Below are 144,179 nucleotides of genomic sequence, written 5' to 3' on the forward strand. Positions count from 1 at the left end.
TCAAGCAATTTTTGTACAATGGAGATAACTCAGAATCGTTGGAAAGTGTTAGTTCTGATGCAACATGGTAATCTCAAAAATAATTGTGCAAATGTATTGGTACTGCAAAATCTTCTTCTAAAATTCCACTAAAACATCATCTTTCTAAGACATAAATGTTTCTTCGATTGTTTTTATTCTTTGTCTGATCGTTTGCAGATTTGACAGGTACTTTCTGGGGTCCACTACATATTACATGACAATGACCTTGAATAACCGTATTGCAGGTTAGATCCGATATTTGTCATGATCATCTCTGGCATATGTATGTCCTCTAACTCTAGATTCAGTCTTCGGAAACATATCTAATTTTTTTAGAAAGTCTTACTCTACCTCTTCTCCTTTAGCAGTATGAGCTAGTTCACACGTACTACAACAATGTAGCAGGAAAGGTTTATAGTTATTCAAAAGTACATTGCTAAATGCTTAAAATATGTCATCAACCATTAAAGTTTCTTTATAGCCCTTAATTGTTAATATAATGATATTTCGGGATAAAATTAATGTTTCGAAAAGTATTTTTATATTGCCTTTTGATTATTTGAGATGATATTGATTATTACAGGTCCTTTCTACTATAACATTAATTATATTGATTATAACAAGTCCTTTCTACTACAGTGGTGTTGATATTTATTATGACATGTCCTTTCTGCTACAACAGTAATGATATTGATTATGACACCTCCTTTCTACTACAATAGTGATAATATTATGACAGGTCCTTTCTACTACAATAGTGATGATATTGATTATAACATGTCCTTTCTACTACAACAGTAACGATATTGATTATGACACGTCCTTTCTACTACAATAGTGATGATATTGATTATGACGTCTTTTCTACTACAATAGTAATGATTGTCGCATCAAATGCACTTAGCATGTCTCTTTGGCTATTTCTTTCCCTCTCGGTCATTTGACTAGAACTATACGTTTGTTTCCTGTTTCGTAGACATTAGCAGATGTGTTAATTAAACGATCAAGTTAATTAGTTGTAACAAGAGAAGATATACTTCTTGACTTTATTTAGAATATTGATAAAAGCAATAGTATTGTCATCCATTCTCGGAAATACATATATGAATCTCTTCTTATCGGTCGATATCTGTTTATATGTATCATCAGATAATACTTTCAGGCAAACAGCAACTGACTTTCTTTCCTGACTAAACTTTGTATCTAAGTATAACAAATATTTAGCAAGAGAAATATATATAAAACAGGATTTAATTATTTTAATCATTTCATATTTATACACATTTTCACTTGACCTACATCGTAATATAATGTGAAGATTGGCAACAGAGAAAACAGAGAAAACTAGTCTTACTGTAAAATTGGCCTTTTACACTTGCTATTTGTACATTCTGTTCGTAAATTAACAATCATGAACATTAGCTCTCTTACCATTACCACAACACTGTGACATGAATATTATTTCTTTCATGATGTATTTATGAGCTAAAACAATTTCATTCCGGTATATTTCACTAATAAATTGTTATATCAGAAATAATTACATCGTACGGTAGACAAATAGTACGCACTTATAATCAAAGATTGCACCTTTCGTCATTCAAAATCGTTTCACTAATGAAATTATCATTTTAAATGTCTGAGGTATAAAACAATGATATGGCAGGTAATATGGTCTTTAATATCAGGAAACCACTCAAATCGAATTTGAAATGTTATTCCTCACAAAATAACCTGAACTGCTTCGGTACATGTGTTTTTTTTTATTAGGCACTCCTAACCTTAAGTAATATGTTTTCATTGCTTGTTCTTTGCTCTATTTTGTTTGTTCGCACATATTCTAGAAGTCATAAATTTTGAAACGCTATGAAAATGTAGTAATCCTTTAAGTTAAAAATATCAAAACTATTGTTATAAACGTTTATGTTTATATTCAATAACTGCATCTTCTCTAACCATTATATCGAACGAAATAAAACACCGCCATTTACAATAAAACCATTTGTTCCTAACCAATTTATTATCACATGCAGATGTTGTTCAGATTTAAACCTATGTATTGTAAACAATATAATGAAATGTGAAACACCGTGTGGTACATTTTTCTTGTTGTGACTAGTTATATATTTTCTATTTGTTGTCTCGAGTCATGTCATGATGCCATGTATGGTTCGAAATGACCCCGCTTTTGGATAAAACCTTATCCCTGGTAATTAGACAGAAGACACTTAAATTAGTACATACCCGGTTACTTTAATAGAATTGGATGGTTTTTACCATGAACCAGAGTCTTCTAATAGTTACAAGAGAGATATAGTGATATGCGTTTGAGACAGTGACAACGGCCATATGATTCGAACTTCAAATGAGCTTGCTAATTCCCACAAAGTGATGAATTTTGTGTGCAATGCTCTTAAAAAAGGTTTAAGGAACCAGAGAACAATAACTCCTGAACCGTGCAACCGTTCATCTTATTCGCAACTGCAACGATAATAACACAGAGAAGAGGTATTCCAAAATCTAAATAGTCTCGAATACAAAAATCATCCCAAACCATTTGTTTCAGAGTAAAAGGTTTACAGATTTTGTATTTATATATTTGTTCTTAAGGAGCAAGTTTAAGCAGATGAACCTTCCATTTGTTTATCAATATGACTGAGGGATCAAATTTGTTTAGTAAATCTGTGGATAAAACTATAAAAAAATTGCAAAATAAAGGTAGACTGTCAGATATAGCATCTGCTGTTTTAGCGATCACGCAGATTAGAAGAATTAGATATTGTTACAATGTTGTTGAGACTTTTCAGCAAGGGGCAAAAAACAGAGAAGTGTAGGTTTTGTTTACATTTTGGCTTGTTGCGACTGTTGAAGTAGAAGGAAAAGAAAACAAATATTAATATTTCTTGTCATAAAACGTTCCAAATGTTAGACCTCTAGTATGCATGTTTGAAATCTTCGTTTTCTCAGAAACTAGCAAACGTTAAACTTATCAACTTTATGTTCAATGCATCACTAATTACTTTATTAAATGAAAACATAAAACTATGGATTTTTAAGTAAGGTGTATTAATGAGCATTTTGTATAAAGTTGAATATATTTAATTAATGTTTTTCTGTGAAATTTGGTCTGAAATTTGCCGGCTAGTAGAGTTTGTGTATTCAGTAAGATTGTGTAAGAAAAAAGGTGACATACCGATCTAAAACCTATATTACACTTGAGAAGTAAGACAAAAATTCACTTGCATGTGATTGCAGTTTAACCATATTGATATGTTCCAATCAACATTTTTTAAAACTTCAAAACTAAAGAGTAAATCATCACATCAGTAATTCAGACAGACTGCACAGTATATATTTATTCCCAGCACAGTTTACGTACGTCAGATTTTTCAGGGGGTTATGCAATATCTTTTTTCAAAAGCCATATGCCAAATTCATTTCTGTTAAATTACAATATTCAAAAGAATGTGTGAAGACAATGGCGACATGTATTAGATACAAAATCACAGAGCACGTTTGTTCTGAATGGAGAGATAAACTCGATTGTTACGGTGTATAAGCATGCCTCCCGACCTGGCGCCCTCGAGGTATTCCTACACCATTCTAACCTCGTTCTTACAGCTCACTATGAGCAGTCTATATGTAGTTTTGTCTACGTGAAAGCTGAATTTAATGCTGCATGGTACATATTGGTAATTAAAGTGATATTTCAGTATCTTCTATTTCCTGTAACTACACTATTGATCAAGTAATACATTATGGTTGAGTTACCTGTTTCTTACTTTGCTCAATAAGCTATTAGTTTTATCTTGTTAGTTTTGAACTTATATGCTTTGGACTTTTAAAGTATCGTGAACATTGTCCAATTGCAACTCTGCGTTTTTGTGAACATGCATGAAAAGACAGAATATGGAAAATAAATCATATCATGTTAATCTGTTTATCATCTAAGCAATGAATGTCTTTCGTGGACGCGGGGGGGGGGAGGGGCGACACTCCGTTTTCAAACAAATACTTCTCTTCTTGTCAACTCTGAAGGTTATTGGAATGTGATTTCTCGTTTTGTCAGTTCTCCGCCCTGTATCAAGGAGCTTAAAATGTTCATTTCATCTCTGGTCAGAGACGTCCATAACCCCTCACTTTACCAGTCAATCATTCAAAAGGGAATTTTCTGCAGCCTGAATCTGGCTGCTTGCAAGAAGAACAAAAATATTGTTATAATTTTATTGTTAAGTATTGTTAAATATGTCTAAGCCCAAAATAGTATACATATTAAGAAGTAAGTGAATAAATGTGAATATTCTGATATTTTTGTGCTATAAAGGAAACAATTGGTTTATAGATCTATAAGTGTATATCTATATAGCTGCTGTGGTCACTCTTATTGGTGTATCATTATGATTGTCAACTGTGAGGTTTCTCGCTATTTTGTTTCTAAAGGAATATTGACATTTCTGTTAATTTCATAGTTAACAAGAAAGTTTTCTTTTTGCCACCAAATGTAGTCCCACCTGTACTTTTGTGCTTTTAAAATGTCCATATGTACAGTGGACACAATTACATATCTTACAGAAGAGCATATCTTGATATTTAGTAACCGTAATATCTTCTGTCCCTTTAAGTACTGTTGTGTCATAAGATCCGTGGTTGACATACACATCAATGAACGTGGTGACAATTACAGCTAGCAACAATTACAGATGTACTGTTACGATACTCTAACAAGACTCTGTTGTGGGAGGGCTCAGCTGGCCAAATGAGGGTCACAGATGAGCCCGTAGTAAATTCGTAGAATTTTCTCAAACACGTTTTTGCTTTGACGAACTCGTAAACTTTACAAAGTAAATAGTGAAATTTCTCAGACTTGTAACTGAGCGCACAATTAAAAATAACATCATGTCACGGGGTTAAGGTTGGGTTTAGCAAAAACCAGCGCAGTTTAATCAGCTGAAGGCAGCCAAACAAACGAACGCCATGTCAAGATGAAGGTTGTCTATGTAGGAGGCAACTCCAATACAAAAGAGCAGCATAGTGCTTATATTACATTCCTCGCTGCGATTCGAGCGTTGTTGGCGACCGCTGTTCCTTCGGATGCAATTCGGCTGTATTAAAGGCCGTCAGAACCGCATCCGGGATGGTCTTAAAAAATTTGGCCGGGGAATCCCGAACCTTTATTTCTCGCAAAACAGAGACAAGTCTTTGATTACTCGAGCGAACTTCGAACGGAAAATGTCTTCGAATGTTGTATCACCGTTGACGAAAGCAGTGCGTTCATTGACTAGTTATGATTTACTCGCGATGACGAAATCAGTTAAACATTTCTGAAAGGTCTTTATGTGGTATGAACTTGCTTGGAAAACGCACGTGGGAAACCGGATTCGTCAACTTGGATTCAACAGTAGGAGATGGAAATTAATGTACCGCATACACTTTAATACGCTGGACACCTGTTGTATTTGACTCGTGCGGGCTTTCACTGGTATGTGATATTGCTCATCAACATAGACGTGGAATCTCAACAACTGGACTTTCGCTACTATCATTTTATTGAGCGCTGCCGCTGCCAACTCACACAAAGCGTGTATCTCGTCCTTGACACTCTTTATGCACTCGCAGAAAGCAAAGCGCCCTCAGCAACGCCTTGCAGGAGACAAAAATATTCCGCGCAAACATTTTCTGTGGTTGCATGGCAACTGTATCAGTGAAGAGAATCAATAATGGGTTAGAAGCGCATATGCTTGTTGCACCTGACCTAGATGAGTCTAGACAAGGACAACATGGCGAGTAATCACACTTCGAGGGTGACATTATTAATTTAAACAATTTATGATGGACCCTGAAAGCTACTGGAAAAAGCGGAAACAGCTGCTAGAAAAAGACGCCAAGAGAACCAATATACTCGCAAAACAAACTCACGTGTAACGTTGTAGATGCTATGTATGGACTCGCTTCAGCAACAACCGTTGGCTTTGATGGCGAGGATTACGACTACGGCGAGTGTCATGTGCATTCCTAAAGGACTCGCAGTCGAAGCTATATCGATAGTAACCGGTGCTGTGAGTGATGCTTGAATAATAATCTCATTACGGCTGAATAAATGAACACGTGTCCAGCCAGAAATGATAACGGAGACGCAAAGTATTTCACTACGATTACCAAGCTGTAACCATCAAAAATAAAACGATTACCACGACAGAGTTATAAAAGGAAGTTGGTGGAAAAGGAAAATTTTCGACAATTTCGTGCTCGTATACGAAACCGGTGCGCCCTCAAGTTAGAACCGAAACAGAAATTTTATTTTCAGGCAGAAAAATAATGTTAACGCTGATCAATGGAACCCAGGCGCGTCGCGGTGTCGGACACGTGTTTGTCACCCATGCGGATATCTGCATTTCCAGCGGGGTTTTAGCTCAACCGCCTGAGGTGCTGAGCCGTCGGACATGTGTTTGTATGCACGCAGATGCATTTGCGTGTGCAAAGTCATCGGGTATAGAATGCATTTAACCTAACCAGTAACAGGAATCTAAAACTTCCATTCTCACTCTATTTATGATGTCAACCAAGAAAATGAGTTTGAAGAAACTTGTAGACTGATGCTTTTAAAATCAATGAAAATTGCACCAGTAAGTTCGCCGGATTTAATCTATAGCAGCCACTTGTCTGTACGTTTCTTAATGGCAGTTAGACATGAATGTTTTTATCGGAAACTTGATTATAAAAGTTGATACTTTTCAAGATTTCGGAAGTGATGATTGTTGATAAGTTATGCAATAATTTTTTTAATAGACAGATCGATCAAATACGGTTCGATAATAATATGGTTCATTCTTTTCATTTCCTGTATGAATTGCTGTTGTTATTGTCGTTATAGGGTTTAACGCCATTTTTCAGCACAAGATAGGCTATACATTGCGGCCAGTATTAATGGTGGAGGAAGAACCCTGGAAAACCCCGGAAAGAACCACCGACCCACGAGAAGCTACCGGCAAGCTTTCCCACATATCCACATCGGCCGATCCGAGACTCGAACCCAAGCAGACAGAGGTGAGATGGCAGTGATCCGTGACGGAGAGCACTTTAGACCACTCGGCCACTCGGGACCCCCGTATGAATTGCAAATACTTTAGTTAATATCAGTGGATAAATTTAACGAACTGATGCCACAGTTAATTATTTCATACAATAATTGACTAAGCCGAAATCGTCAGAATTTCATGGTGCATTTCATCTAGACTTGTTAGTTTATATTTGAGTATAATATTAACATATTAGTCAATATAATTAGGGAATAGTAATATATTAGTCAATATAATCAGGGGAATATTAATATATTAGTAAATATAATTAGGGGAATAGTAATATATTAGTCAATATAATTAGGGGAATAGTAATATATTAGTCAATATAATCAGGGGGATATTAATATATTAGTCAATATAATCAGGGGGATATTAATATATTAGTCAAGATAATTAGGGGAATATTAATATATTAGTCAATATAATTAGGAGAATATTAATATATTAGTCATTATAATTAGGGGAATAATAAGATATTAGTCAATATAATTAGGGGAATAGTAATATATTAGTCAATATAATCAGGGGAATAGTAATATATTAGTCAATATAATTAGGGGAATAGTAATATATTAGTCAATATAATCAGGGGAATAGTAATATATTAGTCAATATAATTAGGGGGATATTAATATATTAGTCAATATAATCAGGGGGATATTAATATAGTAGTCAAGATAATTAGGGGAATATTAATATATTAGTGAATATAATTAGGGGAATATTAATATGTTAGTCAATGTAATTATTAGGAATAGTAACATATTAGTCAATATAATTAGGGGAATATTAATATATTAGTCAAGATAATTAGGGGAATAGTAATATATTAGTCAATATAATCAGGGGAATATTAATATATTAGTCAAGATAATTAGGGGAATAGTAATATATTAGTCAATATAATTAGGGGAATAGTAATATATTAGTCAATATAATCAGGGGAATAGTAATATATTAGTCAATATAATTAGGGGAATAGTAATATATTAGTCAATATAATTAGGGGAATAGTAATATATTAGTCAATATAATCAGGGGAATAGTAATATATTAGTCAATATAATTAGGGGGATATTAATATATTAGTCAATATAATCAGGGGGATATTAATATATTAGTCAAGATAATTAGGGGAATATTAATATATTAGTCAATATAATTAGGGGAATATTAATATGTTAGTCAATGTAATTATTAGGAATAGTAACATATTAGTCAATATAATTAGGGAATAGTAATATATTAGTCAATATAATCAGGGGGATATTAATATATTAGTCAATATAATTAGGGGAATATTAATATGTTAGTCAATGTAATTATTAGGAATAGTAACATATTAGTCAATATAATTAGGGAATAGTAATATATTAGTCAATATAATTAGGGGGATATTAATATATTAGTCAATATAATTAGGGGAATATTAATATGTTAGTCAATGTAATTATTAGGAATAGTAACATATTAGTCAATATAATTAGGGAATAGTAATATATTAGTCAATATAATTAGGGGGATATTAATATATTAGTCAATATAATTAGGGGAATATTAATATGTTAGTCAATGTAATTATTAGGAATAGTAACATATTAGTCAATATAATTAGGGAATAGTAATATATTAGTCAAGATAATTAGGGGAATATTAATATATTAGTCAATATAATTAGGGGAATAGTAATATGTTAGTTAATATAATTAGGAGAATATTAATATATTAGTCAATATAATTAGGGGAATAGTAATATGTTAGTCAATATAATTATTGGAATAGTAATATATTAGTCAATATAATTAGGGGAATAGTAATATATTAGTCAATATAATTAGGGGAATAGTAATACTACTTTAATAGGATATATTTCATTTAAAAAAGCAATAAGTTTATATATTCTGCATTCTGTAAACTTAGATCTATCTTGTGCAATTCTTAATTGTTATTAGTTAAAGCAGCATCTAGCTCGCGTTTCAAGTAATTATTCCCTCTGTGTGTGTGTGTGTGTGTGTGTGTTAGAGAGAGAGAGAGAGGTTGAGGGAAGTTTGGTAAGTTGAGCAGATATAAATAGATTTGCTGCAGATGAAACTTAATTCCATCCATATGGATTTTACAGTGGATAATTCGAAATCAATTCTTCTCCATTAAATTATCCCTTCGCCCATTTCTCTGTGTCAATAGTGTCTTTACAATGAAAAGGATTTAACAGAAATAGGCATCGGGCACTTTACAGTCAATAAATATTTGATACAATCTAAGTACTGCATGTTTGGATTCATTATGCATCGCAACTCCTAGTTCGTCAATGTTTGGTAAGATTTGCCTTAAACTTAGGTTTATCAAGTTCCATACCTTTCGTTTTATTGCAAAAGGATACACTTTTTAAAACAGGAGTATAATCAAGGACAGAATTATTTTTAATTTTCTGTCTAGAGGAAGAGTAATTAAATCCCTGGCATAGGATCTACTACTTGAGACACTTAGAACAAAATATCATTGTCAACATTTTACCTAGTTTTGACTGATGTACATGTATTATCATAGTACCCAGACTTAAGTATCATACGTTTATAATTCCAGGTAGGTATATAACGTGCTATTGTTTTATCGATGTTTCCCTTTTCCCAGAGATTTAAACTGCGTTTGAATCTGCCTCAATAACCTTGCCAGATATTTTGTGAATTTAGTTTTCTTCCCCACAGACTACAAGCTTACACCGCTCAGGTGGCCTAGTGGTCAGAGCGTCCGCCACGTATGCGGGAGGTCGTGGGATTGATTCCCGGCCGAGTCATACCATAGACTTACAAAAATGGTACTAACAGCTTCCTCGCTTGGTGCTTAAGCATTAAGAGGTTAGTGTTAGGACTGGTCGGCCTGGTGTAAGGATAATGTGACTGGGTGGGACATAATGCTACATGTCTGCGACATGATGCCCCATTGCTAGGCATCACTATAAACTGCCACACTGCAGACATCGTAGCGATATGACTGAAAAATTGTAAAAGCTACGTAAAAAAATTCCAAATTACACCCACACAAGTTTGTATTGGGCGTCTATGGTTTTTCTGATGACTAGGCTGGTATTGATAACTGGATAGTGACTGATCATGTTTTTAATTATGGTGTTAGCACAGGAGTAACATTGGACATGTTTTGCAGCAGGTTTGCTGTACCCGGATCTCTCGTGTGAATCGGATAAGAGTGAAAATTGCAAATGTTAACTGAGCCAGCGCCAGAAGGATGTCGTGGGTTGTTATATATAGTTGACTGAACGATCTGCAATCAAATTTTGTTGTGTTCTTGTCATGCCTTGTAAGAAGCCAAGATACAACGACTTCATCGAATGCGAAATATACTAGGAATAAATATATTTATCTATTGTTGAGACTTCACATGTACCTTGGAAAAATGGAAAGCTTGTATTATAGCGTATATAAAGAGCCCTGGTTACAACTATCATTGATAACGACGCTTTTTATGTTTGAAAGCTTTTTGTATGCCGGTAGGAAAACAATGACGGTCAATACCAAAAGGGAATAATGGATTATTTCTGTGTTCACATATTTACACTGCTGCTAACCATAAAGATGAATTAAACTATCTGAAACTCTCCAGCTACTTAATTTTGGGATGGAACTAATTTCGACACCAACACAACTTTAATTTTAATGAAGCTGATGTAGATACAAACACGACTTCCATTTGAATGGAACTATTTTTGGCACCAGTCAGTGTAAGATGATATCCATGACTTTATAAGAAGGATCCATTTTTGCGTTTTGCTGTCTTCGAATAAATGCTAGACTTTCTTTATCACAGACAGGAATAACCATAGATCAACATGAGATTGTATTGGCAGCTGATCTTCGCTACACCCCTGATAATACTTGTTATGGTGTACGGATTTCTCTCTTGTAAGTATATCCACTATTTCGATATCTGGTCATCTTACTGCTCATGTGGCCTAAGTGGTTAGAGTATCCGCCTCGGATGCGACGGTTCGAGGGTTCGAACCCAGGCCGAGCCATACCAAAGACTTATAAAATTGGTACTAACAGCTTCCTCGCTTGGGGCTCAGCATTAAGAGGCTAGTGTTAGGACTGATCGGCCTGGTGTCAGGATAATGTGACTGGGTGGAACATCATGCTACTTTGTGCGGCATGATGCCCCAGTGCTAGACATCACTATAAACGGCCACACTGCAGAAATCGTAGCAATATGACTGAAAAATTGTTAAAGCTACGTTAAAAGTCAAAATCATGCATACACACGCACACACAATTAAACGTACACACACTGGTCATCTTAGTAATTCAGTAATGACCATAAAGATAGTTATATGTTGAATACAAATCTGCAGAACGTTGGACATATCCCTTTAAGCCATGTACTACGTCATGAATTAAGTCATGTATGTTTTAAAATAAACTCTGTGGCGAAAGTTATGCGGGCACCTTGTGGAATACCAAATTAATCAAGAGAAATAAAACACTCAAAATTAAATCCGTTTTCCCCTGCATAAAATAAAACATCGGAACTTCTATTTTATTTTCAACTGCCGTCAAATTGACTGGCAGAATAATTGTAACAAATAAAATTGATATTATAAATCACTTACGTGATTGACAATGATGGCTTTCTGGGATGATGCTAATGGTCTGCCAATTTCTTTTTCTCCTCACAAACAAACATTTGAACGTCACCATGATTAGATGATAAAATGTCTTTCAAAATGAGATCATCAAGCCAATGTTATTTTTGGCCTTAGACTAAAGTGAGGCTTTGCGAGCCAGGTCGGGTGATCTAATCTGTTCACATGTCATGGACAGAAAGTTTAAAACTTTATATTGGGCATAGACAACTAATTTAATTAACATAGTTTGTAATGTTAATGTTTTTCAAAATTACTATACTTTCGTGGTAAAGCAAGTTTACATCTGTCCATGTATAAAGTTTTCAAAACGATAAAAATTATATACCAGCCAGCTCATTTTTGAAGGAAAAGCTCCTTTATTTGTGCAAACAATCGGAACCTGGACAGACGTGATTTTCTCTTTTACACCCGGATATGTAGTGACAGTAATAAAATGAAAATGGTTTTAGGTTTAAACGCACTGTTGCGTACAAATTACACAGACACAGCCCTTGTTCAGAAGAATATTTGAAATCCCGTTAAAAAAAAAAAAAGATCGGCCAACTAGCAACTCGACTATTCAACAACATATTAGCTGGTTCCGTAGCTCGTTAAATTAGTAGTTTGTGAATAATATTAATTATAAAAGTATTTGAATGCCTGGTTAATGTGAAAAATGATGCAACCTCTGATCCAGTTAAACAAAACCATATATATAGCAATCATTAATAATTGCAAATTTCTGGCTGACGTATATACGGCTCGATAGCGAAGAACATATATTTATTATGAAAAACTGGTATTTTAAATAGAGTTTATCGACGTTTCAACCGTCAATAAAACACCTACATTTTAAGGCCTAAAGTTTAACATAAATCCTGGAAGATTGAAAAAATCAGTCAGTTTCAACAGCCGCAAACGTTTGCGTAAATTACTTTTGGAAGTGATACGTCATAGTCATTTTGACATGAATAAAGGTTACTGTAACACACGCTTGCCGTGCTTACGCAAGAGCTGTGTCACTGCAGTCATGAATTTTAGTTCAATATACCTTGTACCGTTTGTAGATACGCCACAAGGTGGACACGGCCGCGCCTCAGCCACATTATAACGCCTTGTGACGTCAACCACTGTCAACGCATTCTTTTATGGCACTTGACCTGAGGTGAAAACAGCAGGTCCGCATACTACACACCTCGATGGGGTGGACACATCAGATTGCGGCCAGTGGATTTTGCTCGGTGGTGCAGATAAATCTGCCACATGGCCTGCTTTACGAGCCTCGCCAGTGCAGCATCTTGTGAGACTTTAGCGGATTTCGTCAGAATTTTGGCTACTGCCACACCTTTCCAACAACATCGTGGGCTGTAGTAGATTGCCCTATGTGTCGCGACTAGCGCTGAGAGTATTGATTGTGATATCTCTTGAACTATAGTGGTTCCACTTGGCAGCGCAAAAAGTATTGCCGCTATGATCGTCAGCATCGTGTGCAAGGAAAAGCTTTGCTTTAAAATACTTGTAACGTACATGAAGCTGAATATGACGAGTATGACATCAGTTTACAGTTCTGTACGCATGGCCGGCCCCACCCATTCTGTCGAAGGATCCCTCAAGAGCCTCCATGTTCCCTGCATACTCGTTCTCCGCGAAGCTTTGTCCCTTCACTGGGAGTAAATCAACACTGGCATTTGAGCCAATATAACCATCAACCAGCGCATTCGGAATATACGAAGTCCTACTGAAATGTTGGACTCCCAGTGCATAAATCTAAAATATATAGTGCTTGGGCCCTGAAGTGTATCAGGCACAATTGAGTATGAATCCAATGCTATGCAATGCGCATGTGTGCACATGGGTTAGAGTCGTTACATGTCAAATCATTTTATCAGAAATGCTGTACGAAATTATTATAACAACCACGTTAATACAAGAATCTGTATCAGACATAAACAATCTCGCCGAATTATGAGAACTCGACATTGTTCATCATTCAATGCATGCAACATACAGTCGATTTCAATTTGTCATTCCAGTAATAAAATGGCTAACTTGAAACAGACTGTTCTCTTTATGATAGCATGGCTTTATGCGACATAGGTCTGACTATCGTCAAAATTTATAATAAATTCCAAAACATCCAGTATATAAAACAATTCTATCACATATAACGGATAGCAAGAAATAATGCAAGTTTATGTTTCACTAGCAGTTTAAGATTGCTTCCATAAAGCGGACAGCTTCTTGACAAATATCTTTGCATTATGACAATACAGCGAGAATTAGCTCTCTAAGTAACCTAGCTGCGGTGAAAGCACGTGGCCAACGAACTCGAAGTAATAGTGTTTCTTCATCGCATGCACTTTGCGCTTTCAGCAGCGGCTAAATCAAACTCATTATTTTGAACATGTATATTACGTAATCTTTATTGACATATTTTAGATTCAGTTCTTTCCTTGCTGTCGTTGTTGATATCTTTAAAGAAAAACTTCTAGTCTTTCAGATAGTCGATCTTTTTGACTATTTCAGATAAACTATGGACAATGGAAATCTCCGTCTCTTCCGAGACAGAAACGGTATGTGAATATATACAAGTAATGCGACAGAGTTATTTCAATGTGTGTTGTTTTTCTTGGGTGAACTATCAGCGTCGTTAACGTTAGAAATAATCAAATCTCGTTTTTTACAACAAGCTTAAAGAACTGTTAAAGCAATTGGCCTGACCTTGAATTCATAAAACTCTCAAGAATAAGGCAGAGAATTTACTCAAAACTTTGAGGTCGGACGAATCCTAATTATCATTCATGAATGCATAAATGTTCAGATCGCCTCGATGTGAAATGTTGCAAAATTTGAAAGTTTTTTTCCTTGGGATGAACTATAAAATACCAAGTCATAAGTTAAAGTCTGTATCATTTGCTAAAAAGGTTGTATGAATTGCATTCCAAGTCTTTTTTTGACCTGGAATAGGGTCACTCTCACTTTGCCATGGAGCCAAATTTACCAAGAAATGCTTGAAGAAAAAAAAACATGAAAATGTCAAATATAGGAAAATCTTGACAATAATTTTTATATGAATATTTTATCGAGTATTGACTTAATAATTTCCTTCGCTCTGGGCTAATGATGACTAAATTCCCTAAGAAATAGACATATAATAATATATCCCACTCATACTTGACAATGCATTCAGTTAAATGTGAGAACAACATGTTAATTGTAATTGCAGGTGAAAAGAAAAGCACTTCGCCGAAACGTGGCGGACGATTTGGGAGAAGACTCTCTCGGCGAGCAAATAGCAGCAAAACTTAGGGATAAATGTGATAGAATCCGAAGACTCCCATCTCAAGGATTCATGATGCCCATAACCACAAACAAAAAACACAGGCTTCTTTACTGCCCGATGTGCAAGCTTGCTTCCACATTTTGGACTCGCTTTTTTATGATGCTAAAGTTTCAGAACGTATCGGCGGGAATATATCTTTCTCCATATGATGTTCCTTTATCTCTGGCTCCTCCGACAAGGGAACGTCTTATTAATAAGAACGGATACCAGTTTCCAAATGCCAATGAAATGTACAGCTTTTTGTTTGTCAGAAATCCATATAGTAGGATTTTATCCGCATATGTTGATAAATTCTTTGCCCCAAACCCATTGTTCTGGAAAACTGGTAAAAAAATAGTTGGCCTCTTTAGAAATAAAACCGTGTATGGTCGAAGGAACGACAAATGCGGTAGTGATATGACATTTTCCGAATACGTGCAGGCAGTGACTAAAAGACACTTATTAAATGGCAGCGTCGACTGCCATGACGCAGACTATATGTCATACTGCCACGTATGTGACGTTGCATATAAGTTTGTTGGAAGACTGGAGAGCTTTTACGCAGACGCATTTTTTCTTTTCAAGAAATTAAATTTGAATGAAACATTAAAAATTATGAGGAAAGAAATTAAACGTCTATTTGACCAGGACGCCGTGTTAGATAGTGCATCATCAGTTTACAAATGGCGGAAAGACATCGAGAAGTGTATTTCTTGGGATGATGCCTTGAGACGTGTGTGGAAGAAGCTGCAGATCCGAGGGGTAATAGGAAAAGACAAATTTCCACTCAGTGAAGCCGAGTCGAAACAGATAACTCGAGATGATTTTATTAAGCTTGTCATAGAAACACAGGAACGTACCTCATATGCTCTTAGAACGAAGCAGCGGAATGAGGCATTTGTAGAGATATTCCGTACAGTTCCATTGCAGGAACTGAAGGACTTTAAAACAGCTTTTGAACGTGATTTTTATCTTTTCGAATACGAGCCATCGCCAAGGAAAATTTTCAGTCGAGTCGATGATATTCAATACTTTGGATACCTCGATTACAAATAATTGTCTTTTCTATTGTGTTACTCATTTTGTTCTAAATTGACAACTCTCCTTGCAAAGACGTTCATTACATGGAATGTTTGAGTTCCGACTGAAAATTGATGTGAACAAGTGTTTAATGGTAAATTTGATCCCGATAACAATATATTTTATTCAGCTTCCGTCTTCTACTGGATGTATTGTATGTAATATTTATCTATAAAGCAACATCGTCAGATATAAATGTAGGAAATGGCAGATTTAAAAAGAGATTTTGCCATAGGTATTTTTAAAATCTTCACACTATTGCGAATAAAGGGAATATTGTATTGATGTTGTCGGCAATATATTTTATATTCTCGCAGACATCATATAACGTAATTGAAGAACGTCTTCTACACGAGAGGAAACACTTTTCTGTCATATGTTAGATTACGTGGAAAACTTTAGAGTATGTTCAGTGTTTGCGATTCGCCATTCATCAAGAATCTCCTTACCTGAACTGGACTTGATCAAAAGATAAATTAGGGTTAATTTTTTAAACACATTTAACTAAAGGATTTCTAGGAATAAGTTCATATCTGCTTAAAGCTTACTAAAGGGACTATATAAAGATGTGTCACATGTGTGTTACAGGTGTCACAGGTGCATATGATACGCATCCTTTCATATGCGTTCAGGTCATGTCTCGGCAGCAATTCTGGTCGGCACTAAAATTAAGTCAGTTCGTCATTATTCTTACAAGTCATTCACTCACTTTTCCGCGAAAGACAAACGAGAAAAGAAGACATAAAATCAGTCTTGACCTTTTATCGTCTGATATAATTACAGTTACTTTGTCACAGCTGAGAGAAATGATGTACTCCTCATTTTCTCCACACTAGTTCAACACACATTCAATATTTACAATAATAACATAGTTATAACGTTCACGCTTTTCTCCTTTACAGCTTTTGGTTTGTAACCTCTAAAGAAGTCTCGCTCTTTATAAGACAATGAAACATTTTCGAATGTCTGAGAAGGACAAGGGGAAGTTATTCAGATACATATTATCGCCTTTGATTGATATTCTTGGATCCAAACCTTTCCACAAGTCATCATCTGTAGTACCGGCTATTCAGTAAGAACAATATAGATGCAGTGACTAGACGAGATTCCAAGCAGTGGCACTCTTTCTATTATTTGGACCTCATAGTCTAGATACTACTTTTCTTTATTGTTTTGTCTTTATAAAATAATTCATGATTTTCTGCACACGAAATGCTCATCTTCGTTGAGTTTCACGAATTTTTCCTTGTTTTATACTTAACCCACATGCTGTGATTTCAAGAATATCATGATATAAAAAGCATGTTTTCATCACAACGGTATGTCTTTCTACTGCTACATAGTAACATCTAATATCTAAAACAATTTGGAAAGTATGAAAAAGTAATACTTTACTAATAAATAAACAGGTACAGGTCACGTAAATAAACAAAACGTAAACTTTTACTCCAAGTTTCCAAATTCAATTTTGCCGCAAGCTGCATTGTAGACTAAAACTGTAGACCTTCAATTCCTAAGTTTAGAACGCGGAAGAATACATATTTATTGCAACCTTGAAACGATGATGTAGTGTCAGCGGATAGGTAATCAGCTTTGTGATTTTCCCCTGACTCTTCAATCACTGATATAAAAAAAAGTTTGAGATTTAAACGGGCCAACAAAACATGGCCAACAGAAATAAAGTTTCAGTATGAAAAGACTTCCTTCAAAATAATACGCTGTTGCCTATCTCCCTCTTAAATCAACTAACATTTTAAAAAGGTATTGGGTAATGCAAAACCGAAAGTGTTTTATGTTAGAATCTTTACCAGAATTTACCAACATCGGTTTTACGGACTCTTTGTTTTACATGTTTTCCCCTTTTCAAAGAAGTTAGCATTACCCAGTACGTCAAAACCAGACATTTTCCCTTTCGTCAAAATCTAGTTGAATGTAAATTACAGCAAACCAAACAATTTTGTTTGTAATGCTCCGAGTTTTACAAAATTCAGATCAAACAAGTATTAGTTTTCATCACGCTTACAACCAATACATCGTCACAATCTAATCGAATTTAAATTATACTTTGGCCAAATAATTTTGTTTTTTATACTGTAGATGTACTAAATTTAGATCAAACAAGTACTAACTTTTCATCACGCTGAATGCCAATATAAATGGATACCGAATCAGAAGCATTTGGATAAACAAAAATCGTTTTCAAACCGTTTACATGATTTCGGCACAATCTGCCATGCAGTCCATAGAAAAGTACAGCAGTACTGAGATAAGTACAGCAAGAAGTCGATGCTAATGTTATGTATAACATGCAAATCGTTGCACATCTGAAGACTTTGACTTGCTCTGGGAGAATTTATAACTACTCTTTCAGAAGCCTACTGTATTGAGGAGAATGAGCTATCGCTGTATATTACAAGAACGAAATTGGTGTTTTGGTATCATATTAACCTATATGACGTCATATCAACCTTTATTATATGCTCATTTTTTCTCCTTTAACTTTGCATTGTCAGAATTGTTCAATATTTTACGATACTGAACTCGCGCACAACTTCATATTGCACTTATAAAAGAACTACTTTCTGTTGTAAACAAACAATGGGCGCAGACGCTAGCACTTTTGATTTGTAAACAAATGATGTACACTCGCGTAGTAGGCGCTTTGCGTTTTAGTTGATTAAGTTGGTTTCTGAATGAAGTAAAGCAGATGTTTAGTGGACTGCCACATACCAGCTGCTTTGGCACATTCCGCGTTAACTTTTTTGATACAATAATTTGGATTTAGGCTAGCTATACAGTAGACGCCAGAAAGGGTCCTTATAAATAACATGCAAGTGACAAGGCATAAACTGTCTTCTTTAGCTGGTAATAAGAATGGCAAATAATATACTTACAGTTGTACATCCTGAATTTCCTCAAAGTGTACTTTCTTTGCTCTGCAAATCCGAATTACACGAGCCATATCATAGGTTATCAATCTTGATTACACATTTCGAAATTGTACTGTAATTTCGATAAGTGCAATTACATCCTCCTTACTGCACTCAAAATGAAATAAGCATTAAATTCCATAGCGTCTTTTTGATAATTGCAATCGAAAGACTTCATAGTTTTTCTACATTATGATTTCAAACATTCACTGACAGAAACAGAAACACATTTGCAGATGTCAACACGCTTCTCCCTCGCTTCTTCAATCCGATGTATTTCATGTGGAATTGTCACATATAAATCCAGTCCATAATCACGTAATTTCCTAGAATCGACAACAATATCAAAATCTATTTATTCCAGATCAATGAGAAAAGTTGTTGCAATGCGCATTCATTCACAAGATGACTCCAAATTTCAATTTTAACTAGACACGCCATTTTCTTTCGAAAGTTATGTCTAGCGCGCGACTAAGTTCAAATTTATCTGGGTGAAGTTATGTGCGCAGTAATAATGGTGTTGTGTAATCATGAATCTGCGCTTGTGTATTTAGTTTAGAATACGGCATACATTCAGTTACGTTGTTTCTTGTAGCGTATTTTGTTAATATAATTACAGATTAGGTAGAATAGGAAAATGAGCATATAATAAAAAGGTTGCTTCATTTGTATGGGAAAATATGAATTTATTTTGTCATATGGATATACTGCACTCCCAAGGTCGTGCAGTATTCCATCCGAAAAACTTTTAATTTTTCCCATACAAATGCAGTAACCTATAAATATGACGTAATCTTTGATCCAAATACCAGCCTTTGTACGATCAGTAACCAAATAGTATTCCACCCTTCGGCATATGAGCTCGTCTTCATCTAGTAGCACCAACCAATCTTGCCAATACTGAAACTATCACCATCCCCGAATTACCATTAAATGAACCCAAACTAAGATTTGATATTTGCCGTTACAAAAGGTTCTGCACCAGTCGTATCGTTTTTTAGGGTATATTCATTGTATTCAAACCCTCTTAGTATCGTCGATGTATACAGATGTATCGAATGTTAGCGACATGGTTGAAGATTCCTTATAATGGGTACAGTTGGCCAGACTTGCAACACTGGTATCAACAGCAGATAAGACATCCAAGACTACTCTGGAGTCATATGTTTCCAAATAGAAAATTCTAATTGCCGACTCTAAATATGATATGTATCAGTATGTTTTATCTACATGGTGCGTAAGTGTGGAATTCAATTCCACAAACAATCCTCAGAACGTCAATCGCATCATTAGAAAGTGGCACCCTCATTCGAAAGAACTGCACGGATAAGAAGGTATTGGACCTCTCGCGTACATAACTCACATACCTGACCAGTGCATTACTCATGGGGGGGGGGGGGGGGGCGGGGTGAATCGTAACCTTACAAGTGTCCACGAACAATAGAATGTAGTCTGACTGATAATAATAAGTCGACAACTTTTTGAATGTATTCCTTCATCTTTCTGTGGGTCAGCTTTTATATGCTTCAGTTCAAGGGATGATAGTATGGCGAAGCCATAATTGCGTCGTTTAAGTATATATCAAAACTACTGATCATGCCTCCTATGGTTGATTGCTTATATGCATGGTTTTTCTTTCCGTCGAATAAAAAGCAGAAACTGAGAAAGAGTGCATCTCTTTGCTGAAATTTCATGCATTTCACGTCTCTTTCTTCGCCAAAGAAAATAATTTTCAAACGTTCAGTTCGTGTCGGGGTTCTGCGTAGAGTGTTTTGATTTTCAATTGCAAAATAATTATTTGCATAGGTCTCGGTGACGTTTCTAAACCTTAAACCGCGAACTTGACCTACCATTTGTAAAATCTTCTTATCTCAATCAAAATTAAAGGAATACATATAATGATTGTTTTGACAAAGTGGCGACAGATACCAACGCGAACAGTTATTTCCTTTTCAATTTGAAGACAAAGGACATAAGAATAACGGTTAAATATAACCTAGGATAATGATTTCCGCATTGGCGTAAGGCCTGGGGAATCTTTATCCTTACTAATGAGGAATGTGAGAATCACGTGTCAGTTTGATGACGTCATTACCCCTCCCCCAGCATACCCAACATGCACTGTGCATGTCCATCGTGGGATCTGCACTAAAACTATTTTAAATCAATATTGTTGAACATTATCATAAACAAATATTCTGACCTAATGGATGATTGCAACAAAGAAGCAAAGTATAATTTCTGCATTTTCAATGTGTCAGGTTGTTGTTGTTGTTCTTGGGTTTGACGCCATTTTTCAGCACAAGATAGGCTATACATGCAGGCCAGTATAACTGGTGGAGGAAGAACCCTGGAAAACCCAGGGAAGAACCACCGACCCACGAGAAGCTACTGGCAGGCTTTCCCACGTACTCACGCTAGCCGAGCCTTGGACTCGAACCTACGCAGGCAGAGGTGAGATGGCAGTGATCCGGAACGGTGAGCGCTTTAGACCACTCGGCCACTCGGGGCCCCAATGTGTCAGGCAATGACAAATTTTGTCTTGCAATGACAGAAAGAACGCATGAACCAAACTATAATCATTACCGCGGCCTAAAAACAACTTTAGAACAACGAAGATGTGTACTTGCATATTTCAGTGTCGTAATGATACATGGGGAAAAGACGCTTGGAAAATAAAAGGTTTAGAATCAATGAAAAACTAAGGTCAGCAAGAACATAATTTCATCACTATTTCTCGACTTCTAGGGCCGACAAGGGGGTGGGGGCAACCGGGGATATATCCCCAGGGCCCTGGCCCATAAGGAAGCCCGGGGCGAACAACACGTTTTAATTTTATAAAAGAAAATTTTGTTTGAACAAGAACTATGAGAGACCCGGGTGTTTCTTACCCCAGGACACGCTCTCTACGCCCCTGTTGACTTCCACAATCGATACACTAAAATGTTTGTGGCTGTAACAATTCCTGCAACAGCTAACCCTTTGGCTGTTTTAACCATCGTACAGTAACTATTATAATTCTAGCTTATATATTATCGATCTCTCTAATCAAATCTTTTTATCTCAGTTTATGTTACCTTTCAGTTCTACTCTACATTCAAGTATGTTTGATTTTGTGTTCGATACTATTATCTTGTGCAGCCCTGCGTGTGAAACGCAACAATCATACATAAGCCAGCTTGTTGGTTTCCAAGGTGAGTATGGAACACGGATGACGAAGTAATTGTCTTCTATTAAGGGAAAACACACAAATGCAACAAGCATTAGTGAGAGATAGGATCTCAGAATCACCAGGAGTAATTAAACCAGGGGCTTGAAGGGGGAAACTGTTCTTGGTTTAGGAATTTGGTCACGATTTTTCGTCATGAACTAAATTGATGGGAAAACAAAGCTAATAAATCTATTACAAAAGGGCACATAAGGGCCTGAGCGGGGAGCCAAAGAGTGTCATAAAGTTTAACTTGGACCAATAATTACTTGCATAGTGCAACTGCAAAGCTCACGCTTATAAACTGCTCTGATGGAATTTAATTGTGTCGATACCATTAAGGTATTCCCGAACAAATCTTTCAGCTCTCTCGAGGTGCTCGAGACGACCTTGATGTTGAGAAAGAAAAAGAAAAAAAAATAATCTGAAGGAAAAAAAAATCATACAGAGTGACAAAAATACCTTAGATTACCCTCATGGCCCGTTCAGACATAGGATTCTCTCCATTATACTTTATAAGAAAGAAGGTACGTAACTTCCAAATACTTGGTTCTACCCATGACCCTCGATTTCCTTCTGCTATTTCCGTATTTTAGGGCACACGACCATATTCTATGGCCGTATTTACTCCTAAGATGTATTGTTCTATTCATAAAGCCATCATCGACTTTTCTGCTTTATACCAAACTGAAATTACAGGCTCCGAAACGTGCTAATTTCACGACTTTTGCTTGCTGGGAAAACGTCGAGCTCGGTTTTCAACAGGTTTAAAAGCTATTTATACCATGTTTACGATTCTACCATAATCCCTTCTTTAATTACAGAACAGTGGTAGAGGCAAAAGTACGTTTTTACTTACCATTAACTCGATTCAACTTTAGGAATCCTGTTCCGTGGAAGAATTATACATTGTCTTCTTCACTACACATACATTGCATACAAGCGACTCTCATTTGCAAAACATGTACACTATGGGGCACACACGTTAACGGCGAAATATGATTGGCTCAAAAGATTATCCTTAAATAACATCCATGCGTCAGAGAACAGTTTCACGATGTAGACTATTTGTACCCAGGCACAAATAGGTAATAACATGATTGCATCATGTTAGAAATCAAGTCGGGTTCATTAAGTTCCCAGTCGACCCTTTCATCCTTATTCCTTGGTCGTGCTTGAAATGGCGGCTGTAAGGTCAGTACAAAGATGGCTGCAAGAAGAAGACAGTATGCCTCGGATATTGGTAGGAGTGCTGCAATGGATCGTCCATCACGCAACAAATCTCAAAAACCCGAAGGAAAAGGTTTCTTTAACTTTAGTTCTGCTAACAGCTACTGACTGAAATAAACATTTCACTCTGAGAGAACTCGAAGGCTCTTCTTATCAAGCTCACGACACTTAATTAAGACTAGATTGTGCCTACTATCAACTTCTAAAATACTTACCCGACATACATCTAAACAAACTACTGTACACCTTCTAAATGGGGAAAAAAAATAACGGGGAGAGACAAAACAGTAATACCATGCCGACCCATCAAACTATCGTCCAATTTCATTGTCAAGCCATATTTCCAAAGCCATATAATGAATTACTCACAACAGAATTAGCTTGTGTATTCAGCACAGCAAACTACTCTCAGACCATCAATATAGGTTTCATTTGTCAGAGAAGTGCAATTTACCATATACCCGTAATGAATGTAAGTCTTCGGACACTATAAGTCTTGGGACACCCTAAATTATTTTCAAAAGTACATTTTGTATGACCTATAAATATTGGGGCACTAAATTAAAGCAATTTTTCATGTACTATAAGTCCTGGGACACCTTCAGTACTTTTTTTCTCGATCAGTGTATTTTCACGATCGTAACGACATAAAAAAGTACTGGTCTGTACAATATATTATAGTACAAGTCATCCGGTAAACTTTAAGCGCCCTCTGAATTACTGAAGTTTGTATTTACTTTTCTTTATTTCATGTTGGAAACAAATTGGAAAATATGCACAAACAAAATAATAATGTAAATACAATCATAGTAGTTTATCACTGTTTCTTGACGTAGTAAATGAACAAAAGCTTGTCACTGATGTGTGCAGTATGGCATTCTTGCCAGTTTTGTCTATACCTTTTTTACGTCTATAAATGCTGGGACACCAAAAATGCTATAATGTTCAAACATACATAAATCTTTGGACACAAATGAATGATCACTTTTTCGTGTCCCAAGACTTACAGTCATTACTGTAATCGGACTTCAGATATTTATTATCGAAACTTTCGTAACGAAATAACCTACTATAGCTATCTTGTTTTAGATATGGACAATGAATTATGGGACCAAATGTACATACGGTATAATGAATGACTGGTCGTCCTAAATGTAAATAGCAGCTTACTTGTCCTTATACCCAATTTCTTTAAATAAAATAGCAATTTTAGGTTAAAGTTGCTTCCCCTTCTTTTAGAAGTTTATCAGAATAATCCATCGATGGAGAATGGTATAGTACATATCGAACAAATCACAAGAGATGATGTTGCATTGAACTAAAAAAAATTCCAAAGATTCTTTCTAAATGGGTAAATGAGCTGATCTGGCAAAATTGTCTATCTAATGACGTGCATAAACCCAGACGGTAGTCTGCAAGAAACGATGGAGCCTCACTTTGAGATTCTGGCGAAACACAAAAATTGGACATATGACCATATTTGGCTACGTTCGAAGAAACTGGTATAAAATGCGTCGGACTTGCGGACGCATCAGTCCATTCTTCGGAATCTCAAAGAGGCTTGTGTCGTTACGGGTAAGATTATCGTCTATGTACAATTTTTTTATATATTAAAAGGATTTTTAGTGTTAAGATGTTAACCTAACTTCTGTACGTTGCAACATTTGATTATTTTAATTTTTCTTTGCTATTCTTTAATATAATATATTGAAAAGTTTAATTGCTTGAAGAAATTGTATATACTTGTAACTATATTATTGATTAAAAGTTAATTTATAAATAAAATACTCTTTAAATAATAGAGTTTAATATGCTGACATTTTATATTAAATTCAGTAAAATATATTTCTATTAAATGATTGCGGTATTAGTCTGAAAGATTGAATTTTAGATTCTTTATTCGATATTTAATTATCTGTATTATATTCTAGCAGGCAGAAATTATACAAATTTATGATGTTGGTTAGTGAAAGAATATCGTAGTTTTATATGTATATCTTATATCTGTAATTTAAGTTTATTAAGATTGATATTGGAATGTAATTTTATATGTCGAGTATTTCAATAAAATCAGTCCATTCGTCGGAATTTCAGAGGCTTGTGTCGTTACAGATCCCGTATCTCCCGCTTGCCATGTTCCCCAGATGTAGCAGTATCTACACCGTTATGAGTGACACCTTCTTTCAAGAGAGCCCGGAACTCTCTCTCTCTCTCCATGGGCAAAGACATTTCTTAACTTATGAGTAAGTCCTTCTTATAGCAAGAAATGAGAAGAAGGTTATGAGAAAAATCCTTTTCATAAGAACAATTACCAAGTTTGTTTAAAATATGCAATTAGCCGTTCTGTTTATAACAATAAGACAAAGTTGATCTTGAAATCGAGCAAACGATCGAACTCAATAGCCCAGCAAACGATCGAACTCAATAGCCCAGTATGCCTGCATAGCCTGGTTGCTTGCCGGTCCTTCCAAAATTCAACGACATAGTCTTTTCCTTCTTCTGTCTCCTCCCTATGTCCACTGTGTGGATTTATATGGAGCTCTTGTCCTTGTGCTTGTCGAGACTGGCTCTCTTCTACGTAGAAGAATATCTCTTTACCTTCTCTTTACCATCAAGGTTCTGTGTCCCTCAAATTTCCACACACCTTTCACATGCACACTTTTAAAGAGAAAAGATATTTGCTCTTTTTCCTTGGAGCTACGAACTTATTGCTTCCCACAAAAACCTAAACTGATTTAGTTTGGGAGGGATACTACTTAAAACATAGAATTTCGTCTGGGAGACATATACCCCTTATTTAGCTTAGTCAGTCAGGATTGAAATTATCTAAGAATTAATTGACAAGTGCCCATAGAAGTTAGAATAATTCTCTCCATTTCGCCCTTTTTATTAACGATTTCTGGACATTTTATGACACTTATTTCAAATAGCACAAAATTGTCTCTGCATCATCTCACATCTGTCATTTCCCGGAACTATTCACCCGAATTCACCTTGCAATTCAGACCGTTATCACAGACACTAATTAAATATCAACCACGACTAAAACCAGGGATGTTAAAACCAATATGGTCAACTGATTTAATACAGTACCAAAATCCATTTATCAATTTTGATTGTTACGTGTCTCGCTGACCGCGACTAATGTTCTACATAAAATCTCCACAGAAAATCACACTGTTACAAATAGCTATCTTCAACTAATATTTGTTCTCTCAAGTTTCTGTAAAAATGAAGATAATGCTACTTGTCTTCGACAAATGCTAATTCTTTTATTCGTTCTACGTTTACTCTGCCCAGGCTTCATAGTTGATCGTTTTGGATTTATTCTCTGTTTGTTGAAATAACTGAATAATGGTTGATGGTAGTGGTAGTCATTTTGATTTTTCAATTGAAATTTCTTGATATCATAATGATGCAGGAAATAAAAAATACAAGTTAATGATACTGTAGATTTCTTAGTTTTACAGGTCAGGATCTAGGAGGTTTAAAACATGTTATATCAACTGGCGATTCTAGATATGCATTCCAAAAGTATCGACTTGTACAATGACTGTACAAAAACGACCTTGACCTGAATAAATTACAATACAGTTTGGACCAAATCGGCTACGAATAAGAAAACCCCACAGTATTATGACAATTCAAATTGTACGACATTGAAATTTAACATCAGATTCAAAAGGACTGACTGGTTACAAAGGCTGGACAAAACAAAGTAACGACTGTATGCATCCTACTGACTAAACTGGAAAAAAAATTATTCATCAAAACAAGCTTTTAATGAAAACAGTTCAAGCTTCGACGTAAAGAGGTAACCAACAAACGTTCCCGCGAAAATGTACACAAATGAGCCGTTTGATGAGCGGCAAAAGCATGGTAAGGCTGAAATTCATGACAAAGGAATATATTAAAGTGGAAAGCTGAAACATGAAGTCAAACGATTATTCACCAGAAAAGACGAAAAAATTAAGAGTTATTTAGATGCAGTCGAATACTTATAAATGCAACGTGATGTTGACACGAATGAAAACCAGAATGAAAAGACAAATAAAGAACATCAGACAAGAAGCATCCAAAAACTAAAGCTGTATTGCTTTTCCCCATCCCTTCTATGCCACAACATCCTTCTCTGCCTATATGTACATCGTACATTCAACGAGCTGTATTGTCTTTCTCCATCAATGATATGCCGCAACCTCCTTCTCCGCCTACTCGGACTTTCGACGAGAATCATCTTCTGATGAAATTAAAAATTACTTGAAGCATTTAGCCATTTAACTCTACGAGAGAACGAAAATGTGGCAATGGCAATGGCAATACCAGGTATACTGAAAGTCTGGCAAGCTGGTTCTTTATTAGTGCTGATCAAATTGTTTCGATTGTACGTGATGGCTGTGACTTCAATGGGTTTGTTATTGGCATTGTTGATAAAAGACGTGCAGATTCCTCGCAATTCATCATCGTAGATGAATTTTAAGTGTTTGGTGTTGTTGTTATTGCTGTATTTGTCGTTTTCGATATATTTTTTGATTTTGAAGACTCTTTCTTAAAGTAATACAGAGCAAGAAAACATTTGAAAGTATAAAAAAATTACACCATACGATACTAAACTCAACAGGACGAACGTGGTGGACACGTTATTTATAATAAGAGTTATGACATTTGTACGTTGATGGGTACATACATGCATTCATACATACATACATACATACATACATACATACATACATACATACATACATACATAGAATCGGGGCCCCGAGCGGTCTAAAGCGCTCTCCGTTACGGTTCACTGCCATCTCACCTGCGCGGGTTCGAGTCTCGGATTCGGCCAATGTGGGTATGTGAGAAAGCTTGCCAGTAGCTTCTCGAGGGTCGGTGGTTCTTTCCAGGGATTTCCCGGGTTCTTCCTCAATCATTAATACTGGCCGCCATGTACAGTCTATCGTGTGCTGAAAAATGGCGTTAAACCCTACAACAACAACAACAACAACATAAATAGAATCCAAAATATCTGGGTACGAAATGGACCGAATGATTGTGGACCTAATGTTATTCTCATGGAAATCTATTTCCCGTGTATTCTGCAAGGCAGATGCCGGCAAGACCATTTTTTATTTTCACACTTGTAGAAACGTCATATCTGGCTAACTACAGAAGCATCACAAGATAATATACCTATGTAATACATGCAAGCTAATACTTATTAACGTCTATAAACAGGTGATATAAATGTTGTCATGTTGCACAATATCAAATGATATTTATGGGGATTATTTCGAAGGTCTTTTTTTTACACGGCTGTAACATTTAACAGATATTCAACACTATAATTGCAAGTACAAAATCTCCGAACACCAAAACCTATTTTATTTTCCCAAAAATCTGGCGAGAAAAGCAGACCCGCTATGCATGCACGTTTTCAGAAAATACTCCGAAACGGAAAGCGTGCGACGTCATAGGGATAGATTTCCACCCTTGTCATATTTTCTGACATTTTTTTGCCGTTAATGAATTTGATGGGAAGGAATAATTTATTTTGAATAAAACTCCTGTCTCCAGAGTATTGATGTAATTCATTAAAAGTAATCAACATTCCTACACACACACACACACACACATACACACATGTACGTACGTACATACGTACGTACGTACACACACACATACATACATACCTACATACATACATACATACATACATACATACATACATACATGCATGCATGCATACATGCATACATACATATATATAAGGTAAGAAGAAAACATTCAGATGGGTATTCAATGTCATTGTCAACACATTCATAAATGACTTAATTTTAGAGTTAGGTCAATGTCAAACTGTCTACGGGAAAAAGAAGAAAGAAAAAAGAAAAATCATCAACTTGTACGTTTAGTTAAAAGCAAGCATCACGGACAAAAATCTGCTAATATAAGCAGCATAGGAAAACCAAAATGTGCATGGTGTAAACAATAAACAAAAATGTACATTAAGATCCTCATATTAAAAATCGTGATGTGATTGTAAAGATCAAGCTCGTTACAAATAAATCTGAAATAGTCTAAGTAAACCTGGATATGACTGTGTTAATGATGTCATATACCTTAAACTGGATCTGATTAACATGTATTAATGATTTAGATTAAGGATTACCACACCTGAAATCGTATTTTATACATACAGGTAGGTACTATTTAAGTTTCACATAATACATACTTTCTGTATCAACGATCTCAACTAAAACGTTTTTAGTATCTAGGTAGCCAGACGATCAAATTACTGTGATAAATTCCATTGTTCAAAGGAAATATTAAGGTGTCATTATCGTGACAAGATATTTCGTGGTCAAGACGACGTCAATTACGACAGAATATAAGGATACCAACTATAATGTGTTGTCATCATTATGTTGTCGTGGTGTAAATTTACAAACATCGGTTGTTCTAAATATCAATTTATCACCATGTCTATATAAGCATGTCAACGCGTTGCAGTCTGCAACTCATTTTGTTCAAGTATTATACGACATATTGATTACGTATGCTATAGAAATATTTCGTTATACCGAATGCAACTTAATGCATCCATATCGATCACATTTTATTTTCAAAAATGTTTCACGAGTGTATGCACAGGATACTAGATGCCATTCTCTGACGTCATTGCTCGTGTGACAGGATGTCTCATTAATGTTTGGCGATTTGATAGATCGCGTGAAATAAAGCTTTTCACATTTACAGCGGATTAAGATGCACGTAGGTACAAAGATACGTTTCTTAGTTGTGAACTAATGCATGAGAACCTTAAAATCTGAACAGAAACCTTTAATATTGTAAAGTTTTAACGATGATATTCATGGTGAAAGAATGAATCGATGTACAACAGATTAAAATACCTTTCAGACCAAACTGGGTATATTTATATGTGTAGATAATGTAAACTGAACTCTTGGTGAACATTACTCCTTAATAAAACCAGTCAGAAAAAAAATATTTGATAAACTCGACCTAGCCTACAAAACTAAAATTTCGGCGTATCTCTCGAGTCTACGTTATACTGGCATCATTTTCAGACCGTCAAGAGCGCCCATAAGAACTAGACATCAAAACTGATTCCAAAGTTTACAATACAGTACAATAAGACTGTTTATTTATGATTCAAAATGTCGTTCGGAAAGCCGTCATAACAAACATACGGCGAGAGGTCATTTGGAACGTCGGGTATTTACATGTTATACATATACATAGAGTCCGAACATTAGTGAGCAGTCAGCTGAAGAACACGAGAAAAGTGGTCCGTTAACGCGGGATATTGCTAAAATACAGTTTATTTTGTGCAACAATTCATGGCAAGGGAGTTTCAAAGGTAGGTGTGTAGCAGAGGTGACTGTTTAACAGAGGTGGCCTTCAACTGTACATAAACCACTTTCTTGTATATATAATTTCTGTTTTTCCTTGGCATGAGATTCTGTATGCCAAATTATTTTTTAAGTGAAGCTTCATATATTAAAATATACTTTACTTGTTCCACAGCAATATATGTGTGTGTGTGTGTGTGTGTGCGTGTGCGTGTGTACGTTTACAATCACACACTCACATTCTTCCTCAAGATGAACGTGTACTATCAGCCTATTTATTGGGTTTTTTCTAAACAATGATACACATGGATAAAGCCTTGTAAAACATGGAACCACTCGAAATCCCAATGTACACTAACGCCAAATAGCGACTGAATGGTGAACTAAAGTAATATCACTCTACGTGCAATATCTGTGAAAACTGTGTTATTAACGTAATATATCAACTCTTGAGGACAAACTGTGAACCAGTCCAAGTCCTTGGCTTACTTTATAATTGCTACTTATAATACTGTGTACACTTCGACACAGTGGATAAATTTAATATAGCTGTTCATTCTGGCACAAACGAGCTTCGTGTATCTATTAATAGATACATTTGGAAAGAATTGTTTTTTAATTGAAGTACATGTAAAGGCAAGCTATAACTGTGCATCAGAAAGCGGAAAATGGACCCAGAACATGCGATTTTTCCCGTCTCAAGCTTCGGATGGTGAAAGAAGGATTATGTGGTTTGCTGAAGTTCAAAGTCGGATTATATGTACCTGGTCCAGGAGTTTTATCTGTAAATTAAAAAAAAAGTTAATGAATTTATGGTTTATTTTTCTTTTGCGGAAATCAAATTCTGGGTTATAATTTTGTTGGACATGAATGTTTAACAAGTTCTAAAAATTAATGCAATGTAACAATGACGGCTCAAACATTCTCGTGGTCTTTATTATAGAGGAACTGGAATACGCTCTAGCTAACCGTCTCTTTGGATGACGACTTCATAATCATGCATATAATGTAACCGGATTGATCCCTGGATCACAGAGATGCAACGCGAGAGCATACCCGATATGCGATCGATACATTCGATCACCAATAGCAACTAATAAGACGCGCACACCTCGATTTCGATGCTATGAATGGCATCGAGGTGCAGATATCAGTCTGGAACATAAAACCTGGCATATGCATTGACGTGAAACACTTTCAAGCAATTCACGCGAAATCAAGTCATTCATGCGCATGTCACTTAATGTATGTAACCATTACAACTAATGCGCTATTGCAGCGTTCGTTACTTATTATGAACTATCATATTCCATTTCCAGATTAATAGGTTGCTTAACAATTCCTGACTCACGGCGCAGACGCCATCCACATTTCAGACCAATAAGGGTTGCGCGTACACGAACTTGGGGCAAACCACAGTAGTGATATAAATTTTCCAAATGAAAACTGCTAGTGCCAATGACATCTGTATATCTAGATTCTCAGATCAAATCCGATTTTAGATAATTAGGACACGATAAATAAGGTAAATATGTTGAAGTAATCGACCGGATGCATCAGATCGTATAGCTCAACGGTAGGGAAAGTAAAGAGCTAGGATGGGTCCGGGTTCGAGTCTCGGTTAAGCCAATAAATATATTCCCTTGAGACATTTGATGGAATCGGGGAACGCGGTGTCAAAAATCTGTCAAATATGTAAAAAGCTAGTATATATATTAGGATAGATAGATAGAGAGAAGGAGATATATGGAAAAAGACAGACAGACAGACATACAGGCAGTGTGTTTGCGTGCAAATGTGAGCTTCTTCTTAGTAAAGTAGTAAATATGAGTTCTATCTTAAGTTTTCACAATGCATTTTGCATGTTTTTAGTAACTGAATTGGATATGGATGGATGCGTGTATAAAATGTATGTATGTATGTATGTATGTATGTATGCTTTACCTTTTGAGCTCCAAACCAATGTCCCCTCTCTGCGGAACTGATGGGAGAAAGCCGGTCCTCTCTTCATGACGATAACATCGGCCTTGTCCCTATCGTAGTCTACTGGCGAAGGCTCTTTGTCGGCTCCTAGAGGTTTATATATAGTGAATTTAAAGATTCCCTGCAATTTCTCTTAATATATGGAATAAGCAAACCTATGTTATACAAATCAACCTCAGAACAGATCGGGAGAGTTGGTTTGGTTTGAGGTATGCGTTTTCATAATGCAAGCTATACTTCAAAAATGGAAATTAGCGTGCTTTAAGAGTACATTGTGGTTTTCAAAAACAGTTCATAGTCTATCAGAATATATCGTTGTCATATGAGCTGTTTTGAATCCCTGTGTAATCTAAACCTTAGTCCTATGTATTGGCGAATTAGTGCACAAGCACACTGACTGGATCCTATCTTCCTTAGCTAAATCAAATTAGAAACGAGCGATGAAACCACCAGTGGCAAACTAAGGATAAATGGCGCCCCGGCAGACGATCAAAGCCCAAAGGGGTTCTGGCGCCCCAAGATCTTTGGCACCCGGGGCAACCGCCCTTTCCACTCCATCCACCCCCATCCCACCCCCCATCCACCGTTAGTACGATACTAGAAACCATTGCACGTATGGTGTCAGGTGCGCTTCATTGTCAAGTTTGTGTTTGACAATGACGTCTACCGCTAGCTAGCAAGTAACGTCATCATCCCTGTGCAACCATCCCTGCAAGTTAAGAATTCATGATTTCTTTAACTCCAAGAAATTAGTAAAAATATTCAAGTCTGCTTTGAAGTGGAGAAAAGATCGTTGGAAAATCCAATATAAATTGAGTGCGATCAAGTTATCAAGGAGTATGGATTTCTCCAATTGGCATTTTACTACCAAACTGACAGCAGTGTGTCGGCGCTATTATCCTTCCAAAGGAAAGACATCCACTATGAGTCCTATGTGACGTTTCAGCCAAAGCTGGTGAACCTGATTTTGTCGTCAGAGAGGCGGTTGTATAGGATAAATGAATCATCAAGTAAGAATACAACAAGGCAGAGTCACAAGGTCATGTCGCACATATTAAGAATTTCCCGTCGACAGTGAATATTTAAGATTATACTTAGTTTTCGTGTCAGCGGTGGGGGAAGACTCAAAGACAGTTTGATGTTTGCAAATTTAAACATCAAAATCAGGGTATGGTCCCTATAACGAAATAAAAATATGAAATATGAAATAAACATTAATTCACTTGAATTTAATAGAAAAAATTACAATTATATTTTCCACTGGAGATGAAAGATTCTCTCGAATTCGTTTATGTGTCCATTTATGAATATTTTCATTCCTTTTTAAATTCTTTCCTCTATTCCTTGTTCACTTTTGTCTTTATTTATTACCTGATTTTACGAGCGACAGTTCCTTCCTAACCCCTATTGTGTACGATGGTGCCTCGGGCATCGTCCTCTGACGTGGACCTAATGTTGGCCGCTGTTTATATTGAGTCGGGGTGGGCCACTGTAAAAATGAAAAATATATATGAATGTATTTTATGTAGAAGGTAGTGGATATGTAGATAGATAGGTACTGGATATTTTCTAACATTGTGGTCACTTATTCAACAGGATATTATGTAATTGTGAGTATTTTATTTTTCTGATGGTCCAAAGCTTTGGAAAACTCCCCATGAATTGGCATTACCTTTACAAAAGTTGGGTTTGTTTTGTAGTATCTATTTCAGATCGGATCTCATCTCTCGTGGGTTTGAGTCTCGGGCTCGGCCAACGTGGATTTGTGAATAAGCTTGCCAGTAGCTTCCACTGGGTCGTTGGTTCTTACCGGGGCTTTCCCTACACATTTTTCGACACTTCGTGCACAATTTTATTGCAATTTGTTCTTATCAAAGAGCGCATTTGATTACCCTCCTAGATGCACATTTAATGCCCAACTGTACAAGTATTCCGCCAGATATACTGGTTACACAATGACATTGTGTTAACCTTCGAAATTAGTTTAGGAGAATGACAGAAAAAAGAACTAGAGAGGAGACTAGAACGATGACAAAAGAAATAATAAACGAACGAATTAAACTCATTCAAAGAATATAAAATTATGTAAATGTTTATTTCTTACATGTAAATCTATAAGATCCATATTTTAAAAACTTTTAATAGACACATTTTTGTGTATGGAAAGCAATTTATTTTGTATTTCAACTGGTTCTCAAGAGACAGTTGCTGCATCTTGTTGCGTCAAGATGAGAATTGTAAACGGTATTATCTTTCGACGTCAGTGTAATAATATGCATTTAAGATTGAAAGCCATAATTATACAGGATATACTGACAGAGGGCGCCAAAAGCTTAGATGTACTACCCTTGTCATGTGATAAAATACGCAGAGAAGTTTGCTATCATCGAATACAATCAAGAAATTGAATTAAGCTAGATTCCGTGATATATTAAAACGCTGACAATGAACCAATGAACCTACGGTTTGATTTTGTTATACCTGCTGATGAACTGTGATCGACGAAAACGGGACACTGTTCCCCAAAAACGAATTTTAATACTTTAATTCTTTTTTATGAAGGTCAAATTCACGAAAATTTATACCCAAGAAAATATACGAATTCCCGGTATTCTAGTCGACGAGACAGGAGACACCAGACTTAGTCCCATCATTGTGCCAAGCTCAAGCGGTGTATATAGTCCTATCTAACACTTTATCCCTCCTCTAAATTTCTCAACAAACGGTTTGGATTTTCTTCCCCGTTTTGACTCATATGACTTGTCCGTTTTTCTATATACAAAAAGACAAAAAGCCACGGCACAGAGATAATTTTAAAAAGCAAACAGAAAAATAATTACCAAGGAAAAAAGAAGGAAATAAATAAATTAAAAGAAAAACGGAAGATTTCTATCTGCTGGAAGTTCAGAACCCGTCACATTCAAACCATCCCCAAAAAGCATATTTTCATAATCAGTATGCTATACATGTCAAGAGTAGTACAAATAAATAAATAAATAAATACAGGCTTTTGTATATTAAAGAAAATAAAGCAGAGAAACGAAACGCGCATACACACAAAAACATACGAGTGTGAATGGAGGCGGCAGTAAATTATTTATCGCTACTCCTGTATCCAAAAATAGCATCTCTCTCAATCAGTCTAATTAACTGTAACGTCGATGGGAAACGGTCCTTGCAAATAACAGTTATGCAACAAATTTCATATGAAACCTAATTACCGCTGCATCACTGTGGAAGTCGACCTTGTTACTCCACACTTCCGGGCTCTGAAACCAAGATTTCTCCCAAGATGTTCTGGATCCGCCATCTGAAATAAAAGATAAATGAAAAAGATTTTAAAAAATTACATATCTTTTCGATAACAAAGAATTGTACAATCGAAGTAATTCAAACGTGGCATATCTCAGTACGGCGATGTGGATTGTGAAATTTGTGGATCTTTTAAAAATGGCATGTTCTCATAGATAATGAAAACGGCCTGGAATAAACCGTCCATACTTTTATTTGAATACATATGATCTTGTACACAATATGTCTGTGCAATCATTCAAGCCCTGTTTAAGAAATTATGTTTCATTTTAAATCCAGCTTTGCTTTAATAGAATAGTAACTGGTTTTTTTTTTCTTCAGCGGAATTCCCTATTTGTTTATTGTATGTGTTAATCTCTGTTTATGTACTGTATAAGTTAATCCCTATTTGTGTATTGTACGAGTTGAACTCTGTATTATACGTGTTAATCTAATTTTTCTTTAACTGTTTGCCTCTCCATAGTAGGTATTTGAAATGAAAGAGAATTTTTCTTAACTTTAAAATGACTGAAAAATTTAACGTTTTCTGTCATTTGATTACAAATTTTATATTTATATAAAACACACAAAATAAAGAAGCATTTTACATATCTTAACAATTATCAGCTAAAATTGAAAATAATTTTTTTTTCCACTGTGTATTAGTTTAAGTTCCGATCAACACTTTCGTACTTTGTACAGGTATTTTTTGTTTGAAAGAAAAATAAAACTTCAAACGTTTTCCTAGATGGTTATTTAAAACAAAATATGATGTTGTATTATTAAACTGAATTTTAATTCAGTTTAGTTTGGTGAATGATTCAAGAATGTAATTTGGGTTTTAGAGTCTACAGCTTGGCATAACTTCACACGTGCATCAATTAAATGACTGCATGTTCTGCTGGGTCATTTTCATTTCCTGAAAAACATCGAACGGAAATTGAAGAGAAAAAAGGCCGATATATATATATATATATATATATATATATATATATATATATATATATATATATATATATATATATATATATAATTTTATCACAGTAAATCAAAGTAGCAAAGAGGTATATCAATATTCTCACCGTTGTCCTTGTTGCAAACCGCATATAACTTCACTTCATACTTATCACGCTTCAGAAGTACTTAATAAATGTTAAACAGAAACCTAGAAAGATGCCTGCGATGGGAAATAATTCTTGAAACAAGGGAGAAAACCTAAATGATACTAAAAGAGTCAAAACATACCTACCATTCTCTTGGGGTGGTGTAGGGTGGGGATGTATACTTAATTTTATTTCTGAGAACTTACCGGATGGCCAGTCTTTTATAAAATTTACGCTTGGCTGAATAATTGTTGATGCCATAAGAATACGATTGCAGGTTTGCTATTTATTGGCAAAGACCGCACGATTGCAAAGTATCAACAATCCGTATCCTGATTATTGACTCCAACACTCTACTATGTTGTTGTTAGTGTTGTTAATGTTGTTGTTGTTGTTGTGGGTTTAATGCCATTTTTCAGCACATGATAGGCTATACGTGGCGATCTTGTGGAGAAAGAACAAGAAGAACCAGCAACCCATTCGAAGCTACTGGCAATCTTTCTTACATACCCATGAAAGTCTAAGCCGAGACATGAACCCACGATGACAGAGGTGAAATGTCGATGATCTTTAAAGGCGATCGCCTTAAACCATTCTGGCACCCTACGAATCCTGTAGAATTAAATTAATTAAAGATGTATTTGGCCTTGATTGCATGCAAATTTCCAAACTGAGACTACGAATTCGCTGATGCTTGACACAGAATGTCTCTAATATTGCATTAGAGTTTCATGATGTTCCGATGTTTCTACCTTAACCCTGTAGAATAATTCCAATCAAATGCAGTCTAAACTAAGGTCTGATTCCTATACTAAAACAATTATTGAATGTCAGGCCTGTCAAGCGCAAGTTGTTAACACTCTCGATTTGAACATATGCGGTCCCATATTCGATCACGGTTTCATACATGCATTAAGACTTTTTTGAGGGGTAGCCCACTCAAGGTCATCCGAAGTGCCTTGTTTTCCCTACTTGACGTTACCGCCTAAGTGTAATTTATAAGAACTTGTTTTCACAATCAAACGTAAGATAAATAAAACTGAATTAGATAAAGGGCGTAATTACGACTGCAAACTGCAAGTCATGTTATCCTCTTGTGTAATATGTGTTTAATGAATCTTACTTAGTCTCTTACCTTTGCAAGAAAGCCGCCAACTCTAAAAAGGTTATTTAAGTGACAAACAAATATGGTTTCCAAGTTCCCGAGTTCACTCAGAGAGGGGAAGCTCTAACTTTCATATCGTTAAACATAATCTGCATCAATAATGTAGAATGTATCTTTCAGTTATGGAGTAAATAAAGTGGCCATTATGTGTAGATGACAAAAGATGATTATTAAGTGCAGTAGATGACAAAAGATGATCATTATGTTCAGTAGATGACAACATATCACCATTATGGGTAGTATATGACAACATAAGACCATTACGTTCAGTAGATGACAACAGATGACCAGTAAGTTTAGTAGATGACAACAGATGGTCATTGTGTTCAGTAGATAACAAATAGATGACCAATATGTGCAGAAGATAGCAATAGATGATCATTATGTGCAGTAGATAACAGACGACCATGATTTGCAATAAATGAAAAACAGAAGAACATCATATGCAGTAGATAACAGCAGATGACCTTTATGTACACTAGATGACAATAGATCACAACTATGTTTAGTAGATAACATTATGTGACAATTAGGTTCAGTAGGTGACAATAGATGATCATTATGTGCAGTAGATGACAACAGTTTACCATTATATACAGTAAATGATTCTATATGACAATTAGGTTCAGTAGATGACAACATATAATCATTATTGACAGTAGATGACAATAGATGACCATTACGAACAGTAGATGACAACAGATGACCATTATGGGCAGTAAATCACCATAGATGACCATTATGTTATGGACAGTAGATGACAAATGATGACCAGTATGGGGAATAGATGCAACAACTGACAAGACTGTGCTGATAAAATAGACACTATTAGTCCTCTTGGCGCAGAACAGATCAGACCACAAGCTTGTGTCACTTTGTGACGGTGTAATGAAAATATGGGTTTAAAAAACAGGCTGAAGAGAATTGCATTTATTATCCAATAGATCATACGGGTTATTGCCTCGTGCAAAAGCTATTTTATCTGTTTATATCTAATAGTGTGTGGGTGTTCTTAAATTCCTAATTGCAACTATTTTTTCTTTCACATTACCGGTGTGTGTGCTTTTGTTTGAAATTTTCACATCAGTGCTGTCTAGAATGGGTGCACCAAACATAAGGACGTTTATTATTAAGATTAATTATACTGTCTCAGATATGCTGATAGATTGGCTAAACCCAAAATAATTATATTTAAAGAGCACTTACATTTTCGAGAAATAAAATAAAACCATCGGTTTTTTAAACACTCTCGTTGAATGATTCCTCGGCTTTGTTTACTGTGTGTGTCCCAGATTCCATAGAATCCATTTATTAACAGGACTGTAAGCTTATCTAACCCTCCAAATGAAGGGCTTTACTGTTTCTAAAGATTCATCCACTGCAATCTAAGGACAGTGTGGGATTAATATCCCTTTGTGTTCTCAAATACAAATTAATTACATTTTAAATAGATGTCGCTCTCTCCCTTTTACGAAGTTTTCTTTTCGCACTGTTACAGTTCATTGCGGTATATTTTGAGCTTTTTTGTTTACTAACCATTCTCTCTCTCTCTCTCTCTCTCTCTCTCTCTCTCTCTCTCTCTCTCTCTCTCTCTCTCTTCATGTTTGGAACTCATACAGCTCAATTGTTAGAGCATCGGACTCGTAATCCTGCTGTCGCGGCTTAAAGACCATTAAAGAGGCGCTGCCTTGCTGTGTCCTTGAGGAAAAGCACTAAAGTCCCATTTTCTCGGCATAATATTGCCAACAATGTTTGAAACATACCGTTAAAACCTACAAAGCAAACACGGCATTCATGTGTGCACACAAACACTTAATTCAAGTATTCTTTTTTTTTTACACATATGCATTTTCGTATCTATCTGTTTAACAGTAGATCTAATACCCACCCACACTAGTCCTGGTCGGCTTGAGTCCTTGGCAAAGGCACTTAACTCCCATTAACTCGTCATCATACAGCCAATATTTGCTTGAAAGTGCCATTAAAAAACAACAAAACCAAAACAAAACAAATTCTTAACAAAAGAATTGGTCTTTTCGGCGATAACAACTTGGTTGAATTCACCTTTAAAGTACAAGTGATATACGCATGGCGATCTTTTGTTATTGTTATTGTTGTTGTTGTTGTTATTGTTGTTGATGTTGTTTTTGTTGTTTCTTTCGCGACTCAAACACATTGATTTATAATGAGCATTTGTGAACTTTTTGAGAAGCCATGCTGCGCGTTGTCTACAGTGAATACTTCCGCTTACTTAAATAGGTAATCCTTTCCTACCGCACCATGCAGTAATGCCCTACTTGACGGAACGAATCTCTCAGTCAGAACAGAATTCTGGTCAATAAAACACAGGCCAGTGCGATTGAATTTGGTTCTATAATGCTCAAGGACATCAATAAAATCCACCTGCAACATTAACCAGACTGCTTCTATCATGGACAAAGACCACGTATATACGTCCGGTACAACCATGTATATACGTCCGGTACAACCATGTATATACGTCTGGTACAACCATGTATATACGTCCGGTACAACCATGTATCTACATCAGGTACAACCGTGTATATAGTCCGGTACAACCATGTATATACGTCCGGTACAACCATGTAGATACGTCAGGTATAATCATGTATATGTGTAAGGTACAACCATGTATCTACATCAGGTACAACCATCTATATACGTCCGGTACAACTATGTATATACGTCCGGTAAACCATGTATCTACATCAAGTACAACCATCTATATACGTCAGGTACAACATGTATATACGTCAAATACAACCATCTATATACGTCAGGTACAACCATTACATACGTCAGGTACAGCAATGTATATACGACAGATACAACAATTGTATCTCATGTATAAGCCATAAATTACTGTTGCAAATAGCAATCAAACTTAAGGGATTCGCCACTGTTCCGCCAGATCAAACATTCAAGGGTCTAGCACATGTTATGTCCTTGACTAAGTTTAAGATGTAAAGTGTACCAAATTTTGAAGTGCTTACATTTCTCAGTTTGAACTTCAAGTTTAACCACTGATCCAAGTTTTATGGTGAATTCCATAAGAGCTGTAAGAACGATTTTTCCCTGCCTTAGAAGCCGTTTAATTGTCTGGCTCTTTCCATTCTTTCCATTTCCAAGACGGAGCGTGATTAACATTAGTCGCGTATGGAGAAAAATAAAATTTGTCAGCGTTTTTAATGGCAGATATTGTGTAAGAGCTAACCTCCATTTATAAAGCAAACTATTAAATGCATAGATCGCCTGATCACCCGACTTCACTTTCAGACAGCGATTGTTCCAAACCAGAAGTCTCAAAACCGGATGAATATAAGAGGGGTAAAGTACGTTCTGAATAACAGTGCGCCGTACAACAAAGTTCCTTATTAGTGAAGTTTTCGATAAATCGTCCTTTCAATCTGCCACACGGCACGTGCCGTCCTCTGAGTTTTTAAACATTTTAATTCTCGCACGTGCGCTTTAATCATTCAGGCTAAGACCAAATTTGGGATGTTATGTCACGTCGCTCAGGCCGCACATGATACCTATACCCGCTTGTTGATGGGTATTTGAAAAGTTCTGAATATTTTTTTTAATACTCTTTATTTGTTTCATTGTACCTGTCAATAAATTTAACACCGATCGATAGACTAAACAGAGTTCTCTAAAGTGATCTGCAGCTACATGTGCAGAAAGACGGGACTGCTTGCTTGCTTTGACTACCACAGTCGATAAAGATGCTGGATACACACTGGAAGATATTACTATTATCACCAGCATTAATTATTGTTCGTCTGTTTTTAATATGCCGAAGAATCATTTGAAGCTCAGAAAGTCTTGTGCCATATGGGCCCCTCACTTGTTGATGGCTGATGCAAAGCAGACGAGGGTTGAAATCGCCATCGACTACCCCTTTCAAAGCAAGCAGTTCCCGCTCACCAATCGCTGACAAAGGTCTTCCAGAACGTGTGTTATATTAGCTTAATGGATTCGCGACCATCCTTAAAACGATGAAGCCAACTAAATATTGTAGGATATGACAGAGAATTACAATCCGTAAAATTTTATCGATCTTGATTTGAGCCCAAATTGTACAATGAGCTTTGTGCTCAATAGCAGAATTTTTCTCCTCTGACTGTATTACTAGTCACTGTCATTTACCTATGTTACGTAACATGCATATATCTGCAGGTGTCCGTCTTTCTACACGTGCAGCTGCAAATCACTTTATAGAACGTTATTATGTCTATCAATCGATGTTTAATTTATTGACAGGTTCAAAGAAACAAAAGAAGAATATAACAAAAATATTCAGAACTTTTCCAATACACACCATAAACAAGCGTGAATAAGTATTAGGCTGTGTGTTAGAAATGGACATTAATAGCCACATAATGAAACGATTTCCAAGATACAGGAAACTTGCTGTAGCATCTATTACAAAGTTTACTATCAGTTCTATAATTCAGTATCCAGATAATAAACGTTTTACTGTATGTTATTATCTCTGTGAGAGAGAGAGAGAGAGAGAGAGAGAGAGAGAGAGAGAGAGAGAGAGAGCGTAAAGGACTATCGAATCTTAAGTTTTATTTGATTAAAAGTGGACGTCATATTATCTAGTGCAACCTTGTATCCATTCCAAAATTCCAAAGAAAAACTTCACAAACGCGTAGCAAGGGACACGTACTTAGGCACTACGTTCGCACTAAGACAGAAAATGCAAAGGTCTTATGAGAGCTAATTGCTGGATTACTGGCTTTGTCTAGTGTAACTGTCGATATTATAAAATTATATGAACGCGTTCGATGTATTTGAAAACAAATCAGCAATAACAAAACAAAGAAGAGGAAATTTGTTCATGGCACTAAGACAGCCAAGACCCTACAAAATGTCTGGCTTGATGGTATATTTAAACAAAAAATCAAACTCTTCATTTGGAGTGCTGGATAAACTCAAATCCTCTGATGTTTCGCATTCTAAGGAATCTGAGATACATTGAGTGAACGTTAAGCCCGGTAAAGCAATCATACAATAAGGTATTGAAAACAAATCATTTCCTTTTCAAGACTGAAAAGGTTTTTCAATACGCTTGTTTGCTGCGATAAAAACTATTTACAAAGATCCTTTTCTATCTAATAAAGAACATGCCAATCGATAAGGAAAGTAAACATATTTTTATGTCGGAGACAACACACGTACAGGGCTTCACTGAATCTGAGGCTATAATTTTCGATAAATTGCAAGTGTAGAGGATTTTGCACAGGTGTTCCTATGGTTTAAAATTGATTATAAAAGAAATTGAACAGTAACATGTTATACAATGATTGCAGCCAGTGGCATACTGTATTATTCAACGTATTATAAAATGTGTATGTCATGTAAACACCAAATGTAAACTCCATTTATCATATGACGTTCATACCACAATTTCATTAACATCAGTCTTTAAGCTTATGCCTAGACTAAAAGCATTTCAATTTTAAGGTTTACTTATCTTTTTCCAATTGCACTGCTGGGTTCTAGACTTAGATCTCAAGTCCAGACTCATTTTTGTTAGTGAAATACAGATCAGGTTTCAGTCTAGACTTAAAAAATCCGATTGGACAAACGTTAAGCCAGACCCAAATATCATCCAGTCAAATTACCCAACTGCACTCCGAGGTTTAAAACACATCTTACCTTCTAATTTAAACTCTAGGCCAGGACTTGCTTTCAGGGACGTCATTTCAACTTTCTTGGAGGGGGGAGGGCAAAACTTGATCATGGGGGGTGGGGGGACAAAACTTGATGGGGGGGGGGGGGGGGCAAAACGTGAAGGGCTTGTTAATTTTCGAATTAGTCAACAGCAATTTTACAATTTACAGCACATTCAAATGGGGGGGGGGGGCTCACGCTTAAGAGTACATATCGTAATTACAGAATTCGCAATGTGACGGAACAGGCAACATAATTCACACCGTAACATTACTGAATTAATACGGTGTATAACAAGATACTTGATTCCCATACTACATAACAGGTTACGGTGTCACTTAGCAATGTCTATATTCATCGCATATTAGTTGCAGTAATTTCATAAAACGTATTTTCAAGTCAAATTTATTTTATATGAAAATTATTAAATTTCTTGAGTGACATCATATAAACAATCTAAATAAAAATAGTGTCCTATTTTTCCGAACATTTCATTAAAATGGAAGCCCACGTAAGACCCTGTCATGTGCAATAGTTTACCCGAGCACGCGAAAAGAGCCCGAGATAAAAGTCATTCTCGAATGTTCGGGAAATGTTAAAACACAGCAAACTGTGTATGATCGTTATTGCAGCCAATGGGAAGCCATAGTAAGACCTTGAAATGTGCAATGGTTGCATGAGAACATGGAAGAGTTTGTGACTGAAGGAAAGTCCTTCCTGAATATTCCTGCAAATGTTAAAACACAATATTTTATGATCGTTTTTTTGATTTGATCAATTAGTAAATACATAAATATTTCAAACTTTTGAACAAAACCGAGCAAAATAAAAAAGAAAAGCAGTTGTACCCAAAAGTGAGTGTATATTATATGGTTTGTGTCAAGCGGACATCACAAACACGCACATAAAAAACTGACCCGATTACGTAATAATATAGGATAAGATAGTAATTTGTTCCAGTGAACCTGAAAGTGGAATAATACCTTTCTCTGGTTGAGTTTTGGCGCCGAAAGTCCAGGAAGGCGAGTTGGTCTCGTTTAGGGGTTTGTTCCTTGGGGAGTAGGTACATGGCCCAGGCCCATCCATGTCAACCCGAAGAGGGGGACGGGATTCCGTGGCTTCATTCAATGTAATCACCTTTCTTGTTTTCTTAGGTTCTTCATAGTAAAGACTAGGACCCTTAGGCAGTGGCTTGGTTCTGAAGGACAATACACTATTATTATTATTATTATTATTATTATTATTAACTTGGGGCAAGTCTTCATAATGCAATATTTATATAACGAAATAATTGTATTTGTGTATTGTTGAAAGTTTCAATACGTCCAAGCCAAACTATAATTTCCTTAAGACGTGTAATTTTGATCCACATGAGAAAAATATTTGTATAAACTATTAACAGCCCCACTTTTTCCAGGCTATAAGAAGACATGATTAAAGCAAATGATTTTCAATATCAACTCTCTCTCTCTCTCTCTCTCTCTCTCTCTCTCTCATGACTAGACAGAATGAGTTTCAATAACTCTCTCTCTCTCATGACTAGATATAATGACTTTCAATATCAACTCTCTATGTCTGTCTGTCTGTCTGTCTCTCTCTCTCTCTCTCTCTCTCTCTCTCTCTCTCTCTCTTTGTCTCTCTCATAACTAGACAGAATGTTTTTAATATCAATTCCCGATCGATAGATCTAATTATACAATAATAATCACAGTATGAAAGATAAGCTTAGCATCACGTCATTGAATCGTTAAGCATTAGTGTTTAGATATTCCACGCTTTTATGTATAAAATACAAGAAATACAAACAAAATCTACACAGTAATGTTGTGAAAAGTTCTAAACATTTTCATAATGTTACGTACAAACCACCGTACACGAAACAAAACAAAAAATTATGACCGTAAAAAATCTTTGGAGTGATTGGTACCTCTGTCGCTTTTTGGATGACAATTTGGCGCGATTTGTAGCTATATACGCTTTTTAGCTGACGATTGTGGCACAATTTATAACTCTATACACGTTTTGACGATGTTATCAGCAACAATATTGTAGCACATTAAAACAAATTCTGCTGTTTATATAAGTTACCTGAAGATTCAAATATATTTGGAATCTCAAATTTACAAACACTGTACCTATAAAAGACACTCCACCCAAAAAGAGAAAGAAACAAAAAACAACAGAGTAATTTCTGCCACTGTTTATAACCGAAATATGTGTGCTGATTTTTGCCTCCGAAAGACTTGCTGAAAAAGGCAAATTTTGGATGACTTTTATATGGCAAACTGCCTTCTTGTCCTCTAAATTAAACGAGCAAATTTATGACCCATGAGATGTACAATCGTTTGCTATTGATCGTACTGAAACAAGCCCCACAAATTTGATCCGACCATTAATATATTTTCAGCAGAAAAATGGTATTCATATTTGCAAAAAGAACAAATATTTTGCATACTAGCTGTCCGAGTACAAGGATTCTTGACTGAAGTATGCACAACCGTTGTTAACAACCAAACAATGGTGCAGAAGAGAACATTGCCTAGTGATGATAAATTGAAAGAGCTTGAATCCCATTAAGCATCTCGAATGAATTTATAAAAACTTCAGTGTATCCTAAACAAATTTTAAGCAAATAATTACAAATTTGTGATTCTTAAATAAAATGCATGTGTGAAATGTGTACACGTGTGGGATGTTCGTATATACATTTTATACTCCAGTTCTCTGTTGAATCGACTCTTTAGTTGGATAGTCTCCTTATATCAAGATTAAGGTACTTCAGATGCAGTACAAAGAGTAATATTGATTAATGTACTTCATGAAATACATACAGTATAACGAGGTCAAAAGAGATGAAAGTGACACTGAGAGTCGCTTATCATGGCAACTGCTTTTATTTTCAGCAAAGAGAAAGACATAAAATCACTTACGGTTTCCACCCAGCCATACTGGGGCAGATTTCGTCGAAACGTTCTCGCAAATATGAGATTCCTTCAAAATCCACATTACTAACTAGAAACGTCAAACAAAATAACGCAAGAGGCTTGTACAAAATTCATCTGAATTCTTTTTTAACATCTCGAAATAATCCGCAATCCATTCATTCCATTTTCTAGCTTGACTATACCGTGGAAGTTTGTATCTCCATTGGCTAAAAGCTGGTACGGTTGATAAGAATTTCGTATATTGTATCTACGAGTTTATCCCACACAAAACAACAATGGTTGTGTATTGCATATCTATTCGATCTCACGCTAATCAGTAAGGACTGTATAAGAATTACAACCCAGTACAATGCACACCTAGGTACCAAAGGGGAAACGCTTAACGTATGCTTGCTTATTTGATCAAACGTGATCGAGAATGTATACATGTTTTTAACATTATTTTTTTTTAGAAAAATGTCATGTTCTAAATTCCGATTCAAAATGGAGGGATACGTTGCGGTAACCTAACTAAAGCCTGTGGATAATCCGTCATAATAAAGACTTATAAAAATGTCAGCTACCCTGCTTGGCGCTCAGCATTAACAGGTTAGTGTTAGGACTGGTCGGCTTGCTGTCAGGATAATGTGACTGGGTGGGACATCATGCTCCATGTCTGTGGCATGATGCCCCAGTGCTAGACATCACTATAACCTGCCACACTGCAGATAACATAGCGACGTTAAAAACGTAAAACGTAAAAACGTAAAGCTACGTTAAAAATCCAAATATCTCTCTCTCTCTCTCTCTCTCTCTCTCTCTCTCTCTCACACACACACACACACACACACACACATGACTAGAAGAATTGCCATGTTTTGTGAATCAATTTACTAGTATCATAGGAATCACAACACTGGGAAAATCAACACGTTTTCAGTTCCCATTATCATTGTAAGTACACGATATACTGAGTGTGAAACATCATCGGTCACATGGTGTGTGGATGCAGATAGTTTAAAAAAAAAAAGCTTTGTCTAGATGAAATTCATAGCCACATGTAAAATGTGAAATAACAATTAAAACCAAACAATGTTGTTTTAATTCGCAGTCTTTATAGGGTCATGGCATTAGTTTCGTAAAATGGATAACAATATATTTTTTATAAAATGGTTTTCATTAGACAAGAATTTTTTAACACGCATACTTACGCATGTAATGAATTTAGTTGTTACTTTATTTTATTTCTTACTGCTATTAGTTATTTATTTATTGGAAATGCTATACAGCTTACAATAATAGCACTCGTGTTCCGTATATAGGATTAATAATAGAGTATGTAGTGTAACTGATATTTCTTGCCGTCCCCCTACTGGGCCCCGACATAAGACAATCAGAATAACTTGTATACGTGTTAAAAATCGTACTGACAATTCTATTGTTCTTCGCCATTTACACCTAATATATAATTACCTATGCTCACGTGCACCTTTGCGTCCCATGGTCCTGAATTATCAATATGTCAACATAAAAGAACCGTAGTGATCATGCTATACGTATCCAAACCATTGTTTTCGACATAATTTTCTTGCAACATGCATATGTCTATACGCAAATATTTATCAATGTATTTATATCGAACACATGCTCATGATTTATTTAAGCCACGAAAACGTTTACAATATAGATCTAATTTAAGAAGATTGAAAAGATTTGGATTCCGTGTTATGGGTGTACGACCAAACCGGACTACAAGCTAAAGAGGTACAAATATAAAAATGAACATACATACCATACATACGTACGTACATACATACATACATACATACATACATACATACATACATACATACATACATATAAGCAACCTCCCATAATGAAAGGGAACTATTCTGTCTGGTTTCCATGTTTGAAAAACGTAAATTCCTTACTTTTGTCTGTTCTCAGCGTTCTTGTAGCAACGCAGAACGACATCCACATCTGCTGGCGTGAATTGTGAATAAATTGATTGAATATGCACATTAACCGTAAGTGAAATCTTTAGAAACGAAGTTATATGAAATGAATGGAGTGTCAAAAGACACTGTACACTGCTGAGGTGGGGGTCTGATTGATAAGTGATATGCTTGCAGCCTATGACATAGTCAAATCACTTGTAGTATAAATGAAAAAATATGAAAAGAAAAAGAAAGAAATAAAACAAGACTCGAGTAGACGGTTGTTAGAAAAATTCAAACCATATAAAGCGAGGAGAAAAATATTGTCATCGTCGTCGTTCTCGAGGGCGGCACTAATATGATCAAGACTTGTTGCCATTGCTGTTGTTATCACCACTGATACAACAACAACGACGACGAAGAAGAAGAAGTGAAGGAGAAGGAGAAATAACCATTCAATAAGAGAGAGAAAAAAGAGAAGAACACAGAAGGTCAAACAAGACAAGAGAAATTTATTCAGTTGAGTATCGTTATAAATATACTAATAAACTGCATTGAATATAATACCGGTATGTCGTTGATTAAATTGCAATAAAACAACAACAACAACAACAACAAAAAAGTCTGACTCTTGAGCATTTTATAATCAAGGGAATACAGTAAAATTGCCACCAGCAGAGACATAGAAAGAAAGATTTCTCGGTACGGGTAAATGTTTGGAGCGTCACATGAACGCACTTCGGTTAACTTAAAAACCGTGCAGACAACAATAGAAAACTCCACCTCTTGTATGCCTTCAAAAGATTTTAAAAAGTGCTTTATCTCATTGAAATTCGGGCAAACATTTACATGTCTAGACTAAAAGTCATTAAGTTACAGGCCACTAGACATTTTGAAACAAAGCACGAGCATTTTTCAGTGCAAAGTTGTACTTTTTGTTGGAATGTTCATATATCATGCACATACTAAGTATAATGTTGGATTTCATTAAGCTTGGAATTATGTAAGTAATTTATGGCAAATGATGATGATGATTATGATGATGATGATGATGATTATATTATTATTAGTAGTAGTATTATTATCACTGTCAAACACAGCACCAATTATATTCGAAACGGTATTGACAATGACATATGGATACCCAATACATATACAAATTAATTTAATCCCCACGAATGATTCACTGTGCATATACATCACCCCTACCCACACGCTTTTCCAATTTAGTAACTGTCCTACATACAGACCTTGAATATGACCAGAGAAATAAGATATTAAATTGGAAAATATAACCAAACTGTTTCATATGACCAGAGAAATAAGATATTAAATTGGAAAATATAACCAAACTGTTTCGCATTCTGGCTGTATGGGAGAAGAATAAAAGCACAAAGGTAACAGTTTCAAAATCTTTAAATCAAAAGCAAACCTGAATATTCAAACATTCTCATTTACGCTGAGAATTTAAAAATGTTTGAACTATATACTAAACAATGTTATAGTATCACGCTTTGTCAACACAAGAAGAGATGAGATAAAAAAATAAATATGGGGCAAAACAAAGCCCACAGATATGATTATACAATTTCAGTTGTTATGCAACCGTCGAATATTGTAGGTATCGAGCTAACAAGAGGTCTTTGAAAACATACAGTCAAAAGGTGATATGCTTGTGACTGTGAGTAAAACCGTGAAGAAATACTACAGTCAAAAGGTGATATACTAGTGTCTGTGAGTAAAACAGTGAAGAAAAACTACAGTCAAAAGGTGATATGCTGGTATATGTGAGTAAAACAATGGAGAGAAACTGCAAGAGTCAAAACAGACCTTTGAAAACATACAGTCGAAAGGTGATATACTAGTATCTGTGAGTAAAACAATGTAGAAAAACAGTCAAAAGATGATATACTAGTGTCTGTTAGTAAAACTGTGAAGAAAAGCTAGTCAAAAGGTTATATACTAGTGAGTAAAACTGAAGCAAAACTACAGTCAAAAGGTGATATGCTGGTATTTGTGGGTAAAACAATAGAGCGAAACTGCAAGTCAAAACAGATCTTTGAAAACATACAGTCAAAAGATGATATACTAGTATCTATGAGTAAAACTGTGAAGAAAAGCTAGTCAAAAGGTTATATACTAGTGAGTAAAACTGAAGCAAAACTACAGTCAAAAGGTGATATGCTGGTATTTGTGGGTAAAACAATAGAGCGAAACTGCAAGTCAAAACAGATCTTTGAAAACATACAGTCAAAAGATGATATACTAGTATCTATGAGTAAAACAATGAAGAAAAATATAGTCAAAAGATGATATGCTGGTATCTGTGAGAAAAGCAATGAAGAAAAACAGTCAAAAGATGATATGCTGGTATCTGTGAGAAAAGCAATGAAGAAAAACATAGTCAAAAGATGATATGTTGCTATCTGTGAGAAAAGCAATGAAGACAAACATAGTCAGAAGATGATATGCTGGTATCTGTGAGAAAAGCAATGACGAAAAACAGTCAAAAGATGATGTGCTGGTATCTGTGAGTAAAACAATAAAGAAAAACTAGCCGAAAGATGATTTGCTAATATATGTATGTAACACAGCGAAGAAAAACTAGAAAAGAAAAAAAAGAGAGTATATAAAAGTAGTCGCCACTTTAATTGCGACGTGTGTTCTTTCCGCTTAAGCGAAATAAGCTGGTACAAAATTCTCCTATTTACGTCTCTGGTTTGATTAAAAGATAATGTTTACACGTACACACTCAGAATAAAAAGTGTCCAAATAATACTGTAAGCGAAAAGACTAAGAAGCAACAATACAAATCCATTTTTGCTATGAGGTAAGTACCTTATGCTCAAAGAATGCGAAATTTAGAGAAATCGAAAAAGTTTAATTTCGTGTACACACGACAATGAAACAAATCATTAGACTATCTGATTTTATAGAGGCTGACCTTTCGAATGCAAATATATACACAGGCAGGAATAGTACAATGAGAGAGTTAATTCAGGTTTGATTTTATAAGACAATCTGCATTTAAGATATTTGTATTATCAAATTTATTTCTACACGAAACATTTATAAAAGCTCAGCGAACTGGGATATATGTATGAATATTCTTAAAGTTGCAACAAAACGACAAATTCGCAACTTCGCGTGTATGGGGATAGCTGACATTCGAACCACCTCGGCTGTCAGTACTATTGCAGAAATAATAGCGGTATTTAGAATCGATGGCGTTTTTTCTGGTTTTCTTTTATAAATTTTTTTAAAAGAAATTACTGCCCAGTAAAATGTATGATTGTTTTGTAAATTACTGCATCGATATATATTTGAGACATATTTTTGCATCTCAAAAATAGCCGAGGTCGTCAGAATGCGAAACAAAAGCAGTAAATGTTATAACAATTGGGAAAAATGCAGAGGAAAAAAGCCAACCATTTTATTTCACTTCTCATTAAACACGTTTCTAGCACCCTGATTTAGCAACCTTGCCTAGTTTAATTTTGCGCTGAGGACGAGGTATGAGAAAAGCTGAGACTGGATGTAGCTTACTGTGCCCTTCCAGTTTTAAGATCCACAACATGGGGAAGGATGAAAAGGGGCAAACGTTTTCACTAAGATTTGTTTTTGTTTAATATGAGATTTATACGCTCTCCATCCTTTGTAACTTTAAAGCAAAACCTTTATTTAAATGGAAATACCGAACTAATACAAGAGATTTACAAACAAAAATAGGACAGGGTACCCATGCGTTTCGGAAACCTAAGAAAAACTTTTGTTTGTTTCTGGAGGACGTTTGAGAATATCTGTTACAGAATTATTCTTATCAAAACCCGATCTTGAAGAAGATATTCCTGTCGTTATAAAACATTTTCAAAATTTTACACTAGCATATTACAGCTCACCTTCCATGATACGTCCAAAATCCGGGTCGGACCGTTGTATCAAGCGGCGGAAACATAAATAATGAACCGGTCAACTTGATTCCATAGAAACAAAACAATCACATAATCCTGCACAAAAATAATAAATTCCTCTTTTTTAAAAATATTTTGTCGTCTGCTAAATGGATACACTTTTGGCAAGGAAAGTACGGCTCTAGTTCTCTAAATGTACTCCTTAAAACTGGGTTATGCACAATCATTTGCATAGAAATTATTCACAATTCGACTGTTCTCCGACGGTGAAAATGAACACCAATTATGCAGTCACTAGAATATAAATCGGGGTGATGGACAATTAACTTCCTCACACACCTTAAAATTACTGAGTTATTCCTTCTGTCTGCCTACAATTCTCCGATCACATCACCTTAATATTAATGAAATTTATTCTTAGATTTTTCAAAAAATCACGTGTTTTCCTGACACTAATTTCAGTGTAGCTGAAATAATCATTATTAGCATTGTGGCTTGCTTCAATCATCAATGTTAGCTAATAATAATCCAGGTTGAATTAATTAATGTCGTAAATACTTTCGATAACTACCACATGTGAAAATTAAATATCCACCATTTCTCTCGATCGTTAGGAAACGATGACAGCTGAAATCACGTTTCTCAAAAGAAGACGACTTGAATTAAACATCTGTACTACAAAGCTCCACTTAACTTCTCGCATTATGACACGCACAGAACGCAAGATAAAGAAACCCCCCGACCGGTACTATTGTTCGTGTGGCAGTCTATGTGTACCGTATTAACTCATATATAGGTAAGCATAAATATAATATCGTAGTTACCATCAATCAACGTACACCATGATATGTTTTGCTGATTGTTAGTTATTGCTTACAAGAGACACCCTTTTTGCCGAAGCCGATTCTGATTTAGACACAGACTGTTTTCTTCAAAAGATTAACATTGATCGAAATAAAAGAATAACACTGACTCTAATGAATGGATGATCTAACGTACAGACAGACAGGCACGCGGATGTCAACACCATTGTTTTAATTTGAACTTACAATATAGTATGGTCGGACAAACTGATATACGGACACTAATACGGACGCCAAGGTTGATCATTGCGTCGAGCTCCACAATGACGGTTTAACCCTTATATATAACCGTTTTATGACTCTTGCACATCTGTACCAAAAATAGGCACACGTACTGAAAATATGCTCGAATACTGAAAATAGACACAAATAGTGAAGACTACTATCGATTCAAACTGCGCGTAAATCAGTTGACCTCATCAAACATTAAATGTGCTACCCCGAACGGCAGTCGCTATGCATGTTGTAACCATAGTGGTTTCAAATAGGGTTGAATTATCCAAGTCCATCTCGTAGTACAACCACAGACAGCGTGCAGCACACCTATTCGAGTTTTTTTTCCAATCTCTGTAAACCAGTCATTAAATTGATTCCTATATCCTTCACAAAGTAAACAGTGAATATGATTTTGAATCATCTCTGAGAGAGATTAAACACCATCTCTGAAGTGCTCATGAGATCATAGCAACAAACAAAAAACTGCCTTCAGTGAGTGTACCTTTGACCTCACGCACCCAAGTATGACACGCAGAAACTCACCTGATATAAACAATGGATTTGAACAGGATAGCACAGTTGGTAAAACATCCGACTCGCAGCTGGTTGGTCGCGTTGATACACCTTGCTACTTCTGATACCTTATTGTGTGTGTGTGTGTGTGTGTGTGTGTGTGTGTGTGATTTGGTTTTTTAACGTAGCTTGAACAATTTTTTAGTCATATCGCTACGATGTTTGCAGTATGACAGTTTATAGTGATGTCTAGCACTGGGGCATCATGCCGCAGACATGTAGCATGATGTCCCACCAAGTCACATTATCCTGACACCAGGCCGACCAGTCCTAACACTAACTTCTTAATGCTGAGCGCCAAGTGAGGGAGCTGTTAGTACCATTTTTGTAATCTTTGGTATGACTCAGCCAGGGATCGAACCCACGACCTCCCGCATCCGAGGCGGACACTCTAACCACTAGCCACCGGAGCGGTCCTGGAGAAGGTATAGTGACTCAGTTTATTCGGTGGTTTGCCGTCTATAATCGCTGATAAGTCGAGTTGAACCGGAAATAACTAAGATTCTGATCTACCGTAGCATAACGCGTCTGCATATCAAGCTCTATCTTTGTTTCTTCTACTAATTATTCCTAATAAACTGCACATACCAAGATCTGCAGACACTTTTTGTGATGGGCATAACCGGATCTGTGCAGTTTGCAGTTGGACTCGACTTATAAGCGAGTTTATAAGATAGGTCTGTTGAATACGGCTAAAAGGATGATGACAGCCAGTTTTCCTTGCTAACCACGAAGCGTCGCGTAATACAAAGATTATTATGAACGATTATCGTATTAATTCGCCTGCTGCATAAGCACAAAATAGGTCTCAAACTGCGCGTGCCTAGCCCCTAGGTCACATTTCGTACATAGCACACCAAAAAAAAAAAAAACGGCGCTGAGCGTTTTTCCGGTAGTCAAAGTTCCGTTTACATGTTTGTCTCTTGATAAATGAGAAGTTAGAGTTACCTTACCTTTAGGACTTGACGTACGTTATCTTGTAAAGGTTTGACTTTGATCAAAGCTTAGTGTAAGCGAAGTGATCCATTGTTTGAGGTCTCATTGAAAACTCTCCAGTCAATGTTGACATCAATAATTCCGACTAGAGTACGATTTATGGGCGTCATGTGAAAGTTGTCTCCCCCATGCGTAAACTTTTCGACTTGTAAATCGATACGATTTACAGTGTTTGCCAATATTTTTTCTTACTTGTTAATGCATAAACTTTAGTGGTGGTACATTCAAATATAAAAACGAACTATATATATATATATATATATATATATATATATATATATATATATATATATATATATATATATATATATATATATATATATATTGATGTCATGGGTCATAAGGTCATAAGGTGTGTGGAATAATTCATGGTGCCGTTATCTTGTCGGTATATGCACATGTATAATGAATGTATCTAGTTATTTGAAGAAGAGAAGGGAAAAGAAAACGCAAACTGTACATATATCCAGATCTAACAAAGACTTTTCAATATGACATTTGACCTCGGTATCAAAGTGTAGTTGGATAAAAATAAAAATGACAACAATAATCTGAGGTTCGTAAACGGTAAGCGTCTTTCAAAAGGTGATTGAAAGCAGTTTCAGTGCCTGTTTACATTTAAAGATGGACTTCAATAACGGATTCGTTTTATTAGTTTCGGAGTAATTTTTATGTAAATGTACCAGAAAAAACACTCTGTACTATCGCGGATAGGTAAGTAAGCGCGTCTGTCTTTTGGCGATTTACTATTCAGTTTTTGATAATATCACCAGGCCGACAAATTTGGAAGTCAAGACTGTATATTAAGGGTAACAGTATTAGTTCCCAAAACTTTGACTTGTGACTTGCTACGATCAGACTAATATACATCTTTATTGCAATTTAATCAAAGTACAATTTTTCATTAAAAAAATAAAAATAAAATATGTGTTCATCTGTTGCAAAACGTTAAATTACCCATGTTTATTGGGGTACCTCTCTTTAGTGCGTACTTTTGCACTTTTTTAAGCTCTTCAGTTTCGGAATTAAGTCACTTAGTCTGCAATCCTATAAAGCATAAACTAAAATGATCGGTTGTCAGATATACCAGAACTAACGCAGCTTTTCCAAAACCCACTAGAAAATATGCATGATTGGCCGAATCCACAAGCGGCGACACCGGTGGGATACCAACATACTATCTCAACGGTGTAGCTGGTTACAGCCGTTTGGCTTTGCAAAAATGTGCCAGTCGCAGACCAGTGCAGAATTTGGTTGTTACGTGTATATATTTGTGTACATATCAATATGAATTTTATGCATGCGTGCATATGTACGAGTTCGTGTGATGTCAGTCTTTGTTGCATTCAGGAATTGTAAAAAGGTTTTGTATAGCATGAAGATTAGTGAGATTATATTCATAGGATCTGCACCGATGGACTTTTTAGGCAACAGGATTTAGGCATCAGGAATTAGGCATCAGGATTTAGGCATGCAAGATTTACTTCAAGTTGATACACGTGAATGTTCAGCAAACATGTAAGGGACGGATAATTGAAACTTCGGGTTGACGGTTGTGGTGGTGTGGTAGGGTCCTGGGCTTTTCTTTCGAAACAGTATTTTTTTTCCAGTTAATATTATGTATACAATTAGAATCGATTTTTTTGGTATAAAATATGCGCAATTACATTTTAAAACTCTTTGGGTGCGGGCAATTCTTGTACACCCTCTCCCCCGCCAAATACATGTTTGACTACTAAGGAAGGAGGAGAACTTGACAGTGTACTAACCAGTCCAGCCTATTAATGCAATTGGGACTGCAAATTGTACCTATTGTACTAACCAGTCCAGCCTGGGAATGCAACGGAGACTGCAAATTGTACCTATTATCACTAGTACAGCCAATGAAGCAAAATCCCACAACTGCTTAATAATTAAGACTATCCTTATTTCAAACAGATTACCTGACCGACTTTTCCTGTTCCCTTCTGTTTAATAGTTTGTTTCTTTCTTTCCGAACAAAACAATGCATTAAATGTAGCGGAGCCTTCCAGCTTTTTGGAGAGCTGATTGGTTTAATTATTTTACCCGACTGGACTTATATATATATATACATTAAGCTATTGGCGGTCTCATTGGACTGTTCCACTCACAACGGGTAAAGAAGATAAGATTGTTATGACCTAGAAGCACGTGTAAAAAAAAAATCTCCAGAGACAAAATTCCTGTGACAGTTAAGCTTTGTGTAGCCCATATATTTTGTTGTTGTTGTTGTAAAGGTTTAGATACGTCACGAAAATTACCAAAATGTAAAAGCAGCCTTTGTGAATCCGATTTAAATCATATACGTGCCATCTCCGTCTCAAATACATGTCCAAATTATTTTTGACACCTACACCTACATTGGTCATCATAGGTCTAATACGAGATTGATGAATTAATTCGGAGGTGGGGTAGGGCTGTGGTGGAGATTTAAAAAAAAAATTATTCCGGCTTTCAAATGGTTTGAAAAAATCTGGCTCTCATTTATAGCCACTCTAAATATATCCATTGCGTCAGATGAATATAATAAACTATATTGAGATAGAAGAAACAAATTCCCTGTTCAAAAGAAAATCTCAACCCCACGACGATTAAATGGTCCTTTTTGGGCGCATCATAGTTTGTTTCTTAAAAGACTCGAGCTGGAATCAGTTTGCAAGCAAGAATTCACTCCTGTAGCATAATAAGCTGATTTTCATTGAAGTAAGTACTAAACTAATAGTATAAGTGTTCATATAGAACTATTATCGTGCCGCGTAACTGTAAAATTTTGTACGACGATATCTAAAATACAAGTCTGCACGTGCATATGGGGTGCAGAGTTTACATTTGTTTTTACACGTGCAGAAAAGCTGTTCATCATTCTTTTCGTTCGAATCTATGTTGTTATAGAGGCGCTCTACAGATGTTATGAACTTCCGAGTGAATGACAGGCGTAAGGTGAAGTTGTTTGCATTTGCAACATGCAATGTGGAGTGAATGTTGACATACCTCTATTTCACTTTCTTTTAATTTGGCTGAAATTTCTTTGGATTTGTACTTGTGGACTTGTAGAAAAATCAGCATGAATTAATACAAATGCACTATATTTGGCAGTTATTAGAGAAATTAAATTTAGCTCAGCTGGACAACACCAGCTTCTGAAAGTGCAATGAATAAATTACCAAATATATAAATTGTATATAAAGTTATAGGCTCCTTTTTTAAACAATTTACCACTGCAGTCACCGCTCCGGTGGCCTAGTGGTTAGAGCGTCCGCCTCGGATGTGGAAGGTCGCGGGTTCGAACCCCTGCCGAGTCATACCAAAGACTTAACAAATGATACTAACGGCTGCTTCGCTAGGCGCTAAGCATTAAGAGGTTAGTGTTAGGTCTGGTCGGCCTGATGTCAAGATAATGTGACTGGGTAGGACTTCATGTTATATGCCTGCGGCATGATGCCCCTGTGCTAGACATCACTATAAGCTGCCACACTGCAGACATCGTAGCAATATGACTGACAAAGTGCTAAAAATCCAAATCACACACACACACACACACACACACACCTCTAAGTCCAGGAAGTGAAAATGACCCAGTGGAGCTAGGAGTATTTTAGTGTTAGGAGAGGTTAGTGTTAGGACTGGTCGGCCTGATGTCAGGATAATGTGACTGGGTAGGACTTCATGTTACATGCCTGCGACATGATGCCCATGTGCTAGACATCACTATAAGCTGCCACACTGCAGACATCGTAGCAATATGACTGACAAAATGTTAAAAATCCAAATCACACACACACACACACACACACACACACACCTCTGAAGTTCAGGAAGTGAAAATGACCCAGTGGAGCTAGGAATATTTTTTTTAACATGCACATCTGAAATAAGACCAAGGTGTATAGTCTATAACCCATATTATACACAATCATACACCAAAAAGAAAATTAAAGGTTCTTTGAACAATATGTAAGATATACGGGGTATTTTTAAACAGCCAGTACAACCAGTGAGGAAAACGGAGAAAATTCGTGTTCTTAAAATAAAATAAAAACTGTAAAATATGAAACTGTAGAGCGCTACCTATAAATATTTAAATTTTGACAGGACCAGGTCGTATCATCAGCGCTACGAACAACACAGCATTTGAAACCATCTCGGTTATTTCTGCTGTACAAAACTATGCCTCAGATGTATGTCGGCGCAGTAATTCCCAGAATATATCATTCATTCTGTTCGCTAGAAATTTCTCCACAAAAAATTAAAACAAATCTAGTCGGACCCTCTTGGCTATTTCTACGATTGGATTGACTATATGATCGACTGAAATGTTGCGAATGAAAAAAAAAATAGTTTGATCATTTGTAACATTTATTGGTATACATTCGAGTTATGATACATAGGATTGATCGCCCAGTTTAAAAACACGTATAACGCTCCAACAATATTTAGATAGGTGTTTATCAGTCTGCTTGTGTTTAGTTACTGCTTAAGATCAGAATAAGAGGAGGGCGTGTATGACATGTAAATCGGAGTGACAAAGATTCGTTTTTATTATTGGAATTTGTAAATTTGTAATGCTTTTACACCACTGCACACACACACACACACATACACACACACACACACACACACACACATATATATATATACATACATACATACATACATACATACACACACACACACACACACACACACACATATATATATATATATATATATATATATATATATATATATAGGGGTGGGGTGTCTGTGATTGTGTCTGTGTGTGTGTATTACACGAAACGAGCTTACATGATTGGATGATTGGTCAGGCAGGTTTATGCATATTCATGAAAAATGAGGATATCTCGACACAGTTGGCCACATGTGATAAGGATCGTAACTGACTTTCATCCGTGGCTTGCGATGATAGGCTTACAACTCCCTTACTTTTTGTGTATCCTTTTGAAAAATGAATTATAAACGTCACCTGGCGTTTCTGCAAGAAAGTCGTAAAATTTAAATTTTGATGGAGGCTGCGTATCGAAAATAGTGAGAGCGTCGAACGGGAAACAGCTACTCAAACTGTTATACAACACGTGTCTGTGGTTTGAAATAAAATCGGGGGAGGGGGAGACATGTCAGAAATAAAATAATAAATTGTGATCATTTCAAATTTAATTTATAAAATTGTTCAATGATTTTAATTGTTTGTGGCCCATGCTAGCAAAATGATATAAATACTTCTATGCATTTAATAAATTTCGTTTGAAATGAGCAGAGATCCAATATAATTATTTTATGTCATGATTATTGAAGCTACTGCAACAAAAAGATTGCTCATATTACAACAATTATTTCAAAGTTGCCCACCTACATTTTGTTTTCTAAAATCGCTAAATAAATACGTCAATTAGAAAAGTATTCACTGACGGTTACAAAAATTATTTCAAAGTTGCCCATCTACATTTTGTTTTCTAAAATCGCTAAATAAATACGTCAATTAGAAAAGTATTCACTGATGGTCTGTGCTTGCTGTCTCTCTCTCTCTCTCTCTCTCTCTCTCTCTCTGAATGATATATGCTATACTCTTCATATATATATATATATATATATATATATATATATATATATATATATATATATATATATATATATATATATATATAACTCGTTGCATAATATGACTCTTCAGGGAAGAAAAAAAACTTTTAAAAAGCTCAACAAAAAAAATCGAGATATCCAGAAGTATAGAGCTAGGCTCAAAGCTGTATTTTGAGGATATGATTCTGTCCTAGTGTTGAAGACGCCTTCACGGTATTATGCCTCGTAATGTAAAACCGTTAGAATTGTGCACACTATGTATTCGTCACATGAAGCTCAGTTTGCCACCTTCAGTTCATGTGTTTGTTTTCCTTTCGTTCAATACCGATACTACCGCATCTTCCATTTCGAAAAAATAAAGGATTTTTTTAACCTAGCTTTTGAGTTCCAGTAAAGCTAACAAACAGTGTTATCTGTATTTGCCAGAGGAAGTTAGCATGATGGATTTCAATGGGATAAGAAATGCCAAATAATACTTAAAGCCGAATTTCTTATCGGACATGTGAAAAGGGAAGAGCATCCGTTGTTTTCCAAAACTGCAAGTCGCAAAGTACAGAAGGATGGAGGTTGAATGGGGTAGTTAAGAAAAAGGGATATCAGAGATCTGTATTTCAAATAAAAATTTATTACCGATTAAAGCTTTCGTGACCATCTATTTTGTTTACATCACATTACATTATGGAAATCGCAGCTCTTTCATATTAGAAATTTATGATTAAAAAATTTGAAAGATGACAAATTTAATCACGGTATTTTTGTACAAATTTCGTTCCTACTGTACTGTTTAAATTATCTGCACCAAATTTGGATATAATTTCAGCTTGGAAATGAGAGATAAATGAAGTAAAATGGATTTAATTGTATTGGTTAGATTGTTGGATAATTTAGATTTATTTAGCAGAAGGAAGACTCTTGCCAAAATTGCAAAGTCCAAAATTTCCTCAACAAGAATATTTTCCTTGGCAATATCACAAGAGAGAGAGAGAGAGAGAGAGAGAGAGAGGCCTGTGCGAATCCTAGGTTAAAAATTTTTATGTGAAAACTCGCTGTTAAAATATAACTAAATATAAAACAACAGAAAATAAACAACATGACTAAGTGAGCAAACCAATAAGCCTCTGGTCTATATCAAGTGGTTACAAATAAGGTTTAAGAAAAGTCAAAGGTCAGGATTAAGTAAAAGCGTCAAGCTATCGACTGGTCAAAAATATGAAAGTTAAACAAAATGAAGAATCAGATGGAAGGGGTGGGGTACATAAACTTCAAACACGCTCAAAACCGGGAGGTTTGTGGTTAAAGATCATGAAAAGAACTTACTGATCATATTCATCATCATTTGTTGGTAATTCCATTCTTGCGTCACTATGGAAGGCAAGAAGTATTCAAGTAAATATCCCTCTATTTGTTATTTCACATCTCACAAGCAAAACTACCATCCGTACTATGCAAAAACTTAACTTGTATTTCATAAATGAATAGGCATACTGATAAACATAATATATTTCACAGTCACGTGACAAATATATATATATATATATATATATATATATATATATATATATATATATATATATATATATATATATATATATATATATATATATATATATTTGTGCATTGGTTGTATGTCAAAGCAAAATTACTCCTTCGTGATGCAACATGTATGTTATGAGTGATGCACTACTGTGTCAGATGCACATTGCACCAATTTATAAACAATTTCTGAAAGCAACAGACATAAATAGTACGAAATCAACAAGGATGCATTTATCAATGCGCAAAAATTTTGTCCCAAGCTCTGACAAAGAGGATTTTTAAAATGTTCTTTTAAATAAACAATGGACAATAAATTCCTCTCCGAGCTGTTACATGAACGTCTGATAAATATACGTCCATTTTCAAATGAAATAGTTCTGTAGAAGAAAATAACCGCATCAAAAACGTCAGCACACCTACATAAATTCTGTTCACGAAACGGGTTTGAAAAATGTCCATGGGTAATCTACCTGTTACGCTATACAAATCGATTTATGCAGATGCTACGGTACACCAGCTATCAAGCGTCATTTGCGCAATTTTAGCATCGATGATCAATGTGGCGTGCATAGAGGGTATGAAAAGCAAAAGGAGAAATACGGTAATTTTGCAATCTGCATTGTCAGCTTCCGTGATCATTGATATTACTCATTTTCATATGAATGGTAGAACGTCTATTAAATGTAGTACAATGACATGAATGGTAGAACATATACCGAATGTATTACAATGATATGACTGGTAGAACGTCTATTGAATGTAGTACAATGATATGAATGGTAGAACATCTATTGAATGTAGTACAATGATATAAAAGGTAGAACATCAATTGACTGTATTAAAATGATATGAATGGTAGAACATCTACTGAATGTATTACAATGATATGAATGGTAGAACATATACCGAATGTATTACAATGATAAGAATGGTAGAACATCTATTGAATGTAGTACAATGATATGAATGGTAGAACATCTATTGAATGCATTACATTGATATGAATGGTAGAACATCTATTGAATGTATTACATTGATATGAATGGTAGAACATCTATTGAATGTAGTACAATGATATGAATGGTAGAACATCTATTGAATGTATTAAAATGATATGAATGGTAGAACATCTATTGAATGTAGTACAATGATATGAATGGTAGAACATCTATTGAATGTATTACAATGACATCAGTGGTAGAACATCTATTGAATGTATTACAATGACATCAATGGTAGAACATCTATTGAATGTGGTACAATGGTAGGAATGGTAGAACATCTATTGAATGTATTACATTGATATGAATGGCAGAACATCTACTGAATGTATTAAAATGATATGAATGGTAGAACATCTATTGAATGTATTACATTGATATGAATGGTAGAACATCTATTGAATGTATTACAGTGATATGAATGGTAGAACATCTATTGAATGTAGTACAATGATATGAATGGTAGAACATCTATTGAATGTATTACAATGATATGAATGGTAGAACATCTATTGAATGTAGTACAATGATATGAATGGTAGAACATCTACTGAATGTATTAAAATGATATGAATGGTAGAACATCTATTGAATATATTACAATGACATCAATGGTTGAACATCTACTGAATGTATTACAATGACACCAATAGTAGAACATCTATTGAATGTGTTACAATGGTAGGAATGGTAGAACATCTATTGAATGTATTACATTGATATGAATGGTAGAACATCTACTGAATGTAGTACAATGATATGAATGGTTGAACATCTACTGAATGTACTACACTGATATGAATTGTAGAACATCTATTGAATGTAGTACAATGATATGAATTGTAGAACATCTATTGAATGTAGTACAATGATATGAATTGTAGAACATCTACTTAATGTATTACAGTGATATAAATGGTAGAACATCTACTTAATGTATTACAATGATATGAATGGTAGAACATCTACTGAATGTAGTACAATGATATGAATGGTAGAACATCTACTGAATGTATTAAAATGATATGAATGGTAGAACATCTATTGAATGTATTACAGTGATATGAATTGTAGAACATCTATTGAATGTAGTACAATGATATGAATTGTAGAACATCTACTTAATGTATTAAAGTGATATAAATGGTAGAACATCTACTTAATGTATTACAATGATATGAATGGTAGAACATCTATTGAATGTATTACAATGATATGAATGGTAGAACATTTATTGTCTGTATTAAAATGATATGAATGGTAGAACATCTATTGAATGTATTCAAATGATATGAATGGCAAAGTATCTATTGAATATATTATAATAATATGAATGGTAGAACATCTATTGAGTGTATTCAAATGGTATGAATGGTAGAACATCTATTGAATGTATTACAATGATATGAATGGTAGAACATCTATTGAATGTATTACAGTGATATGAATGGTAGAACATCTATTGAATATATTACAATGATATGAATGGTAGAACATCTATTGAATGTATTACAGTGATATGAATGGTAGAACATCTATTGAATGTAGTACAATGATATGAATGGTAGAACATCTACTGAATGTATTAAAATGATATGAATGGTAGAACATCTATTGAATATATTACAATGACATCAATGGTAGAACATCTACTGAATGTATTACAATGGCATCAATAGTAGAACATCTATTGAATGTGTTACAATGGTAGGAATGGTAGAACATCTACTGGATGTAGTACAATGATATGAATGGTAGAACATCTACTGAATGTAGTACAATGATATGAATGGTAGAACATCTATTGAATGCATTTAAATGATATGAATGGTAGAACATCTACTGAATGTATTACAATGACATCAATGGTAGAACATCTATTGAATGTGTTACAATGGTAGGAATGGTAGAACATCTATTGAATGTATTACATTGATATGAATGGTAGAACATCTACTGAATGTATTAAAATGATATGAATGGTAGAACATCTACTGAATGTATTACAATGACATCAATGGTAGAACATCTACTGAATGTATTACAATGACATCAATGGTAGAACATCTATTGAATGTATTACAATGACATCAATGGTAGAACATCTATTGAATGTATTACAATGACATCAATGGTAGAACATCTATTGAATGTGTTACAATGGTAGGAATGGTAGAACATCTACTGAATGTATTACATTGATATGAATGGTAGAACATCTACTGAATGTAGTACAATGATATGAATGGTAGAACATCTATTGAATGTACTACAGTGATATGAATTGTAGAACATCTACTTAATGTATTAAAGTGATATAAATGGTAGAACATCTGCTGAATGTACTACATTGATATGAATGGTAGAACATCTACTGAATGTAGTACAATGATATGAATGGTAGAACATCTATTGAATGTATTAAAATGATATGAATGGTAGAACATCTACTGAATGTATTACAATGACATCAATGGTAGAACATCTACTGAATGTATTACAATGACATCAATGGTAGAACATCTATTGAATGTATTACAATGACATCAATGGTAGAACATCTATTGAATGTATTACAATGACATCAATGGTAGAACATCTATTGAATGTGTTACAATGGTAGGAATGGTAGAACATCTACTGAATGATTTACATTGATATGAATGGTAGCACATCTACTGAATGTAGTACAATGATATGAATGGTAGAACATCTACTGAATGTATTACAATGACATCAATGGTAGAACATCTACTGAATGTATTACAATGACATCAATAGTAGAACATCTATTGAATGTATTACAATGACATCAATAGTAGAACATCTATTGAATGTGTTACAATGGTAGGAATGGTAGAACATCTATTGAATGTATTACATTGATATGAATGGTAGAACATCTACTGAATGTAGTACAATGATATGAATGGTAGAACATCTACTGAATGTACTACAGTGATATGAATTGTAGAACATCTATTGAATGTAGTACAATGATATGAATTGTAGAACATCTGTTGAATGTAGTATAATGATATGAATTGTAGAACATCTACTTAATGTATTACAGTGATATAAATGGTAGAACATCTATTTAATGTATTACAATGATATGAATGGTAGAACATCTACTGAATGTAGTACAATGATATGAATGGTAGAACATCTACTGAATGTATTAAAATGATATGAATGGTAGAACATCTATTGAATGTATTACAGTGATATGAATTGTAGAACATCTATTGAATGTAGTACAATGATATGAATTGTAGAACATCTATTGAATGTAGTACAATGATATGAATTGTAGAACATCTACTTAATGTATTAAAATGATATGAATGGTACATCTATTGAATGTATTACAATGATATGAATGGTAGAACATCTATTGAATGTATTACAATGATATGAATGGTAGAACATTTATTGTCTGTATTAAAATGACATGAATGGTAGAACATCTATTGAATGTATTCAAATGATATGAATGGCAGAGTATCTATTGAATATATTATAATAATATGAATGGTAGAACATCTATTGAGTGTATTCAAATGGTATGAATGGTAGAACATCTATTGAATGTATTACAATGATATGAATGGTAGAACATCTATTGAATGTATTACAGTGATAAGAATGGTAGAACATCTATTGAATATATTACAATGATATGAATGGTAGAACATCTATTGAATGTATTACAGTGATATGAATGGTAGAACATCTATTGAATGTATTACAGTGATATGAATGGAAGAACATCTATTGAATGTATTACAATGATATGAATGGTAGAACATCTATTGAATGTATTACAGTGATATGAATGGTAGAACATCTATTGAATATATTACAATGATATGAATGGTAGAAATCTATTGAATATATTATAATGATATGAATGGTAGAACATATATTAAGTGTATTCAAATGATATTAATTGTAGAACATCTACTTAATGTATTACAATGATATGAATGGTAGAACATCTACTGAATGTATTACAATGATATGAATGGTATAACAACTACTGAACGTATTACAATGATATGAATGGTAGAACATATATTGAATATATTACAATTATATGAATGGTATAACAACTACTGAATGTATTACAATGATATGAATGGTAGAACATCTATTGAATGTATTACAATGAACTGCATCAGACGTTATCACCATTGCTCAGAGTCAAAAGAGAAAAGGCAAGCTTGCGAGATATCAAGTCATCGAACGCGTACATACAGGCACAAATCAATTAATCATTCCTTTCATCTGTCTATTAATCCATCCATATATATTCCATCAATCCGTCAATCAAATAACTGACAGGTCGATCGATAAAAATCATACAGCTATTGTTATTCTGTATAGCATATTTATGTCCATATTTCTAACTTAAATCTATTTCAAGCAAAAATATCTGCAAAATAAAGTTTAAAAAGTTATATACGTACGATGAAGTAGCGGACTGGTAGGCAACCAAAGTTCTACTCCAAACTCCATCTCTCCCAGGCCCCCTTAAAAATTTGTATCTAGGCCCGGCAGATAGTTGGAGGACCATGAATGCTTAATCAGTGCCGTAACCCCTAGTAACGCTATGACTATGACTATACGAGTTACTTCCCTTGGTATTGATTAACGTCAAAAGGACATGCAGGTAAAACATGCATGTATAGCTACACTGAAGAAAGAAAGAAAGAAAGAAAGAAAGAAAGAAAGAAAGAAAGAAAAAAGAAAGAAACAAAGAAACAAAGAAAGAAACAAAGAAAGAATATTCTCTTTAGATTTCAGTAATGTCAAAACTCGAAAAAGTCTCTTAAATTATATTCATATGAAATACATGACAATTTCAAAAACTTTTATCCTTACATAAATATTACAACACATGAAAACTGTTTAAATTAAACCAGGACAAAGACTTAAAAATAAAATTGATGTAATGAAAACCTAAAGTATAGAGTAGATCAAGATGTACGCTATTAATGTACGTGCCTATTGAATTTTCACAACAATACGGGAAAAAATACGATTTTCAACTGACAAAATCGAGATAGTAAGTGAAACAGCGTTAGGTTTCAGGACTAGTCTGAGTGTTCGTATGTATATATATGTAGGTAGGTAGGTAGGTAGGTAGGCGTGTGTGTATATATTTCTTTATTTGTGATTCAGAGAAACAATACAATTTGTTATTTTGTACTGATTTAATGTTTTGATCACTTTGACTTGACTCAGCAGTCTCCCACACATTCTTCTGCTTAACTATATTGTATCGGTTTATCTGACGTTTGATAATTCAGAATATATTACAGAGCTGATCCAGAAATATCGGTAGGAGGTGGGTGGGTGGGGTGGGGTGGGATGGGTGGGAAGTAAACAAGTAAGTAAAGGGTCGATGGGAAGGAAGTCCCCGGAACCTCTTGCATTTTAAGCGTTTCCATAGCAAAATTTTAACAAAAACTAACAATAAAAATAACCTTACTCCAGTAAACGTTTCCATTGATATCGAAGCTTCAATCGAAATTATGTTGGTCTTTTCAGCGAAAATCTCAGATGTGTCACATAATCAGAACATTGTCTGCCTTTTATGTCAAGTCGAGAAAGAAACCTTGGTGTCACATAGTGACGATCGGAACATCCTTCAGCCATTTCCGTCATGATTTTATATAACCTTGGAAGTGGTCGTAGGAATATACATCAGTTTTAAGTGTTGTGATTCGCCTCTGGTGTGCACCACATATGTTACGACAGTAAAGGCAGAATAAGGTCTGATTGTGGCTTGTCTCCTTCCACCGCCATCTTGTCCCATATGAACGGAAGTAGTTCTTAATATAGTTCTCAATGGCGACGAATTACATCCGATGCTTCTTTCTTTTTTTTTGGGGGGGGGGGGGAGGGGGCGCTCCACAGATATTATGAACTTTTGAGAAAGTGGTGGGTGTAAGGTGAGGTTGTTTACATGTGCAATATGCACAATGGACAGATTGTTGGAATACCTCTATATTACTTTCATATACTGTGGCTGACATTTCGTTAGATATTGCACTTGTGGAAATTGTAAATGATCTAAACACAACAGCTAACTAAAATGATTGTTGCCTTGTGCTAAAAAAAATCAGCGTGAATTAGTCTAAAGTACACTATCTTTAGCAGTTGTTAAAATATGGAAAATTAATTTTGTCAGACTAGACAATAAAAGCATCTGAAAGTGCAATGAATGAATTACCATATATATAAAATGTATTAAAAAAAAGTTATTGGGTATTTTTTAAATACAATTTACTTTTGAACTCCGGGAAGTGAAAATGATCAAGCGGAGTTGGCAGTTTTTTGAAAGGTGCACATTTGAAATAAGGCCAAGCTGTATACTCTATAACCCATATTACACCCATCAATCATATACCAAAATAAAGGGAAATAAAGGTTCTTTGAATAATATCTAAGATGTACAAGGTCCTTTTTAAATAGATAGTTTAACCAGTGAGGACACCCAAGGAAATTCTCTTTCTTTAAATTCCAACCCTATGCAAAATACGAAACTGGTGAGCGCCACCTTACTTGACAGAAAAGGCAGAAGATGTTCCGATTGATAGTTACTTTGAATATTGCATGGTAACGAACCTATTACGTGACGACTGTTATGTATATTATGTTTGTATTGTATGTTTGACCTTTGCCCATTATTCACTATAAAGGTTTGTTGCTATCTGATATATGTCTTGTTTGTAACTTATAAGTAGACGTTTACCTGAACCTGAGTTCAATATCTGGCCTAGATCATGACCGGTTCCGTATACGATTTTTTTAATACAAATTTGATGGGAAAATGACTTACATTCTTGTAATCTTATTGTGTCTTAGATTTTATATTAATGATATGATCAACAAAGTTATTAATTCCTATCTAAACAGCAGTCTTTTTAGAATCAATATTAGTTGTGTTCAGTTATAATGTGAGAGGAGTTATCTAAATTATTCATTTTGGACTAAATCACCACTTTGTGATATTCTAAACTCATTCAAAGACACTGGGGATTATATCATTGTGATACAGAAAGACTATTGGTACGTCGACACATTTAAGACCATTGATACATCAACACATAAAAAACTAGAATTCATTTGGAATATGTTATAATTTTGATTTAGTGATTGAACTGTTCGGATTTTTTGTTATTTCAATCACAATAATGTAAGTTCCTCTTAAATTTTAATTTTATAGATATGAGAACATAATTATAAGTTGAATCTTACGAAACTTGTTAGTTTTGCTTTTTCTGTGACCTGGTTTAAGACCATAGAACCATAACACGACATCCTCATGTTACTGTGCAAATGAAAACTAAAGTAGTCTATTGATAAAGTAGTATATTTAACATAAAGATTCAAGATTTATTTTCAGTTGACATTATATTTTTTTATTTTAAATATGTTTAATTGACCTCTTATTTCGTCAAAAAAGTTTAGGAAAATCTTTATTTTGATATTATTTTGTTTTGTTTTTTAAATTATTTTTTCTTCCCTAAATTTGGGAAATCAATTTGCTTTATATATTCGAAATGACTGCTCCGGTGGGCTAAGAGGTTAGAGAGTCCGCCTCAGATGTGAGAGGTCGAGGGTTTGAACCCGGCCGAGTCATACCAAAGACTTATAAAATGGTACTGGCATCTGCTTCGTCAGGCGTTCAGCATTAACAGGTTAGTGTTAGGACTGGTCGGGCTGGTGTCGGGATAATGTGATTGGGTGAGATGATGTGCTAGACATCGCTATAAACTGCCACACTGCAGACAACGTAGTAATATGATTGTTGAAGCTACGTTAAAAATCCAAATCTCTCTCTCTCTCTCTCTCTCTCTCTCTCTCTCTCTCACACACACACACACACACACACACACACACACACACACACACACACACATATTTCGGGCTTTGAAAAATATTGATTGATCAAGCATTCTTCGTGACAAGACGAGAGACAAGGGCAATAACTCTTTTAAACTAAAACGATTTCTAAACTGAATTATTTACCTTGAAATTTGTTTTGCCAGCATTAACACAACTTGTTCTTGGATTATCAAGTTCGACGGTGTGAATGAAAAGTATTAAATATTTGCCCTGCGTAGTTCTTTTTTGTCCATGACTTTTTTAAATGCCAAAATAGTGGAACACTGACTAAAAATTGATCGCCAAAACACACCGCGAATCGTCCTTTCCTTAACGGATTGAGAAATATATGCAAATTATTAGATAAGGAAGCACGGCCAATTGATATGGAAAGACTTTTAGTCCATTCAATATACAACGGTTTGATGAAGTCCCATATGCGAGACCAAGGGACGCATGCATACATTTCTATAACAGCTCATTGGATGTGTGTGTGTGTGTGTGTGTGTGTGTGAACAATATACTACACTACAGATGATCTCACTTTGAGAAAAGGCATTTTCAAGTTGTTAATTAGCATAAAAGTACGAAAAATATTTTGTCTACAAGAAATAATGGTAAATCACTAGTCTTTGGGTTCACCCTCTGAGTGTATATACTGTTGCTTCGAACAACTTGCTCTTTGGACGGAAAAACATGCGTAATACCTGTTCTGTATATGGGTATTTATCGTCCCTTAAATGGATCATTCCCGTGATACCATCTGCTGGAGCCTCTTATCTCAGATTAAGATTATAAAAAGCTAGAACAAAGGGCTGTGATATAAAAGGTAGGTTAACTCAGCTGTGTAATTTTTTTCCATACTTTGTAGGTGAACAGTTCTTAAATAGGCTTCTGATTGGTCATGTATGGCCTCGATTCTTTTTGATAGCCAAACATGGCCTCCATATGCATAGTTGTCGCACCCGGTTTAAGATACGAAACGCAGTGTATCGCTATGGAAAGGTCCCGATATGATGCGTATGCTAACTATACGTACCAGTTTGCTTGCTGCGTAATAGAATAATGTATTTTGTAATTTGCATACAAATAAACCAATATGTTTTATCTGAAAATTTGTTTCTGATTGTGCCAAATCTCAAACAAATCGAGATACCTAACATGGATACCCCCCCCACACACACACACACATACTTTCGTACCTCCCAAATCTTACGTATATTTTAATATAATGCTTATATGTAAGTATGTATAATTTATGATTACATGCGAGCGTGTCAGACAATTTAGTAGTAGATTTATATTCGTACATACACATTGCTTTAATAGTTTTTATATTCTATTATTGAGGACTACATGCAAGATTGGTTGACTGATTCTGAACAAAATGTAACAATATCAGAAGATATTATTATTATTATTATTATTATTATTATTATTATTATTATTATTATTATTAAGATAGTAGTAGTAGTAGTAGCAGCAGCTGTAGTAGCAGTAATGCAAAACCAAGATTGTTCTTTAAATTAATTTAAAGGTCTAGAAGATACGGTTTGCCAAACCAGTAATTCAAAACCTGCTGAAAACGCGTTCACTATTTTATTTAAAGTTCGTTTTACTTTCCTTGTCTAGGATATTACAAACGCCCGCCATAAGTAAGTTTTAATGCAGATCAATAAAACTTGGATATATCCTCAACTACTGCTTTACTGAGATATGCTTTACTGAGATAATAAAAAATAATGTAATTTTCTCTCCTTTTGAAAGGTTCGAGTGATTTATTGTGCCGCTCAAGTCCTACATACACGTACAGAATCGAGATTTCTGGTTTCTGGATTCTCTTTTGCAGTAAGGCCAGCACATATAATTTGTGTATTTCATTCTTTTAAAAAGAAAAAATCCCTTTTTTAATTGATAAAAGTACCACGGGTATCGAAATACAACAGTCACGATACAACATACTGTATCGCTAATAAACAATTATACTGATATCCGATACGCATCGATTTATCGCTGGATACCTTGCAAATAAACAGATCTATCGTGGAGTCTTATAGATACATGAATGTTACAGTACTAAAACTCATATTAGGCTAACGTTGACTGGAATTCAATCCAAATTTTCTTTTCAAACTTTGAATTTATTTCTCCATTAACATCAAGGAATGTCTAAGATTTACTATGCATTTTGACTGGCACATGTTTGATCTCTTCCTATCTTTTAACGGCCGCGTAATATAGAGTTCAAAATCCTTTCACGTGTCATTGAATGCGATTTTTGTAAGCCAAAGCTCTGTCTAAATTAAATCTTTTCAAGAAAAAATAAAGAAGTAAAAAACGCATGAGTAAGCTTTTGCAATATTACACCGAGTGACATGTTCACGACGTAAACCGTTGCCTTTGCTTTGAGCAAGGAGTTGAAGTGCAGAATTACCTTCATTCATAGGAACAAGACTTCAAACGACAGAGTAAAAATCAAAGTAATCAATCCCATTAGAAAATTATTTTATTATTTATGATCTTATTATTTAGCTTCATAAATTTTCACAAATATTCCTTTCATTAGAAATGTCAATTGTCCATATATCAATGTAGTATGAGCTAAACAAAATAATTTTTATTTTGCTTTTGAAGTTTAAATTACTAAGACACGTGTAATATGTATGTATGTCTGCATGTATGTATGTATGTATGTATGTATATATATATATATATATATATATATATATATATATATATATATATATATATATACAATAGCCCACTTGTCTATTATTTCTGCACAAGTTTCTATTGTTCTATCTCCTGTTTTAAATTACCCCTAATGATTCTAACCTATAGGAGTCCACAATATTTTTGGTAGATCTTTTTATTAAGTGTTTGTTTTGTGTATATTTTCTTCCCCGACGAAAAGCTACTTGTGCCATTATAAATTTGTGCGTCATTTTATTGAGATCATCCTGATCCAATGGTTTGTTACATACTATTTAATTGGGAGTGAGAGGCAATCATAGTTCTTTTGTCTTATTATCGTGCGGTGTTTATTAAAGATAGGACGATAGCTCAAAGTTCGGGCAGCCCGAATACGAGTCCACAGGAATCAACTATACAGCATATGTGCGTTGTTATTGATGCCAGTAAATGTTTGGCCTTTCCCATCATCCACTCATACTCTTATATATTAATACGATCGTTTATTTCATGCAAATATTTATACATACATACATACATACATACATACATACATACATACATACATACATACATACATACATACATACATACATACATAACATAACATACATACATACATACGTACATACATGGAAGCGAATATTTAGAACAAAATAATCTAATGGTAATAAGATAATCCCCTTTCGAAGAGTGATCCATGAGATTTAATTAAAACCGAACATTTATTCTGTATTTCATACGAAATGAATCTTTGTTAACGTAATATGCTTAACTTGGTCACATAGTGACCTTTCTTTCTACAAGTCGAGATTTAAGTATTAAATCTGACTTAGTCGGGACCTGGACGCAGCATCTGCTCATGTTTTCTGATCACCAAACCATTTAGTCAGACCAAATAGATATATGAATGTTCAACTATGCAGATATTAGGAAAACAATCGATTCACTTCGAGGACATGGATGAGCATGTAAACTATACGAATATAATGCCGATGCTGGCAAGCATATTTTCTGGACATTTTAAAGGATTACTAGTATTTGAACGCAATGTACAAAAAGCACCAGGGACGTACATTTTGAACTTCTCTCTCTCTCTCTCTCTCTCTCTCTCTCTCTCTCTCTCTCTCTCTCTCTCTCTCTGTCTCACACACACACACACACACACAACTTACTTTGGTGACATGGTAACAGTGGCTAGTCGGATAAGCTTCGGTGGTCGTCTTAACCGCCCATTCGTCAAAACGTCACGTCCGGGGAATCTGTTCTCTTTCTTTTTGGACATATACCCATGCATCTGTGGAATTGTGGCAGCCACGTACGTGAACCTTCCGACTGTAGTAGGAGTTTTAGAAAAGTAATCCGAATGAGATCTTGTGGCCGGGCTGTAGTCGTGTAAAGGTTTCCTTTCCACTGTTACAGTCAAAGGACTTACTATATCCCTTTCCGTATTTCCATCCCATAAGAACCCAGTCGTGCGCGTGCGATCCAGGTCATACGTGGTTTTCGTGCCGGGACGAGATAAATAACTGTCCGACATGTACCCGGCGTCACTTGTAGCATGACCACGTCCACCGTCTTTCGATTTAGCTTGCTTCATATTAACTCCACCTTCCATTTTCCCTCCTTTTCCATTCATACTCCCTGTTTTATGGGCATGGATGTTGGATTTTGTGGGTTCATCAAGGACCATTTTGGCAACATCTCCATGATTTTCTTGATACTCTTCCTCCTTTATTGGCGCGTCAATCGTAACAGTTTTTCTTTCATATGACCCGTTTTGTCGCTCAATCGTTATATCTTGATCCTCAAAAGACGGCAAATCTAGAAAAACTTTGGGCTGACTGATAACTGAATCTGTGATGTTCTCTTCGATGAGTATTCCTCCTAGTCCCCCGGCTCTCACAGGGTTCACGAGGTTTGCAGTTTCCACTGATGACATCCTATTAAGAAAAGTAGATATGACAATTACATGGTCAGAAAAGTAAGCGAATGGTTACCAACCATATCGAACGTATCTTTTTCACACTGTATCATTATTATGTCATTTCATAAACTCGTGTCATATTTCCAATATAACACACATATTATTACAATTCTGTCAGTAGGTCAGGCATTGTATGCCAGTAGTGTCCGAGGCGTCTGAATGACATACATTAAACACTTTAACAACTTATTGAAAATAACATCAACGTAATTTGTTACGTGATATAAATAATATCAAACGTGTCTTAATTACTTTGTTATGTGATATATTGAATAGCAAATGTGGCCTAATTTCTTGTGAAATATATTAACTCCTCATGCATGATTTATAGACCTCGTAATCCAATTCATTCCATATTCTTCATATTAAACGTGGATATGCACTTAAAATGATTACGAATTTCTGGAAATGTATTACACTCTTCTGATCAGAAAGATACAAGTTCTTATATTCATCATTTTTTCTAAACAAAGTATGTACTATAAAGTAGAAATAGTATTTTTATATGTCTTGTTTGGTTCCATTTTATATGTCTAGTTTGGTTGCATTTTATATGTCTAGTTTGGTTCCATTTTCTATGTCTAGTTTGGTTCCATTTTATATGTCTAATTGGGTTCCATTTTATATGTTTAATTGGGTTCCATTTTATATGTCTAATTGGGTTCCATTTTATATGTTTAATTGGGTTCCATTTTATATGTCTAGTTTGGTTCAATTTTATATGTCTAGTTTGGTTCCATTTTATATGTCTAGTTTGGTTGCATTTTTATGTCTAGTTTGGTTGCATTTTCTATGTCTAGTTTGGTTCCATTTTATGTCTAGTTTGGTTCCATTTTCTGTCTAGTTTGGTTCCATTTTCTATGTCTAGTTTGGTTCCATTTTCTATGTCTAGTTTTGTTCCATGTTATATGTCTAGTTTAGTTCATGTTATATGTCTAGTTTGGTTCCTTTTTGCATGTCTAGTTTGGTTCCATTTTATATGTCTAGTTTGGTTCCATTTTATATGTCTAGTTTGGTTCCAAAGTTGAGGTTACTGTATATAGAGGGTTGTGTTGGAGAAGCTGTTTTATTTCTCTTAAATGGAATCAACCGGTATCACCCGAAAAACAGACAATAAAACAGTGGTGAACATTTAATAAAAGTGTTAAACTTTATAAATTTAACTCCAGTGGTAGGATTACTCTCACTGAAATTCATTCACGTATCAGTATTACTAATATAGATGAGATACAGTGGCACTTGTAGATTTTATTTCTAACCGGTAGGATACCGACCTCCACCCCCACCCAGTCTTTCCGGTACGGCAATAAATGTACCTGACAACTCCCATATAGGGCCCAAAATATTGATGGGGTCACGAATAGAAAAAAAAATATACAAAAATAACTTCAGCGTGAGAAATAGATGACTGTGATATACTTATAGTTATGTTGTATTACTGATCGTTCGATGCACTAAAAAATCATTTTTATTATGGTGTAGGTGAAATAGGGTCCAAGTAATTAAGCAAATTACATATCTTATTATGGATCTATTTTTAGTGGTCATTGTAGTTAGAAATATGGTTAGACCTAAATCATCACTAACGTGTTTGCTTGAACTTTGATCAGCTAAAATTTAAACATGAATCCGTTTCCTTTCGTAATTAACAAAGTCACATAAACACCATCTTCGCTAGCCAAGGTTTCGATAACCCTTTCTACACCTTGGCATATCGAGCAGATATTTCTGAGCTTCGGGTCTGTGCATTTCATTGCAAGCCACCACATCCAATCAAAATTAAGCTGTTCAAATTTCAACACTGTTCCTACGTGACCGAGACAATGGGAGCACACAACTTGAATAGACTGATAAATAAGGACTTTTCCAGTGCCGGTCCGTGTTTGCACAAATACTTCGCAATCAATTAGACATGCAATGGTTTCCTTTTGGTGTATAGTCATACTGTATATGTAAAACTTACAAAGTTTCCATTTTAGGTCAATTGCCACCACCGTTTTCGGCCGATGTACAATGCACCACGCTGTTGGTTAATTGGCATTACATTCTCAGGGAGGCAACACATGAAATCCAATAGATGTCGCTAGGACAAAGCACCGATATGGCCGTTCGATCCGCCAAGTTCTAGACAGGGTTATCGAAAACTTGGCTAGCGAAGATGCATAAACACCCGAACAATTATTAATGAGTGAACCACTTTTCTGGTCAAATCAGTAAAAATGATCGAGCAGATATTTCTGTGCTTCGGGTCTGTGTAATAAGTCGATCTTTTTGTCAAGTGACACTGTTTGCCATATTATGTAAGATTCCGTTTAAACTTTTATCAATATCTGGTGGTTTGTGACTTTCGTATCCTGATGATAAATTCTCTTTACTGCGATTCTTTGTGGCTGGCATTGCGCTGAGAGAGAGAGAGAGAGAGAGAGAGAGAGAGAGAGAGAGAAGGAGGAGTTTGCTCCTAAATTCACAAGGTTCGATAGTTTTGCAGCATTAACATTGTTACCTGCATTGTAGTAACTTCAGATACTCAAGCAATTCACGAAAACGTTAAATTTTGGTTCATCTGAAATGGGCTACATGATGGAATTTTCCATTATCGATCTGCGCTGAGTTAAATTTGGTGTTCACGAAATATCTACCGGCACTTATATTAATAACTTCCCTGTTTCTGAATTGTGTATCGTTAAGACTGCAGATTTAATGACAAATTGTTTATCTGTATACATTTTGTACCAAATTCAACCTCAGTATAAATAAAATATATGCCGCTGTAGAGTTACCTTCAACCTTAAAATGCGTTACTCTATCGACCAACAAAAACTTTGCATTGCAACTTGGCAGACTTATACAAACCTTTGATGTGTTTTGTTTACCACGTATGTTGTTTTTAAATGAATGTTTACTGCTATCTCATAGTTGTAATCATCTATATCTACTCTGCAATTTGCTAGCACCAAATATGGATGTAGACCAGTGGTTCCCAACATTTTTTGGCTGCGACCATAAAACAATTATTTTTTTCTGCACTTTACGACCCCGTTTCCACATTTTGATAAGTTTTACAGTTGGGAACCACTGATGTAGACGAACAAATCAGCGAGCATATTTTTCGACTTTTCTATTCCTGACAAAATTGTTCGCCGAAGTAAATACAACGTGAGCATGGAAAAATACAAATGAGTTAAATGAAACTTAATCGGACTAAAGTAAGTAAAATAGGTATTTGTAACTAACACTGTGAAATTGCATAAATATAAAATCTTTCACCCCGTCCCGTCAAACACTCCAATTAATCAATCATTCAATGAATTTGATCTTGACCTCTCATCGAACAGTTACGAAAACGTTTTACTTTAATTAGCGACTCTAACGGCCACTAAACACACTAGGGCTGTAAAGATAACAGCGAGAGATTGAATACAGTAGATTACTTTGTTTCAAAACACAATCTTTGGCTTCTGAATGAAAAGACTTACACGGACATGACAATTCTCATCGTACCCTTAGAGAGCAAAAGGAAACGGTAATCCTATGTCTCTAGGTTGAACGCTTGCTTATATATTAAATCAGTATGGAATACGGTGAGATAATTATTGGCCAAATAAGGGCAGCTGTATCAAACATTTAAAGAAATCCTATGAAATGGTTACGACCACATTAGAAATCTCAAATACATGGCCGAAACAATATCATGAAACTCTTCACAAGGTAATTATTCTAAAAATTTCCGCCCAGCCCAAAAAAGGTCCTTTAAAGTTTAAATCTGCTCTTGGTGGAGATTACGATAAACCTATTACTCTCAGAGAGTTTCGAGATTCTTCTGATCGACGCTATGATACTCTTCTGATCGACGCTATGATACTCTTCTGATCGACCCTATGATACTCTTCTGATCGACCCTATGATACTCTTCCGATCGACGCTATGATACTCTTCTGATCGACGCTATGATACTCTTCTGATCGACCCTATGATACTCTTCCGATCGACGCTATGATACTCTTCTGATCGACCGTATACTATTATTCTGGTCGACCGTATCATATTCTTCTGGTTGACCGTATCATACTCTTCTGATCGACCGTATCATACTCTTCAGATCGACCGTATCATACTCTTCTGATCGACCTTATAATAGTCTTATGATCGACCGTATAATACTACTCTGATCGACTGTATACTATTCTTATGATACTTCAGCAGGACCAGATGATATCCACTGTCCATGCTTGACACACACACTTGATTACCTCTTAGGACACTACTGCAGATTTTCAATACAATTCGAAAAACTAAGGAGAAGCGACAGTGACATCAGCACCTGCATCTGGAAATGGCCATACTGACCCTTGCAACTATCGCCCCATGTCACTAACAACCTGTATCTGCAAAAACACTGCTGTCTTGTGGCATTATCTGACGTTAGTCTTCCATAAGAAACCACAGAAAGGATGATAAATGATACACTCATCTGATATCTCGAATATATCAAAGTACAATCAGATATTCAGTGAGGATTTACACGCAAGGGAGGCCCAATAGACCATCTTATCAGACTTAAGGCCCAATAGACCATCTTATCAGACTTGAAGCCTAGTAGAACGTCTTATCAGACTTGAAGCCCAGTGGACCATCTTATCAGACTTGAAGCCCAGTATACCATTTTATCAGACTTGAAGAACAATAAACAGTCTTATCAGACTTTAAACCCAAATAAACAGTCTTATCAGACTTCAAATATTTACTAGAGACGCTCTCATACAAAAGAATATATAGTTGCGTTTCGACGGGGGGGGGGGGGGGGCGGGGCTATGGACACCACAATGAAATACGGCAAAATGAATTTTCAACCTGCTTCAGTAAAACTGCCTACCTAACCTATTGTATAAATTGTTTCAAAGATAGACGATTCAGAGTTAAGATAAGTACCCTGTATGAATGATATCATCAGGAGATAGATATATCTCACAGCACCATATTGTCAGTCGCCCTATTCGATGTCAGAATTATTAGCATAGTGAAATGCATTAATCCAGGAAGTGATTGCTCATTACACATCGACAACATTTTGATGTGTTATAGGCCAAAGGGCATATTATTAAACGTCAGATACAGAAAATACTTACATAGAATTCAGACATGGCAAGATGTTTTGTTATGTGATTTGGATTTTTAACGTAGCTTTAACAATTTTTCAGTCATATAGCTACGATGTCTGCACTGTGGCAGTTTATAGGGATGTCTAGCACTGGGGCATCATGCCGCAGACATGTAGCATGATGTCCCCACCCAGTCACATTATCCTGACACCAGGCCGACCAGTCCTAACACTAACCTCTTAATGCTGAGCGCCTAGCAAGGCAGCTGTTAGTACCATTTTTGTAAGTGTTTGGTATTACTTGACCGGGAATCGGACCCGCGACCTCCCGCATCCGAGGCGGACGCTCTAACCACTAGGCCACCGGAGCGGTCAAGACATGGCAAGAAGACAACGGGGTAACATTTTAAAATTCTGAAACTGTTTGCATGTACCTCTACCTAACACCTCGAATTCATCATGCCCTGGCCTATATCTCCATAATGGCCTTATTCCATTAGTGGAGTACATCTAACTTAGGTAGGTCTTATATCAGCGATAAATACCCCACAAAAAAGCCCATGTTTTTAATAAGAATCGTATGGCAAACACAGATTTTAGAGCAGATCAGAAGGTCATGCTCCTGTTGGTAATTGGTAATATTTAAATTCAGCTATCATTCCAGTATGTACGGATCAGCCCTTAAATTGTACCACCAGATGTTGGATCCGAAACGCAGTCATGTACACTGACTTTGTTTGGGGACATTTAGATCTTCCCTTTCAAAAAGCCTCGATTTTGAGGGAATAGAACCATCACGTTATCTAAGACGAACGAAACAGGCTCTTCAGTAAAGTACCAAAATATCTTCAAATCCATATACGGTGTAGTCTTTAGGCCAAGATACCAAAGGTTCTACGTTCAGAAACCAAACATCATTCCATATGTGGTAAAAGAATTCGTCCTCACGTTAGAAACAACCAAAATCACATTCGAAATGCTGCAAACATTTTATGTTCCAAAATCATCACCTAAGTTATTATTCTGAGCTGTCCAATGTTCGACAATATAATTTTATTTTTTTAAATTCAAGGCAACTCACAAATATTTGCTGCACATTTGCACATTTCATATAAATTTAAACTGAGCTAAAATGCCCATTGAAACTCACAGACAATTGCATATATATATATATATATATATATATATATATATATATATATATATATATATATATATATATATATATAAGTTGAATGTGTAGATTGTTTATTGTTGTCAACGCTATCAAAACATTAACCACCACCACGAGGGCGAGGCTACAGTTGTGGGCACAGAGATGTGGGGCGGGGTGGATTGCTAATGAAACCTAGGAAATATATAATCCTGATTGTTTTGAGGGGCCAAACAGAGTTATTTAACATTAAACTGTTGGCTTGATTCCATTCACGAATAAAACATGTCCGTCTTTGTCCAGTTTGATTGTTTATGAAATGTAGTAGTCACTGAAGACTGAGCAACAATAATAGGCCATCAAACGCTTCGCATTGTAACGGGATACATTGTTGATCAAAGAAATATCAGTTCAAATAATAGCGTATTGTGCGAACCTGACAAAATGGTTTTGAAAACTTGTTTTTAAAATTAACAATTAAGCTTGAGTTACCGCACGAATGACTTGTTTTGTCCTGCTTTCAAGCAGGCACCGCTCCACAATGAATTGAAGGTAAGGTCAAAGATCGGATGTAAGGGTCTTCTCCGTAGATCAATATCTATTAAAATTTACCGTGTTTGACATTAAAATTCACGATTCAGTTTCGCTCTTGCACACCCAGTTTATGGTATAATGAAAATGAATGAGCTCACTTCGCGAGGTTTTGTATGTGTGATCAAGTGTCATACTCGTCAACTCAAGTACGTATGAATTCAACGCACATACTCGTCAACTCAAGTACGTATGAATTCAACGCACATACTCGTCAACTCAAATACGTATGAATTCAACGCACATACTCGTCAACTCAAATACGTATGAATTCAACGCACACTAATATTTAGAGGCGGATACACATTTTTGTTTTCCTTAAGGATCGACTTGGAGGGGGGGATTCGTTTTGGCCGAAGTAACAAACTTTACTTTGTTTTGCAAAGTAGTAGACTGATCCAGTTACTTACATCCTAAAATCGTTATATCGATATAAGCTAATATTTGACTGTTGTATGTTCGTCAAAATGAAAATAAATGGGGATGCGCGTGGGCGAGGAGAGGGTGGGGACACATCAACAAACTAGTTTTTACACTGAGTACTTTTGTTATATGACACTCGTAAACATTTTAATAAAGGATTTGTTTCTGTAAATTAATAATTCTGTGAACTGCCTGAAAATAAAATAACCTAAAAACTGACTTTTTTTTTGTTGTTGGTCATGACGTTTTTTGTTTTTGTGGGTTTGACGCCATATTTCAACACAAGATATGCTATACATGCAGACGAGTATAATTGGTGGAGGAAGAACCCAGGAAATCCCCGGGAAGAACCCAGGAAATCCCCGGTAAGAACCACAAATCCATGGGAAGCAACTGGCCAACTTTCTCACATACTCACATTGGCTGAGTCCGAGACTCGAACCCTCCCGGACAGAGGTGAGATGGCAGTGATTGGTAATGGTAAACGCTTTAAACTACTCGGCCACCCTGGGCTCAAAGATGTAATGAAACCTGCCACTAACTGGCCATCTATTAGAATCATGGATCTACCTAGGAGAAAGAAGAAAGAGAAGAGAGTCCCTTACCCCTCGTGATCCGCAACTGAGATCAATCCAGTTTATTTTACCTTTGATGTTGACATCGAATCTAAACTTCTGTGTAACTGAGGCTTGGAAATTCTTTTAAATTCAATTAAGGCTACAATTAATGTAAATATGTGAGTATCCGGGAGATTTTAGACACATGATTTGGAATGCTCCAAGATTTAGTTCTTTCTTTCTGCATAGGGAAAAGACCTGCAAAAACTCTCTCTCTCTCTCTCTCTCTCTCTCTCTCTCTCTCTCTCTCTCTATATATATATATATATATATATATATATATATATATATATATATATATATATATATATATATATAAAATTTTCTCAAGAATTAATTAGCCAGTTATTAGGAACAGGCGTCATCCATACTGAACCGTTTTTAAGGGACTGTATGGTAGCATGGATTAGTTCTGCAAAATGGTCCTTGTCAAATGTCACAATATAAATGTAAGTGTTCAGTAATTTGAGATAGACAGAAAGTCTGTATATTAGGTGTCTGGATCCTGTTTAGTAGTACGTGGCTAAAAATCGTGGGTGGAAAAATCTTCTCCTGCCTTTTGTTATCGTAATCAGATACACCAGTGGAGGATCATGGTTGGGTGTGGGTGTTTCCTGGATTTCCAGAAACCCCCAGGCTAAACTAAAACAAAACAACGTAACACACACACAAAAGTAAAGTTACTCGAAATTTGATGGTCGTTTTATTATTGTGAAGGTTTGTTTGGTATTACTCTGAGTAAATAGACACATAAGACATTTGCTTTGATGCCCTTTCGAGGACAGTCAGTGCCCTTTTGAAATTTCGGAAACTCCTCCCTCTCCTCCATGTTTGACCTAGTCTGGCCCTGAACACAAGAAATCGAGAAAAGCGATAGAGAACGAGCGAGCAAGCAAAAGAATTCGCAGAATGGATATAAGTCACTCATGTGATTATTTTATTTTTTAAGATATATATTCACGCAAAAAGGAATCGAACATACAGTGAATGTACAGGAAATTATGCCTTCGTCATAATCAACAAATTTAGAATAAGTAAAGATAACCTTTTGGCTGATTACTTGTAGAACCCTAGCCTTAACGTATCTACGTCCACTCATAAAGGAGTGTTTGATAAGATATAGGCCTAACTCGCTGCCATCTACATCCACTCATAAAGGAGTGTTTGATAAGATATAGGCCTATCTCTTTACCATCTACATCCACTCATAAAGGAATGTTTGATAAGATATAGACCTATCTCTTTACCATCTACATCCACTCATAAAGGAGTGTTTGATAAGATATAGACCTATCTCTTTACCATCTACATCCACTCATAAAGGAGTGTTTGATAAGATATAGGCCTAACTCGCTGCCATCTACATTCACTCCAAAAGGAGTTTTTTTATATATAAGATATAGGGCTACATCCACTCATAAAGGAATGTTTTATAAGATATAGGCCTATCTCGTTACCATTTATGTGATAGCATAGGTTGTTTCTCTGTCAATGTTGATGTTAATCAGTATGTATAATACATCTACAATAAATTAGGTTTGATCAGGTTTTCAATCTTGGCACGAATCTATTGTTGTAGTGTCTATGAATAAAAACTTTTTGCAAAGTTAGGTCAGGTTCTTAGACAAAGTCACGCATGTCACGTTGTAAACTTTAAAATAAAATTATTAGAGAATAATTAGAGTAATTAGGGGTACAAGCTTTAATATATGAATATCATGAAATATTCTGTGGAAACATCACCTGTTGTCCACGCATACGTAGCTCAAACTGACTTTTCAGGTTTCTTCCTCTTTCTAGTTTAAAGAACAATTTACGTATTGCATTAAAAATAATCCTTCTTTTCTTTGGGGGGGGGGGTGCGTCTGGAGGGTGAGGGTACGAGGAGAATGGATTCAAACGAGACGGCTTATTCGTCATCCCGACCACTCCAGGGGTATTTGGATGTGTTATCGTTTTAGGCCAGGTTAATAGGCCCTTTATTAATGATTACACAACGTGTTTTTGGCAATATGACTTTCAATGAGCACAATAGAGACGGCATTGTAATTAATTCTAACTTATTGGACTACCTACATTGCATTATTCTAATTACAAGTATATAAATATTTAATCAACTCTCAAAAACACAAATAATTTTTTCAGTTTACAAAACTTTACGAAACCATTGATAATAAACTCTTGAATGTGCTTAACAATTTGTTTTGATTTGAACGACTACACATGTTGTAAATTTGAGGTAAAAATAGTATTGTTTGAGGACATGTGTGCGTGTGACCTAATGTACATTTTTATCGGCTGTGTCAAAGTTGTTTTGAAATGTTTTTGACTGTTATTTTCCAGTAAAGTTTTGGAACTAATAAAAATTTAAACATACTTTTCAAGTGGCATTTAATTTACTTTTTTTATATACTTATTTGTAATTACAATAATGTGATCTTGATACTAATTTCAGATGGGGATTGTTGCAAAATAAAATATCTGCTGTGCTCATTGGAATTCATACAAATAGTGTCAACACCAAGAAAGGCACATAAACCTTAATTTCCAGAAATTATGCAAGGTAAAATTCCTCTTATGAGTTATTGCTAATTCGTCAGTGATATTAGTTGTAAAACAGTGCAGCCAAAAAGATGCTTTTCCATCAAGATACAGTAAAGTGACCCAAATCCGGTGTCTTCCAAACGCAAACATACCGACCGTTATCAGAAATCAGTCGAATTGCAAAAATGAATTCAAAGAAAACTTACAAATGTCAATTTTTTTTGTTTAACAAGGAAAGTACCTGAAATAAATAAATTAAGGTAAATATGCATCAGCTTCTGTGATTACTAATATATGACGAGAATAGATTTACACTTTATCTAAAATGATTCGTAAAAGGTGAAATTGTTTTATTCACCGACACCTGGCACTAAAAGGCTCAGCAGAGCACTGTCGACTTCACGCAGAACAAAATTATTAAGTCTCATTTATCACCTCATCTGCTACTATTATTGCTGCTGCTACTACTACCACCACTATTATGACTAATACTGATAATCTGTTTCTCAATTTGCAATAAGCTAAATGTTGCTGATATTGTTATTATTATTATTTCTGCAACCTTTAACACTACTACTGCGACGATGACAAAGAAGAAACGGGAGTAGAAGGAGAATAAGAAGGAGGGCAAGGGGGTGGGGGAATCCGTAGGGAGGAATGAGAATAAGAAAGAAGAGGACAGGGAAAGAGAACGAACGGAGAGGACGAAAACTAAGATAAACACTTGCACCGAAACCTTGTTCAGGATCTAGCCAGTTTTTATAATTCCGAATGCCTACGAGTGTGTTGAAAATGCAGTGTCAAAGTTTTGATTGATTCATCAAGAACTATGTCAAAACAACATGATATGGTAATGGTTTGTATTGACAATTCTGAATTCTGACAAAGATACCGTTAAATGAGCTATTTACAAGCCTTTCACATAAAAAAAATACAAACTAAATGGTATTGAACCATTTGGGTGTCGTGTTTACCGTCATGTTACCTTGTCGCAGTTAACGTTCTGTATCTCTTATCTCTATTTCCTGTTACATTTGGCAGTCCAAGGGATACGGAAACAATTATTTTGATCAAATACTATCAAGCCATCTTCTATGCATATTATGACATTCTTTTGTGCCATTCAGAAGACAGTTTTGTCCATTGTTCACTAACAATACATAGCCCTGTTAAATACCCATGCTACAATGGCACAAAAGCAAAAGCAACACTAGGACAAAGCAAAACAAAATCCCCTTTCCACACGTCACAAAAACTGATGCGTATTTTGTAATGTACAAAATATGTTTTGAGAGCTTTCTGGATTACATTTTTAATGGTCAAATTTAAAAGAAATTAAGTACAGTCTAATCAGCAGATTGCTAAATTTAGGAATTAAAGATGTTCGCTGCTGATATCTGTATATTACGTACAACTAACGATGACGTCACCCTTATATTTTCATCTGTATGACCGCTCATTATATGAAAGATGCGCAGCGTTATGAACTTTGGGGAAGATTTGAAGCTGTAATGACTAACTACGAATTACTTATCCCAATAAATAATTACAAATGAAAGAAAGCATGTAAGTGTATGTATTCACTGCAAAAGAAAGCAAAGTCACGAACAACGGAATACACGACTTTATGAGAATATAGATACATCGCGACCTACTGTAAATCGACTTAACCAACCATCCGTGTCACTAAAACAACAGACATGATTTTAATGAAAATGATATTAAAAAAAACGAAAGAAAAAAAAACACCGATCGGCAGGCACTGATCTTGACGTACAAAAGTAAAAAATATGGTACTGTATGTTCAACTATCATACATTAAGCTGATTTTTTTTAAAAGGACACAAAGAACAAGGCATGATTTCCTGTTTATATGTAATTTAGCTTTATGATGACGTATCTTGTTCAAAGCCTTGTGTTACGTATAAAAAGTAATCATAAATCATTTTGTGTTGTTGAACTGTTTTACCTCTGAGCAATGTTTCAATACGGATGTTTCAGAAAGTTAAATACCCTGAGGTTTCAAAAAAGTGGTGACATGCGATCATCCTTACATTAGCACCCTGGTTCGCGTTAAGTTAGTACATCTTAATGTTAACTTTAAATGCGGGTTTGAACCGTGATTTCGTTCGGTTTAGGACCAATGTACACCTTCTACACATTCCTTTATTATAATTACCGTATTTAATATAAAAAAATAAGAAGAAAAAACGTAGCAGTGCTATTCATGATACAAATTTATCGAAAAGCAAAAAGCAAAACACTAAACTTGAAGGAGTTTTTGAATCAACTGAAAAACAATTCAGCTCTAAAAGATTTAAAATATCAGCTACTGATTCGCAGATACCAGGAATTACTTTCGTGACAAAATTATGGATTACTAATCCTGTGAGCAAGCCAAGACACTACTGCCCAGACAAAAATTAACTCACTACAAACTTCAACTTAGATATTCAATCACTCGAATGCTCATCATTTCTTAAATGGCTTTTGCTCAAATATAGATCACTTGAACACTCGGTCTACTCAGAAATCACTCGAATACTCACACTATTCAAAATAACTTTAACTCAAACTTGAATCATACGAATACTTTCCACTCATAAATGACTTTAACTCGAACATCAATTACTCGATTATTCTCGAATAACTCAAATGACTCGTTCGGTATAAAGCATTACTGTTTATGGCAAGGTAAAGTTCTAAACTACCAGAAACTCGTATACAAAATTGGGTCCCGAATTGCTCTGAGTTTTCACACTTCTACTGTATTCATATTATTTTTTCCAAAATTGAAGGCTATTACATAGCCAGTCTTATGCTTGACGTGTTTCGTAATTGCACAAGTTTCGTGTTTTATTTAATCAATATCCGTGTTTCGTTTCGGAACAATTAGAATGTTTTGCTTCAACCTGTCTTCATTGTATTTAATCTCCGAGCCATACTATCTGCCTGGGTTTGCCAGCGTTATATATTAGAGAACGTACTTCCAAACAATTTAATTTTTTGTTGTTTGTTTTAAGAAAGAAAACATATCGAGTCGAAATTTTAAAATGCGTCAACAATTTTTAGAAAAAGTTTGTTACTTGGTGTATCAAAATGAACAATGAATACTTGTAGAAACCTATTGGGGACTTTATCCAGGTGCTGACAGTTACTATTTGAAGTGTGAATAACACGTATATGTTATGCACACATAATCTGTGTCCTTTATAAATTACACATTGATTACAGGTATATTCATCCATAATACCTTTCACACCTTCGCAATCGTCACAGGCAAACATGTTGAGCCACTCGAGTTTTCTTTCCGTTCAATGAATAGATTCCAAACAACGGGGTAGATCGAATGCAATCTCCACCCTATTTATATTAATCGCTTACCGTTACCTTTGCTGTCTATTCAGCTGGTCAAATTACATTTTAGGTCCAGAATTGCGAAGTTTTATTTTAATGTGTTTTGTGACGTTATGCACTGCTTATTTTTAAATGTAATTTTTATTTTTAAAAAAACTTTTTATTAAAGACTTCCACGTTTGAGGCGTAAAAGTCTGTCCTTTCCGTTGTGCCTAAAATAATTTTTTTTTTATAAACGAAGCAACTACTGCATAAATTCATATACTAACTTTGAAAATCGAAAGGAAAACGCGTTTTTTTAGAACTTTAAGTACATTACATTGACACAATTTACGCTTGATTTGGATATTTCAGGTCTTAAACGTAACCAATGAATCCCAAAGTTCTATAGCCAGCTGTTAGTTAAGCGTTGTTTATTAAAAACTGTAATCAACTGATGCGACACCTTGTCCAGTTGTACGTTAAAGCAAATGGCAAAATCAGATTGTTGTTGCTTCATTTTCATTCATACAATTTTAATGAAACTTTCGCCATGAATAAAAAATTACTATATAATCAAGACTACATTTTCAAAGGAGAAGCTCTAAGTTTAGAGAAAATACTGTATTAATTAGTAGTCGTGATTATCTCTGATTTTTGTGATTTATCAGTTGCCGTTATAAGGGTAAAGATCACGTTTTAAGCTAAGTCGAATGAAGGATCACCGCAGAGCAACCGTATGCAAAAAAAAAAAAATTTATGTATGTATGTAGGTAGGTAGGTAGGTAGGTAGATAGGTAGGTATGTATGAGTGTGTGCGTTCGTGCGTGCGTTTATATGTGTGTGGAAGTAGGTAGGTACGTATGTATGTATGTATGTATGTATGTGTATGTATGCATGTGTGCGTGTGTATGTATGTATGTATGTATGTATGTATGTATGACTTTCTTTATTACCTCTTCAAAAGAGATTTCGTTCAGTTACTTTTTCATTATTACACAATAGAGACAGGAATATAGATTGACATGGATTTACAGCACGCTAAACATGTAAAATAAATATACACAAAAAGGGTACTGATAAAGAAATGGATGCAAAAGACGTACAAGAACGGCACTTATGTTGAATATACACAGTGTGACACTGGAGCATTCAACATTTCTGTCAACTCATGCATATATGCATGATTTTTCACCGTATGAGTATTATCTTTTTGATTCATTGATATCTATATTCATTAATTTCAAAAGTAAATTTTGATGGGTGAATATTAATGATATTAAATATGACGCAATATAGACTCATGTGGTTAAAGTTATACACAAAGTCTTATGAGTTAGATTTGGCGCAATGTACATCAGTTATATATTTGGGGTGAGGTGTGGGTACTCTAATCACATGAAGCTAATCGGCCTACCGACATAAGCATCGCATCAAGTGTTAACATTGTCCAAAATAACCGAACGAACTTCATATGCTCTCCCAGCGTATCATAATGACACCTTGGTTCATAAAGTCAACCCTCCAAGCACATCACACACAGGCCCGGCCCTGGGATGTGCGGGGTCCAAGGCAGCATACGGGGCCCAAGGCAGCAAGTGATGAGCGGAGCCTCAAGCAAAATCATTGCATTGCGAAGTTGATTTCCTGAAAGCGCCGGGCCCAAGGCAGTTGCCTCGTTCGCATTGCCCTAGGACCGAGCCTGATCACACAGGAAATATGGAGCAATGAATCGACATTTTTGAGCATCGTTTAGTGTTAGGTGTGCATATACGAACCTGCCGTACTGACCGAACTCTTTCGCATTTAAGGTGACTGTTGATGTTGAGGCTACGAACTGATCCTATACTCATGCAATGGAGCAAACAAAATCATCACTAAAAAGTCAGAAAAACAAATAGTGTAGAAATCTAGTACATAAGAATAATCGTGTTGTGAAAGAAGTTTCGCTTATCTTGAATTTATTAAGATCTTACACGATAAAATAAATTGGCATGGTTACACTAACCTCACCATGTACGCCATGACAGATAACGCGATACTCTCGTCGTGACACCTTTTCTATATAAGGCTTGACAAACCATATTTGGATATTCTACGCTATGTTATTACCAATTAAGTGGCGAATAATGGCTTCTTTGTGGAATTTCAAAGTTGCCGATAAATCGTATTTACTTTAAATGGGCAGAATTTCTGACTCAAACCGCGCCATATTTTTACTACGATTTGTTTACGTTTCCAAATAAGGCCTCAATGTCTTTATTATGGCATACAAACAAACGAGGCTGAGAACGGAAGTAATCATTATTTGAACTAATATGACGGACGGTCTAAACGAAAATATCGGAAGAAAAAGGTAAACGAGATTTTACAACTATTTCTACACTGATTTGCGATAATTCCGGTATTAAATAAGAGTACTACACAATTTATTTCATTGTAGGCAAGGAATATGTTCAACATGTTGATATTAGGCTAAAATATCACACCCGGCTTGCTCCATTGACACATATATACTCATTTTAGTACCCCGTCCACGAGGTAGGAGATAGGGTACTAATATTAGTACTATTATTGAGAGTCCATAGCGCTAGTTAATATGCGTTTGGTTTGGTGTTTTATTGCACAGCAACACAAGTAGTTTATTGAGTGACGAGGCTGTTAGAGCAAAGTGCCTTGCCCAAGGACAGATCACATCACTCTGCGTCATAATCGCTAAGTTAGCGACTCTGCTATTTGGCGATTTACTATCCAATTTTGGAATATACCCTAGCTACGATGTCTTAGCCTCAACTTGATTTCGTGTGGTTGAGGCTACGAACTGATCCCATATCATGCAATGGAGCAAACAAAATCATCCCTAAAGTCAGAAAAACAAACAGTGTAGAAATCTACTACACAAGTATAATTATGCTTGAAAGAAATTTGGCTTATTTTGAATTTATTAAGCCCTTACACGATAAAATAAGTTGGCATGGCTACACTAACCTCAGTGTCCGTCATGAAAGATAACGCGAGACTATCGCGAAAAATCGCTTCTTGGTGGAATTTCAAAGTTGACGATAAACTTTTACTACGATTTGTTTACGTTTCCAAATAAAGCTTCAATGTCCTTATATGGCACACAAACAAACGAGAATGAGAACGGAATTAATCATTATTTGAACTAATATGGCGGACGGTCTTAACGAAAATATCGGATAAAAAAAGGTAAACGAGACTGTACAACTATTTCTACAAAGATTTTCGATATTTCGGGTATTAAATAAGAAAACTACTCAATTTATTGGATTATATACAAGGAATGTGTTCAAATTGTTATTATTGGGCTAAAAGAGCGTCAGGTGTGAATCACACACGGCTTGCTCCATTGATACGTATATGCTCGTGTTAGTACCCTGTCCACGAGGTAGGAGTAAGGGTACCAATATTAGTACTATAATATACCCCTGCTCCGACCAACCCTGATGTAACGTCTGTAGCCGTCCCGGTTCTATACAATGATAGAATTCGATCCCCGCACCTTTCGGTTGCGGGATTGGCACGCTAATCACTGCACCACCGCAGCGCCGGTCTCCATCAGTCGCCTCTTTCGACATAAGGGAGAACGCGTCGGATTTAAATGGAACATCGTGCTACATTCGATACGCATTAAAAATTGTTCGAAAATCGACCGCCAAACCATCAAATATAAATAAATAAATTAATTAATAAAAATGAATAAGTTCAAGAACTTCCACGCGGCATTGGAGCTGGTCTTCATGTGGGTTCTAGTTGGGATTGAGTAAAGTTTCCAGTTTCAGTTCTTCGCATTAGTGTTAATCTTACTGAATTTGTAAAAACGAGAGAGAGAGAGAGAGAGACAGAGAGAGAGAGAGAGAGTGATTTTGATTTTTTAACGTAGCTTTAACAATGTTTCAGTCATATCGCTACGATGTCTGCAATGTAGCAATTGTTAGTGATGTCTAGCACTGGGGCATCATGCTGCGGACACGTAGCGTCATGTCCCACCTAGTAATATTATCCTGACACCAGGCCAACAAGTCTTAACGTTAACATCTTAATGCTGAGTGCCAAGCAAGGCAGCTGTTAGTACCATTTTTTAAAAATAAGTCTAGAGCTACCGAAGTTAAACTGAATGTTTGCTCTGTCCACGTGAGTTCGAGTCTCAGATCGACCAACATCGGTGTGTGAAAAAGAAACAAGTTGCCTTTAGCTTCCCGTGAGTCTGTTTTTCCTTTCTCGGCCCAAAACTGACGTTAAACCCCATATAAAACCAAACAAGACCATACGATTGTTCCTGTTGACATCGCGCGAAGAGCTGAATAGACAAAGTAAAGGACTCGATATAACTCACGACATCCTTAATAATAGTTTTGAATATTACGTTTAATACTAACCATAATTATGCATCTTGAAAAACTGGTTAAGCCTACTCCATGTATCAAAGTAGTGAGACATTTCTCTTTTAGGTGGAATAGGGGTACGATGTGGAGTTAAAATAAATCAACATGAGGATGAGTTATGTAAAAAAGACAAGAAAAGCACAAATCGATATAAACAACGGTTGTGATGTTCAAAATGGAACCAGATCACAGGAAGACTACTTGGGAATTTCAACGTGCCATTCTAAATAAGTTGGAGAGTGTAAAATAAAATTCATACGATGTGATGAACACCTGCAGTCAAAGTCTCTCAAAATTGGAATGAAGAAGTCGTATTAGAGAAATTTACTCTGTCGATGTTTATTTGAATACATTTGAATCATTTGTGGATTTTTTTTTTTTATTGGTTTGGTTTAAAGATCGTTAGTACATTACATGTGTTGGTTCCATCTAAAGAAAACAGATTTCACAAATTAATCCAAACGAGAGCGCCTTTCTATGATGTAACTCTTACTCGTCATTGCACTCGTTGATTTTCCTTGCAAAGAAATTTAACAATAGAAGAACATAGAAAAGGCAATGTCCGCTTTATGACATAACTCAGTTTGAAAAGCTGTTGTGCCATAAATATTTAGACAAAAATTGTGTGCTTATAATTAATGTAATAACTTTCCATGTTTAAATGTATGCATTAGGTAAATGCAGATTCAAAGTGTCAAAGTTGCAACGTTGAGTAAAACGTTTAATTAATCAATTAAAGCATTTCTTGCTCAATATAGTTCAGTAATTATTATTCGATTAAAAAGTAACGAGCCTTTAATCAGTCCCATAGCATAGACGAGTTTCTGTGCTTACTAAGTAAAAAATTCGTTCTGTGTATAAATTGTTCCTAGTTTTGAATAGTTACTAAGTTTCAACTAGAACTAAACACTGTTTGCTTTACAAACGTAGGTCGCGTACTTCTGCTGGGTGTGTCAAACATGAACAACATTAAATGGAAGTCTTTATATATGCTTTACAAATGATAATTTTCTTTCATGTAATTGTCCAAATTCTGCTTAATATGCAGACCGTTTATATGAATATATAACAGTTACTGCATACTTAACTGCAATAACACCGACTTAGTTTAGAAACCAAATAAATCATTTTTATACTATGTTTTTTCCATGTTTATTCAATATTTTCCATTTATTATAAATCATTAAACTGAAAACGGTTATATGGAATAATTTTTTTAAACATTGGTGTGCATTTATTTTTTATATGCTGTAATTATGTTATACCATGACATAACAAACCCCTGCGGGGGTAAATTAGCCATATTGAAACAGAAGAGACCATTTACCCCCAATTCCCTTTCGCGAGTCTATTCGAAAAATGGCGCCCAAAAATGTTCATTGAAAAAAAAATCCAGAAGGCGGGATAACAAACGTTTTCTCGTGATCGCAACCAGTCAGTAAAGAGACTACTGCACAATAATTTTATGGGCTTATTTGGACCAATCAGAATCACATAAAGTGATATGTTCACATGTCATTATATCAAAATTATGAAACTGCACACACGATAGGCAAAGTCGACCGACTATGTGATAAGAAATAAAATGAAACTATTCAGTCGAATGGCACATTGTATTTAAATGAATGATGCGAAAGTCAATTCATTAAAATTCGTATTCCATACAAGTCAAAAATATTTCTAATGCATGAATCGTTATGTAAATAAAAGGAAAAATTGGGACATGAATTGGTGTAGCACAGAAATCAAATTGGTCACCACGTATTGGTCAGCTTGTCCTTCATAAGATAATGGGTTTTTTTTCCTGCTTTAATGAAACATTTCTCTTATACCGTCAAGGATAACACGTATAGATCTTTAAGTGCAGAAACGATTTACGAAAAAAACATTGTAGAGTTTCACTATAAAATGGACGTTTTTGATAAACAATTTAGGTTTAATTCTATATTTTTTGTGTGTGTGTGGGGGTTGCCTTCCAAATCTATAATTGTTTTCACTTGGAGGTGAGGTCATATTGATCATGGTACCTTGTTCAGGAACTCTCATAATGTGAGCGAAATACAAAATAATGGCTTACAAATGCAAAAAAAATTGTATGCGCTGACATGAAACTGTAAAGTCGAATGACATATTGCAGTAAAGAAATTGTATTTAAATAATCTAGCTTATAAAAGACTAAGTTCTAGGCTTTATAGCTAGACTAATAATACTCTAACTTATGAAAGACTCTGACAATGAAGCCCATTGCTAGTTTGCTAAATAACATGGGAGTCCAGCGTATAAAATTTCTGTAAGAGTTTAAAATAACATGGAAGTCAAGGATATAGTAACCTGTGATGCCGTTTAAAAACTAAATGTTTCCGAATAAACACAATACTAGAGGTACAGTGATCTTTCACTGACTACTGCGTGCATGCAGTTGTTTGCCTTTTTCTTGGCTAAATCCTATCACGCTCAACCGACTTTGAATATATGGATGGATGTTCATAATTTTTTTAAACGGCAAACACTCGCCAAACTGATTTTCTCGCTGTTGCAATGGTACTAACAGCTGCCTCTCTAGGCACTCAGCATTGACGGGTCAGTGTTAGGACTGGTCCGTCTGGTGTCAGATAATGTGACTGTGGGACATGATGCTACCTGTCTGCGGCATGATGCCCCAGTGCTAGACATCAGTATTAAACCGTCACACTGCAGGCATCCTAGCGATATGACTGAAAAGTTGATAAAGCTACGTTAAAAATCCAACACACACACACACACACACACACACACACACACTATCTTGTTACTTTCATGTTACTATCATATATTGTATACATCAAATACACCATGATTTAGACGAGAAGAACTACATGAAGTCCTTATAGACTGATGTTGACACCCGTCACTCCATGGTTCAGTTGTGCTTAAAGGTCAATCGGTGCTATTAGCTATGGGTCATACAAAGAGAGGGAGATACGTTGAAGTTCTATCAATTAAATACTATTGTTGAAGTTCTATGAATTCAATACTGTTGTTGAAGTTCTATGAATTCAATACTGTTGTTGAAGTTCTATGAATTCAATACTGTTGTTGAAGTTCTACGAATTCAATACTGTTGTTGAAGTTCTATGAATTCAATACTGTTTTTGAAGTTCTATGAATTCAATACTGTTGTTGAAGTTCTATGAATTCAATACTGTTGTTGAAGTTCTATGACTTCAATACTGTTGTTGAAGTTCTATGAATTCAATTCTGTTTTCTCTAAATAGTGTTATCAAGTCTCTTAGAACAATTCGTGATTTCTCCTCGATCCGAGAATTTCCAAAAGAAGAAAAGAAAATGTCTTCTAATTTAACATTTGACGATACATTTTAAAATTTCCGAAAACAATCCAAAATTTTAAAATGTAATATTTAAGAAAATTTCAATAAGGTCAGGTCCATGTGGACTTAGAATCTGGAGCCCTGTAACTTTAATTAACAAATCTCTCAAGATGACATAGAACAGATCCTTCTCTGTTTCTGACTTGACCGCAAAATGTCTATGCACTCCATCTGTATACATGCGGTCTGGTGTTCAACTTAAAGCTTAGTTACGCGCAATGATAATGAAGTGGTTACTTATCTAAGGTCAGTGTTAACTTAAGGGGGCCCTGGTAGCTTCACCAAAAAGACCACATGACTAGAGCAGTTGTGTGTTCGTTGTCAAAGCTACTGAGAGTTCGTTCTAACAGTTTTGGATAATTAAAACAAAGAATGAAACGCAGAGGCGTAGCTATGATATTTTGCGCCCGGGGACGAACTATAAAATTGGCGCCCCAGCCCCCTCCCCGTTTAATCACATTTTTGAATATTACCCTTGTTTACTTATTATAATGTAACGTTGTAAGCCTCATTTTGGCGCCCCTGTACGTTGGCGCCCGGGGACATATGTACCCCCCCCAGCTACGCCTCTGATGAAACGTAACCTAATTAAATGCAAATCAGGACACACAAATGGGATGAGTTTTGGTTCAATTATGTACCATTCTAAATCTGTTCTGAGATTATTTCAAAAAGAGGAGGAAATTAGTTGACAACATAACTGATACCTTGACAACTTAACTCATAATGTATGTATGTATGTATGTATGTATGTATGCAGGGCCGGCGCCAGACCCGGCCAGACTATCTGGCGCCCTGGGCAAAGTTAGATTCTGGCGCCCCCCCCCCCCGGAAAATATCAATTTCAAAATTTATGAACAATAATTTTCTTTTAAATATTCGCCACCTGAAATCAGCGCCCTAGGCGGCTGCCTAATTTGCCTATATGGTAGCGCCGGCCCTGTATGTATGTATGTATGTATGTATAAGGAGATCTGGATCACTTATGGTTTTGAAACTAATTATCAGCAACGTAAATGTTGACTTTCAAAGGCTGATGTATATTTCATGAATCGTAGACACGACTACTTTCAAGAGAAAAAGGATTATACCTGATTTTAACGCTTTGACCTTTTTCTTAGCTTTCGTTACAAAATAACTGATACCTTGACAGCTCAACTCATCATGTATGTATGTATGTATGTATGTATGTATGTGTGTGTGTGTGCGTGCGTGCGTGCGTGCGCGAGCGTGTGTGTGTGTGTGTGTGTGTGTGTACCTTGTGATAAAAGCCTATACGTATTTGAATGTCACACAATAAGGCATGTTCAGACAAATGACTTCATGAATTTAATTTAAAATCAGTCTAGTTGTATCATTTTCACGCATCGAAACGACACATTTTCCTAAGTGATAATCTTGATTGAAGGGAATGTTTATCAAGACAATCAGGGATTCCACTATTGACGTTGTGTTTCCTGGGTAGATTTTTAAGGATCGATTTTTCAATTTCAAAACTATGGTCTATTAGATAAGAAACGAAAAGAAAAGAAAAAAATATCATCCTGTCTAAAGAAAGTCAGGAAAGATGAAAAAGTAAATAGCATACGTTGTAAGTAGAACCAAGGTTTTTGTTTTGCCCTATGTCAGTTATAAGAGCAATTAAAACTCAATTAATTTTTTGTAGGTGTCACATACGTTATAACTCTCCAGATTTTCAATCCGTCGTGAAAATTAGCTTGGTATTATTGATATGTCTAATGTAGTGCACTAATAGGACCGATATTATTAGTGTTAGTAACTTGAGCCAAGCTCATTTCTGTACAACTTAGAAGCCATTTTGTTCACATCTCATGCAGCAAACATACATTTTATTGGATCTTTCCTATCTTATTTTTTAAAAAAAACCTGTTTATTAAAATATACGAATGCTTTTGTGTGTATTCCTAAAAGTAGCACGAAGTTATATGACCTTTTCAAATAATAATAATAATAATCATTATTATTATTATTATTATTATTATTATTATTTGAAAAGTTTTTTGTCGTGGAATAATAAAAAAAAAATTATTTCTCCTGTATCAACATTAAATTCAAATTTTATTTGTTTTAGGTTGATCGCACAATAGGTTCTAACAACTTATGCAGTACACTTTTATTTCTCATATGTTGACTTTCAGAAACTGGGATCAAATTAGGGGCCACAGAGGAGTACAGTCACCTTAACCCCTGACAAAAGTATGGACTTTGAGTAGGAACACCATCGGCCAAGAACCCGGCTTCAAAGAAGTGTGAAGCGAGTGTGTTACTGCTGCACTACCCATTGATAAACAAATTGGAAACCTCGGCTTTGCATCTCTCTCTCTCTGTTTAGAAATTAATATTTCGGTCATTCTTTTGTGTGTACCTGTGTCCCATAAACATATCAATTGTTGTACCGATGACTAAGATTATCGATTTTTCCAGATATAATCTACTTAATAACTTTAGATATAATCTACTTAATAACTTTAGATATAATCTACTTAATAACTTTAGGAAGCAAGTGGTCAATATTCATAATAGTCTCAACTCTAAACACCCACACTTACATTCACAATACAAATGACATACTGAAATGCATGTGTTGTCAAGGAAAACTTTTTTCTTTTCTTTTAGGGTAAAGGTATATTCAATAATGTATGCTGGAAATCGAAACTTTGAACCTTACATCAAAATTGTACATAACAATCAAACATTTTTATCAAAAGTAAGTATGCATGCGTATTGATATTTGGATGTATGTACGCATCCATGCATACATGCATGTACTATCAAATGTGTATGTATATATGTTAGTACTTACATACATAGATATTGTATACTTTGGTGGGTGTACGGGTAGGTAGCTTGATTGGTAGTCCCCAATTAAAAGAAAATATGAATTATCAGAGATCTGCCAAAACTCAGCCTTGGAAGAAGAGTCTATGAATATGGTAAATAAGCACCATGTTTTTTTTATTGCGTCGAGTGGTTAGTGATATGTACATATTATATTCTGGGAAAAATGTACTTCAAGTTGTATGCATATATGCATGATGTTGTATGTATGTGCGCGTGTGTGCCTATGTACGTCCGTGCGCCTGCATGTATGTGTGCGTTAAAGGATATATGCGCCATCGAACGTTATGTCAAAAACATTCGTGACATAGAATAATACATACATGTTGGCAATAAATGACCTGGACATTATCTTATCGACAACTTGAATACCTATACCAATTAACTTAACCTCATGTATATAAAGGTAGATCAGATCAGATCAGGAAAATACATAATTCAAAGAGAGCAAGCATAAATAATTAATTTTCAGTACTAAATTGTTCAAAAACTAAATTTAATTAAAACACAATAATACTTACTTTTGATAATATTGTCGTTAATCCATATCCGTACTAAAGTAACGATTTTGTAGTAAATATATCGTCTGCTTCTAAATCCTTAGCAAGGTATACACTATCACACAGTTGCCGCCATATTGTATCCAACGAAGCGCGGTCACCAAGGCCCATAGGTAATCAGCTAATACGACGCGAGCTTAGTGTTCGAATCGTTTTCCTTTAAATCGCATCCATTTTGTGATTATGTAGATATCATTCTATCAAGTCGGTAAATCATTTTAACCTAGCAATGACTGGTGTCATTCATTTTTTTAACCTACTTTAAGAAATTACACTACGCAGTCATGATTAAACTGTCAAAGACTTCTTTCTCCAGAGTGTCATTTGTTAAATAAACAGACTTGATTCAACCAGATTTATTAGTACGATTAACACTACCTTTAATCACGTTGCCCAAACTCTCAGAAATAAAGCTATTTTATTTTTTCTCTATTTGATTCAAGTTTTAATTAAAATGGCAGCTTACAAAAAAGAAATATTATCCACGTTTTTTTTGATAGAGTCATGTTTAAGAGTAAGACATATATTTCATTTTTGACGTTTGCTTTCATAAGCATAAAGTGGATAAGTAGTTTAAGGCAGGACATTCCAGTCAAACATTTGTCCGTCTGGCGGAGATCCCCATCATATCCCTACACCTTATGTCAAGCATGTGATCATTTTAAAATTATAAGCATTGATTCGTCTAAGTTAGCATACATGTTGACAAATGAAACTAGAAGTAATTTATATGGCTCAACATACCCCCCCCACACACACACAGTCGAGCCTGAGATTGGAACCCAGGCGCAGACAGAGGTGAGATGTCAGTGATCAGTAACGGCGGGCGCTTTAGATTACTTAGCCCCCAGGCCCCACTCTGCCGTATTAATCTATTCATATGTTATTTGTTCAAACAGAAGAAGAAGAAAGAAAAAAAAAAATACCAAAAGCCGACAAAGACAAACCACCTATAGCATACATGATACAGGCTGCTGATCTGATATCTATGACGCTAAATTCTCCTAAACAGTTGGTCCTTTACTGACAACCAAGGCATCTTGTCCACATCGTTGAATGTATACTTGGAAATCAAGATAACTCGAGATAGTTTGGTCGATGAAGTCAACAAAAGTCAGTTTGCTCATTCCTTTTTGGTTTAAAATTATCCTAGTTCTTTGTCTTGATCTTATCGACTGCACAATTCTATCTCAATAAATAATTTGATATACTGTATTCAAAAGAGTAGTTATGAACAGAAGAAGCGCGACCAACCAATCATTCGTTACTTACTAAAAAATCTCGTAATGTGATACAAGAGTAATTCCAGATCAATGAATTACCCACCCACCTACCCAAAACACAAGTTGCATAGTCTACATTTATTTTTTATAATGGCATGCAAAATAACTAAAACTTTGTTTTTGAAAATAAACAAAATCACCACTCTCAAACACACACACACACACGCGCGCGAGCACACGGTCCTTGGATCATTATCATCCGGTGTAAACTCAACCAAATTATAAGGTTTTCTGAAGGTGCAATTTAATTTATAACGATCCCGTATAAGGAATATGAGAACATGAAGATGAAAAAAATGTTTCAAAAATAGCTGGACCACACATAATTTGAGGGAACGCTGGTCACCGAGTGGTCTAAAGATCACTGACAACTCACTTCTGTCCGCGTATGTTTGCGTCTCGGCTCGGCCAACGTGGGTATGTGAGAAAGCTTGCCAGTAGCTTCCCGTGGGTTGGCGGTTCTTAACAAGGTTTTCCCGTGTCCTGTCTCCATCAGATACACTGGGGCCCTACGCCAACCACGTCCTATATAATGGCGTTAAATCCACAATACCAAAAAGAACCATATACTGTGTTGTTTTTCCTCTTGTGAATGGAGACAACAAAGTTTCTGTGCAATCGTTAAAATTACTCGACCACGTACATGATACAGTTAGCAAATTACAAAACTTAATTGACTTTTGCAATTTACAAAAAAAAAAAAAAAAAAAAAAAAAAAAATGATGACAGAGATACAATGTTTTCGATTCAGCAGAGATACTTCATGAGCTTGACATCTCGGTATCGAGAGATAATGCGAATTTGTTTACAAGTTTGGTTCTCAAACATCGATGCCATAAATCCATAAAGTCCAGCTGCTAAAATCACTATCAGTTGAATGAGGATAATAAATGAGACGAAAATAATATTAAATTAAACTCAAAATGGGAGGTCGTTTTTCCAAAGTTAATTGAGGGATACAACAACACTCGTTGTAAATCAATAAACATGACTTCGTTTGAAGCAAGTAAGAAAGAATTTTGAAATACAAACACATTTGAAAAGGGTTACCTCTCCAATTTTACCAGTAAAAATAATAAAAATGGCGACAAATGCAACAAAGAAAAGGTGGCAGAGCAAGCTGGAATGTGAAATACAAGCTACGTGTGATGAAAAAGATGTATTAAGCCATGGAAAATAAAGTGGTATAACAGCTTGGGTAATAAACAGATTAGAGATAGGAATCAACAAGAGTAATACGTGAATGTAGAAATAGAGGGTCTATGTATTTTCACAAGAAAAACCAGGTCCATATTCGAACCAGTTGATTCAGTATTTGTTCAACATATCCGAGTTTTAATTCAATCATTGTTTATCATATATTTTTAATTTGAATAATTGGTTAACAAAAGATAAATCTTTATAGTAGATAAATGGATTTCAGATCTTAAGAGAAACAAAACAAAATAGATTAGTCTTACAAGAGTCCTTCAACTCACTTTAATTCTCTTTCTAATCCTGATATTAGGAAAAATTGATTAACAAGTTTGTACACCAAAACTATAATCATCAGAGTAAAATCCATTCAACATTTCTGCAAACTTATTTTTAAAATGTGGCAATTCTAACCCTGTGAAAAGGTTGTTGTTGTTGTTGTAGGGTTTAACGCCATTTTTCAGCACAGGATAGGCTATGCATGGCGGCCAATATGGATGGTGGAGGAAGAACCCAGGAAAACTCCGTAAAGAACCACCGACCCCCGAGAAGCTATTGGCAAGCTTTCTCACATGACCACATCGACCGAGCCTGAGACTCGAACCCACGCATAAAGAGGTGAGATGGCAATGATCCGTAACAACATCGCCACTCGCCCTCCCCCGTCCCACCCCACCCCCCCGTGAAAAAGTGCAGATCGCAATGGGACAGGAACCTTTGCGTTGTATGGATGACAAAATCTGGTTGTGGAATTTTGTTAATGCTGTTGATATGTGAAAATGTATCAGAAGGGGAAAAAAAATCACCAAAAGAATAAGTGAATGATAATGGGCCAGAAGAAGATAAACCTATACACCAAGGTTTTGTGGAGCCTACATCCGTTGGATGTTACTTGCTTACAAACGTAAATGGAACAGCTAACTTTGAGTATCGGAAGACACTGATGACACACGACAATCACTGACAGAAATCACTGCACTAAATTCGGATTAAACCCTGCCATCATTAGCGAGGTGACAAATAACTGCGTTCCAAAGGCTGATAAACAATCTCTGACAGTATGACAGTATGAAAATACTTGTGACATTGTTGCATGTGTTTTAGTATGACATAATCCGCGTCAGTATGACAGTATGACACCTATTTCAGTATGACAACATATGTGTCAGTATGACAATTATGACAGTATCAGTGACAATATGACACGAAACCAAAGATTATAAAAAAGACAAAGTGAGTACAAATTTTATCGGGTTATATTGAATAGAAGGATTGTGATATATATGATGTACCTCGTACAGACTTCGCCCTTCCTACAGTCGTTTCTGTTATTTGATAATCCGACGTTTGGACATGGTTCAATTTAGAAGTGACAAAAAGAAGACATTAATGATCGTGAAGACCAGACAGTGCATGAGCATGAACTTACGCCGAGCAACACATCTTTATATTGATATTACTGGCTTCTGTATTTTAGTATAACTGTATATGCTACGTTATACTTCTTTCACACACTTCTGTAGTATTCGATCTCATAGACAAATAATTGTCACAATTTGTACAGGCTCCGCTTTTTATGGCTGTATTTTTAATTTTAATATTATTTGTTTTTGCGCTCAATTCAAAATAAATGTATAGCTATGATTATTATTATTATTATTATTATTATTATTATATAGTGTATGTATGCCTTTGTGATGGCATGTAATCCTCTACTTCTCCGACATACATGCATAACAGTAGGCAAGTTGTAAAATTAAGTATGCAACAGGTTTAATGTTGCATGAGAGATTGTGTTGATACATTTTTTTCTCAGTCGACATCTGTCTGAAGGTTTGATATTTTATTAATGAAAGTGTTTAGCAATGTAAGTAGTGAATGGGGCCACCCTAGCCTCAATGGGAATTATCATTACAGAGACCCCTGGGCCACTCTAGCCTCAATGGAAAATTAACATGGAGAAAAATCGTGGGCCACTCTAGCCTCAAGGGGAATTTAACATGGGAAATAGTCTTGGGCTACTCTAGCCTCAAGGGGAATTGAACATGGAGAAAAACCCTGGGCCACTCTAGCCTCAAGGGGAATTGAACATGGGGGAATAAAGTGTGGGTCTATCTAGGGACAAGGGGAATTGAACATATGGAAATTGAACATGGTGGGTCTGTATAGCGTCAAGGGGAATTGAACATGGTGGGATTGTCTAGGGACAATGATGGTAGAGGGTCAAACACAACAGAGACAGAGACATACATAACTAGTACAAGCGTGGGATTTATATATAAAGCATTAGCAAGACCTGAAATCTTGCTGGGGTGTTCAAAAATTTGCATAATTGTAATGATGCTATAAATAGCTATAATCAAGGAAATGCTCAACGACAAAATGGATGTGACTAAAAGTAACGTTAAAATGACGAAATTGTCCCAGAATTTAAAGGAAAATAAACATATCCCCGAAAATTCAGTTACAATGGTTTAGACTAAACTGGATAAAATTAGTAACTACTTACAATATCAACTTCTGTGACGATCGTGGATAAATACCTATGTATCTATAATCAGCTGAAATTCCCATGAAATCCCACTATCTATTTATAGCTCCAACTTGTGGGTTTTTCCTTTGGAAAATCCCACTATCTTTTTATAGCCTCAGCTTGAGTGACGTTCCTGTTTATGAATTCTAGTATATATGTACAGCTACAAAATGTGGAAATCCCCAAGTCGATATTTATAGTCTCAAAATTTCCAGCGTCAGTGACGTCACTGTACTGAACACTAGGGGATAAATGGCAACAGTGTTGCAAGTGGCTGACCTGAATACGCGCTACTGTAGTTAGGTAGGTAGAGTGTATCTGATAGGGATAAAGTGAGTTTTATAGGGACAAACAGAGACCAATACACACACACACACACACACACACACACACACACAGAGGGAAGAGGAAAAACTAACCCCAAATCTACTATCCAAACTCGGGAGGAAGAAAAAAAAAAACAACCAAATATACGATCTAATCAACGTACGCGAACACACACACACACACACACACACACACACACACACACACTATAAAATGGATAAAATTAGTAACTACTTACAATATCAACTTCTGTGACGATCGTGGATAAATACCTATGTATCTATAATCAGCTGAAATTCCTATGAAATCCCACTATCTATTTATAGCTCCAACTTGTGGGTTTTTCCTTTGGAAAATCCCACTATCTTTTTATAGCCTCAGCTTGAGTGACGTTCCTGTTTATGAATTCTAGTATATATGTATAGCTACAAAATGTGGAAATCCCCAAGTCGATATTTATAGTCTCAAAATTTCCAGCGTCAGTGACGTCACTGTACTGAACACTAGGGGATAAATGGCAACAGTGTTGCAAGTGGCTGACCTGAATACGCGCTACTGTAGGTAGGTAGGTGGAGTGTATCTGATAGGGATAAAGTGAGTTTTATAGGGACAAACAGAGACCAATAAACAAACACACACACACATACACACACACACACACAACATACGCGCGCAGACACACTCACACACACACACACACACACACACAGAGGGAAGAGGAAAAAACAAACCCCAAATATACTATCCACACTCGGGAGGAAGAAAAATAACAACCAAATATACGATCTACACAACGTACGCTAACACACACACACACACACACACACACACACGCGCGCGAGGGAAGAAGAATAAAACCATTATACACTATCCACACGGAGTGAATAAATAACCCTTTACATATACTATCAACAGAGAGTGAAGAAAATAACCCATTATATTCCATCAACAAAGAGTGAAGAAGAAAAAGTTTTTTGAAAGCACCTAAGCCCTCACCTGCAATGACCAACTCTGCCAAACACCTACACCCCACCCCACCCCCCACTCCCAACACTACAAAACCCATTTAACCCGTTATTTTATGGCATCAGTGTGTGCTTTAGGAAACATCAAGACACAAAAATGATGGATGAATAGACTGACTATTGTTTACGGACTTGCATGCCTAAAGAGCGTGCGTGAAGGAAAACATCCTTCCATTTCAATTCTAACTAAAACATGATCCAGAGGGATAGAGAGAGGTGAAAGAGCACAATTTCATAAAGTGTGAGTAAAAACAAAACACGCCATCCTTATTATACAATGTCAAGACCAAGAGACACTTACGTTTTCTTTCTGGTCTATTCTCTTTTAGAAGGTAGTATGAAATTTCACATCAAGGCCAACGCATCGGCTCACATTGTCAATTTTTCCATTTCTATGTCTTTACTGGCACAAGTTCTTCATCATCTTCAATTTCTTCTTCTTCTTCTTCTGAATCCCTCTTCTCTGTTTCGTCTTGTGTTTTGTTTCTTCTCTTTTCTCGTAGGGCACTCTGAATTCCAGTGTCCTTTCCCCTGACAACGATATTAGGTATCTTGACTTTTGTCTCTCTTTCTTAGACGAAGCAGGTATTTTGGAGACAAATACCCATTTACCTTTGCAGATATAGCAAACTTCATTAGCACACACTTTCGTATGACTCTCATCAAATCAACGACCAAAAGAGTAAGTTTTGTTGCCACTTTCGCCTGTGAATTATGCTTTCGTATGACTTTTAGCAAATATTTGACCAGCAGGTCGATCTGTGCTGACTCTTCCATCTTCGTGATCGTTTGAGAGCGGAATGAATACTCTGACGCTAAGACACTCTCCTTATATACAGGGACCTGCTGCGTATGAAACCTAGTCAAATGTAATTTTGCAATAAGATGAAACGATTTCATTGAGGAAGTAAAAGGCAATGATGTACCGTATCGCCTCACACAAAACCTGAAGTGTTAGCTCAGATCCGTGTCAGCAATTTCGAAGACGACATAACTGAGCTTTCATCAATGTTCTCCAATTATGCCACAAAACCACGAGTCCTGATTCACGCCACATCTGAGAAACGCACAAACGAACTTCCAGAAAACTGAGAACGACGGCTTACACCTACAACGTAAATGTATGAGTTCAAGTAGTGCGTACAACTTAGTCAAATTAAATTTTTATAGTCAAGAGGAAACGATCTCTTTTCGAACAAGAAAGCAGACACCAAGCGACAATGGCAATCCGTGTCACACAACACTTTTCAAAATGTATATGATCAGAGGTTTGTTCTAGCGATCTGCACGGTTAAATTAAATGTTGATGTATTTTGCAATAAGACGGACACAATTTCCATGGGATCGCCATTGGTACGATTGTTCGTGCATTAGTTTAATTTTTAAAAATATTTTTTATATAAATCGCCTATAGGATAGACCCAGTAAAGCATGGCCATTCTCGTCACTGTCTGAATAGCTACTCAAGTCAATTCGAAGTGAACGCGGTAAGAAAATAAGTATAGCCAATGAAATGGCTTACAACGGGTGATGCATTGTTTTGTTCTAGGACTGTGTGGCATAATAATCCCTATGTTCTTGCGTCGTTACCATTACAGTACAGACAGACTGAAATGTGAACTTACAAGCCCTCTTTGTCTGTGTTGTACCATTTCTTCTTACCACATCAAAATACTGAGCGTCACAGTATTGGTTCGCGTTTTCAAGCTGACCATTTTTTTTATATCTCACTTAAACATTTTAACATAAACACTCACACTCACATCGGTAGAGTCAGAACAGATGTGTTACAGTATTGAGGGGCATGTTATCTTTTTTTTCAAACTAATAAATTTGGGGTTTGTATGAAGTAAAGAACCGAAAGTACAGTGAAACTCAAGGATGATGACCCAATCTGTCTGTCTATTGATGCGTGTATTTACTTAAGAAGAAATATGACCCCTAAAACACAAAGAGATACGGCTAGCATGATTAGAATGAACATAACGATGTTTTCCTTCCCGCCCGTGTAATTTAGAGCTTCAATCCTCTTTGAAGACAAACTTGGTCTCCTTTTGTAGGGCTTGAAATAATAAAAAACCTGAAAAAATCTTAAGCACTTTGCTATAGATAATTTCATCAACAGACTAAACAACATAAATACCGTTACAACACTAGAAAGCCTTAAATCTTCTATCAAAAAGAAATGCATCAAAAAATTAAAGATTAACGATAACTAACCAGTGAAACCGAATTTAACAAAGGCAGTGACATGTGAAGAAATGGCTCTCACTTTGGAAAGGTAGGCGAATGCACTCTGTCATGCACCATCAACTTGAAAAAAAATTATAAACAGAGAGAAACCTGAATTCAAAATTCAGTTGTTTTTTCTTATAAATTGTTTCGTTTCTTTTTTCTTTTTTGGAACAAATCTAAGCACTAATATAGAGTGGAAAAGGGAAAATGCACATGCAAGCTTTGATATTTCTGAAAAAATGAGGGGATATTCCTAACGTTCATAACCACCTATGGACTTGGACTTGTCTGTGACTTATCCACAAAACAAGATGTACATATTTCTGGTCAAGCTGCAAGTGTGTGCGTGTTTTTGAAAATGGTAAAAATTGGATATACAATTTTCTCGTGACACTTATAAAGTGAAAAGTCTGTGCAAGTGTCAAAAGCCAAAGTCATATAAGTTTTGTATTTTGTACGGCTTGTAAAGATTTCCACTTTAGAAAATGTGAAGTATCACAAGTTATTATCACAAACAGAAGTGGAACATAGGGGCTTGCAAGAAAGAAAATAACCCATACAGTTGGTGTCATCAAGAGTGCTAGAGACGGTACCCGAACTTGCTTGCTTGCTTACTTGAATTAAAGTGATTTTCGCTCTAATGGAGCATGTATCACTGGTTTAATAACGCACCGCGTGATTTTTAATTACTCCTGGGGAAGGAAAGAGAGCCTCATCCCCCATGCTTTTATGTACTCACAGACTACTTTTAAATTTAGCCACTCAGGTGTAGGACTAACTAATCCTTAACAACCTGACTGAAAGGCTTTAAACATGAGTGGGAATAGTCTCACCACACACTCATTTTTCTGTCCGAGCGTGGTAAAGGAGGGAAAAGGTGCTCAGCAAGACAGCCATGGGTGTTAAGTACTCAACAAAACGCTAGCCCGTACTTATTTCAAATCAAGTCCCGTTTTTGCTAATGGACAGTAAAAAGTACCAATAATGTGTTAACCACTTGTGCAATTAGTTCAAATCTAACGATTCTGTTAAATTTCCTACTTCCTAACATATCTATCTAATATTAGTACTTAGTGTACATAAAAATAGCCATACTGATCTTATTTAAATTATTATGTCTAAACGACATTTACCAGTTTGGTCACTGTTAGGTTCAAAAAGTTAAGTTTGTTGCGGTGTTCCAATGGGTCAAGTTTGTTTCGAGAATAGTTTAGTCAAGGAGGGATACCAAGCCAAATATGGTTCCCTAGTTAATAAAAAGCAATCTTTTGGAGCCCTAAAAAAGGCTGGGTTTTTTTCTGTTAGAAGGTAACACGTCTCTCTTTTGCTTTCACGTTCTTTCCCGCACTCCTAGTCTCATGATGCTTGATATCAGGAAATGCGTAGCCATGATGGGCGGCAATGTAAGCAGCGGCTTCTACCAGTTGACTGAGGGGGTATCCAGTGTAGGTTTGTCTGTAGAATTGGGGAAGAACTCTGACCCTAATCCCCATTGAGAAGGTCTTGGTTTAAAGGTGTCTAGAGATTTGTAGGCAACGTATTGTATGGCTCTAATAAACTACCCTGCTTTGTTGACGTCATACAATGCTTGATCTAGTCCCATTTCGGTGTACTTCTCAACGAGTGTCAGCGTCCCCCTCCTCCTCCTCCTCAATCGCCTCAATTTCCTCTTCTGGTTCAGATACTAATTCTTTAGTTGAGGTAGATAGTTTCAAATCCGCTGTTATGGTGTCTGTCGCTGTTATTGTTGTTGTGGTTGTTCTTTCAACTGAGATTGCCTGTAGTATCGGAGTGAGAAAAGAACGTTGTTGTTGTTGTAGGGTTTAACGCCATTTTTCAGCACGCGATAGGCTATACATGGCGGCCAGTATTAATGGTGGAGGAAGAACCCGGGAAAAACCCGGAAAGAACCACCGACCCACGAGAAGCTACTGGCAAGCTTTCTCACATACCCACATTAGCCGAATCCGAGACTCGAACCCACGCAGACAAAGGTGAGATGACAGTGATCCGTAACGGAGAGCGCTTTAGACCACTCGGCCACTCGGGGCCCCAGAAAAGAACGTAGTGCCTCCGATAATTACATTTGAGTTTGTCATACCGTTTGTCTAACATAATTGGCCCTTTGTTTTACCACCACTCTTTCCGGGGCAGGTTGTTTGTTAGGTATAGTCGGATGTTGACTAGATGTTATTTGTGTTCTCGAGGTGGGTGGAGTGATAACTGGTTAGGTCAGCATTTCTTGCTCCCGCTACTGTTGCGTATATTTCTTCCCTCCACACCGAGTTCTGGGCCTAATTCTTTTAATTTCGTTGTACCCGAACTTACATTATCCATATTATCACCAACAACAACAAAAAAAAAACCGCACAAACCTAAAAGAAACACTCACTCACTTTTTTCATAGAACATTACTATTTTTAAAATTTTGATAAGCGACGGAAACGAAGGACTTAGAGTCGCACTTTCTAACCAAGATAAAAAAATCATGTGCTGATAGACTCACTTCTGTATTTTTTCTTCTAACTGACTAACATATCATAGGCAATGGAACGTTATTTCTTTTCGAGAGTATGGGGTAGCCCTGAATATTTTTTTTTTTTTTTGGAACTTGAAGCTATGGCGGTCGCTTCGGTTATAAGATGGCGACCTCCTCTGACGACCGGCTTTCTCACAGGATAAGGTCTGCTTCTTCGGAAAAGAGAACACATCTGTTCTGACTCTACCGATGTGAGTGTGAGTGTTTATGTTAAAATGTTTAAGTGAGATATAAAAAAAATGGTCAGCTTGAAAACGCGAACCAATACTGTGACGCTCAGTATTTTGATGTGGTAAGAAGAAATGGTACAACACAGACAAAGAGGGCTTGTAAGTTCACATTTCAGTCTGTCTGTACTGTAATGGTAACAACGCAAGAACATAGGGATTATTATGCCACACAGTCCTAGAACAAAACAATGCATCACCCGTTGTAAGCCATTTCATTGGCTATACTTATTTTCTTACCGCGTTCACTTCGAATTGACTTGAGTAGCTATTCAGACAGTGACGAGAATGGCCATGCTTTACTGGGTCTATCCTATAGGCGATTTATATAAAAAATATTTTTAAAAATTAAACTAATGCACGAACAATCGTACCAATGGCGATCCCATGGAAATTGTGTCCGTCTTATTGCAAAATACATCAACATTTAATTTAACCGTGCAGATCGCTAGAACAAACCTCTGATCATATACATTTTGAAAAGTGTTGTGTGACACGGATTGCCATTGTCGCTTGGTGTCTGCTTTCTTGTTTGAAAAGAGATCGTTTCGTCTTGACTATAAAAATTTAATTTGACTAAGTTGTACGCACTACTTGAACTCATACATTTACGTTGTAGGTGTAAGCCGTCGTTCTCAGTTTTCTGGAAGTTCGTTTGTGCGTTTCTCAGATGTGATACTAATTTTTATGGACCGAACGAAATTTCTTTTGGCGTGAATCAGGACTCGTGGTTTTGTGGCATAATTGGAGAACATTGATGAAAGCTCAGTTATGTCGTCTTCGAAATTGCTGACACGGATCTGAGCTAACACTTCAAGTTTTGTGTGAGGCGATACGGTACATCATTGCCTTTTACTTCCTCAATGAAATCGTTTCATCTTATTGCAAAATTACATTTGACTAGGTTTCATACGCAGCAGGTCCCTGTATATAAGGAGAGTGTCTTAGCGTCAGAGTATTCATTCCGCTCTCAAACGATCACGAAGATGGAAGAGTCAGCACAGATCGACCTGCTGGTCAAATATTTGCTAAAAGTCATACGAAAGCATAATTCACAGGCGAAAGTGGCAACAAAACTTACTCTTTTGGTCGTTGATTTGATGAGAGTCATACGAAAGTGTGTGCTAATGAAGTTTGCTATATCTGCAAAGGTAAATGGGTATTTGTCTCCAAAATACCTGCTTCGTCTAAGAAAGAGAGACAAAAGTCAAGATACCTAATATCGTTGTCAGAGGAAAGGACACTGGAATTCAGAGTGCCCTACGAGAAAAGAGAAGAAACAAAACACAAGACGAAACAGAGAAGAAGGATTCAGAAGAAGAAGAAGAAGAAATTGAAGATGTGAAGATGATAAAGAACTTGTGCCAGTAAAGACATGGAAATGGAAAAATTGACAATGTGAGCCGATGCGTTGGCCTTGATGTGAAATTTCATACTACCTTCTAAAAGAGAATAGACCAGAAAGAAAACGTAAGTGTCTCTTGGTCTTGACATTGTATAATAAGGATGGCGTGTTTTGTTTTTACTCACACTTTATGAAATTGTGCTCTTTCACCTCTCTCTATCCCTCTGGATCATGTTTTAGTTAGAATTGAAATGGAAGGATGTTTTCCTTCACGCACGCTCTTTAGGCATGCAAGTCCGTAAACAATAGTCAGTCTATTCATCCATCATTTTTGTGTCTTGATGTTTCCTAAAGCACACACTGATGCCATAAAATAACGGGCTAAATGGGTTTTGTAGTGTTGGGAGTGGGCGGTGGGGTGGGGTGTAGGTGTTTGGCAGAGTTGGTCATTGCAGGTGAGGGCTTAGGTGCTTTCAAAAAACTTTTTCTTCTTCACTCTTTGTTGATGGAATATAATGGGTTATTTTCTTCACTCTCTGTTGATAGTATATGTAAAGGGTTATTTCTTCACTCCGTGTGGATAGTGTATAATGGTTTCATTCTTCTTCCCTCTGTGGTGCGCGCGCGCGCGCGTGTGTGTGTGTGTGTGTGTGTGTGTGTTAGCGTACGTTGTGTAGATCGTATATATGGTTGTTTTTTTTCTTCCTCCCGAGTGTGGATAGTATATTTGGGGTTTGTTTTTTCCTCTTCCCTCTGTGTGTGTGTGTGTGTGTGTGTGTGTGTGTGAGTGTGTCTGCGCGCGTATGTTGTGTGTGTGTGTGTGTGTGTGTGTGTATTGGTCTCTGTTTGTCCCTATAAAACTCACTTTATCCCTATCAGATACACTCTACCTACCTACCTACAGTAGCGCGTATTCAGGTCAGCCACTTGCAACACTGTTGCCATTTATCCCCTAGTGTTCAGTACAGTGACGTCACTGACGCTGGAAATTTTGAGACTATAAATATCGACTTGGGGATTTCCACATTTTGTAGCTATACATATATACTAGAATTCATAAACAGGAACGTCACTCAAGCTGAGGCTATAAAAAGATAGTGGGATTTTCCAAAGGAAAAACCCACAAGTTGGAGCTATAAATAGATAGTGGGATTTCATAGGAATTTCAGCTGATTATAGATACATAGGTATTTATCCACGATCGTCACAGAAGTTGATATTGTAAGTAGTTACTAATTTTATCCAGTTTAGTCTAAACCATTGTAACTGAATTTTCGGGGATATGTTTATTTTCCTTTAAATTCTGGGACAATTTCGTCATTTTAACGTTACTTTTAGTCACATCCATTTTGTCGTTGAGCATTTCCTTGATTATAGCTATTTATAGCATCATTACAATTATGCAAATTTTTGCAAGATTTCAGGTCTTGCTAATGCTTTATATATAAATCCCACGCTTGTACTAGTTATGTATGTCTCTGTCTCTGTTGTGTTTGACCCTCTACCATCATTGTCCCTAGACAATCCCACCATGTTCAATTCCCCTTGACGCTATACAGACCCACCATGTTCAATTTCCATATGTTCAATTCCCCTTGTCCCTAGATAGACCCACACTTTATTCCCCCATGTTCAATTCCCCTTGAGGCTAGAGTAGCCCAAGACTATTTCCCATGTTAAATTCCCCTTGAGGCTAGAGTGGCCCACGATTTTTCTCCATGTTAATTTTCCATTGAGGCTAGAGTGGCCCAGGGGTCTCTGTAATGATAATTCCCATTGAGGCTAGGGTGGCCCCATTCACTACTAATGTAATTGGCTCTATTCGGTCTTAAGGCAACGAAAGTTGTGTCCCTTACCCAGTCCTCTTAAATTTTTTGATGCGCATACAGGGCTTTGATGCGCAAAGACTGGACACAGACTTGGCGAAGACGGCACAAAGACAGTTAAACTGACATGGGCGGCAACTATTTACTGTTCATATAAAACTTCTAAATAAACATCAAATAATTTGAAATGTTTACTTTGTTTATGTGTTGGTCGGTCTTTTTTTAAATACAAAATATATATCAACTTTGCTGTGATGTGATGTGATTTGGATTTTTAACGTAGCTTTAAAAAAAATTCAGTCATATCGCTACGATGTCTGCAATGTGGCAGTTTATAGTGATGTCTAGCACTGGGGCATCATGCCGCAGACATGTAGCATGATGTCCCACCCAGTCATATTATACTGACACCAGGCCGACAAGTCCTAACACTAACCCCTTAATGCTGAGCGCCAAGCGAGGCAGCCGTTAGTACCATTTTTGTAAGTCTTTGGTATTACTCTGCCGGGGATCGAACCCACGACCTCCCGCATCTGAGGCGGACGCTCTAACCACTAGGCCACCGGAGCGGTATCAATTTTGCATTTAACATTGTAATGAATTAAATTAAATATTCAATATTGCGTTTAGTCAAAGCAATGTAATCTTCTCATCATTGTTGGTAAAATATGTTATCTCATTTGAAACAGATGCAAAAGGTTATCGTGTGTGTGTGTATATATATATATATATATATATATATATATATATATATATATATATATACGATAACCCTGTCTTTGGTGGCTATCTTCCGTTTTGTATTTTGCATAGTTGGGTTTGATATTTTAATGAAAACGATTTTTTTCTGGTTTTCTTCATTGGTTATGCAGGCTATTTAAAAAGATATAGTATATCTTAGGTAACGTTAAAAAACTTTGAATTCCCATTGCTTTGTTTTATTGATTGACTGGGCCTTACTTCAGATGTGCAACTATAAAGAAAACCTGCTAGTTCCTTTTCACCATTTTCGCTAGTCCGATAAACCAGCCCCCCCCCCCCCCCCCGCGTGTGTTGATACTGATTGATACTGATGGACAAAAATCAATATCATCACGGGTGAAGGGGTGATTTATCGGCCTAGGGTGAAAGGTTGATTTATCGGCATACATTTTCACTTCCATGACTTTCAGAGGTAACTTGTATTTTAAACATGCCAATAACTTCGTTTATATATATATATATATATAATATATATATATATATATATATATATATATATATATATATATATATATATATATATATATGGCAATTCATTTAGTGCACTTTCAGAAGCTAGTATTGTTTAGTCTGTCAAAATTCGTTTTCCCTATTTTAATAACTGTTAAAGATTGTGTATTTTAGACTAATTCAGGTTATCTTTGGAGCACATGACATTTTGGTTAGCTGTCTGCTTCGATCATGTACAGGTTCCACCAGTACAATATCCAACGAAGTTTCAACCACAGCACATGAAAGTAACATACCAAGATTCTCTCCGCTATGCATATAGCATTTGCAAACAACTTCTCTCTTCACCTGTCAGTCTCTATTAAGTTCATAATATCTGTAGAGCGCCACCTTTGCACGTCTTTGCGGTGTTTAGTAGGAACCCCCTTACCGGAAATGGTACTTTTCGACAAGTTTACCTGTACAATTTGCCCACCAACAGAGAACTTTTATTATGTTTGTTTCAGATTCTAGCATATTTCCACCTTCTACAATGAAGGTTCGAGTCACGATTATGAACGGCATGGAATTTATAGCAGATTTGAGCCCAGAATTGACAGTTGATAAACTAAAAGTGTATGCTCTTTCGCAGTTTGATGATCCGGCAGAAAGTGTCAAAAGTTCTCTGTATCACAAAGTTATTTTGGTCCGGACGGGATTGTATCTTTCAGACGAGAAGACTTTACAGGATCAGGGAGTACAGGATAATGGTAAAGAGGCTGAAATAAATTACAAGGGAACTAGATGACGAGAAGCGTGACATCTCCCTATTTTCGACAAATGTATAGAGTCGGATAGATTAACAAGCGCTTTGTCTAAACACAGAAACGAAATGACAGTAAAAAGAAAACTTAGTTTGAATCACCCAAACAGAGTTGGAAAATCCCGAACGAACTTCAAGTCCACCTTCCTTTGTTATGCGAGTTGCAGATGGCGAGTAATTTCTCGTTCCATGCAACACTAGCAGCTAGACCAGCAAGTATTTGTCCGCCTTTTTTTTTTATTGACATTACTGGTGACAGATATGAATGCTTTATTCGAAAATTCCAGCCAAATAGAGTAAGACTATCTGCCGTTTTCTAGTAATTAATAATTTTTTTGTACCGACATATGTACGTTGAGTCTTCTTTTTGACCTATAGCATTAAATCTTTCGAACACTAACTTTCTCAATATTAATCCCAGTCAGAACAGAATACCTGCTGTCCATGAATTATTGACTTGAACAATTTTTAATTGCTGAGACACGTGGAAGCGAGTGTCTGATAATCCATTAGAGCAAAAAGGCTGCAAACTCCAGCACAAACAGTGCCAAACATCATTGGTCTCCTCCACCAGCAATGTCAGAAAAAAAGGCAGAGAACCTGTTGTTGGTTGCACTTGCAGCTAAAGGCAATATATTGTTGACATCCTTGCCACTTGCCTCTTTAAATCTGCAAGTGTGAAATGTCTAACAGCAAGTGACACAATATAGAAACAAATTTCTTACAAATACATATTGTTCCTTCATTGATGTTAACTTGTACAGTATTGAAATCCATGCAGATATACACATCATGGATAGATGCACATATAAATACATACAAAACAAACATATATGTTGGGACAGATGGACACAAATATACATAGCACAACTATGAATTTCACCTACCTTTTGAAACCCATAAAAATAGAAATGGACCAAAATATAAGAAGATATGAGACATGAAAATAGATTTAATGTACTAATCAGTACAGTAAAATTTGTATTGAGCAACTTCTGCTATGAGCGACCACTTGTCATTTATGACCACATTTATAATGCAAGATCAGTTTTGTTATATAAATACACTGTCATGAGCATCCACCTGCTGAACACAACCAGCAACCATAGTGTCTTGGCAAAATAAGCATTTTAACACTATTTATGAACGATTGTATCACAAAAACAGGGATAACCAAAACCAACATCTATTTAATCTTTGAAAACTTTGACTGATTGGACTGTTCTCAAGAAAAGGCTTGCTGCTGATTTCGAATTTGTATGGGTCATACATGTAGTGCCAAATTGTATATGTAAATGAGACTAAAGTACATGTAAATCACTATGAATGACCATATGACATGAACAGAGACAAACACCACTGACTTTTATGTAATTCTTTGTAAACAAGGCCGCTTCAAAAGCATAGTCTGTTCTAAACAAAAGAAGAAAAAGAAAAATGAGTCTGGTTACCCATTTGTAAATTTTGGCAGGGCAAACATGTATTGATATTTATTATAGACTGTAAACCAGGCTAAAGTACATGTCATGAATTGCCATTTTAGTGCTGAAGTCAAGGTAGTGGTCACATACACCACTCCCTCAATAAATTGCACCCTGATAACTCATGAACCTGATTATAATACTGGGTCCGGTGTGGATCCCATTTTTTGAACCAGAAGATACCCTAAAATTGGTCCCAGTTTGATGAACTTGAACAAAATCACTTATTGTTGAAAATGGTAGATAGGACCTGGAAGTTGTAATCAGCATTATGTAATATCAACTTTTAATAAGAAGCCATATAATTTGTTACATTTTCTTTCCAAACAACATTCTTAGTCACTATAAATAATGATTTTAAGGAAATTTCAAGTATGGAAATGTCATGTATGCCTAGTGGATGCAGTATTTGAAAAAATAAATACCAATTAAAAAATATAAAAAATATTTTAGCAAGCGAAATTTGTGTTCTAGATGTATCTTTTAGTTCTTTTTAAATGTAATTGACATAAATGCAATGCGACCTCATGTAATTAATCCTAAAATGTGTCAATCTACCCTAACATCTATGTGCGTGAGCATTTCTCTGAGAACCTAATTAAGTGCCAACCGTGTTTTGATATCTGACTAGTGGAAGCATTTGCTTTATTGTTGTACTGAATTGAAAGCTGGCTTCCTTTCTGTTATCACATTAATTACTTCCTTTGAGTCAAATAAAGGAGGTGGAATTAAAAAAAAGTTACAAGTCATGCAAATCTTAAATGCTTAAGTTCTAGCTACCCCGGTCATATGTCGGGTGAACTCTTAGTTGATCAGTCGGCCACTGTTATAAATGTTATTGTGTACGTAATCTAATTAAACTACTTTAAACTAACCTACTCAATTATAGCTGTGATCAAAGATAGCAAGGCAGCCAAGCAAAATTAATACTTTGTAAAATCAAGAGCTTTGTTTCACAGATACAGACGATTGTGGGGGAAAATGAGTTTCAGAGAATTCCTGAAATGGCACTTAGAGATATCCTCAAGGATGATAAGAAATTTTACTATTACTTGCAGTGAAATCACATCATCAACATTTTACTAATTGAACAATACAAAAATTTAGTTTTGATGGAGATGAATATCTCACAAAATAAATGTCACAGGTTTTTGAGAAAGAGGAATCTTGTTTGGTGGTGTATCAACAGTAAGTCTGGTTCCCTGCTACACAGAATATCTTTTTCAAAACAACATTATCTGTCCCACTCCAGGAACCATTCTAATCAACAAAATAAAAAGCAGTGATGTGATACACAAACGTTTTTGTGTACATGTGGTGGATGTTGAAACCAGTTGGTATCATGTTAATGATCTTTCAGATGTTAGACATTTTGAAAAAAATATAATTTTTACAGAATAACAAACAACTTCATCAGAAAAAGCACTTTATGGACAATTATTCTTGACACGATTATAAAACTATACAGTCATTAAACAGCCCAGTCCCCACCCCAATGATTTCTGGATGTTTTGTGGATTTTTTTAGGTCCCTCGGTAACTCGCACCCTCAATTATAGTGCAGTCTTTGTTTGTAAACCCCTTTGTGCATGAATTATCGAGGGAGAGGTATACATTGTTTGATTGTTTGTCTTTTGAGTTAATCCAAATTGCCTGGGGGTGCATGAGGTCTGTGTCTATTAAACCAGTAAGTGAGAATTTTTTTCCAAGTTTGATAGTGTTAAAGGCTTGTATTGTTTGTTGCTTTTTTTTGTGTTACAAGTGATTACATTCCACACACCAAGCGGTTGTCTGTTCAAGTTGGTGTGGCTGGTTACACTCGTTTATAAAGTTAATACCTTTATGTTACCTGTGAATTAAGCCTTTTGGCTTTTGTCTCTGAATAAATGAATCTGTTTCTGGATGAGATAATTGTGTCCTTTTATTTCATTCATCGGTACATAAACAATGTACATATATATATATATATATATATATATATATATATATATATATATATATATATATATATATATTGTTACAATGACCATAATAATAATTGCACCATAATAACAATGGATGAACTTCAACTAAAAACAGACAAATTTGAAATCTGGAGAAAAGAATTATAGTAATTGAATGATGTGAAAAGAGGAGACCACTTGCAAAATAGCAGTTTAAACATTGGCAGAACAAATTCAGGGTATACAAACCTTTTATAAGAGACCGCTTGTCTTGAGAAACCATTTTTTGGTAGACACTCTTTATTAGAGGGGCCATAATGTAATACCATTTTGTGTGTTGTCTTTTTTTAGTCCCATTTTGGTGATTTTAAGTTGACTTAAAATTGACAGCAGTGTTTTGGTGATTCAAACTCTGTTTCAGTGCTTTATAACTCCTGTTGTTTTGATGATTTGGATTTATTTTTAGTTCTTTGGTCAGACCAAAATAACTTAATCTATCAATGTCCACGACTTGTCCATTGGCACAAGTTTGTTATTGCTACTTTGCAGATTGCCATTAGACTTTACAAATAAACATACATTCATTCAAAGATCCCCTTTGAAAACAGTGTCCCTCAGATATCCAGTGTGACCACCTTCAAAACCATCTTGAAAATCTTATCACCACAATTTCAAAATGGATGGCCCTATTGACAGGGAATTTTGACTAAAAGACTTGTGATGTATTGTCGGTGCTAAATGAAAATGTTATCCTGTTATCAACAAATTGTCCATCTTGAAAATCTTATCACTATATTAGGTTATAAGATGGCGACCTCCTCTGACGACCGGCTTTCTCACAGGATAAGGTCTGCTTCTTCGGAAAAGAGAAGAAGAAGAAGCAGACCTTATCCTGTGAGAAAGCCGGTCGTCAGAGGAGGTCGCCATCTTATAACCTAAGCGACCGCCATAGCTTCAAGCTCCAAAAAAAAAATATTCAGGGCTACCCCATACTCTCGAAAAGAAATAACATTCCATTGCCTATGATATGTTAGTCAGTTAGAAGAAAAAATACAGAAGTGAGTCTATCAGCACATGATTTTTTTATCTTGGTTAGAAAGTGCGACTCTAAGTCCTTCGTTTCCGTCGCTTATCAAAATTTTAAAAATAGTAATGTTCTGTAAAATAAGTGAGTGAGTGTTTCTTTTAGGTTTGTGCGTTTTTTTTTTTTGTTGGTGATAATATGGATAATGTAAGTTCGGGTACAACGAAATTAAAAGAATTAGGCCCAGAACTCGGTGTGGAGGGAAGAAATATACGCAACAGTAGCGGGAGCAAGAAATGCAGACCTAACCAGTTATCACTCCACCCACCTCGAGAACACAAATAACATCTAGTCAACATCCGACTATACCTAACAAACAACCTGCCCCGGAAAGAGTGGTGGTGAAACAAAGGGCCAATTATGTTAGACAAACGGTATGACAAACTCAAATGTAATTATCGGAGGCACTACGTTCTTTTCTGGGGCCCCGAGTGGCCGAGTGGTCTAAAGCGCTCTCCGTTACGGATCACTGTCATCTCACCTTTGTCTGCGTGGGTTCGAGTCTCGGATTCGGCTAATGTGGGTATGTGAGAAAGCTTGCCAGTAGCTTCTCGTGGGTCGGTGGTTCTTTCCGGGTTTTTCCCGGGTTCTTCCTCCACCATTAATACTGGCCGCCATGTATAGCCTATCACGTGCTGAAAAATGGCGTTAAACCCTACAACAACAACAACGTTCTTTTCTCACTCCGATACTACAGTCAATCTCAGTTGAAAGAACAACTACAACAACAATAACAGCGACAGACACCATAACAGCGGATTTGAAACTATCTACCTCAACTAAAGAATTAGTATCTGAACCAGAAGAGGAAATTGAGGCGATTGAGGAGGAGGAGGAGGGGGACGCTGACACTCGTTGTACACCGAAATGGGACTAGATCAAGCATTGTATTACGTCAACAAAGCAGGTTAGTTTATTAGAGCCATACAATACGTTGCCTACAGATCTCTAGACACCTTTAAACCAAGACCTTCTCAATGGGGATTAGGGATTAGGGCGTAGTTTGTGTGTGTGTGTGTGTGTATTGGTCTCTGTTTGTCCCTTTAAAACTCACTTTATCCCTATCAGATACACTCTACCTACCTACCTACAGTAGCGCGTATTCAGGTCAGCCACTTGCAACACTGTTGCCATTTATCCCCTAGTGTTCAGTACAGTGACGTCACTGACGCTGGAAATTTTGAGACTATAAATATCGACTTGGGGATTTCCACATTTTGTAGCTATACATATATACCAGAATTCATAAACAGGAACGTCACTCAAGCTGAGGCTATAAAAAGATAGTGGGATTTTCCAAAGGAAAAACCCACAAGTTGGAGCTATAAATAGATAGTGGGATTTCATAGGAATTTCAGCTGATTATAGATACATAGTTATTTATCCACGATCGTCACAGAAGTTGATATTGTAAGTAGTTACTAATTTTATCCATTTTATAGTGTGTGTGTGTGTGTGTGTGTGTGTGTGTGTGTGTTCGCGTACGTTGTGTAGATCGTATATTTGGTTTTTTTTTTCTTCCTCCCGAGTGTGGATGGTAGATTTGGGGTTTGTTTTTTCCTCTTCCCTCTGTGTGTGTGTGTGTGTGTGAGTGTGTCTGCGCGCGTATGTTGTGTGTGTGTGTGTGTGTGTGTGTGTGTATTGGTCTCTGTTTGTCCCTTTAAAACTCACTTTATCCCTATCAGATACACTCTACCTACCTACCTACAGTAGCGCGTATTCAGGTCAGCCACTTGCCACACTGTTGCCATTTATCCCCTAGTGTTCAGTACAGTGACGTCACTGACGCTGGAAATTTTGAGACTATAAATATCGACTTGGGGATTTCCACATTTTGTAGCTATACATATATACTAGAATTCATAAACAGGAACGTCACTCAAGCTGAGGCTATAAAAAGATAGTGGGATTTTCCAAAGGAAAAACCCACAAGTTGGAGCTATAAATAGATAGTGGGATTTCATAGGAATTTCAGCTGATTATAGATACATAGGTATTTATCCACGATCGTCACAGAAGTTGATATTGTAAGTAGTTACTAATTTTATCCAGTTTAGTCTAAACCATTGTAACTTAATTTTCGGGGATATGTTTATTTTCCTTTAAATTCTGGGACAATTTCGTCATTTTAACGTTACTTTTAGTCACATCCATTTTGTCGTTGAGCATTTCCTTGATTATAGCTATTTATAGCATCATTACAATTATGCAAATTCTTGAACACCCCAGCAAGATTTCAGGTCTTGCTAATGCTTTATATATAAATCCCACGCTTGTACTTGTTATGTATGTCTCTGTCTCTGTTGTGTTTTGACCCTCTACCATCATTGTCCCTAGACAATCCCACCATGTTCAATTCCCCTTGACGCTATACAGACCCACCATGTTCAATTTCCATATGTTCAATTCCCCTTGTCCCTAGATAGACCCACACTTTATTCCCCCATATTCAATTCCCCTTGAGGCTAGAGTGGCCCAGGGTTTTTCTCCATGTTCAATTCCCCTTGAGGCTAGAGTAGCCCAAGACTATTTCCCATGTTAAATTCCCCTTGAGGCTAGAGTGGACAACGATTTTTCTCCATGTTAATTTTCCATTGGGGCTAGAGTGGCCCAGGGGTCTCTGTAATGATAATTCCCATTGAGGCTAGGGTGGACCCATTCACTACTAATGTAATTGGCTCTATTCGGTCTTAAGGCAACGAAAGTTGTGTCCCTTACCCAGTCCACTTAAATTTTTTGATGCGCATACAGGGCTTTGATGCGCAAAGACTGGACAAAGACTTGGCGAAGACGGCACAAAGACAGTTAAACTGACATGGGCGGCAACTATTTACTGTTGATATAAAACTTCTAAATAAACATCAAATAATTTGAAATGTTTACTTTGTTTATGTGTTGGTCGGTCTTTTTTTAAATACAAAATATATATCAATTTTGCTGTGATGTGATGTGATTTGGATTTTTAACGTAGCTTTAAAAAAAATTCAGTCATATCGCTACGATGTCTGCAATGTGGCAGTTTATAGTGATGTCTAGCACTGGGGCATCATGCCGCAGACATGTAGTATGATGTCCCACCCAGTCATATTATACTGACACCAGGCCGACAAGTCCTAACACTAACCCCTTAATGCTGAGCGCCAAGCGAGGCAGCCGTTAGTACCATTTTTGTAAGTCTTTGGTATTACTCTGCCGGGGATCGAACCCACGACCTCCCGCATCTGAGGCGGACGCTCTAACCACTAGGCCACCGGAGCGGTATCAATTTTGCATTTAACATTGTAATGAATTAAATTAAATATTCAATATTGCGTTTAGTCAAAGCAATGTAATCTTCTCGTCATTGTTGGTAAAATATGTTATCTCATTTGAAACAGATGCTAAAAGGTTATCGTGTGTGTGTGTATATATATATATATATATATATATATATATATATATATATATATATATATATATATATATATATACACACACGATAACCCTGTCTTTGGTGGCTATCTTCCGTTTTGTATTTTGCATAGTTGGGTTTGATATTTTAATGAAAACGATTTTTTCTGGTTTTCTTCATTGGTTATGCAGGCTATTTAAAAAGATACAGTATATCTTAGGTAACGTTAAAAAACTTTGAATTCCCATTGCTTTGTTTTATTGATTAACTGGGCCTTACTTCAGATGTACAACTATAAAGAAAACCTGCTAGTTCCTTTTCACCATTTTCGCTAGTCCGATAAACCAGCCCCTCCCCCCCCCCCGCGTGTGTTAATACTGATGGACAAAAATCAATATCATCACGGGTGAAGGGGTGATTTATCGGCCTATGGTGAAAGGTTGATTTATCGGCATACATTTTCACTTCCATGACTTTCAGAGGTAACTTGTATTTTAAACATGCCAATAACTTCGTATATATATATATATATATATATATATATATATATATATATATATATATATATATATATATATATATATGGCAATTCATTTAGTGCACTTTCAGAAGCTAGTATTGTTTAGTCTGTCAAAATTCGTTTTCCCTATTTTAATAACTGTTAAAGATTGTGTATTTTAGACTAATTCAGGTTATCTTTGGAGCACATGACATTTTGGTTAGCTGTCTGCTTCGATCATGTACAGGTTCCACCAGTACAATATCCAACGAAGTTTCAACCACAGCACATGAAAGTAACATACCAAGATTCTCTCCGCTATGCATATAGCATTTGCAAACAACTTCTCTCTTCACCTGTCAGTCTCTATTAAGTTCATAATATCTGTAGAGCGCCACCTTTGCACGTCTTTGCGGTGTTTAGTAGGAACCCCCTTACCGGAAATGGTACTTTTCGACAAGTTTACCTGTACAATTTGCCCACCAACAGAGAACTTTTATTATGTTTGTTTCAGATTCTAGCATATTTCCACCTTCTACAATGAAGGTTCGAGTCACGATTATGAACGGCATGGAATTTATAGCAGATTTGAGCCCAGAATTGACAGTTGATAAACTAAAAGTGTATGCTCTTTCGCAGTTTGATGATCCGGCAGAAAGTGTCAAAAGTTCTCTGTATCACAAAGTTATTTTGGTCCGGACGGGATTGTATCTTTCAGACGAGAAGACTTTACAGGATCAGGGAGTACAGGATAATGGTAAAGAGGCTGAAATAAATTACAAGGGAACTAGATGACGAGATGCGTGACATCTCCCTATTTTCGACAAATGTATAGAGTCGGATAGATTAACAAGCGCTTTGTCTAAACACAGAAACGAAATGACAGTAAAAAGAAAACTTAGTTTGAATCACCCAAACAGAGTTGGAAAATCCCGAACGAACTTCAAGTCCACCTTCCTTTGTTATGCGAGTTGCAGATGGCGAGTAATTTCTCGTTCCATGCAACACTAGCAGCTAGACCAGCAAGTATTTCTCCGCCTTTTTTTTTATTGACATTACTGGTGACAGATATGAATGCTTTATTCGAAAATTCCAGCCAAATAGAGTAAGACTATCTGCCGCTTTCTAGTAATTAATAATTTTTTTGTACCGACATATGTACGTTGAGTCTTCTTTTTGACCTATAGCATTAAATCTTTCGAACACTAACTTTCTTAATATTAATCCCAGTCAGAACAGAATACCTGCTGTCCATGAATTATTGACTTGAACAATTTTTAATTGCTGAGACACGTGGAAGCGAGTGTCTGATAATCCAATAGAGCAAAAAGGCTGCAAACTCCAGCACAAACAGTGCCAAACATCATTGGTCTCCTCCACCAGCAATGTCAGAAAGAAAGGCAGAGAACCTGTTGTTGGTTGCACTTGCAGCTAAAGGCAATATATTGTTGACATCCTTGCCACTTGCCTCTTTAAATCTGCAAGTGTGAAATGTCTAACAGCAAGTGACACAATATAGAAACAAATTTCTTACAAATACATATTGTTCCTTCATTGATGTTAACTTGTACAGTATTGAAATCCTTGCAGATATACACATCATGGATAGATGCACATATAAATACATACAAAACAAACATATGTTGGGACAGATGGACACAAATATACATAGCACAACTATGAATTTCACCTACCTTTTGAAACCCATAAAGATAGAAATGGACCAAAATATAAGAAGATATGAGACATGAAAATAGATTTAATGTACTAATCAGTACAGTAAAATTTGTATTGAGCAACTTCTTCTATGAGCGACCACTTGTCATTTATGACCACATTTATAATGCAAGATCAGTTTTGTTATATAAATACACTGTCATGAGCATCCACCTGCTGAACACAACCAGCAACCATAGTGTCTTGGCAAAATAAGCATTTTAACACTATTTATGAACGATTGTATCACAAAAACAGGGATAACCAAAACCAACATCTGTTTAATCTTTGAAAACTTTGACTGATTGGACTGTTCTCAAGAAAAGGCTTGCTGCTGATTTCGAATTTGTATGGGTCATACATGTAATGCCAAATTGTATATGTAAATGAAACTAAAGTACATGTAAATCACTATGAATGACCATATCACATGAACAGAGACAAACACCACTGACTTTTATGTAATTCTTTGTAAACAAGGCCGCTTCAAAAGCATAGTCTGTTCTAAACAAAAGAAGAAAAAGAAAAATGAGTCTGGTTACCCATTTGTAAATTTGGCAGGGCAAACATGTATTGATATTTATTATAGACTGTAAACCAGGCTAAAGTACATGTCATGAATTGCCATTTTAGTGCTGAAGTCAAGGTAGTGGTCACATACACCACTCCCTCAATAAATTGCACCCTGATAACTCATGAACCTGATTATAATACTGGGTCCAGTGTGGATCCCATTTTTTGAACCAGAAGATACCCTAAAATTGGTCCCAGTTTGATGAACTTGAACAAAATCACTTATTGTTGAAAATGGTAGATAGGACCTGGAAGTTGTAATCAGCATTATGTAATATCAACTTTTAATAAGAAACCATATAATTTGTTACATTTTCTTTCCAAACAACATTCTTAGTCACTATAAATAATGATTTTAAGGAAATTTCAAGTATGGAAATGTCATGTATGCCTAGTGGATGCAGTATTTGAAAAAATAAATACCAATTAAAAAATATAAAAAAATTTTAGCAGGCGAAATTTGTGTTCTAGATGTATCTTTTAGTTCTTTTTAAATGTAATTGACATAAATGCAATGCGACCTCATGTAATTAATCCTAAAATGTGTCAATCTACCCTAACATCTATGTGCGTGAGCATTTCTCTGAGAACCTAATTAAGTGCCAACCGTGTTTTGATATCTGACTAGTGAAAGCATTTGCTTTATTGTTGTACTGAATTGAAAGCTGGCTTCCTTTCTGTTATCACATTAATTACTTCCTTTGAGTCAAATAAAGGAGGTGGAATTAAAAAAAAGTTACAAGTCATGCAAATCTTAAATGCTTAAGTTCTAGCTACCCCGGTCATATGTCGGGTGAACTCTTAGTTGATCAGTCGGCCACTGTTATAAATGTTATTGTGTACGTAATCTAATTAAACTACTTTAAACTAACCTACTCAATTATAGCTGTGATCAAAGATAGCAAGGCAGCCAAGCAAAATTAATACTTTGTAAAATCAAGAGCTTTGTTTCACAGATACAGACGATTGTGGGGGAAAATGAGTTTCAGAGAATTCCTGAAATGGCACTTAGAGATATCCTCAAGGATGATAAGAAATTTTACTATTACTTGCAGTGAAATCACATCATCAACATTTTACTAATTGAAGAATACAAAAATTTAGTTTTGATGGAGATGAATATCTCACAAAATAAATGTCACAGGTTTTTGAGAAAGAGGAATCTTGTTTGGTGGTGTATCAACAGTAAGTCTGGTTCCCTGCTACACAGAATATCTTTTTCAAAACAACATTATCTGTCCCACTCCAGGAACCATTCTAATCAACAAAATAAAAAGCAGTGATGTGATACACAAACGTTTTTGTGTACATGTGGTGGATGTTGAAACCAGTTGGTATCATGTTAATGATCTTTCAGATGTTAGACATTTTGAAAAAAATATAATTTTTACAGAATAACAAACAACTTCATCAGAAAAAGCACTTTATGGACAATTATCTTGACACGATTATAAAACTATACAGTCATTAAACAGCCCAGTCCCCACCCCCATGATTTCTGGATGTTTTGTGGATTTTTTTAGGTCCCTCGGTAACTCGCACCCTCAATTATAGTGCAGTCTTTGTTTGTAAACCCCTTTGTGCATGAATTATCGAGGGAGAGGTATACATTGTTTGATTGTTTGTCTTTTGAGTTAATCCAAATTGCCTGGGGGTGCATGAGGTCTGTGTCTATTAAACCAGCAAGTGAGAATTTTTTTCCAAGTTTGATAGTGTTAAAGGCTTGTATTGTTTGTTGCTTTTTTTTGTGTTACAAGTGATTAAATTCCACACACCAAGCGGTTGTCTGTTCAAGTTGGTGTGGCTGGTTACACTCGTTTATAAAGTTAATACCTTTATGTTACCTGTGAATTAAGCCTTTTGGCTTTTGTCTCTGAATAAATGAATCTGTTTCTGGATGAGATAATTGTGTCCTTTTATTTCATTCATCGGTACATAAACAATGTATATCTATATATATATATATATATATATATATATATATATATATATATATATATATATATATATCTTGTCACAATGACCATAATAATAATTGCACCATAATAACAATGGATGAACTTCAACTAAAAACAGACAAATTTGAAATCTGGAGAAAAGAATTATAGTAATTGAATGATGTGAAAAGAGGAGACCACTTGCAAAATAGCAGTTTAAACATTGGCAGAACAAATTCAGGGTATACAAACCTTTTATAAGAGACCGCTTGTCTTGAGAAACCATTTTTTGGTAGACACTCTTTATTAGAGGGGCCATAATGTAATACCATTTTGTGTGTTGTCTTTTTTTAGTCCCATTTTGGTGATTTTAAGTTGACTTAAAATTGACAGCAGTGTTTTGGTGATTCAAACTCTGTTTCAGTGCTTTATAACTCCTGTTGTTTTGATGATTTGGATTTATTTTTAGTTCTTTGGTCAGACCAAAATAACTTAATCTATCAATGTGCACGACTTGTCCATTGGCACAAGTTTGTTATTGCTACTTTGCAGATTGCCATTAGACTTTACAAATAAACATACATTCATTCAAAGATCCCCTTTGAAAACAGTATCCCTCAGATATCCAGTGTGACCACCTTCAAAACCATCTTGAAAATCTTATCACCACAATTTCAAAATGGATGGCCCTATTGACAGGGAATTTTGACTAAAAGACTTGTGATGTATTGTCGGTGCTAAATGAAAATGTTATCCTGTTATCAACAAATTGTCCATCTTGAAAATCTTATCACTATATTAGGTTATAAGATGGCGACCTCCTCTGACGACCGGCTTTCTCACAGGATAAGATCTGCTTCTTCGGAAAAGAGAAGAAGAAGAAGCAGACCTTATCCTGTGAGAAAGCCGGTCGTCAGAGGAGGTCGCCATCTTATAACCTAAGCGACCGCCATAGCTTCAAGTTCCAAAAAAAAATATTCAGGGCTACCCCATACTCTCGAAAAGAAATAACATTCCATTGCCTATGATATGTTAGTCAGTTAGAAGAAAAAATACTTAAGAGAGTCCATCAGCACATGATTGTTTTATCTTGGTTAGAAAGTGCCACTCTAAGTCCTTCCTTTCCGTCGCTTATCAAAATTTTAAAAATAGTAATGTTCTGTAAAAAAAGTGAGTGAGTGTTTCTTTTAGGTTTGTGCGGTTTTTTTTTTTTTGTTGGTGATAATATGGATAATGTAAGTTCGGGTACAACGAAATTAAAAGAATTAGGCCCAGAACTCGGTGTGGAGGGAAGAAATATACGCAACAGTAGCGGGAGCAAGAAATGCAGACCTAACCAGTTATCACTCCACCCACCTCGAGAACACAAATAACATCTAGTTAACATCCGACTATACCTAACAAACAACCTGCCCCGGAAAGAGTGGTGGTAAAACAAAGGGCCAATTATGTTAGACAAACGGTATGACAAACTCAAATGTAATTATCGGAGGCACTACGTTCTTTTCTGGGGCCCCGAGTGGCCGAGTGGTCTAAAGCGCTCTCCGTTACGGATCACTGTCATCTCACCTTTGTCTGCGTGGGTTCGAGTCTCGGATTCGGCTAATGTGAGCATGTGAGAAAGCTTGCCAGTAGCTTCTCGTGGGTCGGTGGTTCTTTCCGGGTTTTTCCCGGGTTCTTCCTCCACCATTAATACTGGCCGCCATGTATAGCCTATCGCGTGCTGAAAAATGGCGTTAAACCCTACAACAACAACAACGTTCTTTTCTCACTCCGATACTACAGGCAATCTCAGTTGAAAGAACAACCACAACAACAATAACAGCGACAGACACCATAACAGCGGATTTGAAACTATCTACCTCAACTAAAGAATTAGTATCTGAACCAGAAGAGGAAATTGAGGCGATTGAGGAGGAGGAGGAGGGGGACGCTGACACTCGTTGAGAAGTACACCGAAATGGGACTAGATCAAGCATTGTATGACGTCAACAAAGCAGGGTAGTTTATTAGAGCCATACAATACGTTGCCTACAAATCTCTAGACACCTTTAAACCAAGACCTTCTCAATGGGGATTAGGGTCAGAGTTCTTCCCCAATTCTACAGACAAACCTACACTGGATACCCCCTCAGTCAACTGGTAGAAGCCGCTGCTTACATTGCCGCCCATCATGGCTACGCATTTCCTGATATCAAGAATCATGAGACTAGGAGTGCGGGAAAGAACGTGAAAGCAAAAGAGAGACGTGTTACCTTCTAACAGAAAAAAACAGCCTTTTTTAGGGCTCCAAAAGATTGCTTTTTATTAACTAGGGAACCATATTTGGCTTGGTATCCCTCCTTGACTAAACTATTCTCGAAACAAACTTGACCCATTGGAACACCGCAACAAACTTAACTTTTTAAACCTAACAGTGACCAAACTGGTATATGTCGCTTAGACATAATAATTTAAATAAGATCAGTATGGCTATTTTTATGTACACTAAGTACTAATATTAGATAGATATGTTAGGAAGTAGGAAATTTAACAGAATCGTTAGATTTGACCTAATTGCACAAGTGGTTAACACATTATTGGTACTTTTTACTGTCCATTAGCAAAAACGAGACTTGATTTGAAATAAGTACGGGCTAGCGTTTGTTGAGTACTTAACACCCATGGCTGTCTTGCTGAGCACCTTTTCCCTCCTTTACCACGCTCGGACAGAAAAATGAGTGTGTGGTGAGACTATTCCCACTCATGTTTAAAGCCTTTCAGTCAGGTTGTTAAGGATTAGTTAGTCCTACACCTGAGTGGCTAAATTTAAAAGTAGTCTGTGAGTACATAAAAGCATGGGGGATGAGGCTCTCTTTCCTTCCCCAGGAGTAATTAAAAATCACGCGGTGCGTTATTAAACCAGTGATATATGCTCCATTAGAGCGAAAATCACTTTAATTCAAGTAAGCAAGCAAGCAAGTTCGGGTACCGTCTCTAGCACTCTTGATGACACCAACTGTATGGGTTATTTTCTTTCTTGCAAGCCCCTATGTTCCACTTCTGTTTGTGATAATAACTTGTGATACTTGACATTTTCTAAAGTGGAAATCTTTACAAGCCGTACAAAATACAAAACTTATATGACTTTGGCTTTTGACACTTGCACAGACTCTTCACTTTATAAGTGTTACGAGAAAATTGTATATCCAATTTTTACCATTTTCAAAAACACGCACACACTTGCAGCTTGACCAGAAATATGTACATCTTGTTTTGTGGATAAGTCACAGACAAGTCCAAGTCCATAGGTGGTTATGAACGTTAGGAATATCCCCTCATTTTTTCAGAAATATCAAAGCTTGCATGTGCATTTTCCCTTTTCCACTCTATATTAGTGCTTAGATTTGTTCCAAAAAAGAAAAAAGAAACGAAACAATTTATAAGAAAAAACAACTGAATTTTGAATTCAGGTTTCTCTCTGTTTATAATTTTTTTTCAAGTTGATGGTGCATGACAGAGTACATTCGCCTACCTTTCCAAAGTGAGAGCCATTTCTTCACATGTCACTGCCTTTGTTAAATTCGGTTTCACTGGTTAGTTATCGTTAATCTTTAATTTTTTGATGCATTTCTTTTTGATAGAAGATTTAAGGCTTTCTAGTGTTGTAACGGTATTTATGTTGTTTAGTCTGTTGATGAAATTATCTATAGCAAAGTGCTTAAGATTTTTTCAGGTTTTTTATTATTTCAAGCCCTACAAAAGGAGACCAAGTTTGTCTTCAAAGAGGATTGAAGCTCTAAATTACACGGGCGGGAAGGAAAACATCGTTATGTTCATTCTAATCATGCTTGCCGTATCTCTTTGTGTTTTAGAGGTCATATTTCTTCTTAAGTAAATACACGCATCAATAGACAAACAGATTGGGTCATCATCCTAGAGTTTCACTGTACTTTCGGTTCTTTACTTCATACAAACCCCAAATTTATTAGTTTGAAAAAAAAGATAACATGCCCCTCAATACTGTAACACATCTGTTCTGACTCTACCGATGTGAGTGTGAGTGTTTATGTTAAAATGTTTAAGTGAGATATAAAAAAAATGGTCAGCTTGAAAACGCGAACCAATACTGTGACGCTCAGTATTTTGATGTGGTAAGAAGAAATGGTACAACACAGACAAAGAGGGCTTGTAAGTTCACATTTCAGTCTGTCTGTACTGTAATGGTAACAACGCAAGAACATAGGGATTATTATGCCACACAGTCCTAGAACAAAACAATGCATCACCCGTTGTAAGCCATTTCATTGGCTATACTTATTTTCTTACCGCGTTCACTTTGAATTGACTTGAGTAGCTATTCAGACAGTGACGAGAATGGCCATGCTTTACTGGGTCTATCCTATAGGCGATTTATATAAAAAATATTTTTAAAAATTAAACTAATGCACGAACAATCGTACTAATGGCGATCCCATGGAAATTGTGTCCGTCTTATTGCAAAATACATCAACATTTAATTTAACCGTGCAGATCGCTAGAACAAACCTCTGATCATATACATTTTGAAAAGTGTTGTGTGACACGGATTGCCATTGTCGCTTGGTGTCTGCTTTCTTGTTCGAAAAGAGATCGTTTCGTCTTGACTATAAAAATTTAATTTGACTAAGTTGTACGCACTACTTGAACTCATACATTTACGTTGTAGGTGTAAGCCTTCGTTCTCAGTTTTCTGGAAGTTCGTTTGTGCGTTTCTCAGATGTGATACTAATTTTTATGGACCGAACGAAATTTCTTTTGGCGTGAATCAGGACTCGTGGTTTTGTGGCATAATTGGAGAACATTGATGAAAGCTCAGTTATGTCGTCTTCGAAATTGCTGACACGGATCTGAGCTAACACTTCAGGTTTTGTGTGAGGCGATACGGTACATCATTGCCTTTTACTTCCTCAATGAAATCGTTTCATCTTATTGCAAAATTACATTTGACTAGGTTTCATACGCAGCAGGTCCCTGTATATAAGGAGAGTGTCTTAGCGTCAGAGTATTCATTCCGCTCTCAAACGATCACGAAGATGGAAGAGTCAGCACAGATCGACCTGCTGGTCAAATATTTGCTAAAAGTCATACGAAAGCATAATTCACAGGCGAAAGTGGCAACAAAACTTACTCTTTTGGTCGTTGATTTGATGAGAGTCATACGAAAGTGTGTGCTAACGAAGTTTGCTATATCTGCAAAGGTAAATGGGTATTTGTCTCCAAAATACCTGCTTCGTCTAAGAAAGAGAGACAAAAGTCAAGATACCCAATATCGTTGTCAGGGGAAAGGACACTGGAATTCAGAGTGCCCTACGAGAAAAGAGAAGAAACAAAACACAAGACGAAACAGAGAAGAGGGATTCAGAAGAAGAAGAAGAAGAAATTGAAGATGATGAAGAACTTGTGCCAGTAAAGACATGGAAATGGAAAAATTGACAATGTGAGCCGATGCGTTGGCCTTGATGTGAAATTTCATACTACCTTCTAAAAGAGAATAGACCAGAAAGAAAACGTAAGTGTCTCTTGGTCTTGACATTGTATAATAAGGATGGCGTATTTTGTTTTTACTCACACTTTATGAAATTGTGCTCTTTCACCTCTCTCTATCCCTCTGGATCATGTTTCAGTTAGAATTGAAATGGAAGGATGCTCAGTCTATTCATCCATCATTTTTGTGTCTTGATGTTTTCTAAAGCACACACTGATGCCATAAAATAACGGGTTAAATGGGTTTTGTAGTGTTGGGAGTGGGGGTGGGGTGAGGTGTAGGTGTTTGGCAGAGTTGGTCATTGCAGGTGAGGGCTTAGGTGCTCTCAAAAAACTTTTTCTTCTTCACTCTTTGTTGATGGAATATAATGGGTTATTTTCTTCACTCTCTGTTGATAGTATATGTAAAGGGTTATTTCTTCACTCCGTGTGGATAGTGTATAATGGTTTTATTCTTCTTCCCTCTGTGGTGCGCGCGCGTGTGTGTGTGTGTATGTGTGTGTGTGTGTTAGCGTACGTTGTGTAGATCGTATATTTGGTTGTTTTTTTCTTCCTCCCGAGTGTGGATAGTATATTTGGGGTTTGTTTTTTCCTCTTCCCTCTGTGTGTGTGTGTGTGTGTGTGTGTGAGTGTGTCTGCGCGCGTATGTTGTGTGTGTGTGTGTGTGTGTGTGTGTGTGTATTGGTCTCTGTTTGTCCCTATAAAACTCACTTTATCCCTATCAGATACACTCTACCTACCTACCTACACTAGCGCGTATTCAGGTCAGCCACTTGCAACACTGTTGCCATTTATCCCCTAGTGTTCAGTACAGTGACGTCACTGACGCTGGAAATTTTGAGACTATAAATATCGACTTGGGGATTTCCACATTTTGTAGCTATACATATATACTAGAATTCATAAACAGGAGGGTCACACAAGCTGAGGCTATAAAAAGATAGTGGGATTTTCCAAAGGAAAAACCCACAAGTTGGAGCTATAAATAGATAGTGGGATTTCATAGGAATTTCAGCTGATTATAGATACATAGGTATTTATCCACGATCGTCACAGAAGTTGATATTGTAAGTAGTTACTAATTTTATCCATTATATAGTGTGTGTGTGTGTGTGTGTGTGTGTGTGTTCCCGTACGTTGTGTAGATCGTATATTTGGTTGTTTTTCTTTCTTCCTCCCGAGTGTGGATAGTAGATTTCGGGTTTGTTTTTTCCTCTTCCCTCTGTGTGTGTGTGTGTGTGTGTGTGTGTGTGTGTGTGTGTGAGTGTGTCTGCGCGCGTATGTTGTGTGTGTGTGTATTGGTCTCTGTTTGTCCCTATAAAACTCACTTTATCCCTATCAGATACACTCTACCTACCTACCTACACTAGCGCGTATTCAGGTCAACCACTTGCAACACTGTTGCCATTTATCCCCTAGTGTTCAGTACAGTGACGTCACTGACGCTGGAAATTTTGAGACTATAAATATCGACTTGGGGATTTCCACATTTTGTAGCTATACATATATACTACAATTCATAAACAGGAACGTCACTCAAGCTGAGGCTATAAAAAGAAAGTGGAATTTTCCAAAGGAAAAACCCACATGTTGGAACTATAAATAGATAGTGGGATTTCATAGGAATTTCAGCTGATTATAGATACATAGGTATTTATCCACGATCGTCACAGAAGTTGATATTGTAAGTAGTTACTAATTTTATCCAGTTTAGTCTAAACCATTGTAACTTAATTTTCGGGGATATGTTTATTTTCCTTTAAATTCTGGGACAATTTCGTCATTTTAACGTTACTTTTAGTCACATCCATTTTGTCGTTGAGCATTTCCTTGATTATAGCTATTTATAGCATCATTACAATTATGTAAATTTTTGAACACCCCAGCAAGATTTCAGGTCTTGCTAATGCTTTATATATAAATCCCACGCTTGTACTAGTTATGTATGTCTCTGTCTCTGTTGTGTTTGACCCTCTAACATCATTGTCCCTAGACAATCCCACCATGTTCAATTCCCCTTGACGCTATACAGACCCACTATGTTCAATTTCCATATGTTCAATTCCCCTTGTCCCTAGATAGACCCACACTTTATTCCCCCATGTTCAATTCCCCTTGAAGCTAGAGTGGCCCAGGGTTTTTCTCCATGTTCAATTCCCCTTGAGGCTAGAGTAGCCCAAGACTATTTCCCATGTTAAATTCCCCTTGAGGCTAGAGTGGCCCACGATTTTTCTCCATGTTAATTTTCCATTGAGGCTAGAGTGGCCCAGGGGTCTCTGTAATGATAATTCCCATTGAGGCTAGGGTGGCCCCATTCACTACTAATGTAATTGACTCTATTCGGTCTTATGGCAACGAAAGTTGTGTCCCTTACCCAGTCCACTTAAATTTTTTGATGCGCATACAGGGCTTTGATGCGCAAAGACTGGACAAAGACTTGGCGAAGACGGCACAAAGACAGTTAAACTGACATGGGCGGCGACTATTTACTGTTGATATAAAACTTCTAAATAAACATCAAATAATTTGAAATGTTTACTTTGTTTATGTGTTGGTCGGTCTTTTTTTAAATACAAAATATATATCAATTTTGCTGTGATGTGATGTGATTTGGATTTTTAACGTAGCTTTAAAAAAATTCAGTCATATCGCTACGATGTCTGCAATGTGGCAGTTTATAGTGATGTCTAGCACTGGGGCATCATGCCGCAGACATGTAGCATGATGTCCCACCCAGTCATATTATACTGACACCAGGCCGACAAGTCCTAACACTAACCCCTTCATGCTGAGCGCCAAGCGAGGCAGCCGTTAGTACCATTTTTGTAAGTCTTTGCTATTACTCTGCCGGGGATCGAACCCACGACCTCCCGCATCTGAGGCGGACGCTCTAACCACTAGGCCACCGGAGCGGTATCAATTTTGCATTTAACATTGTAATGAATTAAATTAAATATTCAATATTGCGTTTAGTCAAAGCAATGTAATCTTCTCGTCATTGTTGGTAAAATATGTTATCTCATTTGAAACAGATGCAAAAAGGTTATCGTGTGTTTATATATATATATATATATATATATATATATATATATATATATATATATATATATATATATATATATATATATATATATATATATATATATATATATATATATATACATATGTATATATACACACACACGATAACCCTGTCTTTGGTGGCTATCTTCCGTTTTGTATTTTGCATAGTTGGGTTTGATATTTTAATGAGAACGATTTTTTTCTGGTTTTCTTCATTGGTTATGCAGGCTATTTAAAAAGATATAGTATATCTTAGGTAACGTTAAAAAACTTTGAATTCCCATTGCTTTGTTTTATTGATTAACTGGGCCTTACTTCAGATGTGCAACTATAAAGAAAACCTGCTAGTTCCTTTTCACCATTTTCGCTAGTCCGATAAACCAGCCCCCCCCCCCCCCGCGTGTGTTGATACTGATGGACAAAAATCAATTTCATCACGGGTGAAGGGGTGATTTATCGGCCTAGGGTGAAAGGTTGATTTATCGGCATACATTTTCACTTCCATGACTTTCAGAGGTAACTTGTATTTTAAAAATGCCAATAACTTCGTTTATATATATATATATATATATATATATATATATATATATATATATATATATATATATATATATATATATATATGGCAATTCATTTAGTGCACTTTCAGAAGCTAGTATTGTTTAGTCTGTCAAAATTCGTTTTCCCTATTTTAATAACTGTTAAAGATTGTGTATTTTAGACTAATTCAGGTTATCTTTGGAGCACATGACATTTTGGTTAGCTGTCTGCTTCGATCATGTACAGGTTCCACCAGTACAATATCCAACGAAGTTTCAACCACAGCACATGAAAGTAACATATAGGTATACCAAGATTCTCTCCGCTATGCATATAGCATTTGCAAACAACTTCTCTCTTCACCTGTCAGTCTCTATTAAGTTCATAATATCTGTAGAGCGCCACCTTTGCACGTCCTTGCGGTGTTTAGTAGGAACCCCCTTACCGGAAATGGTACTTTTCGACAAGTTTACCTGTACAATTTGCCCACCAACAGAGAACTTTTATTATGTTTGTTTCAGATTCTAGCATATTTCCACCTTCTACAATGAAGGTTCGAGTCACGATTATGAACGGCATGGAATTTATAGCAGATTTGAGCCCAGAATTGACAGTTGATAAACTAAAAGTGTATGCTCTTTCGCAGTTTGATGATCCGGCAGAAAGTGTCAAATGTTCTCTGTATCACAAAGTTATTTTGGTCCGGACGGGATTGTATCTTTCAGACGAGAAGACTTTACAGGATCAGGGAGTACAGGATAATGGTAAAGAGGCTGAAATAAATTACAAGGGAACTAGATGACGAGATGCGTGACATCTCCCTATTTTCGACAAATGTATAGAGTCGGATAGATTAACAAGCGCTTTGTCTAAACACAGAAACGAAATGACAGTAAAAAGAAAACTTAGTTTGAATCACCCAAACAGAGTTGGAAAATCCCGAACGAACTTCAAGTCCACCTTCCTTTGTTATGCGAGTTGCAGATGGCGAGTAATTTCTCGTTCCATGCAACACTAGCAGCTAGACCAGCAAGTATTTCTCCGCCTTTTTTTTTATTGACATTACTGGTGACAGATATGAATGCTTTATTCGAAAATTCCAGCCAAATAGAGTAAGACTATCTGCCGCTTTCTAGTAATTAATAATTTTTTTGTACCGACATATGTACGTTGAGTCTTCTTTTTGACCTATAGCATTAAATCTTTCGAACACTAACTTTCTTAATATTAATCCCAGTCAGAACAGAATACCTGCTGTCCATGAATTATTGACTTGAACAATTTTTAATTGCTGAGACACGTGGAAGCGAGTGTCTGATAATCCATTAGAGCAAAAAGGCTGCAAACTCCAGCACAAACAGTGCCAAACATCATTGGTCTCCTCCACCAGCAATGTCAGAAAAAAAGGCAGAGAACCTGTTGTTGGTTGCACTTGCAGCTAAAGGCAATATATTGTTGACATCCTTGCCACTTGCCTCTTTAAATCTGCAAGTGTGAAATGTCTAACAGCAAGTGACACAATATAGAAACAAATTTCTTACAAATACATATTGTTCCTTCATTGATGTTAACTTGTACAGTATTGAAATCCATGCAGATATACACATCATGGATAGATGCACATATAAATACATACAAAACAAACATATGTTGGGACAGATGGACACAAATATACATAGCACAACTATGAATTTCACCTACCTTTTGAAACCCATAAAGATAGAAATGGACCAAAATATAAGAAGATATGAGACATGAAAATAGATTTAATGTACTAATCAGTACAGTAAAATTTGTATTGAGCAACTTCTTCTATGAGCGACCACTTGTCATTTATGACCACATTTATAATGCAAGATCAGTTTTGTTATATAAATACACTGTCATGAGCATCCACCTGCTGAACACAACCAGCAACCATAGTGTCTTGGCAAAATAAGCATTTTAACACTATTTATGACCGATTGTATCACAAAAACAGGGATAACCAAAACCAACATCTATTTAATCTTTGAAAACTTTGACTGATTGGACTGTTGTCAAGAAAAGGCTTGCTGCTGATTTCGAATTTGTATGGGTCATACATGTAGTGCCAAATTGTATATGTAAATGAGACTAAAGTACATGTAAATCACTATGAATGACCATATCACATGAACAGAGACAAACACCACTGACTGTTATGTAATTCTGTGTAAACAAGGCCGCTTCTAAAGCATAGTCTGTTCTAAACAAAAGAAGAAAAAGAAAAATGAGTCTGGTTACCCATTTGTAAATTTGGCAGGGCAAACATGTATTGATATTTATTATAGACTGTAAACCAGGCTAAAGTACATGTCATGAATTGCCATTTTAGTGCTGAAGTCAAGGTAGTGGTCACATACACCACTCCCTCAATAAATTTCACCCTGATAACTCATGAACCTGATTATAATACTGGGTCCGGTGTGGATCCCATTTTTTGAACCAGAAGATACCCTAAAATTGGTCCCAGTTTGATGAACTTGAACAAAATCACTTATTGTTGAAAATGGTAGATAGGACCTGGAAGTTGTAATCAGCATTATGTAATATCAACTTTTAATAAGAAACCATATAATTTGTTACATTTTCTTTCCAAACAACATTCTTAGTCACTATAAATAATGATTTTAAGGAAATTTCAAGTATGGAAATGTCATGTATGCCTAGTGGATGCAGTATTTGAAAAAATAAATACCAATTAAAAAATATAAAAAATATTTTAGCAAGCGAAATTTGTGTTCTAGATGTATCTTTTAGTTCTTTTTAAATGTAATTGACATAAATGCAATGCGACCTCATGTAACTAATCCTAAAATGTGTCAATCTACCCTAACATCTATGTGCGTGAGCATTTCTCTGAGAACCTAATTAAGTGCCAACCGTGTTTTGATATCTGACTAGTGGAAGCATTTGCTTTATTGTTGTACTGAATTGAAAGCTGGCTTCCTTTCTGTTATCACATTAATTACTTCCTTTGAGTCAAATAAAGGAGGTGGAATTAAAAAAAAGTTACAAGTCATGCAAATCTTAAATGCTTAAGTTCTAGCTACCCCGGTCATATGTCGGGTGAACTCTTAGTTGATCAGTCGGCCACTGTTATAAATGTTATTGTGTACGTAATCTAATTAAACTACTTTAAACTAACCTACTCAATTATAGCTGTGATCAAAGATAGCAAGGCAGCCAAGCAAAATTAATACTTTGTAAAATCAAGAGCTTTGTTTCACAGATACAGACGATTGTGGGGGAAAATGAGTTTCAGAGAATTCCTGAAATGGCACTTAGAGATATCCTCAAGGATGATAAGAAATTTTACTATTACTTGCAGTGAAATCACATCATCAACATTTTACTAATTGAACAATACAAAAATTTAGTTTTGATGGAGATGAATATCTCACAAAATAAATGTCACAGGTTTTTGAGAAAGAGGAATCTTGTTTGGTGGTGTATCAACAGTAAGTCTGGTTCCCTGCTACACAGAATATCTTTTTCAAAACAACATTATCTGTCCCACTCCAGGAACCATTCTAATCAACAAAATAAAAAGCAGTGATGTGATACACAAACGTTTTTGTGTACATGTGGTGGATGTTGAAACCAGTTGGTATCATGTTAATGATCTTTCAGATGTTAGACATTTTGAAAAAAATATAATTTTTACAGAATAACAAACAACTTCATCAGAAAAAGCACTTTATGGACAATTATTCTTGACACGATTATAAAACTATACAGTCATTAAACAGCCCAGTCCCCACCCCCATGATTTCTGGATGTTTTGTGGATTTTTTTAGGTCCCTCGGTAACTCGCACCCTCAATTATAGTGCAGTCTTTGTTTGTAAACCCCTTTGTGCATGAATTATCCAGGGAGAGGTATACATTGTTTGATTGTTTGTCTTTTGAGTTAATCCAAATTACCTGGGGGTGCATGAGGTCTGTGTCTATTAAACCAGCAAGTGAGAATTTTTTTCCAAGTTTGATAGTGTTAAAGGCTTGTATTGTTTGTTGCTTTTTTTGTGTTACAAGTGATTACATTCCACACACCAAGCGGTTGTCTGTTCAAGTTGGTGTGGCTGGTTACACTCGTTTATAAAGTTAATACCTTTATGTTTTATGTTACCTGTGAATTAAGCCTTTTGGCTTTTGTCTCTGAATAAATGAATCTGTTTCTGGATGAGATAATTGTGTCCTTTTATTTCATTCATCGGTACATAAACAATGTACATATATATGTATATATATATATATATATATATATATATATATATATATATATATATATATATATATATATATATATATATATATATATATATATATATTGTTACAATGACCATAATAATAATTGCACCATAATAACAATGGATGAACTTCAACTAAAAACAGACAAATTTGAAATCTGGAGAAAAGAATTATAGTAATTGAATGATGTGAAAAGAGGAGACCACTTGCAAAATAGCAGTTTAAACATTGGCAGAATAAATTCAAGGTATACAAATCTTTTATAAGAGACCGCTTGTCTTGAGAAACCATTTTTTGGTAGACACTCTTTATTAGAGGGGCCATAATGTAATACCATTTTGTGTGTTGTCTTTTTTTAGTCCCATTTTGGTGATTTTAAGTTGACTTAAAATTGACAGCAGTGTTTTGGTGATTCAAACTCTGTTTCA

At 35.8% G+C, this 144,179-nt stretch overlaps 2 protein-coding genes across 2 annotated transcripts; one reads left to right on the top strand and one right to left on the bottom strand.

Moving 5' to 3' along the window:
- The first annotated feature begins 10,207 nt into the window (after positions 1-10,207).
- Positions 10,208-16,114, top strand: LOC149778829 (uncharacterized). The gene is made up of 3 exons (XM_089938384.1): positions 10,208-11,017; positions 14,263-14,309; positions 14,963-16,114. The coding sequence occupies exons 1-3, from the start codon at positions 10,945-10,947 to the stop codon at positions 16,112-16,114; spliced, it is 1,272 nt and encodes a 423-aa protein (XP_089794510.1). The 5' UTR covers positions 10,208-10,944.
- Positions 16,115-29,392: 13,278 nt separating this feature from the next.
- On the bottom strand, positions 29,393-101,355 carry LOC149778830 (uncharacterized). Its single transcript, XM_089939578.1, has 7 exons — positions 101,164-101,355; positions 75,436-76,203; positions 45,099-45,313; positions 36,075-36,163; positions 34,225-34,342; positions 32,815-32,940; positions 29,393-31,652 (listed from the first exon to the last, which is right to left on the bottom strand). Exons 2-7 carry the CDS (start codon positions 76,200-76,202, stop codon positions 31,525-31,527), a joined length of 1,443 nt encoding a protein of 480 aa, XP_089795704.1. The 5' UTR covers position 76,203; positions 101,164-101,355; the 3' UTR covers positions 29,393-31,524.
- Positions 101,356-144,179: the final 42,824 nt, after the last annotated feature.

Source organism: Sinohyriopsis cumingii, chromosome 17 (genome assembly GCF_028554795.1).
Source record: "Sinohyriopsis cumingii isolate HCF-2022 chromosome 17, ASM2855479v2, whole genome shotgun sequence".
NCBI classification, from domain to species: Eukaryota; Metazoa; Mollusca; class Bivalvia; order Unionida; family Unionidae; genus Sinohyriopsis; species Sinohyriopsis cumingii.

Excerpts from the sequence above, each read along its gene's own strand:
- LOC149778829 (XM_089938384.1), top strand. The coding sequence starts at position 10,945 with ATGAGATTGTATTGGCAGCTGATCTTCGCTACACCCCTGATAATACTT. Across the intron at positions 11,018-14,262 it reads GGTGTACGGATTTCTCTCTT|ATAAACTATGGACAATGGAA; the intron begins GTAAGTATATCC and ends TGACTATTTCAG. Across the intron at positions 14,310-14,962 it reads TCTCTTCCGAGACAGAAACG|GTGAAAAGAAAAGCACTTCG; the intron begins GTATGTGAATAT and ends TTGTAATTGCAG.
- LOC149778830 (XM_089939578.1), bottom strand. The coding sequence starts at position 76,202 with ATGTCATCAGTGGAAACTGCAAACCTCGTGAACCCTGTGAGAGCCGGG. Across the intron at positions 45,314-75,435 it reads ACTGTTACCATGTCACCAAA|AACCAAGCCACTGCCTAAGG; the intron begins GTAAGTTGTGTG and ends ATTGTCCTTCAG. Across the intron at positions 32,941-34,224 it reads ACTGTCGCTCGTAAAATCAG|GAGCCGACAAAGAGCCTTCG; the intron begins GTAATAAATAAA and ends ATAAACCTCTAG.